The sequence below is a fragment of the Mytilus californianus genome, unplaced genomic scaffold, assembly GCF_021869535.1.
Source record: "Mytilus californianus isolate M0D057914Y unplaced genomic scaffold, xbMytCali1.0.p SCAF_4, whole genome shotgun sequence".
Taxonomy (NCBI): Eukaryota; Metazoa; Mollusca; class Bivalvia; order Mytilida; family Mytilidae; genus Mytilus; species Mytilus californianus.
In genome coordinates this window covers 29094389-29238567 of record NW_026262690.1, presented here as the reverse complement: position 1 = coordinate 29238567, position 144179 = coordinate 29094389, and the positions used below count along the sequence as shown (strand labels likewise).

At 32.7% G+C, this 144179-nt stretch overlaps 4 protein-coding genes across 5 annotated transcripts; 1 reads left to right on the top strand and 3 right to left on the bottom strand.

Annotated features, from left to right (window-relative positions):
- Positions 1 to 24867: 24867 nt before the first annotated feature.
- Positions 24868 to 48493, top strand: LOC127739461 (cobalamin binding intrinsic factor-like). The gene is made up of 11 exons (XM_052251256.1): positions 24868 to 24934; positions 25936 to 26008; positions 29464 to 29499; positions 33834 to 34032; positions 34447 to 34721; positions 36099 to 36247; positions 37665 to 37740; positions 44768 to 44875; positions 46310 to 46469; positions 47376 to 47497; positions 48300 to 48493. The coding sequence occupies exons 1-11, from the start codon at positions 24920 to 24922 to the stop codon at positions 48359 to 48361; spliced, it is 1275 nt and encodes a 424-aa protein (XP_052107216.1). The 5' UTR covers positions 24868 to 24919; the 3' UTR covers positions 48362 to 48493.
- Positions 48494 to 51906: 3413 nt separating this feature from the next.
- On the bottom strand, positions 51907 to 58171 carry LOC127739440 (uncharacterized). Its single transcript, XM_052251210.1, has 5 exons — positions 58106 to 58171; positions 56676 to 56726; positions 55994 to 56044; positions 54597 to 54662; positions 51907 to 53984 (listed from the first exon to the last, which is right to left on the bottom strand). Exons 1-5 carry the CDS (start codon positions 58152 to 58154, stop codon positions 51991 to 51993), a joined length of 2211 nt encoding a protein of 736 aa, XP_052107170.1. The 5' UTR covers positions 58155 to 58171; the 3' UTR covers positions 51907 to 51990.
- Positions 58172 to 68087: 9916 nt separating this feature from the next.
- Positions 68088 to 70887, bottom strand: LOC127739447 (uncharacterized). Its single transcript, XM_052251227.1, has 2 exons — positions 70792 to 70887; positions 68088 to 69758 (listed from the first exon to the last, which is right to left on the bottom strand). The coding sequence occupies exons 1-2, from the start codon at positions 70794 to 70796 to the stop codon at positions 68243 to 68245; spliced, it is 1521 nt and encodes a 506-aa protein (XP_052107187.1). The 5' UTR covers positions 70797 to 70887; the 3' UTR covers positions 68088 to 68242.
- A 21674-nt stretch (positions 70888 to 92561) lies between these two features.
- Positions 92562 to 139853, bottom strand: LOC127698197 (cytoglobin-1-like). 2 transcript variants are annotated; one of them, XR_007980741.1, is made up of 3 exons: positions 116248 to 116440; positions 94214 to 94451; positions 92562 to 92946 (listed from the first exon to the last, which is right to left on the bottom strand). XR_007980741.1 is itself a non-coding variant. In XM_052201552.1 (3 exons), the coding sequence occupies exons 1-3, from the start codon at positions 139376 to 139378 to the stop codon at positions 92779 to 92781; spliced, it is 552 nt and encodes a 183-aa protein (XP_052057512.1). In that variant the 5' UTR covers positions 139379 to 139853; the 3' UTR covers positions 92562 to 92778. The 2 variants fall into 2 exon arrangements, 1 of the variants encoding a protein (XP_052057512.1); XM_052201552.1 differs by lacking the exon at positions 116248 to 116440 and adding an exon at positions 139233 to 139853.
- Between the last annotated feature and the right edge of the window lie 4326 nt (positions 139854 to 144179).

Sequence of the window (144179 nt, the reverse complement as noted above, 5' to 3'; positions counted from 1 at the left end):
TAAAAATATTATACGAAGATTACTACAAAATTATCCAAAGATTCCCATTCAGACATTATAAGATTGATTCAAACTCTCTTTTTTCTCTCATTTTTGCTCCCTTGGTATCTTCTTTTAAAAAAAAAAATTATTCATAAAAATCAAATTGACAATGTATCAAATTAAAATTAAAACCCTTTTACTATTAATTGAATAATACTGTTTGTTTAGTCAGCCAGATTTGTGTACATTATAAGACACTTGATGAATACCAGGTCATACCATGCGGCCGCGTATATGACAATAGTGGCGTGATTTAAACATCTTAATGAAATATCTTTAAATTTGTTATTGATATTTTCGAATTGATCAACATTAAATCCTTTAATTTGTCAAAATCACCTACGAAACGAACATTTTGAATTTAATCATACTCACAATATTTGACACATTTGTTTTATTTTCAACTTTATGAGAAATTTACTATGCACCAATTTTCCTTAAGGATGTCTGTGTACACATATTGATTTGAATAGAAAAACTAAAATATGCGTTGCAAGATAAAAAAAAATATGGCATGAATGAATGAAATGTTTCTAGACATTGGAATAAATTCCAGACACTAGTTTTCAGATAAACATCATACACCCAAGAACTATACTTGCTTGATTCATGGTTGTTTTCCTAACGTCTAGCAGCAGATATTTCATAAATTAAACAATTTATAAAATATGTATCTAAGTCGATCGAGATATAAGACTGAGGAGCAAGAGGATAAGTGTGATAGGGATATAAATTTCGCCTTGCATCAGGTCAACTTAAACCACTAAACACGTTGTAACGTGATGCTAACACAAAACAGACGTCTTTAACTAGGTTGTGTACTTACACAAAAACGGTCCTAACAGAGCGATAGTCATTTCATAAAATTAATGTGTCCATCACTAATCAGTTGACCGATTGCGTCTCATTTTACTAGCGAAATGTTTTCACCGTCTTAGATCATTAGAAAAACAGGAAAGTCGTCGGATCGGAACGGATTTTTTTAAAACCGAATATGTTCCATTACCGATTGTGACATTTTGATTGCGTGTGGATTTTCATGGCGGGTGATACGTTGATGGCATAAAACGCTTACACTGTGTACGCAGCCGCTCTTGCACCTTTTAGATTTCATGCAATTCTCCTAGTTTTTGTTTTTCTCCCGGATTTGAATATTCTTAATGGATTTATAAAATTTGAACATCGGTAAACCACTATTGCCTCTAAATTATGTACCACTTGTAACCCTTTTGGTTTCATGAAAAGTACTTTGGAGCAAATTATAACGTAATAACAGATAATAATATATGTTACGAAAATGTCCCTGGTTTTAGTCCGAATCAGCGTTTTCTTTTTGAGAATTTGGGCGTAAAGTGAAAGCAACGGGCCTTTTTTTTTACATTTAAAAAAGTTAAATTTGGAAACTTGACATACTTTTCAAGGGGTGTTGGGACCTCTGGAAACTTACAGGAATATAATACGTTTTTAATCCAGAGACTAGAAAAAGTAGAATAAATCAAATTTGACGCTCAATATCGCGAGCGTTACGTCATAGACGGCGTGGCGTCAACATGGATCATTTGCATAACTAGGTCAGTAGTCCCGGTCATTACCGACCTTGTAGCCAAGTGATGCATTTACTAAAAATAAATGCCAATGATAGGATAAAATTGCTAGTGGATTTCATATTTAATTACAAACATCATGGATAATCTACAAAATTAAATGTTGATACAATCATGGAACAAAGGAAAACACGCGTGAAGTTCCCCGGGGGTAAAAGGCAGCAACGCCCGGGTATATGGGCTGGCAACACCCGGAGTTATGGGTTTTTAACGGCGTGTCATTAGCCAATCAAAATCCGAGAAAAATAGTAAGTCGTTGATAAGTTGTTTGGTGGCGTTGAAAGGTTGTCAGGTTTTAAAGAGTCACCCCTTAAAATTACTTCAATGACCAAAACTTTATGCTGTAATTTTAAACAATAATATTTATTAATATAATATTATATTATTTTTAAGCTGTGATTTGTCAATCCATATTACGAGCTTCAAATATAAGATTTATCGGGTTTACTCAGAAAAGATACTTATTGACCTGATTTTCCAGTTTTAGATATCTAACATTTGATTGGAGGTTGACGAGGAAATCCATCCGACAGAATCGAGCTTTCTATTGAATTTGGTTAACTGGGTAAAAACATAGGACGAGAAAAAAGGTGAAAACAAACTATTTTCTTCTAAAATGAATGGCAGTTTTTTCTTGATTTCACATTCATACTGAGAGGAGAAAAATGTACAAAATAGTAATAACAACAAAATTTTAATGTTTTTATATTCACCTTTCTCGTCACTGTTTGAGTTCTATTTGTCGGAATAAGAATATAGCCACAAAAAAGGGCTGGGGAGGTAGCCTATCTAGATATTCAACAGTTAAAGAGAATAGAAATGGACTAAAACAAAGTAAATGTTGAATTTTTTTTCCATAATAAGATGTTATGATAATACCATTGTATCGATTTAGTATCAGTAAAAACATGTTTTCATCGACAGATGAAAGAGAGGCGGATGATACCAAAGGGGTAAACAAACTAATAAATCGAAGGGAAACTGACAACGCTATGGCAAAAACCGAAAACCGATTAAAAGACAAACAAACAGTCTACAACATACTTCATAGAAATCTAGAACTGAGAAACAAAATTCCCACCAAAAACTACGTCTTCTGAATTCAACATACATCAGGGGTCAGTAAAAAACATGTATTGATTTTTGAAGACCAACACAAAAGGATGCAAGACGGTCTTTAAAATGAAAAGCAGAATGGTACATTGTCAGATTCTTATAATGGGGAGCGGGGTCTCAGTATCTGTATTTCATTCAGATTGTGTATCATTAGTTGGAGAGTACTTACTAAAAGCTGTAAACTCAAAACGCTTAGCAAATAATTAGAGTTTGATTTTGATTATAGAAATGTGAGTAAAACTAAACTTTATAACTTTATATTCTTTTCAAAGTTTATTTCAAAATGTTATATGCGAATATCCGCGATATTGAGATTTTAATTCAAATAGGAATCGAGTAACCTTTTGTCAGACTTCTCTTGTTTACACCAATATTTAAAATAGGATGAAAAAGCATCTTTAAAGACCTGACGAGATTCCGTTCCCTTTTTTCAGAAAGCGTATAGCCTCTCGGTCTTGAATGATGTTGAGATCGCTTGTAATTAGATATAGGAAGATGTGGTATGAGTGCCAATGAGACAACTCTCCATCCATGTTACAATTTGTAAAAGTAAACCATTATAGGTCAAGGTATGGCCTTCAACACGGAGCATTGGCTCACACCGAACAGCAAGCTATAAAGGGCCCCAAAAAATACTAGTGTAAAACCATTCAAACGGAAAAAACCAACGGTCTAATCTATATAAAAACGAGAAACGATTGCATGGTCATCGGGATAATATCTAAGCTTAGATGTTTCACAATCCTGTGTTAAAGGAGCATATTGTTTTATTCTGACGTCTGATGTCAATAACGTTGAATAAAGAAAAACAAACTTTTACTGATTTTTTAAAACTTTTTAGAAATTATATGTGGCTCAATGTTATCAGATATCTCTTTTCATATTTCTCTTCTTTGCACCAATATTTACAATAGGATGAAAAAGCATCTTTAAAGACCTGACGAGATTTCGGTCCAATTTTTCAGAAAGTGTATAGCCTCTCGGTCTTGAATGATGTTGAGATCGCCTGTAATTACATGGTCATTGGGATAATATCTAAGCTTCGATGTTTCACAATCCCTTGTTAAAGGAGCTTATTTTTTTTTTTATTTTGACGTCTGATATCAATAACGTTGAATAAAAAAAAATTAAGCTTTTACTGATTTTTTAAAATGTTTTCGAAATTATAGGTGGCTCAATGTTATCAAAATAAGGAGGTATAAAGTTTTGAACGATAGATTCATTAAAAAGTAAGATAACAAAAATACCGAACTTCAAGAAAAAATCAAATCTGAAAGTCCCTTATCAAATAGCAAAATCAAAAGCTCAAACACATCAAACGAATGTTCCTGACTTGGTACAGGCATTTCCTTATGTAGAAAATGGTGGATTAAACCTGGTTTTATAGTTAGCTCAACCTCTCACTTGTATGACAGTCGCATAAAATTCCATTATATTGACAACAATGTGTGAACAAAACAAACAGACATAATAGGCAAAAATGTCAAAGATAGGGGTACAGCAGTCAACGTTGTGTTATAATAATAATCACTATAAAAACAAACAAATGTGTCAACAAAGAAAAACAACATGGCATATAGACAAAGCACATAAGCAAAAATGAAAGACAAGAATACAAAAAATGACCATAGCACAACACAATAGTGGGATGCATAAGTACCGAGCCACGCCAAAAGGATATTACCAAAAATGGACTAAACAGTAATGATTAATAATTTAAAAAGACAAATAAAAGAACACTATAACACATACTTAAGATGATAAACAACGACAGCACCTAGAATCAATACTTCAAGACCATTATGTATTATTTGTGAAGTGGATACGGATTATTTATCAACAAGGTCTTGGTATCTTCAGATGAACTTTTTTAGAAAAAGGACGAGACGTTCTTTGACATAACTCTGGTTCATCAACCTTCTGCTCAGACACTGGTGACGTTTAATAAAGTCTGAGTAGCAGCTGCAAGCTCTAGAATACCGAATGAGTTGGGAAATGTATATCCCATATGCAGGTGAAGTTGGTATATTGCTACTAAGGTGGGGGAAGTTGATAATTTCAAAATTTAATTCGTCTCGTTTGTCATAGATTCTGGTACTGAGATGACCGCTTATGTCAAATTCGAGGTATAAGTCTAAAAATGAGGCGGAGGAAGCCGTGTCTGTTGTTTCTTTAATTTCTAGTTCAGGAGGATATATTAATGGAACCCAATCAGAAAAGTTTGGATTATTAATGGAATGAACATCATCAATATATCTGAATGTGAAATTAAATGATTTGGCTTCTTTGATCTTCTTGTTTTTGACTAGTGTCTGAAGGAACTCCGACTCATTTGAAAATAAGAAGAAGCCAGCAAGGAGAGGCGACCTGTTAATGTACTTCATATTTAGAAAACTTCAGCATTTTTCAATACGAGGGAAAAGGTAATGGCTACCCAAAGTTGTTTTAATACTCGTTCACTCATATAGTGAGCTGAAAAAACGATATTGCATTACATACGTTATAAATATCATGTAATTTATTCATTGGTATTTGACACAGTTTGGATAATAATTGTTATTATACTTCATGTCAAAATGCCAGATTTTGATTGGTTAATACAAGGGAGATAATGTACTCTATCCCATGGCAAATACTCTATTACCCTGCACGGAGACGCTTGCTCAAGTGTGCGCTTTAATAAATACGGATGATTGTTATGTACAAGACGACAAAGTTTATTACTTTGAATTTGAAATTTAATAGACAGTAATAACAGAACATTCAGTATAATAAATTAAATAACACATATCTGAGAGGGTGATAGCGCAGATTGTAACCCCTCGAAAATACATTGTCAACCTTGGCTTCGCCTCAGTTGACAATGTTTTCTCGGGGTAACAATCTGCTCTATCACCCTCTCAGCTATGTGTTATTTATATAGTGTCTATTATTGTTATTAAACATTAATAAGAAGTGTAAATTAGTAAGATGTATAATTCGTTGATTATGGTTTGTACGCTTGCTATGCTATGCATGCGTTGTCTTGTATCAACAATATTGAAGATATCAATATAAGTTGTTTTAGATAGATTCCCTTTTGAATATGAAATTTGTTTTTTTTTTCTATACATATAAATCTAAAAGAGGTGGCATGATTCCAACAAATGGGAGTTTATTGGGACAAATCAATAACGATGAATTATTGTTTATTTCTATAATACTCGACTGACGTTTTTTGATTATCTTAAGTTCAAACATCTTTCAGATCACTTTTTGTCTTAAGAAATCAATTCGTAAAGAGTTTTTGCCAAAAACTGGTTGTGTATCAGATTTAAACAACTTCTCTAACGTGAGAGACTTAAAACGTTTTTCTTCAAATAACTCCTGTCAATTCAAAAGAACATTATAATAAAAGTTTGATGTATAGCATATTTATAGCGTTCAAGACATCATTATAATGTGTGTAGGTGTCGAGAAAGCTTGTTGCACTTTTAATTTCACGTAGCGTTATCTTAATCCGTAACCGTTTGTTCTATTTATGTTGTGTGTCATATGTTATTTTGAAATTGTTGAATTGACAGGATAATTTTCAGGATTTTTTTTTGTTTCATTGATCTTTTCTCTATTTTATTCTTTAAATAACTTAAATTTACACTCAGATAAAACAAAGTCTGCTTGTAAACAATTTACATAAACATAACAATGAATAACAATAACATAACGATTTATTCACTACCAGGTGTTTTATACGTAAACATATGAGATATACTGATCATTGTTATGCTATATTTCCACATTAAAACGTAGGCCGTACTTGTTATTACCTACCTTTTTAATATTGTAATAACACTTCGTAGTCTTGATTTTCTATCCCAGGAATAGATAACCTTTCGGAATTTTCGGTCCTCTATGGTCTTCAAATTTGTACTTTATTTGGCCTTTTTAACTTTTCTGATTCGAGTGTCACTGATGACTCTTTTAAGCCTGGTATCTATAATGAATTTGTTGCAGACAAAACGGTTGTCTCCCGTACAAAACTTTTATCTTGGTATCTATGATGAGTTAAATGGTAATATAAGTGTATCAAACTCTAACCAATGCTCTCCAAGTCTACATTTCAGTTCAAGTTCTTTGGCTTATAATGAAGAAACAAAATAAGATTTCATTAAGGTAGATGGAGCTATGTTTTTGTGAATCAAAACTTAATAGTCAATGATGTGCCTCGATGAAACACCTGTATCGCATTATAGTAACACTAATCTTTGTAGTTTTGATTAAATCGCAGTACTTGAGACATAAATATTACACTGGTTACGTATCATTTCATACAATGAGTGAGACTGGTAATGTTTAAAAGCTTAAAGACGAAGAACAACGTAGTGACTGCTTTAAAGAGTTTTTATATTTAGGAAGTGCACTGCATGTAGTATTTATAATACATATTATAACAGAAGATTTATCTAATTGTTCTCAGTGTACTTGTACTCTTGCTAAATGTGACTTGGATGAAAGACGCCAGTAAATCGGTAATACAGTCTAATTGTCGTAAACACCTAATTACGTCAGTATATTTATGACATACACATAACTTTTTATACAAATAAAGACAACAGTAGCATACCGCTGTTCAAAAGTCATAAATCGATTGAGAGAAAAAAAATCCGGGTTACAAACTAAAACCGAGGGAAACACATCAACTATAAGAGGAAAACAAAGGAACAACAGAAACACTGAAGTGCAACAAAAACAAACGCCAACATACATAGAAACGAACTATTTGATAACAAGTTATGCGACAAGACAAGGATTCTGAGATTAAAATAAATTCTAGAAAAATGGTTGCTAATCATGTGTTATTGGACTTGAAATTCCTTAAATGCAATCTTTTAGAGGCAACAAAACTTTACCGGTGTTCAAATTTCATGAATCCGTTTCGAAGACACAATTCCAAGTAATACAATGAGGGAATCGAAAAGGAGTAAGACCGGTGCATCGACAGGGTAAGCATCTCCTGCTATTTGCAGGCAAACCCGTTATGCAAATCCATACTCAGTCAAAATGTCACAATCAGCAATAGGACACACTCATTAGATTTACAATTGTTCTAGTACTAGTATCTAAAAATCTGAGACCTTGAAAATATGTTGTAAATGAGTTGAGGTAGAGACACACAGTTTCGGTCAACCAATTAGTAACTCTGACTGCAAATCTTAAATGGTGCCGATTGCAGTATTTTTTCATATACTTTAATAACAACGTGCATTTTTTGGTCGGAGTAAGCAATAACCTTTAATATTGTCATACATATTACATAATACGTAGAAATATAAAATATAAAATAAAAAATATATATTTTTTTTTTACAAAAGTAGACATAAAGTATTATCAATTTTACTTGTAAATACTAGTAGTTAAAACAATAATTAACGAAGCTATATTTAATCAACGGAGCTTGGCATACTTCAAAAGATCCGATAACATTAGTTAATATTAAAGTAAGAAGTTTTGGTATGATTGCCAATGAAACAACACTCCGTCAGAGACTAAATTCTTATATTAAAGTGCCTAAGTCTAATTATATATGTTTCATTTTTCTTTGCCCTTTATAACTTACTTTACATTAAATCAGATTTGCAACTGTTAAATGCCGTATGATGACATGTAGTTTTCAAATCCTTGACCGTTCGTTAGATGTCTCTTTGGCAAAAATAATTCTTGAATGTTTTTCAGTGTATACCACATCTACTTATTGTTTCTCCATAAAGCATGAGAAAGTGTTCTATTCAAGCGGCACATCATTATCATGTATTCTTATTAATATATGACACGGGTTGGTGTTCATTTGCCGAGTTTTTATTTTTTCAATATGTAATGGTAACCATCTTTATACTTGTATCTTTTACACTTTTGTCTTAACGTTTAAAGTCGTAACTATTCAGAGGGAAAAGAAAATAAATAATCATTGTAAGGCGTATTTAATATGCATTTTTGTAACGGAAAGTTTTATAGTGAATGTTATAAACAGGTTTTTGTTTACCATTTTGTCCAAGTTCGGAACTAAAACAATATACATATTATGTTAAACAGATTGAAAAACCATCAGACTGTTTATATATAGTTTGACGCTGCATCATTATTTGTATGACATATTGAATAGACTATTACTTAACACATTTAACATCAAAAAGAAAATAATGGGATAACCAGAAAGCGCTTTAAGCTTCACACATGTGAATCGCTGCATCTAGTATTTTTTCAGATGATCAAATAATAAGTTTTGAAATGTAAATTTCAGTCTAACCCTGATGTATTTTTATATTTCCCTTACTTCTTTTGCACATTTTTTTTCTGGACAAATGAATATTCAAACTCTGTCTATTGCTCCCCGCTTATATATTTCATATTAAATTTTGTTTTAAACATTCCCTGTGCACGATTCAATTAAATTTAATTCAACGATATAATAAAGTCTCATCTCTCAACAAGTACAATATACAGTTTTAAAGGTTAAAACAATGTTACATAAAATAGGAGCCATTCTATGCAGAGTTATAAGAAACTAATAAAATGTATAGATTTGGTATGTAACATAAAGCAATATGAACAAAGTGCTTTTTCAATTACATAAAATTGGTACAATAAAAGCCATATTTTGACTTCATTGCTTCAGATTCTTAAAATTTTAATATATATATGAACACCAAAAACAAACCTAATGCGCTATTAAATATAAGATAATCCACTCTGGATCTTTTTCCTATCCTCAAATTGTAAAACTGGCGATATTGATGAACCTCTTCCAGTCGCAAGAAAGCTCGTAAGTTTTTTTTATGATTAAAAAGGTGAATTCAAAAGCGTTTACAGAAATCTAAAAATAATACGCATTAAACTTTCAGCTAGCTGATACACTTCTCTGGCCAAGCCTTTTCCGTGTGAATGTATGTTTAGGCAACATATATGTCAAGCATCTTTGCAGATATTTTAAGCAATGATTAACATCTTAGTAACCCTCCCTCTAGATTTCCGCCAAAGTGTGAACGGATTGGTTGATTGAATGATTGTTGCTGGCTAAATTCCCAGAGGCAATTTTTTCATGCATATCAAGGACAAATTAACAATGCATACGATAAGTTAGTGTCCAGATTCAGAAGTAGGCCGACAGGGATGAAGGGTTGAAAATTGTGAGTGCACCTGGAAACGATTTGTACAGGTACATAACAACGGCTGAACAGTCTGAAGATAGACTGAACAGATCTTATTTGACTGCAAGCGAATTGTCTGAACAGTACTGAAGTTACCACAGTGGATATGTCTGAAAATTGGCTGAAAGACTGGAAATGATTTTAGAGGTTTTAGATAAGATTCGTGCTTTTGATGCTCTTTTAATTCTGCTGACATTTATGATTATTCTACTCTCTACACTACACTTCCACACAATCTTCTCAAGAAAAAGTTTTCATATTTAATTAAATGGTCTTTTGAAAAATCTCGTTGCAAATTTATTTGCTGTAACTCGTTGAAAGCCTTTTCTGTAACGAAAAAGGAAAGGATGCTAGATACACTTACTGGAAATGTGAAGATATGATTGAATCTTTAAATTTTCTCCTTGACAACATATATGTACATTTCGGGGATAAAGTGTATCGACAGGTAGTGGGTATTACTATGGCCACTAATTGCGCCCCTTTAATAGCAAATTTATTCCTGTATTGCTATGAATCTCAGTGTATGGCCAAACTCAGTAAAGACACGTCAATGCTACATTTGGTTGACACATTCAACAATACCTACCGTTATCTTGATGATATTTTTTCCTTAAATAATCGTTAAAGATTTCGTTACCATAAATTACTTAAAACTTTTACTAAATTCTTTCATAGATACACAGATTTGATTAGTAAATTTGGCTGTATCTGTAGAAAACTTACTAAAAACGGTATTTCACATCCTACCTTTTACGGTAATATTGTACTAAAAGCGCGGAAATAATGAGATCAGTGTAAACTCATCGAACCTTTAAACAAACTTATTAGTAAAGGTTATCTTATTAATGTTGTAATAAGATCTTTGAATATTGTTTACATTGGCACAAATATCGATTTTGTCAATTTTAAAACAAATTAAAACATAACTAAATTTGTATTCTTTTCGAATGGTTTTTTAGATGTATAAAATTTATACACATCCACGTTCATTTTCTATATAGAGATTGCTTTATCTATATATAACATTATACATATTTATTATAAGGTTAAATCCAAACTATCTTACTGCCTGTCGATACTTTTATTTTGGCATTGCATAAGTCATGTCTTCTTTGACTGTCCATGGCATTAAAACACTAAATCCCGTGGATTTGTTTTAGTTGATTTTAGTCTCTGATGCATGATTTTTGATTATTAATTGTTTTTCGCTTTTAACTAGCTTTCAGTAACTGCGAGTACTCTTAAATCGTACTTTCGTGTTATTTTTACCGGTTACACAATTTGTAATGCATTTTTGATATTCAATGTTTACTTATTTTGTGTTATATCTCGTCTCACTATTTTTAATATGTACCACCTTTGATAAGTATTTATTATAACGATAAATTTTCACTACTGTTCTCGTACTATGAACAACAAATTTATTTACTATGTAAAAAATATCTCCTTACTCCTAACAACAAAATTATTATATTTAAATTTACCTGTGTACGTTATTCTATTTAAAGCCATTTTATCCAAGGTTATAGTTGTCTTTTTGACATTGTCTCATAGATCAAATTTATTCGTTCAGTGTATGTTTACTTGATTTTGTTAATATTTTTTTTTTATTGAGTTAAGCCATTTCAATTGATATTTTATAGTGTTTTGTAATGTTTCACTACTATTTCAGATTAGGATGAAGGTTGGCGCCTGTTAAAACGTTGAAACCCGCTGCATTTGTTTGCACCTGTCCTAAGTCAGGAACCGGTTTCAGTGGTTGTCGTTTGTTGATGTGGTTCTTAAGTGTTTCTCGTTTCTCGTTTTCTATATAGATAAGACCGTTGGTTTTCCTGTTTGAATGGTTTTACGCTAGTCATTTTGGTGCCCTTTATAGCTTGCTGTTCCATGTGATCCAAGGCCGTGTTGAAGGCCGTACTTTGACCTATAATTGTTTACTTTTTACACATTGTTACTTGGATGGAGATTTGTCTCATTGGCACTCATACCACATCTTCTTATTTCTAACTAATAATTTATGTTTCAGACTTTTAAGAGATTGTCAGATCAAAATGACATTTCAGAACAAAATTGGTTTACTAGTGCAAACAGAACCGGAAAAATACAAAAGAACATGATACAATTGTACATATTAAAAACCTACGGAGCAAACATCACAAAAATAGAGTTGTGTCATTGGCACTCATACCATGTTTTCTTATTTATAATGTATACTAAAATAGAAAAAGATTATAATTTCATATAAGAATTCATGAAGGATACAAGGCTTATAATATGGTACGTTAGACTTGCGTTTATTGAAATGTAACATTAATATTAAAAGTAAGGTAGGATTATCCTTGAAGAAAGCACAACATGCATTGTAACATATATTTCCAACCCTACTCTAACATTATATCATATCTCCACATCTAAAGTCTAAAGTAAATACGAAGCACCTAGCATAATATTTAACATTAATTTGACCCCTTGTTGTAACTATTTTACATCGTGATACAGGAGTTCCTTGAGGATTGCTATTGATCTAAAATAAAACGTAGCCGCCTGGAGCTTTATATATTGAAAAATTAGATCGTGATGAATATAGAATATGATTTCAGATTCAGGATGATTTTTTCTAATGGAATAATGAAAGTGATTCGAAATGAAAAGGAAACATCGTAAAACATAGCCAGGAGATATGAAACGAAAGACATGTGCTCAAAGAAGAAAAACAATACAATACTTTGCTACAGACATGTAGATTATTTTTTCTACACAAAGGCAAGTTTTATATAGTGATTTGAATAGAAAAAGAGAATATGACTTTTACAAGACAGAAAAAAAAAAATAACGCTTCTAACAAATACCATGTTAAATTTATCACAGTGGTCTGACCTAGCCCGTTTCAGATTATAAAAGACCAAAATGTCTATAAAATACAAAAGTGGACAACAAATGGTCTATATCAGGGTCGAGATTTTCTATTACAAATAATTTTGAAATTCATGTGTCCAAGCTATTATTTGTTTTGCATATCGTGCAATTTGATCTCCTTAATGTAGATAACACTAGTCTTGTGTAAGACCAAAGAGGGGATATTATTCCCGTGACACTAAAATTAAACACGTCTACACATGAACCCGCTACTAAATAGATAGTAGTATACGCTATTTGATTTTCTAAACATATTGTTCAGATTAAAATGGTCCTAAATCAACCTATATATTATAAGTAATTGTAATTAAAACAAAAAATTTAAGTATCCAGATAAACTTGAACTTCCTAATAAGCTGGAAATTTTACACCACAACTACTGTCAAATTTGCCATCTGCCGTTACAAATATAAGACTTTGGGTCTTTTGGAAAAAAACTCATCAAAGATACCAGGCTTTTAATTTTGTACGCTAGACGCACGTTTCTTCTATTATAGACTCATTTGTGACGAATTCATACCAAGCTCGTTCAAGACAGCAATCAACAGAAGAATCTATCAAAAGTATGCTATGTTAATATTTACGCAAACATTCAGCACAAAAAGATATTTACAGAAGCGACTCTCACATCAAATGACCTTCCTTTAAACAGTAATTAAAATACATTAATACTGAAAACCCTGATTACTGTTATTGAAATTTAGATGCTATGATTTTCGAGTCAATGTTGTGGCATGAGATAATATTTAAGGCGACATTAGTTTACCGATGTTCAAATCTCGTAAATCAATTAGGAGGAGACAAATGTAGGTAATGCCATGTACTGCAAAAGGCGCGAAACATAAATTGGTCAAGTACAATTATCGTACTCAGACTCAGAAATATACCAATTAAAACACTGGATTTGATGTTTCGAGCACAAATTTTGTAGTCCAGTACTGAGTGAAGTTTTTGACCAAAAGGTCGGTGTGTCGAAGCGGTAGGTATCTCCTGCTATGCATGCATGTTATACATAAACACTGTTAAAAACAGAAAAACCACTTGGTGTAAAAGAGAAAAAAATATCTTTGTAAAAGTAAGGAAATAATGTATGGTTGCTTATGAAACAACTATCCACTAGAGACAAAAGGACGTGAATTAAGCCACTACATAGGCCACTGAACAGCCTTCAACAATGAGAAAATACATACTGAATAGCAAACTATAAAAGGCAGTAAAAACATTTGTAAAGCAAGACAAACAAAGGCCTGATTTAAGTTAAAAAAAAAGATTAAATGAAAAACAAGTATTGCGGATAGCAACCAACGACAACAACTGAATTACAGGCTCCTGACTTAGGATAGACACACAAAGAATGTTGCAAACAAGGTTAAACATGACACAAAGTACCGATCTTAGAGTACTCACAGTCATTGAAGGTAGTTCAAAGCCAATTACAACTAAAAAAAACGTTTCTGAGATTAAATATCAATCAGTGCAAATATTTAATGTTAAGACATCCTAAACATTCTGAAAAAGGCATGACCATGTGCAATGCCAAAACATAAGTGTCGACAGGAAGTAGGAGCATACTTTTAATAACTTATTCCAAGAACATATTTAGTTATGTTTTAATTTGTTTAAATAAAATCAATGTAAGCACTGATTTAGACTATATTTAAACATCTTACTACAGTGTTAAATTGATAACCTTTGATCACCGGGTGTGTACATAAATGAGCAACACGACGGATGTCACATGTAAAGCAGGACCTGCTTACCCTTCCGGATCACATGAGATCACTCCCGGTTTTGGCGGAGTTCGTGTTGTTCAGTCTTTAGTTTTCTATGTTCTGTTTTATTACTGTTAGTCGTTTAATCGTTTTTAATTTTTACCATGGCATTATTAGTTTGTTTTAGACTGATGATTTTGTATATCCCTTTGGTATATTTCGCCCTCTTTAAAATAAGTTTATTCAAAGGATCAATAGGTTTATATGGATCGTATCTATACTAACTGGATTTTATCGATTTTGATGTGATATCCCGTTCGTAAAAGGGTTTCTACAGTCTGAACCTTATCTTTGTATATTTGAAATAATTTAGCAACGGTTTTTAACAGTTATGTGCTGTAACGAAATCCATGACTTAATAATATACCAATTAAACATAGATTTCGTTTATTGAAATCTAGAACAACATTGGATAGACGGGCATATCGAACGAGTTGGAAAATATATACAACGCAAAAAGGGAAAAAAGGAACATCACATTCCAAAAAGAATGGTAACGTTTATTGATTATTTTTTTAATTAATAGAATTTACAGTTAAAGAATGTTTTTCTATAAAATGTTTTCATTTCTGTTGATAGTTAGATTAAACTATCTGAAATAAATTTTAAACAAAAAATACAAATACAAAAACAATAAATAAAGACAAATGAAGAAATTAAATACGTTTTATTTTTGTTTCATTGACAAAGCAGCCAAATCTATTATCATTATAAGAATAAGGAGATGTGGTATGATTGTCAATGAAACAACTAAAAGAAGCAAAAAAGAAAGATGTGTCCAATAAAAAGTATGGCCTTCATCAATGAACAAAACCCATATCATATATAACAAGCTGTAAAAGGTCCCAGTATGATAAAATGTGAAATACTTTTAAAAAAAGTAATTCAACTGTCTCGTTAATACTACAACAAGAAACGGAAAACAAAAACGGCAGACTGCAACCAACGACAACCAATTGAGTACAGGCTCCTTGCTTCCGATATACACAAGACAAATTTGGCGCGGTTTGACATGTTTGTGAGCTCTCAACTCTCACTTACCTTGAACATGGGTATCACAGTTAGTACCGATAAAGCCAATATTCAATTATCTTACCATGATGTTAAATTGATAAAAATTCAGAATAAGCTTATCCAAAAGGAACAATACATTTAAATGGATCGTATCTCGTACTTTATAACAACGCCACCATAAAAATAAGGATGTGATTTTCTATTTGTTATAGTAGTTGTACAGTACTAAGATAATGAAATGTGGTATGATTGCCAAAAAAGACACTATACGACAGAAACCTAATGACGTGGATGTAAGCAAATATCGTAGCCAAACAGCTACAGTCAAACTTCAAAAACCAAATAGTTGTACCTATGAAAGAATCTAGAAAGATTTTAAGTAATTTTTGGTAACAATCGGTAATGACGGATTACGTTCATTGAAATGTAAAACATCACTGCAGACACCGGCTAAGCAAACGAGTTGGGGGAAAATACACAGAGTAAGAAGGGATTAAAACGATACCTTCCAAAAAATGGAAAAAGCTTTCCACTTCAATAATTAATTGAGGTATTTGAATTAAAGGTTATTTCAATAATAATATAACAATGTAACGGAAAAGGTGAAATAACAAAAATACCGAACTCTAAGGGAAATTCAAAACGGAAAGTCCTTTATAATATGGTAAAATCAAAAGCAAAAACGAATGGAATACAACTGTCATATTCCTGACTTTGTACAGCCATTTCCTTTTGTAGAAAATGGTGGATTAAATGGAAATACCTTATAACAATACTTAAGTCTAAAACAATGGTATAAACTACATATCTTTTAATTTAGGTAAATTTGAATGCGATATAAGGGTCAGAAAACTTAAGTTAGCTTCGAATAATAATATGCGTTCGTTATTGTTCTTCAAAGTGTGCATGAAATCATAACACTTCTATTTTTTTAATAAGCTAGTTATCTGCATTTTACAGCAGCTGCTTATTCCTTTTATTTTCTATATATGGTATGAATTCTATAGAATTTTGCAATTTATTTTTGTCTTCACCACCTGCCTTTGTTTTATCAACACATCAATACTTTACAGATACTAGTCAATACTAAATATGCTTCGCGTCATGTCTAAATAGTAACAAATGGCATTGGTGCAATAGAATACAATTTTAAACTGCATAATTTCATTTGATTGATTAAGGAATGACCTAGTTATAAGATATAAATCACGAATCTTTAATGAATGACTCATGTGGCAATTAATGAATATACATGAGCTGAATCACAGAATAAAATTTACTGTAAATTCTCTTAAATTGAATTGTTCACAAGAAGAGCGGCATTAAAACACTGTTATTGTAGCATACATGTAATAATTAGTATTTCAAGGGATTGTTGTGTCACAAACATTAACCTTTAAGATATATTAATTCAGAATTTATAACAGATATTGATGTCTGTCATTTTGGTCCTTCTTGAAAAGAGACAAAAGGACATGGAAACGCCAGTTTTGTTTGACATGATTTGAAGCTATAAATAGCATTTTGACAGGTAAATTGTTCTGTTCCGATCATTTTTCGAAATATTACATATCGAATCAATATGAAATTATGCATACGGCATAGTTTAAACATGGGCTATACAAAGTTATTATATGACTAAAAATTTTCTATTTTCCCATTGGCTAAAACCATAGGAAATCCTCTTTGATAAAACATTATATTCACCGCGGCAAAATCACGGGAGGTTAATATAAGATTTCGAACAGCGTCCGTGTACCTAAACAGATATTCCAAGGCAACGTCAATGGCATAGGTGTATGACGTTATGTAAATTCCCGGTTTTTTTTCTTTTTTTTTCTTGTTTTCGGTGTATTTTTCTCTTCTTGTTTTCGGTGTTTTTTTATTAGTAAACTTTATTGAATATTTCAACTCATGAAAATTAGCCACTTCAAAAGAAGATGATATATTTAGTATAACAACAGGGATCAGTTTTAAAAGTATCTTGAGCAAATACTAGAAAATTGAAAAAGGATAAAAAGTCATATAATAAACAATTGTTGACGTTTGATTTTAGTTGATACAATGATTTATCAACCCCAGAGATATGACATTCACCCGCGGCCGTTGGCCTCGGTGAATATCATATCTCTGGTGTTGATAAATCATTGTGTATCAACCTCATCAAAAGTCAATAATTGTATAATATCTACAGTATATCGACATAGTTTAAACATGGGCTATACAATGGAATCTACCGTATATCGACATAGTTTAAACATGGGCTATACAAAGATATCTACCGTATATCGTCGACAGCATATATTATTAGTTACATAGTGCGCTAGTGACCTAATACGATACATATGGGATCAGTAAATTCCATATGGGGTGAGAGCGAAGCTCGAATATCTACCGTCTATCGTCGACAGCATATATTATTAGTTACATAGTGCGCTAGTGACCTAATACGATATATATGGGGTCAGTAAATTCCATATGGGATGAGAGCGAATATATACCCATATGGAATTTACTGACCCCATATATATCGTATTAGGTCACTAGCACACTATGTAACGAATTTATCTTACCGACTATCTTAACATGTGGTATTTAGACTAGTGGCCTTTCAAAGTGTTCAAGTCTTCAATACCGTTAGTATTAAGAACCTACTTCCATTGGTCTATACAAAAACAAATGCCAATAATAACAATCTGTTATCTTTAAATTTGTTCTATGAATTTATTTCAATCGTTCATCATCAATTTCTTCGTCTGTTGAAACCTTTAAGATTTTCCCCCAACACCATGTTGTTTTTATAAAGGGACGTAACACCACTACTAACCGTGTATTGAAATAAGCCCCGCCTACTAACCCAATATAGAATATACACGGTCTCCACGAGGTTGCTTTTAACCAATCATATTCCTAGAAATGTATAGGAGGTAAGATAATGACCTATAAACTATAAGATTTATAAAAAAATAGAAAACAACACGTTTAATAATTTCATGCGTCCGAAGCGCTTTTCTGGTTTTACCTTCATCAGGAACGCTCAATGCCAAACATTTGAAATCCGAGGGATGTATAAGTACCGAAACAGTTGAAGAGCTATATAACAAAAATACCTAAAACAAATAGCCAAATTCATCTAAGGTCAACTTTGACTGATGGAGTTGAAACCTTAGTTTCTTTATAATTTCAAAATTTATAAACGGACAATTTTAGAAAAGTTTGTTATAAATCATGTCAGTATCGAAGTACTGACTACTGAGCTGATGATACCCTCGGGGACTGATAGTCCACCAGCAGAGGTATCGACCCAGTGATGAAAAAATAGAAAACAACACGTTTAATAATTTCATGCGTCCGAAGCGCTTTTCTGGATTTACCTTCATCAGGAACACTCCATGCCAAACATTTGAAATCCGAGGGATGTATAAGTATCGAAACAGTTGAAGAGCTATATAACAAAAATACCTAAAACAAATAGCCAAATTCATTTAGGGTCAACTTTGCCTGAGGGAGTTGAAACCTTAGTTTCTTTATAATTTCAAAATTTATAAACGGACAATTTTAGAAAAGTTTGTTATAAATCATGTCAGTACCGAAGTACTGACTACTGAGCTGATGATACCCTCGGGGACTGATAGTCCACCAGCAGAGGTATCGACCCAGTGATGAAAAAACAGAAAACAACACGTTTAATAATTTCATGCGTCCGAAGCGCTTTTCTGGATTTACCTTCATCAGGAACACTCCATGCCAAACATTTGAAATCCGAGGGATGTATAAGTATCGAAACAGTTGAAGAGCTATATAACAAAAATACCTAAAACAAATAGCCAAATTCATTTAGGGTCAACTTTGCCTGAGGGAGTTGAAACCTTAGTTTCTTTATAATTTCAAAATTTATAAACGGACAATTTTAGAAAAGTTTGTTATAAATCATGTCAGTACCGAAGTACTGACTACTGAGCTGATGATACCCTCGGGGACTGATAGTCCACCAGCAGAGGTATCGACCCAGTGATGAAAAAATAGAAAACAACACGTTTAATAATTTCATGCGTCCGAAGCGCTTTTCTGAATTTACCTTCATCAGGAACGCTCAATGCCAAACATTTGAAATCCGAGGGATGTATAAGTACCGAAACAGTTGAAGAGCTATATAACAAAAATAACTACTTTATACTAAAGATATGTTTTATTGATCGGTGCCAAATAAAATGGTGCAATTCTATTATTAATAATTCGCCAAAATAAACCTAAGGCTACAAGGAGCCTGAATCACTCTTCTTGCAAAAAAGTGTCGTATTGATGGGATATAAAATATTAACAAAGCCTCCCACGGAATTAAGATGCCCTTTTCTAATGAGTCAACAAGTCTCTGTAACTACAATTATTTTTCATAACGGCAAAAAAAAATCATAAAATCACCGAAAAACCGTTTGCTCTATTTTTTGGTCATGCCAGGCATGCAAGTTGAAAAATCCTAATATACTTCACAAATAAAACTATACACAGTAAGTGTCATTCATGTAAAAGTCAGTTTAAATTGGTCTAGTTGCTTCAGATATAAATGTCTAAAAATGGATGAAATTTATAGGTCACAAATGATCATTTTATATGAAAAGAAAAGCAATTCCAAAAATATTCAGTTGATAGTTTTGGTCATGTGACTTAGTTTGTAGCTTTTATATTGCTGATCATTTTTGCTGTGTACATTTTCTGTCTGTCTATTTTTTCTATAAAGGTTGCCAATAGAAGGAAGACATGCTATAAATATTTTCAAAAGTCGCCATTTTAGAAATGGATGGATGGAGAGAGGATGGGAGGGAAGGACATCGATCCGGTTTGGCAGAGCATCCTTCGACTTGCGACAGTACAAAAGAATTAATTGCACATACATTTATGAAAAGGGCTTACTGTCCATACTCTCGGGTAATCCTTTCTATGCATTATTGCTAAATAAAAAATAGTATTGTATTTACAAGCCAGAAGCAACCAGATATACAATATTGAAAATGTTGTCTCCTCTAGATCCTAATATTTTGGTACGTATTACGTTAAACAAGAGAAAGGAGGAAAATATGGAATCCGTTAATTTTGAATAGTTTCAAGTTCAACATGAATAGTGTTTAAAGTGACAATTAACTTGTTTTATATACCAATTATTTAGCAGAACATACTTAATTCGGACACGTTCATATCATATAAATGTCAAGGAAATACAATAGCTATCTTTTTGCGAGAAAAAAAGTTCCAGTGGGTTAATCTTTATTTCATGTTTGAAATTGCTTTAAAAACGAAATATAACAGACAATTATATACGTTGAAAAATAATCAAAGAATCGTCTACATTCATCTTCTGGGAAATTTCATATGATATTAAATATTTAAAAGTAATCTTGAATGTTAGTAGCAAAAATGTAGATTTAGGAATCCAGTCAGCAATTAAAGATAATGTGACATTTGTTTTATACCAGACCTTGAAGTTTGGTTCAATTGCATTTCATGTCAAAACAATTCTTCTGAAATTGACAGGATTTTAATTCAACTTTATTATCTCTTTGATTTGTTCACTGATTTGAATTCAATGTGAATATTTAATTGGATAAAGTGTCGTTTGAATTTAGTCAATAGTAATGCCTTTTAAAGGAGAAACTCCTGTATTCATCATAAAAGTTTATATGAACATATATACATAATCAGGGTCCCGTTTATCGAAACAGTCTTATGATTAGGACATGTCCTAAGAGTATCTTAGGACATACCTTTGTCCTAAATGGGTTTATCAAACGTGTCGCGATTTAGGATTTTATCCTAGGAATTGTTATCATAACGTTAATGGTAGCAATTTTACTGCACCAGATGCGCATTTCGACAATTAATGTCTCTTCAGTAATGCTCGAAGCCAAAATATTTGAAAATCCAAAACTAATTAAAACATTGAAGAGCTGATAAAACCAAAAAGGACAAAAAGTATGGCCAACGCTGGGCAAGGAATCAGAGCTTGGCGTGAGGGAGATATATATTCCTTAATTTGAAATTATTTCCAAAATTTTGTAACAGCAAATTTCAATAACACATTATCCGTATTTTTATGCCAGTACCGAAGTACTAGCTACTGGGATGATGATACCCTCGGGGAATAAAAATCATCCAGCAGAGGTATCGTCCCAGTGGTTGTTATAACGTTAATGGTACCAATTCTACTGCAACAGATGCGCATTTCGACAATTAAGGTCTCTTCAGTGATTTTCGAAGCCAAAATATTTTAAAATCCAAATCTTATTCAAAAATTGAAGAGCTGATACAACCAAAAAGGACAAACAGTATTGCCAAAGTCGGCAGGGAATCAGAGCTTTGTCAAAATTATTTCCAAAATTTTGAAACAGAAAATTTCAATAACACAACATATTGGTGATACCCTCGGGAACTAAAATTCCACCAGCAGAGGTATCGACCCAGTGGTAAGTTTATGACACCAATTTGAGTGTCTCAAGATGGTTCTATCTTTTGGATATATTCTATGATACTTTTTGTATCTCAAACCCTCTTTAATCACTATTGGTTGAAATATTGGAAATTTTAATAAAAAGTAAAGACGGTTGTCACTAATAGAGCAGGAACTGCTTACTCTTGCTGAGCACCTGAGTTAATCTCCGGTTTTAATTTAAGTTTGGTTCGTGTTTGTTTAATTTTTAGTTTCTGTGTGGTGTTTTATTGCAGTTTTGTTTTTTGGTCATGATGCTTTTTTGGATTTTTTTACTTGTGATTTTATTACTTCTAGCTTCGTATCTAATATCCCTGTCTCTCTTTCTTTCTCTTTACACTACATTTTATAAGAATGCATGTTTGTCATTACAGCAAATTGAATTATATATAGGATAGTTTTTTAATTATCTTCTCAAACTTGATTACAAGTCCTCAAAAATAAGTCAAATAATAGATTACAGTCAAACCAATGATAAATCCGGACAGGAAATGACTTTTAGACTATCTCAAATAGATTAGCCAGTGGTGTAAACTATTGTCATTGACAATTTTGTTTTCAGGAAACCTTTTCTCGTGATAAATAATTTTCAGCAAACAAGATCTTTCGTCTTATAAAAAATTCAATTTACTAACCAAGGAATTTATTAATTAGCTTCAAGAAAAGGCTTCATTAAACACCGTGTACAGTCTGTATGTAAATAGAATATATCGTATTTTGCTGAGAATACTGTATTTTATATATATTGCAAAACATATAGTGGCATTACCAGCAGGAAGAATCAGATAGAGTATGTGAAGATTTTTTTGAATTGATACTACTATAAGAAAGCCAGATTTGTTTTAAAAAAAGGTGTTTATGAAATGATAAAGAAACTCAGAGGTTTTTTTTTTAAATGACGCGCTTGTTTTATTAACCCGACATTGTGACATAGTACGATCGGGTTTGGTGTTATATTTTCCCGTTTAAACTGCTGAAAAGATAACACTTGACACGTATGTACAAGTAAACATGTACTTTGGTCAAGAGAATTTGTTTAGGGGTATATATTTACATACCGAAACAATATCTCTAACATTATATTTCTCTGTTGTACGAAATCTTAGAGGACGGAACCATGGCATATGTTATTATAATATGTCTGATAATATATTGATGTGCATTTTCGTTTGATTTCAAATGTGCATTTAGCATTCTATCAGTGATCGAAATAAATAGGATAAATACTGACAAAAATAGTTTTGAATTACTTTAATGCTTCAATTTCCAATAGACCTTCAAATTTGACTCTTCGAAAATTTACAGTAATAATATAAACTTTACTAAAACAAAATCCAAAAATACATTCAATGGCTAGCTGCAAATATAATTATCCCTTATATGATTATTAACTTATTCAACTACAACACAGTGACTTTTTTGTACTTTTACAATAAAGTATCATGTTTGTTTTGGTATTCTATGTCAATCACAAGGAAACAAAAGACGCCCCATACCATCTCTACAAGATAAAAATATTTATTCAAATATGAGCAGCCTCATTATATGAAATATTGCTTCTATATGCTAAACGTTCATTTACCGGTAAATTCATAGATGTCACAAATTTATAATTTGTACTCATTTGAAATACAGGGGGCCTCGGTGGCCGAATTGTGTAAGTAGTCGAACTACTGTATCACTAGCCAGTCAACACTGAGGTTGTGAGTTCGAATCCCGCACGTGGCAGCTAAGCTAGATTCCAATCTTAATTGATTAGGATTGTCAGTTTTCCTACCGAAGGTCGGTAGTTCTCTCCGGGCACTCCGGCTTCCTCCACGAATAAAAACTGACAGCCACGAAATAGCACAATAGTGGTGAAAGTGTTGTTAAACACCAAACAATCAATCAATCAATCATAAGAAATACGCCTTCCAAAATATACTTACAGAAACAGACATTTAATATATATTTTAGTTAGCTTGACATGTGTTTATGAGGTACGCTCAAAGAAGACAAATACACAAAAAGTTTCATGGTATTAACATAAAACAAAAGGGTCCAACAGTACAGTCAAAACTATATAGAAAAATGAAAATAACACCAAGTCTTTATAAATTGTATGCATCCGAAGCGCTTTTCTAGAGTTACCTCCATCATCAACTTTCAAAACCAAAAATTTGAAAGGCAAGGATGTATAAGTACTCAAACACAAGAAGAGCTATATGACCAAAAGAGACCTAAAAATAATAGCCAAAACTCATGTAAGGTCAACTTTGTCTGAGGGAGTTGGAACCTTAGTTTCTTGATAATTTCTAAATTTACCAACGGACAATTTAAGAAACTTTTATGTACTAGTATGTTTTTAATTATGTTAGTACCGAAGCACTGACAATGAGCTGATGATACCCTACAGGACTAAAAGTCCACCATCAGTGCTAGAAAATATAAATAACACTTTATAAAGTGTATGCGTCCGAAGCGCGTTTCTTGAAGACGATCTTTTAGAAAATGCATTTAATAAGTTTACAATCAACCATAAAGTTGAAACAGTTAATTCGTCCATGTATAACTATTACGCCCCTCCTTTTCCTTGGACCCTGAATCCGCCCCTGGTATACAGGTATTATGCTGTCCTTCATTTCAGACAAAGCGTAAATAGAAGGCTGCATCACAGGAAATATACCAAGGTTAAAACATAAACTTAAAAGATAAACAGGATGTTATGTACATATAACATGTATATATATAAAACACGTATTTTATAAGGAAGCCGCCTGGTAATCGTTCTCTTGCACATAAATCATCATGTTGGTCACAAAGGTTAGTATAAACTTTTGTTGTGAAATTGTTTTTGGCAAAATGAAAAGGGGGTTTGCATCGCTTTATAATATAGTATAAGATTACTCGCTCGTAAAACTGAAATCTTAAAAGAGTTCCAAAGAAACAATTAACAATGCATGGAACCGCTATAATGTATCGACATTTCGTTCGTATTTAATATTAGACGCCATCTAATCATCCATCGAGATGACCTCCAAACACTGCCGACCGTCATATAACCCGATATTATTATAAAAAGTAAGAAAAGCACGAACAATCGTATAATGACGATTTTTCCATGTCTGTATGATTTCATGTTAAAGATTAAAAATATATGTAAATCACCGTTTTATCTGTATAAGAATGATATTGTGTGGGACCCATATCAGTAAACTAAATTGTTATTCCAGGTGTGACCCTTTTTTCACTTTTCAATGTTGACATTCTTTTCTTTTGATGAATGAACATGCTGACCGTATGCTTTACACATGTGCAACCATCTTCACTAAAGTTTAGATAAAAGTTGCATGAATACGGATTCAAATGAGTATATTCATTGACTTGCAAGCCAATAGTTTTTTTTTTTTAGCTTATTTTGATGAAATTGGACTAAATTGACTGCTAATAGCGAAATATTATTTTGAAAATGGTGCACACGACTTTCAAACCCGTGCGTACGACTTTCAAAATGGTTTGCACATTTTTAAAAGTCGTTTGCACCATTTTAAAATTTTAGCGCACCAGTTTTTAAAAGACGTGTGCACCAATTTTAAAATGTCGTGCGCAAGAGTTTCGAAGTTGTGAGCACCAGTTTGAAATACGTGCACCCGATTTTTTATACTGGTGCGCACCAGATTTAATCTCCGGGAACATGACGAAAATAATTATATTTTCATAGCACTTAAGGGGCTCCGTTGTATCTGTGACTATGCATCCCTTTAAAAAAATATGTTATTTAAAGTAAAAAAAGTATGTATAAAGAATCTGTCTGATTTTTTCAGCTTCTGGGTTTAATAATTTTAGTAGCTGATGTTTTGGGAGACGTTCTTCCTGTGATCAGAGATCGCAGACAAGGTATTTATATGTATAAAATGAAAGTGTCTTTGAATAAAAAATTACAGATCACGATCACCAAATGACTTTTTTTCAGAATGATTATGACTGAAACTTCTCTCCAATTCTACGCTCTATGTATTTCTAAAGATATTTCATATAATTTTGAAATCGTTTTTATTCAAGAAACAAATGAATGATAAAGATATCCAAATCATAATCCAATTAATAAAAAACTCCTTTTATACATTACACATAAAATCCAATTTACGTTTAAATGTAGCAAAACAACACCAAATATTAGTGGATAATAAATAATGCATACAACAACCAACACATCTAACTTTAAAGTATATATAATAAATAAGATAGATTTGAATTGAATTATTTTAAATGTTTTTTTTAGATATTCAAATAACTTTCATGATGTCGTCATATGTTTCTTCTCAAATACATTTTTCAATGCAATATCTTATCTACATACATTCCATTTGTCGTCATTAACCCAATTAACTAGAGCTCTGCCAATTAACAATTACCTATCTTAACTGACCTGTATAAATTATAATCTACAAAAGATGTTAGTTCGAAGAGGAGGGGGCCGGGGGGGGGGGGGGGGGGGGGGTTTGGGGGGGGGGGGGGTTAAAATAACACTAAACATTATTATGTTTTCACTTGGAGGACAACTTCTATATTATGTCCAAAGTTTTATGACACCAAAGAGGCTTACATTCCTTGGAACAGACACCAAAGTTTACTAATGACAATTCTTTGAAAAATCAGTGTTATCGGTTTTCTTAACTCATCTTTGATCGCAGAGTTAAAACTAAGTTCAAAATGTGTGGTGACTGAAGAAAATGTGAAAGAACTCAAGTTGAACAGATTTGTCCTTACAACAGCCCCGAAAATACCTACAGGTTGTACACCTATATAATTGATTCGGGGTGTAGAACTATGGTCAATCCAAATCATACACATCTCCTTATGTATGTATTTTTATCCATTTAAGGTCGGGCAATCCTAATAATCCTTGCATCTCTAACCGTGCATGCTGTGCAGCTTTGATACGAGAAAAGGAAAAGTCTAGTAAAGACAATCCAGAAAATGTTTCTACTCTAGATCAACATATACCACGCCAGGTTCAAAATAATTTTCCAAACAACAACAAACTTCCGAATCGTCCTGATTCATAGAGAAAAATAAACATCGTATAGAGTTACTATTGCTCATAGCTTTTTCTCTTGTGTGTTCTGGGTCAGGGCAAAAATATGATTCTAGTCTGCGATTAGGACTAATATAAGTGGTTTGTACGACCATCTCTTGAAATATAACTTGATGTCTCAGAAACTGTAATCGTTGTAATAGTGACCTTTCAGAAACATTTCATACATTTTACGATTTGTTATATACTATAATGATATTGACGTAACGGGTATTGTTTTATGTATATTGTTCATCCTCGGATTATTGGTCCGGGATCGTATGATCCATAATATAGTCTTGTCTCATATGACATTATCCCGTCAACATAGGGGACCAGCTTTGATATTTCTCCATTTCAATCCACTAGTCATTAAATGTAAAGTCTGTTTAATGGTCACATCTTCAATATTTATATAATATCTCCAAATATCATGTATAATATACGTCATATACAATGAGTGAACACAAATACAATCTCTTGATAAAGTGCGCGTGTGTACCAGTTGATATTCTAACCAGAACCTTCTATATATTTATGCTCAAACTGACCAGTCTCAACTTTCTCGTGATAACGTACTATTACATCTGCTGTTTATTTTACACCAAACCTTGCTTTATGTTTACTGAATATTTTGATAAATTTGACTATGTTATTGCAACTCTACAGTACATGATCATCATCCCATGTACAGTATACACTGTCAACATAAACGATTAAAGTATTGACAATCAACTCTTTGATGCAATTGACCTCGCCACAATTTTATAATTATCATCTGCCGAAAATTACAAAGGCTTATTTGTCATGTAAATTTGAATGTAATTTTACTAGCTGTCAAAACTTAGTCCATGTTACTACACTAGTTGATGCCTATGTTCCAGAGAATATGAGTATTTGGACCTTACGCGTATGCTCTTGACCATATGCGTATACTCATATGGTCCGACCATACCGAAATCGGCACCATTTACTAGCTGAAATCATTTATCTTTGACATATTGTCTGAATCTAGGTGTATATCTCATCTGCCTTCGCTAGAGTCATATTAAAGCGCCTTTATCCTGTCGAAACCACAGGCGTTAGGGGCATGAACCTTTTTTTTCCTTTTTCTCTTGGTGTTCAAATTAATTTTATGCTAATTTCTACTAATTTTCACGTAATTGATGCGGTTTTGTTGCTATACATATGGTCATACAATTACAGTTGTTAATACTTGCTGCCTCTCTATTCTTATTTTCCACACAAGAATAAAGGGACAGCATGTGTAAACTACTCTTATTGTAAAATCGTATCAATAGGACCCTAAATAACTAAAACTGATGTGAAATATTTAAGAAATTTAATTTACATAACAAAATTAGGCTTTATACAACGAAATATGGATAAATGTCCAATGAATATAAAACGTCAGGCATATATAACTCTAGTAAGACCAACACTAGAATTTGCTAGCAGTGTCTGGGACCTACATCCAAAAAAACACATACACCAACTGGAAATGGTCCAAAGAAGAGCAGCCAGATTCATCAGACATGAGTATTTTCGAGACCCGAGCATAATATCATCTTTATTAGAGGACCTAAAACTACCACAATTACCGGAGAGACGAAAAACATCACGTCTACTCCCTTTTCACAAAATAATCCACCAACTTATTGCAATCCCAATTCCAGAATACTTGATGACACCAGCAAGAATGACTCATCAGTTCCACACAAATTGTGTTTTTATCTACACCGGCGCCGGTATATCTATGTTAAACACCTGTACATATGATTTTAAAAGAGCACAGTTTGGATGACACAACAACTTTATCTCAAATATTCGTGTGATCTTTACGGATTACAATGTAGATGTGGGATAATGCTTTGAAATATACTAAGTTTTCACCATTAACCCATTAACAAGTTATAAAATTTAAAATTGAAGGCAAAGGGGGGAGGGGGTGTAAAATAAAAGATAATTTATGTTCTATCATGTATCTTTTTCCATGATTCTATTAATATATTGAATTGACATATTCCATTTAGATACTACTATTTTTGCTGATCCATCTGTCACCATTAGAGATTTTTTTTTATCTTTTTTGTTTAAACAAGTAGTTCCAATATATTAAAATTTTTATGTGTCATTATTAAAAAAAATGTTTAGTTTGGTGCAAAAAGAGATAACAGACAGCCACTAATTATATACGACACAAACATTTTAAAATCATTTTGAACATGTTGTATCAGTCTTGTTTTTTACTTGTTTCATATTTTATCTTTTCTAGTTGTTGCTTGCAGCGAAAGGCAAACTTATGGAGAAAGTGAGTAAACCAAAAAGATAGAAATATTAAATGTATTATTTGAATTGGTGTTTTTTTTAAATATCTAAAAACCTTAGCTTTTCAAGCCTATCATACACGCATTCTTAAAAAGATTTCAAAGAAACTAAATCGTCAATCAAGGGCATTAAATCAATATGAATGCGTAAACTTCTCTTTTTACTGGCAAACCTGTTGAAATGTGTTTGTACATGTGAGATGATTTCACTATACTTATGTAGTTACTAAGCAAATTCCCCCAGTTTCTTCCTTACTTTCCTCATTTTCAAAACCGTTTTGAATTTTGTATGTAATCCATCTTGTTTTAATATATCGGATCAAACTAAATTATAACATCTTGAATTACCTCTACACAAATCTTTGTATTCGTTGATTTATTTATCAAGTCAACAATCTGCAATTTGTACGCACACAAAGTTATTTTGAAATTACCTTGTTTTTATTAATGTTATGAGGTCTTTGGTGGATATATATTTCATTTACATGCAAACCACATCTCCTTATTTTTGTACACATCAGGTACACCCGAGATATAAGTACTGGAAGTCGAAAATATTTAACATTTGAGATTACAAAAACCAAAAGCAACACTATATTGAAAAGCCAAATTTAGCTGAAGTTGAATTTATGGATAATTCTCCGAGAATAAATGTGATAACAAATTACATTAACAGGAAATAAATCCAAATATTTGTAAACCGTTAAATAATTAAACATAAGAAAGATTTACTGGATGTCACTTGTAGTAGTATAACTTGCCTTTTTATAAGTATAATCATTAGTGCTTACATCCACTTCATTTATACTTTGGTGGATAGTTGTCTCATTGGCATTCATACCACATCTCCTTATTTTTATTTTGCTACTAACGATTAGCCCTGTGTCGATTCAATGGTAGGTATAGTGTCCGGCTGAGACCCGGGGGCTGAGATCATGTTTTTTCCAGTTAATCTGTCCACTATTTTCGAGTGTAGACCAGTTTTTTTTCAAGTTATATTATGTTGACATGCGATCATGTCGATTTACTGCTGTTTTGCAAGTACAATAATTTTATTTATGATTGTTCGTCTTATGCTGATTACATTACATGTTTTGAGCACAAACGACGCACAATTTCCGTGTTGTTCACTAAAATTCGGTCTTTTATGTTGTCCGGTTTTTTCGACAGCAACATTATTAAAACGTCCAGGTTTTTTAACAAATGGTCCGGGTATTTTTTATGAAAATATGAATAAGAAAGAAGACGTGATTAGCCTTAGAAACTGACTTTTTCTAGTTTATAACTGTAATTTAGTGAAGGACAATATTATATATTCCCAATAAGTTACTAAACAAATTTAACCCTTTTTAATTTTAATGCAAATTTTCTGTTCTGAAATTGTTTTACCATAACCTTGCAGTATGAAAATATAATAGAAATCACTGTATTTATAAAACGGTCTGTAGCACCGAGTACAGGGGACTTATAGTTTTTTGTTTAGGGGCCAGCTAAAGCCCGCATGCGGGTGCGGGATTTTCTCGCTGTGTTGAAGACCCATTGGTTGCCTTGGGCTGTTTTCTACTCTTTGGTCGGGTTGTTGTCTCTTTGACACATTTCCCGTTTCCATTCTCAATTCTATTATATCAGAAAAAAAGACCCAATTCTTCAAAACTATTCTTTTCACAATTTAAACACTTGTCAACCTGGCCTTGGGATAATGAGCTTTACTAAGGTATTATAGTGCGTTATTGCTTTGTGAACAACTGTAACATACGCTTGATCAGACTCCTATTCACAGAAGTAGCATTTGAACATTGTGCTTGTTTTTCCATTTAAGGAACGGTAAAACCATCAAGACAAATAGTAAATGAAACATTAAAGATGTGTTTTCTGTTAAAAACCTATAAATACCCGCTAAACACACTATATTTACGTACGTCTCAATCAATTGTGCTTACATAAAGATTGTTTACATCACGAATATTTAGTGGATGGAATCCATATCAGTACGTTAAAGACAGTTCACATCGTTATTGAATCGACATCGATATACGTATGTTTTGATTGATACAACATGTTTACCTGGGCGTTGACTTACTTGGATGCAAAATTATTTGAGCTATCAAAATATAAGTATGCCGATGTCCATTTAATTTATAAGCTGTGAAAAACAAAAATATATACAAATAAACGATGCTTTTTTTATGAAATGTGCGTGTTAATACAGCATTATCAAACTGGTTCAATGTGTTGGTATCGTGCTTTGAAAAGTACTTTATATGAAACTTTTCATTGTTTTTTAAACGTAAATGCACTGACATATAACATTTTAAGTCAGGAGTTTTGTTTATTCACTCGATTAAACCTGGACCACACTAAAACAAAACCGGACTGCCTAGAAAAAACCATATACATATAAAAAAAATTATTCTCAAAATGTCCTTGACATTCCAATTACAAGATATTTTGAAAAGTGTCTGTCAGTGAATATCTATGGATATATTATTCCATGTATGCATTTCCTTTGACATTTGCATTGGTATTTTTACAAAAATGTTATTATTCTATGTTTTGACATAAAAGCATTGTAAGGCTAAATTAAACATTCATAACACAAAATAATGTAGAGTTGATAATAGCTTTTTATCACAAATACCAAATTACCTTTAGTTACTTTATATTAAGTGTAAGCATCTATTTCGTGTCTTAACAGAAAGGAGGTCTGTTTGTTTCCATTTTTTTTTTTATCATATTCACTCGAAAAAACACGATCCGAGCCGGACACAATTTTCTTTGCAAGTTATTTTTCTCACCAAACATTTTACGGTACTATCATGTATATAGCCAAAAAGTTGCGGATTGTCCTTTAAATATTTGATTTTGGATTGATAGAGTATTGATGAAAGTTGTACTATACTGCGGTTGTTTAATTTTTGCGCCTTTAGACTACATATTTCTGTTGTATTTTCTACATTGAAATTCTGTACAGAAATACGATAATTGGTGTTTACAAAAGATAAGGTGTCTTGCTTTTGCATGAAGTTGTTGTATGAAGTTTACTCCTAACGAAAGTACAGCCGCAGACTGGTTCTCTCCCTTGCAACATACGGTTATCTGTCAGAGCCAACCGGATAAAGGACAGGGAACCATTCTAGTACAATCGCTAATCTAAACATACAATCTAAAAATAATTGACTTCGGGTTTTCTTTCAGTTATTGCGGCCATTCTTTCATACGATGTTGTTATTGTTGTGCTTGTACTTGTGTTTTTGTTATCATTTATATTGCTATTATAAAGTTATAAAGTTAAGTGCCTTTTGGTTATCAGAGTTGTATTGTATGTTCGTTTATTTACCTTTGTTAATTCAATGATCTAAATTGAAAAAGGGTAACAAGTTTAAACCTACTACATTTGGATGTGCCGTCTTGTGTAAAGAACTTGGTCAGTTTGGGCTTATTCGCATTTCGACTTAGATGTCACTCTATATAAAGAAAAATTTCTCATCCCACCCGTGTATAAATTTTTAGATTAAGTTTGTAAGAATTCAACATAGGCGAAATGGAAAATTATGAAAACATAAAACCAAAGCAAAATTAATTCGTGTTCAATGAAGTTTATAAACGTACTGTATTTACTCGATACATTCGTGTTCAATGAAGTATAAATGTAGTGTGTTCACTCAATACATTCGTGTTCAATGAAGTATAAATGTAGTGTGTTTACTCAATACATTCGTGTTCAATAAAATATATAAATGTAGTGTATTTACGCAATACATTCGCGTTCAATGAAGTATAAATGTAGTGTGTTCACTCAATACATTCGTGTTCAATGAAGTATATAAATGTAGTGTGTTTACTCAAAACATTCATGTTCAATGAAGTATAAATGTAGTGTGTTTACTCAATACATTCGTGTTCAATGAAGTATATAAATTTAGTGTGTTTACTCGATACATTCGTGTTCAATGAAGTACACATATAGTGTGTTTACTCGATACATTCGTGTTCAATGAAGTATACATATAGTGTGATTACTCAATACATTCGTGTTTAGTGAAGTATAAATGTATTGTGTTTACTTGACACATTCGTGTTCAATGAAGTATAAATGTATTGTGTTTACGCGATACATTCGTGTACCATGAAGTATAAATTTAGTGTGGTGTTTACTCAAGACATTCGTGTTCAATGAAGTATAAATGTCGTGTGTTTAATCGATACGTTCAATGGAGTTTAACTGTAGTGTGTTTACTCGACACATTCGTGTTCAATGAAGTATAAATGTAATGTGTTTATTCGATGCTTTTTTGTATATACTGGTGTATATTTGAAGGAAGACGCTGTGCGGTCAAAGACGGCGTTAAGCAGTTGTTACAGAAAAGAAATGAAGATTGGTCCTGGGGAGAACGTGTAGAAGCTGAAGCAATAATTGCACTTCACTTAGCAAAGTACAAAGTATTCAAAAAGACAAAGGCATCTTTATACATCAGTGTAAAACAGATGAATATAGATCTGTTATCCGCTTTATCCAAGTAAACATTTATTATTGTATATTTCATATTCAAAGTTTACATTTATATTTATAGCCTGGCATCCGCTCAACCTCTTCTTCGCGTCTACTGTCGAGCAGTGAGCCAGGATCCAAGGCTTGTATATCTACTAACCAGATTACCAGTGGTAACACAATATGAATCTTAACTGCATTGAATAGAATTATGAATAACTAAATCAATTCCGGGTGCAAACATCAGTACGTGATTTTTATGTCCCGAGGAAAAGAACAAGCAGAGGTGTCAGTTTTATTGATTGAAAAGCTGTAGCCACGAGAGCAAGACATCACCATATCTTAAAACCGCTGCAATATCATTTTTTTGTATGTGATGTTCATATGGCCTATATAATGATGTTTTGGGTTTTCCTATAACATAAGCTCTTTTTTTCTGTAGAAACAATTCTTTGACCAGTAAGGAGTGGGGGCGTGGCAAGCTTGCATATTATGTATTAGGAGTAAAAGCTACTTGTCAGGATCCAAGAGATTTTTATGGCCATGACCTGATAGACAAACTCAAGAACCATCTAATAGTGTCATCTAGCTACCTTGACAGTAATAAATTTGCCTATTCGTTGATTCTTATAGCTTTGTGTAAAGCTGGCGAACCTATTGATACTCACAATTTAAATGATATCTCAACAACCCCAGGATATTACACATTTGGTGTTGGTAAGTTGCTCCGGTCCGTTATACTGAATGATGCCATTTTAATTGAAAATAGTAAAAAATTATAAAAAAATATTTCACGGTATTGAGATTTTAAATTTTTAATCATTTTGATTTTATCACAGTCGTCCGTTGCATATTTGATATTTTTGTTGTTGCTGAAAAATGCATTTTATCGGCAAGTTTTTCATATTTCATGAAACAATGTATTTTTTTAAAAAAATTTTATGGAACTGTATGATAGTTGAAGTTATGGGTTTCTTTGAAAAAGAACGAATATTCATTATATTAGTTTTAAGTAACGCAACAAAACATGAATAATGTACTTTAACTAGGGTTTCCATGCTAACAAGAAATGATAAAAAAAAAACAAATAAAAAACTAGATGTGTCGGAACTACACGAATTGCCCCACTCGCCAAAAAAAAAAAGAAGCCAGTTTTTAAGAGTGGAAATTTGAGAGTGAAGGTCCGTATAACTGTTATTTTCAGTCTTAGTCCAAATCCCGTAATTTCGACAAAAATCAGCGGAGCGGAACTAAACGTAAACTGGATCTGTAACTCATAGTAGACTCACATACTAAAAATCAGCTCAATATTTGAAGGCGTTTAGAAGAAAAGTCTGTATAACTGTTATTTTCACGAAATTTTCAAAGTCCAAAGCCCGTAATTTCGGCAAAAATCAGCGGAACGGAACCAAACGTAAACTCGATCTGTAACTCATCATATAAAACTCACATACTAAACATTAGCTCAATATGTGAAGGCGTTTAGAAAACAAGTACGTATAACTGTTAGTTGCGGAAAGACGGAATGACGGATAAGGGTAACACTATATGGCCATAAAAGTGTCTATTAAGTCAGTGGTTGATATCGATACAAAGGTTACCATGATAGCACCAGGGTGATAATCGATCAAGTAAAAACTTCTTTTATAATTAAGATATAAACTAGATTCTTTATTAAGGATGTTCGCTGATATTGTTTTTGACTTTTTGTCAGATATTTAAAATCCTCTGATTTTATCCATGTAGTGCCACTAAAAATTTTTCTTTTCATAATTTTATTACATATAGTTTAAAAGGCCATTATTCAAAATATCATAAAATCCTTGTTATGTTTTCATAGTTTTTGAAAGAAAAAAGGTGTCAATGTTAAGCGAATGAAAAATCTAGAGAGAATCCAGTCAACTTTTCAATCTCCAAAACAAGGACACGGACCTTTCATTTTTTTCTGCATTTTTAGTTCCGTTGTTTATATACTATCAATGTATAGCATTCTTTAGAATGCTTGTTTTTTTTAAAACAGAATAGCCATTATCCTTAAAGTATATCCAGGGTCAACAAACTAATAAATTTTAAGTACTTCGATTGAAATTTCAGATGAAGCTTCTTTAGTTTACATGGCCTATCATTGTATTGGTAATCCAACATACAAGAAAGCAGAAGACGCAGCGTTCAATTTTATTCTCAAAGCAAAGAATAAAAATGGAACCTTTGGCAATGAGTACTCAACTGCCCTAGCTGTGCAGGTATATAATTGGATTTACCACTAACATAATCAGCTTGTTGGCGAAAACATTTATTTACATTTTGTTTCTCATACTAGCATCGTTACAAACTGTTCCTACATGAAAGCGTGTTATATTTTGTGAAAACCAGTCCGTTCACCAATTTAATCATTTGGCTTTTATAAGGGATACCCCTTCAAAGGAACTAATACACTAACCATAAATTAATAAAATGTTATTGTTAAACATAAACTTAGCGTGGTTTCTTCGATACCAACTGGCCAGATAATAACCTCAATTAAAGATGATACAAGTTTTACTTTCTTATACGTTTACATGTAAATAGTTGATTTGAGAACATAAAATATATGCACAAGTTTCCATTCTTTGCTCTGCCGTGACATAAGTCTTCGTTTGGATCGTATCTGAATTCTTATAGTAATGTATGTACCTATTTTCATTTTTGGAATGATCTGCTGCAGGATTATAAAATAATTATATCATATTATTATGAAATGTTCACTTCATCCAATGATTTGGCTCACTATTATCTACAGAAAATTTCTGTTAGAATTCGTGACAGTCGCACTGCAGGTGTGTTGAATGAGATAGAAACAAATAAAAACGGAGGAATGGGGGATCTGAACAGTTCAACCAAACCGTCTGAGATTAACTTTGCTTGAGGGAGCTGTAATCTTATCATTAATTTAGTAGAATTTCATTATTTCTGAATCAAAAAGTTACAGACAAATGTTTATAATATCATGCAAGTATCAAATGACTCAAAAATATCAAATTTACAAACTAATTTTTTGGGGCCCTTTATAGCTTACTGTTCGGTGTGAGCCAAGGCTCCGTGTTGAAGACCGTACTGTGACCTATAATGGTTTACTTTTATAAATTTTGACTTGGATGGAGAGTTGTCTCATTGGCACTCATACCACATCTTCTTATATCTATGTACTTCTAACAGTTTCATACCAGGTGAAGATTGAATGCATATGATTTTAATGTGGATTCCTATGCGGTATCAGTTTTGCTCATTGTTGAAGGCTGTACGACGACCTATAGTTGCTAACATTTACGTCATTTTTGGTCTCTGGTGGATAGTCGTCTCATTGGCAATCATAGCACATCTCCTTATTATACATACATGACACATTGATGGGTATATTATGAGGAAATGTTCTATATTTTACCAATATTTTTCTGTCCGTAGAAAAATGTTCAAATATTGGATTTTGTAGCCTAAAAGGTATACTAAAGAGAGTTTTTTTTTTATTCTCGCTTTGGCACTAGATTTTGGTCAGCATGATACTGATTAAGCACTTGGCGATAGTTTGAACTCAATACTTTTCATTGTTCTTGAAATTGCCAATATACCATGAATTTTTGTTATCATATCATGATTATACAGTAATTACTTTGCAATTTTAAGGCAATATTTGCAAGTGGAAAAAGAACATTAAGACGCCAGACTAGGACTGGAATAGACTACATGGTTGATTCAATAGGTAATGTTAATATATTTTATAACTACTGAAATAGATAATTCCCCGTCAATTACTAAATATGGTTTATCACAATTAGAAGGTAATATCAAAGAAATTACTCCAATAAAGAAGAAACAATTGACTAAGGAGGAGATATGTTAAGAGTCATTATTTGGCCCCTGAAATAGGAAAACTTATTTAAGCCTTTCCAAATTATGTTAGTTTTATTAATAGACGAACCAATTGCTTTTGTCTTGAAACTTTAGAACAGATAGGTCAATTGTGCTGTCACTATGATGTAATAAACATGTCGAAATTTACGTATTTGACATAAAATTGCCATTTGACGCAATATATATATAAGCATGAGCTTTACCCTAATAGATATTTTACATACGATATTATCTTTGAAAAATACATATCTTTTTGGGTAAAGATATTATTCATATCTAAATATTACTGACAAGACCTCAAAATGAGGCTATGTTGTCAGCTTTTACTATTGGCAGTTGTAAAAAGTTTGAAGCCCTATTACACATATGGAAGACTAAAAAAAATCATACTGATGTCCGAGAGACTTTTGTAATATCTTCAGATCGTCTGAAGGATGTAATTTGAGATATTTATAGTAATTTTGATTTTCGAATCCAAGGGACCCTTCTCATACCTTCCCCTTTAAAAACACGTAGAAAAATATATATTTATGTTAGTATAATCATACTGTGATATATTGACTTTTTTGTAACTAAAATGTCTGCGCTGATAATTACATGAATAATTTTATGCAAATTATCCATAAAGTTAAATACACATAAAACAATTTTCATATTATTTCAATTTTCAAGTTATGAAAACCAAATGAAAAAAAAAGAACATATTGAAATAGCGCTTGAAAATTTTAATTGCTTAAAGCCTAGTTGCAAAATTAACATACATTTTCGGACGAATATATAATGTAATACATGAGATTATAAAAAGAATAGTCGGAGATCTAAAAAGATCGACATTACCTTAGACAAAAGAAAAATACAAACAGACGAACGACCGTCTGCAGAACACTACACAGAAAACTAAAGCTTAAGCAACATGAAACAATTAAAAGGATGACAACTCAGGAGCTACGGAAAGATAAACAGTGCTTTCTGCACTAGTGGTACCTGTCTTATTGCTTATAGCAATTGAAATCCAATGATAAGTCGTATACGGCGATTATATGAAATAAGTAGAGATGATGGGGGCTACGACAAGTGGTACAAGTCTTAGACATCTGTGTCAAATTTCAAAATGGATACCTTATAGGTGTCTATTGATAATAAGGGTAGTTAGTTGGGTTCTGTTCTGAATGACTTGTAATCCATGTCTCCTTTCATTTATATCCAAATCATGATTGCATCTGAACAAAGGTACCACAGAGACATATGTCAAATAAATTAGGCAACACCATGCTCAAATGAAAAATGAGGATCAGACAAACAAAAAATCTCAAAACACAAAACACAAATCCTAACAAAAACCAGGGTGAGCTCAGTTATTATACCAAAAGTGATTTGATGATAAGTCGCATTAATTCTGAATGTCAAAATCGATGAAAACATGAATGAATTGTGGCTACAAGTGTATCATATTCATGAACATTAACCAAGTCCTGTCTGAGGGTGTCCGATCTCAACTTTACCACTTAGAACCCATTGTTCAATAGCTTCCATGTAAAAAGTAACATTTTAGCATGGGCAGAAAACACTACACTGTAACAACTATTGACTGGGAGTTCTCCATATGTAGGTGCTGTTTGAATGTTGCTACATAGAAATGGTATGTCCGCAAAGGGGAAAATTGAAATTATATGTTTAGTTGTTTACTTAAATGTTCAACCGTCCATTCAATGTGATTTTTTGGATTTAAGTGGAAAAATGATTTGAGTGTACCTGTATTTTCTTTTATTTTAAGTTAACTGGGATACCTGCGATTAAGATAGCCACCAAACTTTGAATTATTCAGTAGGATAATATTATCTTAAAAGAGTATACTAGTCTTTTCTTGAAAAACGACAGTGTGATGTTGTGTCTCGTGCGAATAAAATAACAGCCGTCGAGGACAGGTGCACCGTTAGTTCCCATTGGAATACCGACTAATTATAAAAACATTAATTAAACGTAACAAATATGTTGTTTATATACATGTTTTCAAATGCCTCATGGTAATCATTGTCCTGGTTTGAAAAATGGTATCATGGATAATATGTTAAATAAACGCATTTAATGGTATATAAAGTCATTCGTTTGGTAATTCCAAAATTCTTGCAAAACGTCTCAACCCTAACCTCCAACACCTTCCCCTGATCAAACCTCTGGGTTTTTTTCAACCGTGCATTTGAAAATTTCAAACCTTTAGCGAGGATTCTCACATTCACCCCGCCTCCAGTATAAAGACCTGCAGGAATGATTTATTTCTGTTAACTTTTAGTTATTATGTTTTTTCCTTTTATGATTGCTTACTTGACTTAATCCACTTCGTCCCATGGGGGACATAGGGCGACCACAGTAGCTTTCCATCTTTTCCTGTCCTTGGCTAGTTTCTTTGCTTCACCCCATGTTTTCCCAATTTTCTGTAGATCAGATGTAAGATCTCTGCGCCAGGTGGATTTTGGTCGCCCTCTTTTACGATGACCCTGAGGATTCCAATCTAACGCCTGTCTAGTTACATTTGTGTTGTTTTTACGTAAAGTGTGTCCAATCCATTTCCATCTGCGTGTTGTTATCGTTCTTTCTATTGGTTCTTGTCTTGTCCTTTTCCACAATTCTTTGTTGCTAATGGTGTTTGGCCACTTGATTCCAATGATGTTTCTTAGACACCTGTTTATGAAAACTTGTAATGTTTTTGTAGATGCAGCTGTTAGTCTCCAAGTTTCTGACCCATAGAGAAGTATAGATTTTACATTTGAGTTGAAGATCCTGATTTTGGTGTTTGATCTAAGTGCTTTGCTCCTCCAGACTGGTTTAAGGATAGCAAAGGCTTGTTGAGCTTTTCTTTTTCTTGATTGGATGTCTTCATCTGTCCCTCCTGATGTACTGATGACACTTCCAAGATATGTAAACTCTCGGACATCTTCAATTTCAGCATCTCTCACTTTGGTTTTGTTAAGTTGGTTTGCGTTTACCCTCATAGATTTTGTCTTTTTCGAATTGATGTATAGTCCTACTTGTTTTGCCGTTGTTTCAAGGTTGGTTGCTTGGTTTTGCGAGTCTTCAAGGCGATGGGAAAGCTGGTAGATATCGTCTGCAAAGTCAAGGTCTTCGAGGCATGACTGTAATGTCCATTTAATACCTAGAGGAGTGTTGTATGATTTCCGACTCACCCAATCTATAACTATCAGAAAAAGGAGAGGGGAAAGTAAACATCCTTGTCTGACACCGGTTGATACAGGAAATGGATCTGTCAGAGTCTCTGCATGGCTCACTTGACATGTAAAACCGTCATAGAGCTGTTGGATGACGGATATGATTTTTTCAGGTATTCCATAATATCTAAGGATGTTCCACAGTACTTGATGGTCTATACTATCAAAGGCCCTCTCGAAATCTACAAATGTTAGGTATAGGGATGTCTGCCACTCAATGGTTTGCTCAATGATGATTCTTAATGTGGCAATTTGGTCAATACATGATCTCTCTTGTCTGAAACCGGCCTGTTCATCTCTCAGTAACTTATCAACTTCTTTCTTTAACCTCTGTAGGATGATGTGACATAGGACTTTGCTAGGAATGGAAAGCAAAATAATACCTCTCCAGTTGCTACAGATTGATTTGTCACCTTTCTTTGGTAGTTTAATAAGGATTCCTTTACGCCAGTCATCAGGTATATGTTCGTCATTCCATATTTTGTTTAGTAGTTGATGAAGTTTATCAATACAGATGTTATCCATTGCCTTTATAGCTTCAGGGGGTATGTTGTCAATTCCTCCTGCTTTTCCATTCTTTAGTTGTTTTATTGCAGCATTTACCTCTGCTTTAGTTATATCTCCTGTCTTGATATTCAGGACCTGTCTCTCTTCGATGTTAGGTGGGTCTGTTGGAGGGGGTCTGTTTAGCACTTCTTCAAAATGATCTTTCCATCGTTTTAATTGTTCTTCAATTTTGGTAATAACATTGCCATTTTTATCTTTTACTGTAGCGTTTGAGTTGGATCTTCTGCCACTTAGTTGTTTAGTTGTGTTGTAGAGAGATTTTATGTCTCCTTTGCTACACGCAATTTCTGCTTCTTGTGCTAGTTGTTCAACATAGTCTCTTTTATCATGTTTACAGTTCTTCTTCACTTCTTTGTCTTTCTCTCTATAAAGGTCTTGTGTTTGCCTTTTCTGTTGTCTTGTGGTGGCATTTAAGACTTTTTCTTTGGCTTTTCTCCTTTCTTCAACCTTAACCCATGTATTATCTGACATCCAGTTTTTGCGTTTATACTGCATATATCCTAATGTTTCCTCGCATGTTTCTAGAATTACATTTTTTGTCTGCTCCCATGTGTTGTTAATATCATTGTTCTCTATATCAAGGTCACTTATAGCTGAGAATCTGTTTTGAAGAGATATTTGAAATTCTTCTCTTATGTTTGGTATTTTAAGCTTCCCAACGTTAAACTTTCTTCTTTTGACAACTGTTTTTTTTTGGGCTAAAAGTTTCATCTTTATTGACCCTATAACTAGATGATGGTCTGATGCTGCATCTGCTCCTCTTTTTACCCTTACATCTTGCAGTGATGACCTCCATCTCTGAGAAATAGTTATGTGGTCTATTTGGTTTTCTGCATTTCCTGCTGGTGACACCCAGGTTACCTTATGGCAATTCTTGTGTTTGAAGAGTGTTCCTCCTATGACAAGGTTGTTGGTAGCACAGAGGTCTGCAAATAGTTCACCATTTTCGTTCATTTTTCCTATCCCATGAGGACCGATTTCTCTCTCCCATCCTTTTCTTTCTGATCCAACCTTAGCATTTAGGTCACCCATAAGTACCAATAGGTCCCTTTTTGGTACTTTTTCTATAGTTGTTTGTAATGAGTGGTAGAAGTCTTCCTTTTCACAGTCATCTGCACCATTGGTTGGGGCGTATACTTGTATCACGGTGGTTTTTTGGAAACGTGAGTTAAAGCGTGCTGTGATAATTCTTGGTGAGATGGGATTCCACTCTATCAGAGCTGTTTTAGATCTTTTTGTTATTAGAAATCCAACTCCCTTTTCATGTGGGTCATTTTGTTTGGTGTTTCCGGAATATATAATTGTGTGGCCTGTATTCAAATTTGTCATGCCTGATGTGTTCCATCTAACTTCGCTTAGTCCTAGAATTTCAATCTTGTATCTATTCATCTCTTTTGCTACTTGTGCACATTTACCACTTTGGTATAGTGTTCTTACATTCCATGTGCCTATTCTGGTGGTGAGTTTGTTTGAAAACAGCTCCATCGGCCTTCGCGTCATCTGCTGTTTTCGGTTAAAAACATGTTCTTCCTCTAGTCTGTGACGAGAAAGAGTAGTTGCTTTTGTAGTCGTTTCTGTAATCAATATTTTTTTCCAAGGCAGGGTGATTAACCCTACGCTTAACCCCCTGGGCCCGGAGGACCGGCAGCTTTTCTGTAGGGGTTTCCATCCCTTAGACGATTGCTGCTGCTATCGAGTTCCATCTACCCGGATTTTCTGTCTGGTTTTACTACCATAGCCTTCAATTCAAAAATCCAATCACAAGGCAGTGATACTATTTAACCCATAGCTGGATTCAGACAGGTATATTGTCTTAAAAGATGAAGGCTAAGACATCCCGGTGATATGAATTCCTTTTTCACTAAATTTATAGTAACTGTGATTTTGACATTTGATTATAGAACTCAAAATAAAAAAGGATCTACAATAAATTCAAATGTAAAAATAAGGAGATGTGGTATGATTGCCAATGAGACAATTATCCACCAAAGCTCAAATGAAGCGGATGTAAGCAATTATAGGCAACCATGCGGCCTTCAACAATGAGAAAAATCCATACCGTATAGTCGTCTATAAAAGGCCCCGACATGAAAAATATGACCGGACGTGATAGGGTATTTGTTTCCAATTCCGTGAGAGGTCTTAGAGTTACAGCAGAAAACCTATTATCTTTTGTTTATTTTAAGCAGCTAAAACCTTATGTATGATCCAAAAATCAAATGGATCATCTTATCAAATGTTACCATATATAATTGCCATATTTGTTTTCATTCAATGTAATTTAAATCAGACCATTGTTTTTCTCTCTTTTGAAAAGATGTTTCACATTTTATATTTATATCTGGGCCTTCAACGGTATAGCTTACTACAAGGTTCGGGTTTTGCTCATCGTTAAATAGCTGTCTCAATGTCAATCATACCACAACTCGTTATTCATGTTTGTTATTCATACCATGTAAGGTTATAGAGACGTAATTCGGAAACTCCTTACCTGGACAAATTTCAGTCTATTTAACAGTAATTATGACCTTACCCTAAGAATTAGTGATTTCAAAATCAATAGGGAACTTCCTCTATATTTGACCTCAGTGTGATACATGACTGCATTCTTATGTGAAGGATTTGATTAAGCTCCAGAAACCACTTTCCTGCACAAATTGCTGTCTTTTCTAGTCACAATTACCTTGACCTCATAGGTAATGACCTCAAAATCAATAAGGATCTTTTTCTCATTATATGTGACTAAATTCCCATGCGGGGTTGAATCCTGATAAAAAATGTTTGATATAGCATCTGAAACCAATTTTCTGCACACATTTCGGTCTATTTTTAGTATTTTCGTAATGTCTTACTCACTGACGGACGGACTAACGGACGAACTGACAGAAGAACGGATGGACAGGTAAACAGTATATACCCCGCATCGTTTACATTTGAGTATGAGAACGACTATTTAAAGATAAAAATTGTCCAGAAGTAGCGAAAATGCTATTAACCCATTTTCAGCTTGGTGTTCATTGTTAGAAATACAACAACTAATCGAGCTCTTGCAGCACGTTTATTTGGTTTTTCTATATATTGTAGACAGAAACAATAATCCCTTCACATCTCTACTGCTATCAGTGTTGCCAGCGATAGCAAGAAAATCTCTTCTAGATATTGGATCATGGCAATGTACGAGACCAGAACAAGGTAAAGCATTTGTGATGATACTGCTGTTTTATTTCCTTCATTTAGCATTTGTATAATTCGTTCACTTTTTACACTCAATCTTCCCTTATGAAAACATATATTACTAAAAGGCGTTATAATTCATTAATATGCCTGATTGAGAAAAAAGGCAACCAGTTAGAATATTTCAAATATAGCTACAATAATTAATAGTTTTTCTTATACATTACATTATTAAGTTATGTGAGATGATTTCATTTTTTACTTACATGATTAAGTTGGAAAAATATGAAGCGACACTCCCTCCAAAAAAAGAAACAAAACAAACAAACAGGCTGTAGCAGAAACACACATTATTTGATTTCCGAGCACGCGACACGTGTATCTGGAATAAACTTCATTAGAGAATGAAAAAATCTTTAGAAAGTCACAAACGTTTGGGAACACAAGCTGAAATCAAAAAGTTAAAGTTACATATCTTCCCTTCAAAAATAATATATATGTGGGAGCATTTGTGTCCCTAGGACATTCTCTATTCACTTTTTCAGAAATTGCAGATTAACTTAAATGGAAAACTACATACTTTCGATCAATGTTCATATAAATTCAGATAGGAAAGAACAGAAAGTTTAAAATAACTTGATAAAACCCTAATCAATGTCGTTTCGAACGCAGTTTCTCACATATTCTCAATGCGTGTTTAGTAGTGCCTAATAACATTTCTGAATTTCTAATGATTTGTTGCAAATGGAGGCCTCCCCAAGCTATTGTCCGTAAACGGACGCAAATATGTCGAACTTTCAATATGGAAAACCCGTCCCCCCAAATGATTCATATACTATCTTAGTCAAATCAAGTTATAGAAGCATATATTGAATACAATGTGGTTATTTTCTCTACCAAACCACTTTTCTTATGCACGAGATGGTTTCACTATTACTTCTATTATCTCTCTTTCTATTTCTTAATTCTATTTCTTTATTCTATTTTTCCTTATTGTATTGTTTTTATTAGATCAATATTGATTTTGCTAAAATGATCTTTTACAACGCTCAGAACGATTGTAATGTTCTTTTTTTTTGTCATGATAGTGAATGGAGTTTTAAAACGAATATACAGGTCATACATCGTGGCAAAACGTTTTGAGTTGCCTTTACGGATTGTCTATCTTTGTATGTGTCTGATGAAAAGTGTAAATCCATGTCCCAGTTTCATATACTATAACTTGAAATATTGTAGCTTATGCAATACACTGGTTTATATTCATTTATTGTTATACAAACCGTCTGCATCATTGGCGCTGTGCGCACATTATTTTTGTTTGATTTAGTCATAATCAAAATAAATGACGACATTTTCGAGCTGTACAGTAGACCAACTGCCCTTCAGTAACTAATAAAAGGGGTACTGACACTGTATTCATTGTAAATTTCAAACCTTTTACTTTTGTTTTAGGAACAACAACTCCTTCGACGCCAACCTTTCTTGTAGGAATAACTGTATTCAATAACATAACCGCAATAGATTACGATCGCACATGGTCAGCTACTCTCCGACAAGGACAAACTTTGTATGATGCTCTTGTTTATCTAAACAATACAGATTCGACATTTAGGTATGTTTCATCCCGTAACGTTAGTTTATTTTAACTTTTAAAACTTTGTATTCTACGTTGTCTATATTACAAGCATCAAAGTCAATAGCATGAGTCAATGATTATTATTATCATTTAGGTAGCTATACAGAAAAAAATGAAACTACAAGTGTATTTCATTTCATAATCCTTTCGAATATTTACACTTGGAATATATTATATTATATGCCTTTACTGTCTTTATTTTTAAAAGACATCACACGAGTTTCTACTTATTCTCTGCAATGCTCGTGAGAGGCAGATTTCCAATTACATGTATTTAATAGAAGTGAATGGAAAGAAAACAAATAATAATAAATAAATAATTATTATTTCTTGACAAAAAGAAAATAGCAAATAATCGTCTGTTGACACCAAATTTCTACACAGACTCAAAACCAAAAGCAAAGGGTCTGCGTCGTTATTTCAGTTCTTCTTTAAACTTACAGTGAGGCCTGCAACACGAGGATAAATCTGCTGTCAACGGTAGAACCTTTTTTTCAAAACGATGTTATCTGAAAAACTACATGTAGCTGTTTTTCAAGAGAAATCTAGCGTTCTTTGTACAAACACACAAGGAACACGTGTACTGCTTCGATGATATAAAAAGTTAAATTGTTTAGATAAAACAGTCAATGAAGATCACACGAAAAATTTTTCATTCATAATATAAAGTTGGTAAAAATTGCCTGCATGTGTATATAACTATACTATTTTAAGTTTCCTGTATACATTTGGATTGTATATACCATTTTGTGTATACATCATAATTACAATGTCTAAATGTTTAAAGTTTGAATTTGATGGTAGAGAAGAATAGTATTATGATATATGTATATTCATCTGTCGATACTTATTTTTTTAATTTTTTTACCGCCATTCAAAAAGTTTCAAAAGTGAAACTACAACATGGGGTCAATATATCACTTCAATCAATGACATGACAGCGTCAACTGATGACAGACAGTACTGGCAAATATTAGGAACCGACGGCAGTCCTTTACAGTATGGTAATTCTTACATTTTATTTCAAATGTTGCAACAAATGTCTCATTTCAAAGCAATTATGATGTCAAAAATGAACTTTCTTCACCTATTTGTCTTTATTTTTTAATAATTTAATTTATTGAAATAGAAATATTTCAGGCTACAATGTTAACAAATTGATATGAATTATAAACAATAGCAACACACCACGTGATCAATCCTTAATGCTTTATTTTCTCGCAATTTGTTCAGCAGAACCGATGTCGCCTATATTTTTCTTTAGTTTCATCAATGTAGTGTATACAGAATTTTGTTTAATATAAGAGACAACAAAATAGAAAAATTCTAATATAAAGTCCTATTACAGTGAAAGCTCTCTCACAGGCAAACAACCCATAATTGAAAAATATAAGGGCATACACCACAAGCACGGGGACACATTCTACTGCATCCACACAGCACGAGCAACAAACCCTGCAGTAAATAGATATAAGAAGATGTGGTATGAGTGCCAATGAGACAACTCTCCATCCAAGTCAAAATTTAATAATAAAAATAGCAGGCTTGAATGAGTATTTATAAACATTTGAAAGCTCTCTCACAGGCAAACAACCCATAATTGAAAAATATAAGGGCATGCATATTTAGGTAACAGAAAGTGGTTGCTTTAGTCTAAATCTTTAATTTCGTTTCAAAGACTTATGTTTTTATGAATCGATAATGATAATAATTGTAATAAGAAGAACAATAATAATAATACCTTAGCAATACGGATCAGTAATAATCATTATGCAACATTACTTACAGCTATGTTTGTCTTTTTAGGAGCAAGCCAAACATTTCCGAGCCAGGGTGATAAATACACCTTTAAATTTACCATATGGTGAAAAATATATATGTGATAGAATTGCTCTCCATGCATTTTCAGTCACAACTGTTAAGTTGGTGTTGTCAAAAATGAATGATGGGTCTTTATTTGGATGCTTTTATACTTTCCTAATAAATGATGCAACAATTAATCCTCTTATCATCATAGTCTTTCCAGGAAAAAAGTATAAACAAAAACTCCGAGGTAAATTCAAAAAGGGAAAAGTCCATAAACTTAACAAAATCAAACGCTCGACTATATAAACAAACGAAACGAATGGAAAACAACTGTCATATTCATGACGTGTTACAGGCATTTTCCAAAGAAAATAATGGGTTAAACCTGGTTTATAGCTAGCTAAACCTATTGCTTGGCAGTAGTTTATAGTTCCGTTTTATAGACAAAATCGGAGAGCAACCCAGACAGACATAATTGGGATCAAGCAGACCAAACTGTGTAAGTTGAAATATACATCATATACATACAACACAACTGACTTAAAAAATCAAAATAACATACATGTTCGTTGTTGTTCTGCGGTTTGCATGTTGTGACGACTATTATATTATTTGTTTGTGCGTTTCTCTGTGATGAATGTTCTTGCGTGTGTTTGTGCTGTATTTCTTTCACGTAGTGTTGTCATTTTAGCGATATAACTTTTTTTAACAGTGTCATAAAGCGGGAGGTTTGGCATGCCATTAAACCAGGTTCAACCCACCATTTTTTCTTAAAATGTCCTGTACCAAGTCAGGAATATGGCAGTTGTTATCAAATAGTTCGTTTCTATGTATGTTGGCGTTTGTTTTTGGTGCACTTCATTGTTCCTGTTGTTCTTTTGTTTTCCTCTTATAGTTGATGTGTTTCCCTCGGTTTTAGTTTGTAACCAGAATTTGTTTTCTCTCAATCGATTTATGACTTTTGAAAACCGGTATACTACTGTTGCCTTTATTTATACAAATAAATCTAACAAATACGCCAACAATTTTTTTTTGTAGTTTATAGTTCATACAGTATAGTAAAACACAATGACATATTCACTTTATGGATTAAGTACAAATTAAGTAAAACATAAATACAAGGGTATACAAAATGAAAACAACACCATAAAAACCTGATGCGTCCGAATTGCATCTTTGGACCCAACTGCATTAGAAACGCACAAAGCCAAAACTCCTAAGCTGGATGCACAAATACCGAGAGTCATACCAGCAAAAGGAACACAATAGTACAGAGAAAAATAGAGGGAAAGCTGTACAGTAAATAAAATAATACAAAACTTCAGCACATAAAATATATTGCTCTATACCATCCTACATTATTTGTAAAGTAGACGCTAATTATTTAAGTATAAAGCAAAACTCTTTAAAGATACCGGGCTTAAAATTTTGTTCGCCAGACGTCTACAAAGACTGATCAGTGACGCTCGAAGCAAAACCGTTTTAGGCCAAATAAAGTACGAAGTTGAAGAGCATTTTAGATCGTGGTACTTTCCGATGAAATTTTTGAGAAAAAGGGCGAGACATTCTGTGACAAAACCCTGGCTGATTTTTTTTTTTGCTCAGACAACGGTGACGTTTTCCAAAGTCTGAGTAACAGTTCATGCTCTTGAATATCTTAATAATCTCTAATTCAGGAGGACATACTAATTCGACCCAAGCAGAAAAGTTTGGATTGTTAATGGAAAGAATATTATCAATATACATGTGTGTGAAATTATATGATCTAGCTTCGTTTATCTACTTGTTTTTCACCAGTGTCTGAAGGAACTCCGACACATATGTAAATAAGAAAAGGTCAACCAGGAGATGGTTTTAAAGGGTGGAAACATAGAAAGTTTTGATGAATTATTTCAATGAAAACGAAGATGTAAAATGTTCTAGAAGTGTTTTTGAGTTCTAAAGAATCCACATATGGCCAATGCCATTACGCGAGTAAACAGAATCAAAGTATTTCTGTAATCCTTTTTAACTGCGGACAAACTTTTGGTTAATCTAACAGACAATTCCTTGGCAGAACATGCAGATGAGCGGGCAATGTACCGTTTTTTGTATGGAGCTTTTGTTAAGTTTGGGTGTCCAATACAAACTAAGTAAGTCCTCAAATTTGTTGCTCATTGAAATATTCAATGAGGCCATGAATGACTTATAGTTTGCCAAGATCTCATCTTTGTCAAAAGTTACGATTAATGATAAGAATAGCCGTGTAGTTTGCATACCCAACTATATCAGTCTTATTCAGGACCGATAACTCTGTCGATAAGTATTGGCGGGTATACAATGTTGAAATGTACGCAATAACATATTTTTGTACACAAGTTTAAATTTCAATATGGATTTTTTAATGCCTGGATTTTGATTAAAACAGTATTATTTTTAACAATTATCGTGAAACAATAATATTTGGTTATTTTTTAAAGCAAAAATCAACTTATCGAAGAATTTTTCATAATGTTCACATGTTCTTATAGTTCTTTATGATATTTATTTCTTCGGTAGTGTACACGGGAAAGAGAATTATATATTTGAACATTTTAGAAAACTTGTGTATATCACTAAAACTAAACTTTGGAAATACATGTGTACACAGGTGTTAATGTCACCTGATGGCTTTTGGTTTGACACAATTCCTTTACATTGCCTGACAATTTGTTGTTACGTAACTTTATAACTTAAATCTGAGTTAACCTGTTCGTATGTTGGTCATAGAAACTTTAAAGGGACATTAACTTTAATAGATACATAGCATTTATCTATTGTTGTGCATGTTTCTTTCTCTCGAGACGAAAATGTGTTTTCTAAAAAGAATATATTATTTTTCTATATAAAGATAAATTATACAGAAAAAAGGGAAAAAATCTTTTAAAAAATTTTTCTTATAAATTTCAGTGGTAACTATTTTTTTCACTTCACACTTGAAATAATTTATTTTTTATCAAGAAATTTAGAAATCAATCATACCAGAATATCAACGAAGGAAATAACAGAAACAGCACAAATTCTACTTGGAAAATACAAAATGTTTAAGAATACATGCGACACTTCCTAACCCATCCGCCATTTTGAAAAATCCCGAAAAAATCACTTGTTTAAATCGATGTGGGGCATAATTTGCCCTCAATTTAAACTGTTTCGCCAGATACATTTTTTTTATATTCTAAATCGAGCAAAGTATTACTTTTATTTACGGAATTTGTGAATTTGATGTACAAGTAGACATGGGGTCGCTAGATTTAACATTGAGTCAACGGGGAAATGACGAGAAAAAGTACGATTATTACGAATCTCAAGGGACGTAATTTAGTCAAAAATTAAACTGCCAGAACCAACATTTTTAAGTAGAATTATGTTCGAATACCAAGGATATAGTTGCAAAAATTAAAAAACGGGTCAGATTAATGAGAAAATTGAACTTTCTTTAAGAACCTATGCATTTAATATGGGACAAAATGAAACAAAATGGCGGCTCGCTACGTCACCAAAGTCACGTGATGTCTTACTTAGTTGGATATGGACGAAAAAGTCGTCAACTTTGATCTTATTTTATAGTTATACGCATACAACAATATAAAAATAAAAATTTTATTTTAATAATGGTGTTGAAACAATAATCATTAATTTTAAGAGATCAAATGTGAATAGTGTGGTTTTTTTAAAGATGTCTGCATCCACATCCGGTAGGGCCACAGAATGAAGCTGCTTGGTTTGGTTCCCAGTTTGGATCTAGCTGATTCAAAATTTGTTCCACATCCGCCACTGTAACTTGGTTTTGACTTGCAACTTGCGTCAAACAAGGACAAAAAAGATAATCTTTACATGTTTTTAAACTATTTCGTATTCCTGAAGCAAGCTCCCTCAGTTTCATAGCGTCAGCAGTCAACTTACTGTAATCAGTTGATGTTACGACAGAACAGTCAGGTCGGAAGGGTACTAAGTTTATAAAATCATATGTCTGTTTGGATGGAAATTCTTTCGATATTATACATATGACATCTCTATCAGTAACTGAACTTCCAAATGCTGCAACATTTGGATCGCTTACACCTAAATACGCATTATGGACAGCATCTAAGAGTCCCGTAAGAGATTCCTCCGTATTTCCATTCACAGATTTTATGACAATTTTTCGCATAAGTCTTGATTTCCTCTGCAACAATGCTTCAGACGAAAATTCTTGAAATGCTGTACTATTTACCTCACATCGAGGGCGGAATGGTTCTAAAGAAAAATAATCGTACTCTGAAATATCAGCACGTACAATAGATACGGTGCATACCAAATCTTTTGATGTCAACTGATTGCCAAAGTTTTTCATAGTCTGTGATGAACTGAATCGCAAAATGTTTTTAACATCAGCAAAAATGTCTGAAACAGGTTCATTGTTTTCTGATTTAGATAGCGTATTGTTATACAATACCAGACGGGCCCTCATCTCGTCTTCAATGACAGTCATATTATTGTCCACGTCTTTCAAAAAATCTATGACGGCAAGCTGGTTTGAGGCCAGTGAAGTTTGAACCAGTTTATTAAAGTCAATCGTAAACAATGGACTATTTGTATCCACGGGAAGTTTTGCTAGTCCTACAACTTCAGAAAAATTACTGTTTTGTGACGCATTTATCATTAAAGCTTTAAATGGTAAGGTGATATTCTTGAAAATATCAATCGTTTCTTTCCATATTTGAGCTGTTTCGTCTTTTTCTTTGCGAAGTTGAGTTAAGTTGCTTTGCAAGTTGTCATGGTACTTTTGATAGCTTGCACGGGCCTTTTCCATTTCAGTGGCAACTTTGCTCCATTCCTTGACTGTAACATATTGCATAATGCCATCACCAAGCATCCCTATTCCGGTCATTATACCTTGTGACCATGATAGTTTGTAATTTTTTACAAATTTTGCCCTTACAGCTGGATTCTTTATGAACTGTTTAACGCCATTCAACTTTGCAATGGGCTTTCTAAATGTATGGGCAAGTTTACCTTTAAATCCTTTCCAGTTATTAATTCTTTTCCATTTTTTTAAGCTAGCTCCGAAATCACGTAAGTTCTGCCTAAAGTTCTTTGCCATTTGCTTGAAAGCTTTTGGCACAAGTTTTAATTTCTGAACAGTTCCTCTCTTTGTCTCAACTTCAAGTTCACTGTTCCCCATTCGGTCCCATAATGATTCTTGTGTTGTTGCAAGAATGTCTTCGTTACTAACCATGTTGTAAGCATTTTGAAATGATTTAGTAAACTTACTGACTGATGCTTCCACTAGATAGTGAATCGCTATGCTTAAAAGAGCGTTTTGTTTATGAGCTGCCAACATTTGGGTGAGATCGGCCAGTCTGTATTCAAGTTGTCCCATTACGCTATTTAGGTATAGCTCAAACGTAAGATTATTAATTGACGACGAGGCTGGTAACTTAAGTTCGAGTTGTGCTACTAAGGTTTCCTCGATATCTTGCAGGGATTCAACAATCTGAATAGTATGGTTTATATAGTATGATATATAAGCGTTATTAGTTGTTGCTGTTTTCAAATCGAAGAAGTTCTTCTTTGCCAGTACATATTCCTGTTCATATTGACTAACCATACCCTTTATTATATTGTCAAGACGCTTTATTTCGTCTCTGTCAGTGCAGATACTTTTATAGTATATACACCCATCTGAAATCAAAGATATGGAATATTGAATTTGAATTTATAAAATCTGATGACATCTTTGCTATAATGTATATAAAACAGTCAAAAATAGACAACTGAAAATTAATTAAAACGATCAATGCATTCTCGAAAGTGCCAATAACGGCCATCTTTGGTTCATAATATAATGCAATGTCTGATAATTCAGGTTTTTGTTCAAACTAAATGGTCAAAGGTAATATTATTGGTTGTGATTTTTTTTCTGGTAAAAGAGAAATAACCACAATAATGAAAAAAAAAGTGTCATCGCCTAAAATGGATATACTTATGTCTGGTAGGTCCGATACTTACTCCGAACGCCTGTATTGTGTTTCATAATTTAATCACCAATTGCAGATGGCTCTATAAGTAATTGTATAGAATTGAAAATGAAATGCTATAGAAGTGCATGTTGGTTGTTTGTGTCGTTGGGTTGCTGTCTCATTGACCTAATTTCAACTTTTTATTTATATAAATACATTGCAAGCTGTTTATGTGATAAATTCAATATTTATTGAGAGTCGTTTTTTTTTGCATAAGTTTCTATAGCAATATGGAGGCGAGAAATGCCCTTTCTACGATAATGCCCAAATTTACCTGATAATGCAGCTCCGAGCACAAGTCCGAGGCTTGTAGTTCTAAGCAAAATTGAGGCGCCTGTAACTAAAATTGAAATAAACATGTCAAATTTACGTAAAAAAAATAAATGGTGTTCATTGATTATCACAAATAATAAATAATAATTTACATTCTTGTATAGTTTCAATTCTAGAAGTGTGAAATTATCCCAATACGTCCCCATGTCGACATAAGAAGTAAACAAGAAGTTGAACGCCTGGTCCTGCAAGCCATATGATAACCCACTAACTCCTCACTATCAAGCTGCTGATCAATAGTGACGTCATTCTGTTTAGTAGCTCACGAGAATAGACTTAGTGTGACGGAAATATTTGTTTGATAAGCGGACGAGCGGATTAACGGGTGAGCAAGGTGATTGCAAACTTGGTTTTTATTTCTATACCTTAGTGCCTGGGAACATATCTCCGAATGTGTGAATAAATGATCACACCTAGTACAGAAATCTCCATTTGCAGTGCCGTTACGATATGAAAATAAGGAGATGTGGTATTATCATCATGAGACAACAGTCCAAAAATTATACGACAAAGATGTGAAGAATAACAGGTCACCGTACGGCTTTCAACAATTATCAAAACCCATACCAAATAGTAAGCTACTAGTATATAAGATCCAGGGATAGTAAGCTACTAGTATACAAGATCCAGGGGTGACAAAATGTAAAACAATTTAAAAGGTAAAGCAACCAGACTGATTTATAATAATTATTGTAACAATTTATAATACATCAATAAACGGAAAACCATTATGGAAAATAGCTACTAGAGACAACCGCTTGATTACAGTCTCTATGCTTGGGACAGGTCCATAAGGAATGTGTTGAGGCTAACCATGTTTGTGAGCGCTCAACTCTCATTATCCTAGGGTAGTAGTGTATTAACAAACTGTAAACAAATTACGGAACCAACGAGAATAAGGTCCTTCAAAGGAAGCCGTTTTTGTAATGCCAATTACATAATCAAATATCATACAAAAGGCGCATTACTCCAAATGGTGGTTAAAAATGGAGAAGACAACTTTTATTTCCTTGATATATGAATGATATGTAAAATATTTAAACACGTTTTTTTGTGGAAATTTGTCCTTTTATATTTTAAACATTTGTAACGTTGCATACTTATGTTCCAATAGCGTAGCTAATAAAGATTATTTCAAAAAGACACCAGTACTAACGGCAATCCTGTAATTGTTGTTTTATATTGATCTATAAAGATTGAGCAACACAAACACCTACAAAATCTTGCAGGAGGAACCCAGGTGCTCCAGAAACAGTTCTTGACTAAAAGTAACTCAGAAGAATTAAAAAATGTCTTCAACTTAAAAACACAGATAGAAATTATAAATGTTATACTTACATATTAGGGAACCCCATCCTCTTCTATAACGATGTAATAGTACTCCATTATCTGAAAGGTATGAAAAGTTTGTAATACATTTTGAAGTAATTAAAGTGACGTCTGAAAAGGTTGTTTTTCTTTAAGACTACCTATAATTTTCAAAGTAATGTTAACTATGGTGAAACCACTATATAAATCCCTCGATTCTAAAATTAAGTAAAAAGCATACTTATAATAAAACAATTTTATATGCATTTATTTGTTAGAATTTTTGCAATTTTGATCTTGACAAAAGTCGCCAATATAACCACTACGTGCAATTCCTTTACCATTCAGTGTTATAATATTTTGATGTCAGAGGGTTAAAACAACAATTCATCATGTCCAAAGCCACGATCTTATAATAACCTTATCCTGTGATCGTCAATTGTTTTGTTTAACGATCTGGTGCTGGTATAGACAATGTTCTTTTAACTTAAAATGTTTTCCAAGTTTTGTCGGTATAAGCAAAATGAGCTGTTGTCGGTTAAACATTGGTATGTTCGTTTAAGGTCATGGATACATTTTATTTTATCGATATGCTGTCTATTCCTGATTACGAATTATTGTTTAACCATGCGATACTATACGCCATCCAATACCATTTTGAATAAGTCGGCATATTGTCCATTTTAAAATAATTCCTATCAAATATTCTTACCTAGATTATCACCGATACTCTCATCAGAAACTTTCTTAGGTAAAACGTTTGCTGTTGGTAAAAGGAATTGGATTATTATACATATTGCATAAAACGAAGGAATGATATAAGTTAAAACAAATACGGTAACGTTAAACACACGTTATCGATTTACAGGATTTCTAATATGAAAAGTAAATAATCGATTATAAAACATAGACCAAGCCGATGATGTGAAATGAGGAGTACGGAAAAACTGGTTTAATCCACGTGTTAATTTTTGCTCATTTCAGAGTCAGTAAGGGTGTCAATTCTTTATTTCGTTTACATAAATACCTAATTCGTTTTTTATTTTATTTTTAAGGGGTGTTTTTTGTGTCTTATCAATTCTATGAGGAATCAGAGTTTGATGCCTCCGGTAGTCTCTATTTTTATTCACAACTGCATTATAGATATTATCAATAAGTATAATTGCTATTGTTAATTGTTCAGACATCCTGTGGTGGTTTCTAGATGTCTTTTTTGTGTTTTGTAATGTTATTAGGTGACTGTTGTCTTGATGCATACTCCAAATCTTCTTTTATTCATATATACTGTAATTGAAATATGAGTACATGTAGAAGTCAGTATGCAATAGTTTTACGGCTGGTAAATATTACCCTTATGATTACTGTATATTTTGTTGGAACTGCATTATTAATAACTTATGACATACTAATGAACAAGACTGATTGATTTTTGCCAGAGATGAAATTATATATATATACGTCTAAATATGTGACAACCTTATGATATACATCCCGTGGTTATACAGGGCTAACACCATAATATATGTATTAGATGTAGGCTTCTCATATCTGAGAGGCATCAGCCGGGAAGATATGTGACGACAACATCTGATTTAGATAGAAGTAATGAATGAATATTTTATCTTTACTCTAAAAAGAGCAATATGTTTTGATGAAAACAGGAAAAGTATCATTATCTCAAATTTTCCGGATGAAGTCACACTTTCAGAAGATGTTTTGTAGTTATGGATTTCGAATGAAATCTGAATTACGTATTTTTTTCTGTCATTAAATTGCTTCTGTATGGCAATATGAATCGCTGTATTGTCTTGTCTTTTTCTGGTTTAATTGCCAAAATCTGAACGTTTTGCTTGTAAATGATAACACTTCTATGTAAATATATAAATCGTTAGATAAAACGTCTGTAGTCATATAATACATTTTCTTTATAATTAACCGCATTAACATTTCAATCATTAAAAAATAAAATAAATAATAAAAATACAATAACAATGCTTACAACTTCTTTGTTTATTGTAATTAACTATACAGACGACTAACGTTTTACAAGTGTAATGCGGAGAAACATCAATCACAGAAATATATTAAGTATTTACATTATTCATAAAAAGCTGTCATATATTTTTAATAAAAATACATTACCACTGCAAGCAATAATTATACATAGTAACCACACTACTTTCATCAACATTCCAGAGTCTAAAATAACAAGAGCGATAACAAAATGTAAAATATGATATATAGAAATAAATAAATAATAATGATAATAACAGTATTAAAAACAATTGAAGTGAAAGTCAGTTTCAATTAGATTTCATTCTGCAAGTATTTCATGTATACAAATCAAATAGTTATTAAAAATCTTTTTAATTGCCTTTTTTATAACCTTAAAAATAGTTGTAACACACTCGTCCTGAATATGCATAAAAAGTTTGCCCCTACGTTAAGCAAAAAACAATCAATCATTAAAGTACACACTAGTTTCTTACCTTTGTGTAGGAATTATTAAGTTAAAAATGAATGTTAGTGATTTTTTTTCACATTTATAGGGCAAAAATTGTTTGTAAATACAACCATCATATCCTTGATAAATATCTGTTATGACAACTGACCACACCAAATAAATATCCGTGTCACATCTTTGTTGACGTAAAAGGTCGTAAAAGACGAACTTACAAATAAACCACAGATATAAGTACAAATCACTGTCAGAACAATATGTTCGTGATTTTAAAAGATGTTTTGCTTAGATTAGAAGAAAACATATTACTCATAGTATGTTTGTAAATAAAGTTTTTACAGGTCATCGTAAAATTGACGTAAACTAAGTGGATGATGTCTTTGTGAATTTGATCAGGCTATTCATGGTCTTACTTCTTTCCTAAGGTTATAAATGTGTGATAAGATTTTGTGAGGTAGACGAATCCGTCTTTAAAATAATCAAATTATTTTTGATGTCCATAAGTAGGCAAATCGATCATATTTTGACTTCATTAACGCACTACTTTCGTTTGATTTAAATTGGAATGAAAACAGCTGAATAAGACTGAAAAATGCTATGTTCTGTTAAGACACACAAGATTTTCACCTTGGGTAGACGTGCGTAAATATATTTCTATATTTCTCTTGAAAATGATAATTGTTTTCAAAGAAAGAAAGACTTTCTGTAAAGTTTCTCCAATTTCTCAAGAATGCGCCAATTTAATTAACATTGTAAATATTCTGTGAAAAAGTAAGAACTGGCAAATCGCGTGCCATTCAATTAAAAATTATAAGAGACTGTCAAATATGTTTCACATAAAATTCCTAAATTACATAACATTATGTAAAATAACTCCAAGCTAAGAAAATAAAAACTTAAAATATTAAAAAAAGTTCTTGGCAACTAATCGTAACACTCGTTATTTTGAGTGGAAAAACACAAATTACTGTGACTCCACTATACACTCTTGGTAAATGGTTAGGTGGCAGTGAATCATCAGAATCAACCGCTTTTACAACACCGTTAAAATCACTATGGACATAATTTAAGATTGGTAATTGACATTCAAATAACCAATGCTCCTGCAGCAATACAATATCGTAATTAAAGAATAATTCAGAAAATAATTGATCACATGTTGTAATACTTTTACAGTTAAAAGATAAAATGTTTAAAGGTTACAACACCCTTTAAAACGCTATTTACATTTTATTTTCTGTTGGCACTACCTTCTGTGGTTTATACGTCCTTTTTGGTGAAACAAATGTTGGTCCTTATAAATGCATAATATTGGTTAAGGTATTTCGATAGGTCTGTATATAAGTGGTCATCCTTAAACATGTTTCATTCTGTCTTGTGAATTTGAAGGACCTAAAGTAGAAACATTTGAGTTATTTAAAAGAGGAGAAGTCTGATTTTGTAAATGTTGCATTGCCTCGATTCCTCTCTAGCCTGGTGTATAATATTGAGATAGCAGTGGTTGCGAGACTTGATAATGAGGAGGCTGATATATGGCATTCATTACCGGAGGAATAGTACCAGAATAACTAGAACTATGAACATAGAACGCCACTTTGCCTATCAGATAATTTAACACCGTTGAAAGAACAATAAACGTATTGAATCCATCTTCGAAAGAAAAAAAAAGAAAAATCTTGTCCTTAGAGTTATAGATTTAAAAACAAAAGTATGTAGATCGTCAGTTGCCTGAAACAAAAACATAAAATTGATTAATGATAAACAAACTTATAAATAAAATTGCGGGACCAATATTTTTAGAAAAACAGGGAAATATAATGATGGAAAATTGTATACTGAAGAATGAAAATAAAATAAATGAATGAATAAATAAACAAATAGATAAACAAATAAATAAAATTTGAAAATAAATTGAAATATTACATTTGAAATATATGAATTGCCTTATTAAAGTTGTGAGACAGAATAATTGACGTAAGATTAAGTAATAAATAATTTCGTCTTTTGGTAATAATCAGGTTAAAAACATAAGTAAATCCAATTTCTAGAGTTCTTTTGATCATAGCTATAAAAAGTGATGTTGGGAAATAAAGACAATAAGCCCTATTGTGGTATACTTGCACTCCATAGCACAGATAACTTATAAACTATAAGAGGTAACAAAAAGAAATTATTCAGATGAAGAGATAATGTGATATTAAAATATTGAAAAGAAATATATTTGAAGAAAAATAACTATAAAAGTTAACGAATGACTGTGCTGCCACCTGCAAGACAGGGGGACAGCTAATTAATGGACCGACTATGACAAATATGTGTGAAATAAAATGTGTGTTCACTTGAATATTAATCAAATAACGCAATTGTAGAGTAAAGAAAATACAAACATATTAAACAAATTATGGTATGAGTACGACAGTTGTTTGTCCTGGAACATTGATGAATTTATTGCGTACCATTAAACTTACTAATTATCTGATTTTTTAAAACATAGCTGTACTCGTAACTATTGTTTCAGTTAGGAAAGCCCAAACTTATAAAGTATCTAGAGATTTGAGTTTTTTAATTGCGCGACCTTGTTACCTTTTGAAATAACCAATGAATATAGATAACTTGATTTTCAAATAAAACTGTGTACAAAACATTGTAGATAATGGATAAAAAAATGTTGGTTCTGATCTTGATTCTTTGATGTACATAAACTGTCTTATTAATAAGTATATTATTATTTTTATGCCCCCGCCGTAGCGGAGGGGGCATTAAGTTTTACCCTTGTCCGTCTGTACGTACGTACGTACGTCCGTACGTCCTAACATTGGTTTCCGTTCTCTAACTTGAGTTTGCCTCAACCAAATGTTATGAAACTTATACATAATGCTTATTACCACAAAGCACAGATCAAGTTTGAATTTTGTTGGCGTCACTTTAACCGTTCTAGAGTTATGCCCCTTTATAAATGGAAAAATTGCAAAATATTTAGTTTCCGTTCTCTAACTTGAGTTTGCCTCAACCAAATGTTATGAAACTTATACACAATGCTCATTACCACAAAACACAGATCAAGTTTGAATTTTGGTGGCGTCACTTCAACCGTTCTAGAGTTATGCCCCTTTATAATTTTTTTATTTTCTTCTAAATATCAAGTAATTTTTAAAATTGGAGTTATCTTCCTTTGTCAATGATTATTCATCTATGACCTAACTATTTCTTTTGTTGATTCATATTCCTGAGTATCCTGCATGGTGATTGGTCCAGAACTGCAGCCTCGAAAATTCATCATCTTAGAACTTAGAAAAAGACCAAGAGCATTTAAAGAAAAATACAGATAGACCGTGATAGTGAAATGGACTCGAAATTTAAATGGCTTTTTGAAAAATTGACAGAAATAGAACAATTGTGTAAAATTATGTATATAGAACAATTTGTTTTAAAATCACCGAAATATATTCTAGCCGAAGAGCCAGCACATCAAGGCGACAGAATTACCTAGAAACCTTGAACTATTATTGATTTTACTTGTTATCTCATATTAAACTACATCTTGTTTTCCTAACATAAAGTATTTTTTGGGGACAAGAATTTTGAACCAAACAGGGGTGGATCCAGGATTTTGGAAAGGGGGACGAAGTATGTAAAGATCGGCGAGCGGAGCGGGGCGAAAATTTTTTTGGACCTTTTTTTGACGAAAAAACATAAAATAAGTGTAAAATGCACTTTTTTAACGGTTCCTGACGCAAGGCATGTATATTTTTTAGTTAAAGTGTAAGAGTTGGACATTTTTGATGCCATATTCTCCCCATTAATTGTCTATTATAAAATGATTGGATGGATCCAAAGCTATGTACTAATATATTTGATGTGGGACTTGACATTGACATGGAAAATTCTCGTTTGTTGTATGTTTAATTAGCATAACGTCACGGATTTCTTGTTGTAAACAAGATATACGCCGGGCTATTCAATGATTGATTGATTGATTGTTGGTTGCTTAACGTCTAGTGGCAAATATTTCATGCATATTCAGGACGAGAACAAATTAACAATAAATACAATAGGTAGGTTCTGTAATAGGGGCTTCCGGGATTAAGGTCGGAGAAATTTAGCCTGCCACAGGAAATTAGGGTATATTGGATAAGGACAGAAATTTTGCCTTGCAACAGGTCACCTACGGACCCCTCAAAGAGTTGTTGCAAGGGTTCTTAACGTGCAAAGAGCGTGGCACTCTCCTTACACGAGGCATTGGATTTAACGTCCCCATTCTGACCGGACGTTGCTGCAATTTTGTACATCCCGCACAGCCAAACGGACGCCCCACTTTAGCAAGGGTTTTACTGCCGGTCGGAGGAAGACCAATGGTGACCATACTTCTATTCCCCAGTCACCCTTGGGGGTGCTATTCAATGAAATTTACAATACGACCGACACGAGTTAAGAGAGACATACAAGCAATTCTTATCCAAATGTTTGGTTGAAAGGCCACACCCAGCAGGCAGGTTGCAGTCGGGCCTTGAAAAAGTATTCATTTTATCAGTTCGACGAAACAGACATTCCGGTCAGATATGGAATTTACATGCAAACCCTCGGCCCCAAAAAAATTACGCCCGTTTTTTTATTCATCATGTTCATTTAATGCTAAATAATTCTGTTGGAAATTTTTGTTTCTAATAGCAAAAAAAGTGGACAAGATTATTGTTTTCAATCCAGATACGGCCAGAATTTTTGTTTAAGGCAAAAATCAGGGTCAGAATTTTTCTCTCAAACATCTCAGACTGCCCCCTCAAATCAAATGGTCCGTACCTTAGACCATAGATGGCTATTATATCTATGCTTAGACTTTAAATCTCTCTAGAGCTTATTGTCTGGGGATCATTATTCAGCTATGTTGTTAATAGGCTGGGGCGTGTTGGGTTAAACATGTTTTCGTAGGTAAATAATATTGCTGTGGAACTTTTTTTTTCATGAAAGTGTAATAGAGTATTACTTTCTGTTCGGTGGAATTGTGAAATAGAAGTCAATAAATACGTTCTTGCTCAATCCTTTGTCGCTTTGAAGGTGTCATGATTGTCATCATCAGCCTAAGCAATGTGTTACTGTAATTTGAATTTCAAAACGACTGAGTGACGTTTTTTCGACGCACTGGTCAACTCCGCCGTAGCGAATCACATGATTTTGACATAATCAATAATATATTACAGTAAATACGAGCGAAACATATCTTCATAAGTAAAGAATTGTCGCATAAAAAATAAATACGCGGAAAATGGCAAAGTTCACGAAGTTTAGTCTGATTAATCATTTTACAAAAAAAAAGTGCAAGTAAAAAGGGGGGGGGGGGCGTACGCCCTCTACGCCCCCCTCTGGATCCGCCTCTGCCAAAGGGGTATATATGATGATATACATAATAATGCAAAAATGCGTGATATCTAAAGATAATATTTACTAATGATTTATAATAAAGTTTTGTTGGATAGTGGAAAATGCACAGAAGGTAAAGAGAATATTTATCAATAAATCATAAAATAAGTTGACCACGGAATAGACGTAAATAAAACAAAGGAGTAGGCCCGGTAAGACCCCGTTTTGGCCCAAACACATAGCGTTTTTACAAACTTGTTAAAAATGTAAACTTGTAGCTATTTATTGAAAAGTAGAATACTTTTGTTATATAAATATGGGCTGGATTTGACAATAAAATGGAAATGCATCAGGTACTATCATCATTATGTCAGCAAAAATACTGAAATCTTTACAATTTTAGCATGTGTGCTACTTTTAAGACGGTTTTTGTCTAAAATGGAAGTTGTCGCACTTGTGATCAGTCGTAATATCTAGATATATGTTGTATTCAACAATAATATATAACATATATAAATGTTGAGACTGAACACGAATGCGGCCACTTCCATTTTAGACAAACACCATCTAAAAAGTGACGTTTTACGGCAGATTTGGTAGATTTTTCAAATTTTAGCTTGAATTTGAGCATCTTTAATGACAAATTAGTTCAAATCTTTAACATAAACTAATTGAATCGACTGAAGTAGACACTTAAGTGTTTAAAAAATGTCAAAAATCTTTCCTCAGATGTACTTTGAATTTTAGGCCGAAATTAGCCCTTACCGGACCTTCTCCTTTAAGAAAGTTTAATTTGTTTATAGAACAATTTCCTAAAAATATCAATGTAAGTGTTTTATCTTTTTAAGCATATTTAATAACGTTGTCCTAAAAAAAATTTCCCCCAGCTTATTGATAAATGTGTCAGCTTAGAAGGCATAAAGATAATTATACATACTTTTTTAAAATTAATATACTTGAACAACTTTCCGTTGAACTCAATATTAACTAGCTACAGCACACAATGCAAACTTACACTTTTATTTATTCTATTTATTTATTCATCTATTATCTTTGTTCCTTGTAGAACTCTGTGTCTTATCTCGACATTGCCTTTTCTATGGACTGATGATCCACAAAAAGCTTTTTTTTCCATTCAAATTTGTAAGCAACCAACTTTCCTATACAGATGTTTATTTTATGTACTTTTATCTTTTGTGAGTTAAAATTTGAGGCATTATTTTATGATTCTTATATAAACAAAGACATTTTCTTTAATACTTTATAGTTTAATGAATATGAACCGCCTGAACTTTAAACTTACAAAGCATTTAACATCTTAAATGTCTACTATGTTCTACTTTACTTTATTTTCTGTTCTAATACACGAATCTTTGTACCTTTATTAATTATCAACGACCATTACACCATTCTACACTTATTTAGATTTTTTTTTAATTTTCTCTACAAATTTCATTGATTTTCTCAAACTTTTATATATTTTTTTTATCTTACATTTTCTGGCTTAACATTTTCATAGATTTTTTCTTAACAATTTGAGCCTACAGATTACCAATGTGAAATTTTAGGTTAACAACTTTATTTTGCTGCTCAGTCTTCGCTTAAACAAAAGGATTCTAGCAAATTAACTAAATTTGCCCTTGAAGTAAAAGGAATTTGGACTTCACCTTTAAATTTACACTAAATGTAGTAAGCAGATTGGATTGTCTTTTAAGGTTAGTAAATATTTCACTGTTGTTTAGTTGTTTGCTATATAAATTTAGGAAATTAAAAGGTGTTTTTATTCATATTCACAAATACAATCGTGATAAAGACTAGATAAAATATAGGCAAAGCTTTGAAATAATATTAAATTAAATGATTTAAATAAAAAGTCCTTAACATATAAAAAGTATTTAACTTTTTTGGAAAGATAACGTTTGAAAATACAATTCTTATTTTGATACTTGATTTAATGTAAAAAGTATATAAATTAAGGGGAGATAACAAATGACATGACTGTTCATTTATGGCGCGTATACTATTGTCGAGTTTTGTATTATTGTTCGATTAATATCGCGGAATATTGGGTGTATAACTATGTTGAAAAATAATGTAAATTGTATTGTAACTGTTGTAAATAGATTCGACTGTGAACCAGAATAAATGTAAAGTCTCTTTTTTTCAGATCAAAATTTAAAATCTTAGTGAGTTTAGTGTGGCGTTACCCATGCTTACTGTATTTTAGGTACCAGCTTTAACATGTTGCAGTTAATTGTAGTGAAACCAACGCTTACTGCGCTAATGAAGTGTAAGGTTATGTGCTTGACATATAATCCATATAATTTACTAGAACAATCGCCGGATAGTAATTAAAAACTATGTACATATATATAAACTTTTATATCATTTCAAAAATTGTAATAGATGTAAAAATCAGTTGAATTTTGAACCAGTATATAGTGTGGCGTAACCCACGCTTACTATAGTTAGAATAACATCATCAATGATTGTTGTATATTATATGTTTTGCAGTATAGTGTGGTGAGACCCACGTTTACTGTATGGTTAGTAACATAAGAACTCTAGTTAGAAGTATCCCAGCAATCTTTCTTTTCTAACCAGACTCTTAAAAGCAATTGTCGTATGTGATTACCAACCAATCAAAATAAAGTTCAAATCTATGCTGCACCCGTCTTGCCACTTGGTGCCGATTACCTTTTCTGTATTTTTGTACGAGTGTTAAATCTGAGCTAAATTTAGGAGAGTTAGAGATGTTATTGTTGTTGAGCTCCCTTTACTTTGACTATTTGTTCTTCTTTGTCTTGCTCATAAAATCTCTGCCTGTCATCTTTTCTTTTCCTAGCTGCCCAGTTCCATGATACTTATGAATATAATGGGACTTCAAGAATTGTTACTTTAAATCCAGGGTGAGCTTTAATACATTGTTTAACTAAATTTCCTTTGGTAATGGTGTCAGGTGTTCTTGTGGATATATATATCTGCCGTTCTTAACAGTAAATTCACATGTAACTGCCCATACATACCCCTAAATATTCCCTTCCCCTCCTATTAGGGATTCAATAGTGAGAGCTCTGCAGCTACTCACGACACTGTTTTATGTTGGCACCTTTACTACAAATCCAAGTAATATTTTGCTCTGTTGTTATTGACACTTGAGATTCTAAATTTCCTTTTGCTATCTGTTCTTATTATAGGTTTCAGTTTTTGTGACCCAGAAGGAGCAAGCCTGCTACTTTGCAGGAATTAATTTGATCAGCTTTCTTTGAATAACATATAGGATGTATTGTTTTTGTTTGTAGTATGGTAAAACCAAAGTTTTGTTTTGAATATTCGCGGACCGGAAATTCACGGACCCCTCAATTGGAAATAAAATGGATAAAATTGGACTGTTTTATAATTGTTTATCAAATGCGCTGAATTGTTCTTTTTGTATGTTAAATTGCACACTATACAACATAAAAATCATGATATTCACAGAACCAAAAGCTACGTCGACCATCACCAACAGCGCCACCTATCATATAGTTATATTTACAATATGCACGAAAACACGATCTTTTAAATGCAATTGTTTAATTATGTATAATATAGAATTCAATGCAGAAAAAGAAAGAAAGTATGAGTCTTGTTTGGAGATAATTTTAAAATATGTTACGCAAGAAAAAGAGATAATGTTAACTTTGTTTTCAGATATAATATATTGAAAAACGCGTAAAATGTCATGTGAAGAGTTTAACGAATAATAAAACAAGACAACTGTAAAGAGTGATCTGGCGAACATTGTCTAGGTCTTTCGGATAACCATGATTCTCTAGTAACAATTAAGGAAAATATGCTGATCCAACACTCAGAAAACTTTTCTGAACACCCGCATCTGTCATCAATTTGCATCGAGTCATAACTTTAAACACAACATTTCAAGTTAAACCGGGCACCGAGTCATAACAAATAACACATCAGTGTACTACAAGTATACGGAGTCATATCTTACAACACAACAGTAAAATTAACAACGGGCACCGAGTCATAACTTATAACACAACAGTATAAGTAACAACGGGCACCGAGTCATACATGTACCATAAAAACACAACACTGTACTACGAATACTGAGTCATAACTTTTAACACATTATAAGTAACAACGGGCACAGACTCATGACTAATAACACAACATGATATGTAACAACGGGTACTGAGTTATAACATATAACAACACTGTACTACGAGCACTGAGTTAGAACATATATATCACAAAACTACACTAAGAGCACCGAGTCATTAAAAATATAACACAAGCTAAACATATGTTAATAAATATTTATTACAATACAATTTAAAAAAAAGTATAAATTAGATACTAGTAAGCAAATATTTGAAGTTTGATATAATGAGATCGATATAAGATGGATATGTTCATATTGTATAAGATACATACGTTCATAGCTCAATACAAGAAATTCAACATTTATCAAATTGTGGTAAAGATGGAAAACATGTTGATGTACATGGACCCTCGGGACATGCTGTATCATTTGAGATGTATTTATTATGCCATATGTGATATAAAATAAAGGTTTGCCATTTTGAAGTAAGGATTCCATACTGACCTTTCAGTATTGGTTTAACCAGCGACATAGGTACATTACTCGCTTTAATATTTTTCATTGTTGTAAGAAATGCAGCGTCAATCTTTGCATTGTTTATTTCAGCTTCATCAGGTTTGCCGCGGATGCTGCTGAGATCATATCCCCAATAACAATCTTTATTTGGCAAAACGTGATCCGCTATGTATCTTATAACGGTAAACCTGCTTCTGAAAATAGTTCCTGTTACCTGGCGGGCAATTCTACACACAGGAATATTAGTTTTCACTCCATTTCTTATTTTATTTGTAAGATACACTATCTCTTGGCTATCGCAAATGGAACTTTTTAGGTAGTTGTGAAACGTAGTGACCCCTTTACGAATTAAGTTAAGGTCGTGACCCCAATAACAGTTGCGATTAGGAAGAACCGATTTGGAAATAAATTTTAGAAGATCAAATAAATTGCTGTACATTTGTTTTGTGAGTTTTGGTTTATACATTTTAATAAACTTAAATATGTCTGATGGTTTCTCTGAAGTTTTAATGATTTTGTTTTTTATTTCTTCCAAAAAAACATTAGCTTCCTGTATTTCTTGTATTTTCAGTTTTAATTTATCAATGCTATTGGACAAAACCGTTATTAATGGCTGCAGATAATTATTTGAAAGGCGCTCAAGAGTGTTGCGGTTTGATCTTTCTATTATGTGGTTATAATAACATCTATATTTAGAATGCCCGTAAGTTTTAGAGACAAACTTATAAAGCGACAGCAGTTTTGGTTCATATTGTTTGCCCTTACTTGACAGATCATAAAGAAATTTCAGAACATACTGGCAGAACTTTTTCTGAAAAGTCTTCATACTACTATATGCAGAATTTAACTGATTTCTTGACTTGATAAGTGTATTTTTCTTTTCCTGTAATTGATCCCGTACACGTTTCTCTTCCTTTACACTAGAAACAACATCAACTATAGCAAACCCTACCGCTAGGACAGCACCGATACCCGAGGCTGCAAGCGCTAAGGTAGTAGCACTTGTTGCTACCAATACCGGCAATGTCATCAATATTTCTATAGGAAGAAGATTGACCTGCAAAGCCGCTGCAGATATAGAGTTTTTCACCCATTCATTGTACTCAGATAATATATCTGCGTTAATATAAGTAAAGTCATCCTTAATAGAACTATAGAGATTTACTAAATCTGTTAAATTCTTATCAATAGCAGTATCCAGTTCTTTTATGGTCAGAATTTTATCCTTTATATCAGTAACTTGGTCATGGATTTTGCTGGCTGTAGCCTCAAACTTACTTGGCTGACCATATTTTGACAGGAAACTATTTCTTTTCCTAGTCACTTCAGGCAGAAGACGTTTTTTTATTTCGTCTCTAAAAAACAAAAAAAACAAATAACTGCTGTAAATTCAGACGACAATGCGATGTTCAAAATAGTAATAAATTTTGACTGCTTTCATCATAATTTTTTTTTAAATTACAGGCGATGTCGAATATGTCAACGAGACAGCAACTCCAAAGACACCAACAATCAACACCTGGAGGTCAATATACAGGTACAGTATTTCACAGTAGACAGGTCTCTAAATCGTACCCAGTCTAAAACATTGTGAGTACATTAACCAGATGATATCAACGTGGTTGTTTAATTTGATATATGCTTTTTTGTGCTTCTTTGTTAAATATTTGTTTGTTTTTGTTCTGATTGAGATTATGACCCCTATTTTGACTATTTTACCTATTATGTCTGTTTTGTTCACGCATCGTTTTAAATATAATGGAATTTGATGCGACTGTCATGCAAGTGAGAGATTAAGCGCTATAAAACCAGGTTCAATCCACCATTTCCTACATTTGAAAATGCCTGTACCAAGTCAGGAATATGACAGTTGTCCATTCGTTTGATGTGTTTTATCATTTGATTTTGCCATTTGATTAGGGACTTTCCGTTTTGAATTTTCCTCGGAGTTCAGTATTATTGTGATTTTACTTTTTCAAAGTATTGTCATATAGACCAAATAATAAATATATGAAATAACATAACTAGTGAATAGGTTCCCGACTGTGAACAGGCACATGAACATTTAGCCGAGATTGAACTAGTTTTTTTTTTAGTTTTGTTATCTCAACCCTCCTAATTTTAATCGACTTGTAAAGTGGACTTAAAAGGAATGTGCAGGTAAAAAGCACATCCCTTTATAATGAAATGCATTCTAGTTATACTAGTTTAACTAAAACACCAATAATAAACAATACAATAGCAAAGAAGTTACTGAAAGCATTTTAAAAATACTTGACCTGTTGGTATAATACCATTCTTATGCCGTCCTATGTTTTCGTTGTTATGTAGCACATCTTTATCATTACAAAAATAAATACAACTACTGACTGATTTTTAATTACTAACCTCATTTTGCAAACCTTTGGATAATATAAACACCCTTTTGTGGCTTGTACAACTTTAAGAGTGGTAGTTGTTATAGCTGTAACTGCAGTAATTGTAAAAATAAGAGTACTGAAATATAAAAAATAGTTATACAATATACTTAGAGGGGTGGACTGTATACTCGAATAAGCTAGAATAAAAGACAATAATATTTGTACTCTGGATGATGATTCTGCGGATATCTAAATCAAAGGACAATGTATGATTAGTGTCATTTTTGGCCTCCTCTTCAAAAGACTTTATAGTCATGTTTCTTAGATTCTATTCATTCTAATTTCAACGAAAATAGGGGGCCAGTTGCAGTAGCGTATTATACCTTGTCCTTTTCTTGGTAAAGCACTAAAGTCGACAGTCGTGAACAATTAACGTATAGACAGAACGTTATAGTCAAAACCGTTATATAAAAGTTATAGACTGAAAGTAATGGGCGAAAGCCGTTATATATGTTACCGACTGAAAGTAAAAGGCAAAAGCCGTTATTTATATGATATAGACAGAAAGTAATAGGCAAAAGTCGTTACATAAGTAACAGATAGAAAATAATAGACGAACTCCTTTATATTCGTCTAAGACAGAAAGTATGTCATAGGCGAAATCCGTTAAATCTGTTATAATAAGTATCAAGTAATAGACAAAGGACGTACGTTTGAAATGGATTCTATACTGGCACCTGTACATGAAAAACACGAAGTTTTATCGAGCACCAATTTTATAGTTTTATTGTTGATATTCAACCCACATGTACCAAGTTTTAGAATAGTTTTATTTTTATACAAGAAATTTCTTGATGTTCCTAAATGGAATGTTATACAGACAGAAGAAGAAGTATACCTAACAACAAAATTATTTTCATTTACCTGTGTTTAATTTTATTGCAAATGGCTGAAATTGTTTTCAAGGTTGATGTTTTTTCTGAAATTTTTTAACATTTCACAGCGGTATAATACTTTTACTTTAATTATTCATCCCTAATTTTTATTAGCTTTGTATTTGCATTGTATCATAGATAAAAGTTATTCGTTCAGTGTATGTTCATTTGTGTTACTACGTCTTTTGATTGAGTTAAGCCATTTCAATTTATATTTTATAGTGTGTCTTTCTATGTTGTGATGTTACACTATTGTTTCAGATAAGGGTGAAGGTTTGGTACCATTAAAACGTTTAAACCCGCTGCAATTGTTTGCAACTGTCCTAAGTCAGGAATCTGTTGTTCAGAAGTTGTCGTTTGTTGATGTGGTTCATAAGTGTTTCTCGTTTCTCGTTTTTTATATAGATTAGACCGTTGGTCTTCCCGTTTGAATGGTTTTACACTATTAATTTTTTGTGCCCTTTATAGCTTGCTGTTCGGTGTGAGCCGAGGCTCCGTGTTGAAGACCGTACTTTGACCTATCATGATTTACTTTTATCAATTGTGACTTGGATGGAGAGTTGTCTCATTTGCACTCATAGTCTCATACCACATCTTATTATATCTATGAAATGTAGCATCACAATATTGAAGTCTAGAAAATTCATAGAAAACTCACAAAATAAATCTTTTTTGACGTAATCTATGTTCTTCCTCTGTAAATGATGAAAAGAAAAAGAAAAGAACTTAAATTACAAAGTACTTCAATGAATTCCACAAATAACATAGATTTTATAAAAAAAATATGCATAACAATCCCCTAAGCATTAAGAGTACCAGTCATGAAAACATACATATTTGAATTTGAACATAACTGTATGCAGATATTAAACAAAACTATAAAGGTTTCGTTCAAAACATATTGAGAACCTTGTGGTGTTCGTGGAAAGGTTTAACTTCTGAACACCAAACTTATTGAGAACCGTGTGTTATTAAGTGTGAGCTCTGACATCTGAAGACGAAAACATATTGAGAACCGCGCGGTGTTCAGTGTGAGCTCTGACATCTGAAGACGAAAACATATTGAGAACCTTGTGGTGTTCAGTGTGAGTTCTATCATCTGAAGACGAAAACATATTGAGAACCTTGTGGTGTTCAGTGTGAGCTCTATCATCTGAAGACGAAAACATATTGAGAACCGTGTGGTGTTCAGTGTGAGCTCTGACATCTGAAGACGAAAACATATTGAGAACCTTGTGGTGTTCAGTGGTGTGAGCTCTGACATCTGAAGACGAAAACATATTGAGAACCGTGTGGTGTTCAGTGTGAGCTCTGACATCTGAAGACGAAAACATATTGAGAACCTTGTGGTGTTCAGTGTGAGCTCTAACATCTGAAGACGAAAGCATATTGAGAACCGTGTGGTGTTCAGTGTGAGCTCTAATATCTGAAGACGAAAACATATTGAGAACCTTGTGGTGTTCAGTGTGAGCTCTAACATCTGAAGACGAAAACATATTGAGAACCGTGTGGTGTTCAGTGTGAGCTCTGACATCTGAAGACGAAAGCATATTGAGAACCTTGTGGCGTTCAGTGTGAGTTATAACATCTGAAGACGAAAACATATTGAGAACCTTGTGGGTGTTCAGTGTGAGCTCTAACATCTGAAGACGAAAACATATTGAGAACCTTGTGGTGTTCAGTGGTGTGAGCTCTGACATCTGAAGACGAAAACATATTTAGAACCGTGTGGTGTTCAGTGTGAGCTCTGACATCTGAGGACGAAAACATATTGAGAACCTTGTGGTGTTCAGTGTGAGCTCTAACATCTGAAGACGAAAACATATTGAGAACCTTGTGGTGTTCAGTGTGAGCTCTAACATCTGAAGACGAAAACATATTGAGAACCTTGTAGTGTTCAGTGTGAGCTCTGACATCTGAAGACGAAAACATATTGAGAACCGTGTGCTGTCCAGTGTGAGCTCTGACATCGGAAGACAAAAACATATTGAGAACCGTGTGGTGTTCAGGGGAAGCTTTAACTTCTGAAGACGAAAACATATTGAGAACCTTGTGGTGTTCAGGGGAAGCTTTAACTTCTGAAGACGAAAACATATTGAGAACCGTGTGGTGTTCAGTGTGAGTTCTTACATCTGCAGATGAAAACATATTGAGAACCGCGCGGTGTTCAATGTGAGCTCTTTCATCTGAAGACGAAAACATATTGAGAACCGTGTGGTGCTCAGTGTGAGCTCTATCATCTGAAGACGAAAACATATTGAGAACCATGTGGTGTTCAGCAACAACTATAAGTCCAGTCATCCATCAATTCTTTGATCAGTAAAATTATAAGAAATGAATGAACGAGAGTCTGTAGTGTCGGTTTTGGATATATCTCGGTATTTACGTCAAACCACGACAATTTTGTTGACTACATAGTAAAATATCGAAATCTTCTGAGAGTCCTTAGTTGTTTTTTACTGTTGATAATGTTTAATATAGAACGATGTTCCCGAGTATTAAAAAAACAGTTCCTTTACAAATAAAAACATTATCACGTACAAATTGTATTCGTTGGACGAATATTATGAAAGCTGAAAATTGAAATAGCCCTTTTAAATTTGGTGCATACGAAGCGTTTTCTGCGAAGAATAACGTATGCAATTCAGTTTTTCAGGTTATTTTACGAAAAACTACGAGTAAGATACTGCGAACTGAGTTACCGGTGGAATGTTATATTTTAGCAAATTTGTCAGTGAACTAAGAATTCAAGAATTCAATACGCAATACAATCCACTACTGATATCTTACCTGTTATACACTCTATACGATATGTTAAATCTGACTCCCACGTTATACTGGTTCCGTTTTGTCGTGGTATTAACATTCCGGGGTTTCCCTCTTCTGGGTAAGAACCGTTTAACATTTGTACCATTGCTACACTATTTCCAGTTTCATTCGTTTTACCTTTAAATGTATTTTAAATACACATTAAAGCAGAACATTCCAAACTTTTCTTAAGCAGAATTACCATTTTGCCACTTAAAGCAAGTATTTTTTTTAAATCCTTAGATTCATTTTTTTCTTCAACGATATATAAGTATTTTAAATTTGTTATGGTATTTGTAGCTAATATGCTATTAAATTCATTTAAGTTTTCAAATTATATATTTTCGTGTTATGAGTGCAACGTTTTGTTGAATTATACCGTAGACTTATATAAGTTTTCGGTAAGGTCATTCTGAACTAAACGCTCCAGAATAATACAGTACATACAAATATTATACATTTCGAAAAAAGTTTGGAAGTAAAAAAATATTCTTTAACAGTTTACGACATTTCTGAATTTGTATTGAATGCGTTTCCATCATTTTGGTGAACACTTCTCAACTACTTGAACTTTGAAAGTTCAACTCTTCATTTTTTTTCTGAAGCTGTTAGTGGTGTTAATTATATGAAGAAACTACCTTGACTGACGTCCAGTTTTTGTCGTATTAATATTATCCGTTAAACGTACCTATTACCCATGCGCCAAGCTCATTTGAATAAAATACTTGGATGGCATCACCGGAAAGAGAACGATATTTTGTTGTCAGTCCTGTGTCATCTCCAATCCTTTCAAACTTAGCTAGAGTTGTGTCAGGAGGAAAATCTTTGCCTCCAGTGAGCCGTAACATCTTGCAACCACCTGGATAACATATGATTGTCTGTTATCGGGTTAGACTTTTAATTTTTTTTTTATAAAATCAATATCTCCTTCCCAAGTTAAAATTCGAAAAAATCTCTTGTTTTCAGGATTATCTATTTCCTCAAGTGTAAGTTATTTTAGTTAAAATAAAGAATTACTCTTGTAATTGTTTCGCTATCTGACCTCGACGAAGTTCAACTCCACCTATATATGCAACGATATGTTTTTCATATACTAGCACCCACCCTCTTTTCTGTCCCATGTTTGTAAAAAAAAAGATAGTTTGTAAATGTATTATCTACGTAAGATTGAGATTGCCACAAGTAAAATAGATATATGAAATGAAATAAAGATAAAAAAATTAAAACTTACCACAGGAAACAATATTAGTATCGGGTCCAATCTTTTGCTGACATATTTTCAGGGAAAAATAACACGGCGATTTGTATTGTTTGCCTTTATTGTCGCATACCATTCCTCCTTCGCCAGAGCACCTTGCTGTTCTGTCATCGGCACAAACACAATCCACACCATCATAAACTTCCCATTCAGAGCACTGATCACCTATTGCATTCAAAATAATAAGGGAAAGAAAATGTACATCTCATTATTTTGAATAAAATGTATTTGCAAAATGTACTTCTATTTATATCTTTACTTATATTGTCAAAATGTAGCTGCTATGGGGAAGCTGTGTCGTGTTTTAAATCTTTGTTGCTGAAGGTATTCATATTGTTTGATTTTTACTATCTATATTTTATAAGTTTTTTTTTATATTTATTTTTTGTTTCATTAGAAACCATTTTGTATTTTGTTTCAACATTTTAAGAAATGAATAAATTTTACGGATCTGTATACCGCCATTAATGCCGTTTTTTTCAGTGTTTGATATGTTGTTCATACCGGTTATATGTCTTTCTTAACTTTGTCCCGAATACCACATTTACCTTGGTCTTATTTTAGGGTTAGTAAATTTCCCGATTGTTTGTGAATTTAGTTATTGTTTTAGACAAGAGAAACATCCACCAATCCCCTGTTGATTGCATGGTCTGGTATGACTGATCAATATATTCAATGAGAGTTACAATGCGGATGTCTTTAGTAGAGCACCCTGAGTTCACCCCGATTTTTTGTGGTGTAATTAGTTTTCTGTATAGTGTGGACTGCTGTTTATATTTTAGTCATTTTTCTTTTGGCCAAACTGTTGTCTGATTTTCTCCGACTGGTGCAAATGGTATCATATTTGTTATTTTCTCTCTTTTATGTCGAGTGTTTAATTTTAATATTCTTCAAAATATGAATAGCTAACCTTGCTGTAAATCTGTATCAGCACTCACTGAACTCACGGATCTGTTTAAAGCTAGAGCCAGGTCTAAAATAACAATACGTTATTTAATTGCACAATACTCCTACGGTGGGCTAAGAAAAAATTGTAATGTGCCGAAAGACCATTGACACTGGTATGTTTTTACAAGATGTATTGATGCTGGTATGTGGTTTTTGCCCTGTATTTTGAATTACGCGAATGGAAATCAGTTATTGAATGTTTCAACATGAAGAAATTAAAGTTGATCAGCTTTAAAGATTTACGAACAAGTAATTTATCTTCGTATTAACCATGGCTATTTTTCAAATTATTTCATTGGCATCAAGAGACCCGCACATTTAAAAAAATCTTTGGCTATCCGTAACGAACAAAACCATTCACAATTTTTCGAAAACAGTGATATATCTCGCATGCACAACAGGACTCGTTAAATATGATATGCTTCTAACAATATGAAGATGCCAGTGAGACCCCTACCCCGGGACATTACAAAAACAAAAATAACAATCCAAAAAACAAAAACCAAGTATATATACCATCATACAAGTTTCATTTTATATTATTCGTTCTGTCCTCTTGGCTAGCAAAAATAACAACCGTCTTGAAGACAAAAAACAAATTAACTATATATAATCATTTGATTTGATTTTGTCATTATTATTTTTGGCTAAATTTATTTGATTTTTTTATATGTCGTTTTTATTTTTTAAATGTTCATATAAAACACTTACTTGCTGGTTGTTGGTATAACAGAAACACACTGAAAACGAGCCAGTAGGCCGTATAAAATTCTTTTGTACTCTTTGTATTCATTTTCAAAATCATGAATTCGTTCAGTTTACTTACAAACCCAGTATATATATTTACATTGCTTTACCTTCGTCATCGACGGATAATATATCCGGGAAAATTGTCAATAAGGCGGACCTTCCGGAAAATAAGTCATGCAGGTCATATTTAATTGTTTTGTGTTTACTGATGTGTTGTTAAATGGTGATAGTTATGCCTCTATTACTTCTTATTAAAAAGGTTTGTCCCATCTCTACACCTTTTTTCTTAAAATGATATCATAAATAAATATAAAAAAAAGAAAAAGAAAGAAAATTGGAAAATCAACAGGAATCATTGTCATACTGTCTTTGTTTTGTACAGTACAGTGCCTCTTACTCAGGTCTCTTAATTCAAATATTCTTGCTCTCCATTTGACCATGTACGTCAAACTATAAAAAGAAAATTAATTTTTATTTATTTTCAGCCTCTACTAGTAACATTTAAATAAACTACTTCAGACGAAATATTGATGAAGAGTTATATATCTAATTAAGGCAGTAGTTTTAATATAATATATTTCAGTGACAACTTTCAAATGTTTTTTGGTTTTGTTTTTATTATTCTATTAGTGGATCGATTTATTTGCAGCAACGATTAAGATTTTTTTAATTTTAATTAAGTCACTAGACGAGTTCTATGGACCTAAACGTTTAATGTGAATACAAAGATACCACCGCACATATGTGTGGAAAAACAGAGACGACTTTACCAATAGACCTTTTAGATATGATCAAAATCTTTAAACAGATATTAATCATTTTGTAAAAATAGTTTCATACGTTTTAGTTATTAGAGAGAGTACAAATATTTCAGAGTAAACTCAATCGCGTGTCAATTATCCTCCTAGGTCTGATGATTCAGTAAAATTTTTGTTTGTTTTTGCTATTGTATGTTTATTTTTTCCGTTTACAGTCTAGCCTAATTCGAGACCTTCAGAACGGATGGCGCTCATTTTTGCTACACGTCCCTGTTAGGTTTCACATGGTGTCATATAAATAATAATACAGTTACAGTTAAATAAACCCTAAAACAAATTTTGGAAAATGAACAAGTAAAACTATTAAAACTCCCTTTCCCCCCCTAAAAATCATCCCAAACACAGAAAGAAAGTGACGTAATTTTTATACTGCTTAGCATTCCGTACCTTTTTGAATCTTTTTATAGCTCCTACTGCTAATGTTTACTTACTTGCCAGCCCCTCCCTGTTCAAAATCCTGGGTACACAACTGCAGTATGGATGTAAATAAACTACTAATTTCATAATTTTTTTCGCTTGAAGAACTATTTATTGTCGAGCCTGCGACTTTTGTTGCAAAACCGAGACACGCGATCCTACACGGCGTCGTCGTCGGCGGCGGCGTCCACAAATATTCACTCTGGTTAAAGTTTTGAAATTTTAATAACTTTCTTAAACTATCCTGGATTTCTACCAAACTTGGACAGAAGCTTGTTTATGATCATAAGATAGTATCCAGAAGTAAATTTTGTAAAGAAAAAAATCCTGTATATATTTTACTTATAAATGGACTTAGTTTTTCTGCCAGTTAACATTACATTCCATCTGTGGTTAAAGTTTTTAAAATTTTAATAACTTTCTTAAAATATCCTGGATTTTTACCAAACCTGGACAGAAGCTTGTTTATGATCATTTGATAGTATCCAGTCGTAAATTTTGTAAAAAAAAAATACTGTTTTTCCGTATTTTACTTATAAATGGACTTACTTTTTCTGCCAGTTAACATTACATTCACTCTGTGGTTAAAGTTTTAAAAATTATAATAACTTTCTTAAACTATCCTGGATTTCTTCCAAACTTGGACATGCTTGTTCATGATCAAAAGCTAGTATCTAGACGGAAATTTTGTAAAAATTTATTTCCTACTTTCACTGGTGTTAAACTGATCATGGTAATTGCATTTACCATGATCCCAACATGGCGGAGCCAAAAACAAGTAAAATCGTCTTCTTCTAATTTCTCTGTGTGCACGCGTTGTTTTCAAGAATTACTCAGCCGCTAGGTTGATATGTAAGGTACTGTTGTGCGTGTGTGTTCTTACTATCATATGTGGCCTTGTTACCGAAATAATAGCCATCGACATTTTACGGAAGATCATCGTAACTCATAGAACTTTGATATGATAATCGTAACTTGATAATTAGATAGTCGTAACTTGGGCATGCTAATAGTAACTTATCAGTGATAATCGTAACTTTCTTTATATGCTGATGGGGATGGCGACTATATATAAATCGTGTTTGAATGTTTGATAGTGTGACTAGAATTAGTGAATAATTTACTAATGTACTTTTTGCTTTGTAGATATAGTCTTTATATTTTACAAGTTATAATTTACGGTAAATGTTCATCATGATGACAAGGAGAGGCAAACATTTTCCATGGTCACACATTGTTAATGAAAACTATAATGTTTAAATTACGTTCGTTTTCAAGTAAAGATATGATTTAGGTCACGGTATCTTATTCCCCTTTGAACTATTAATCTCGTTCCCTTTTGTACAAGGTTCACTTAAATGAAAATTGCAAGCTTACCTTATTTTGAAAAAGTATTTCGATCCTGAATGTTGTTACGCGTTTGTTGTTATCTTTAAATAATCTTTTTTTATGCCCCCGCCGTAGCGGAGGGGGCATTAAGTTTTACAATTGTCCGTCTGTTCGTCCGTACGTACGTACGTCCCAAAGTTGGTTTCCGTTCTCTAACTTTAGTTTGCCTCAACCAAATATTTTGAAACTTATACACAATGCTTATTACCACATAATTCAGATCAAGTTCGAAATTTGGTGGCGTCACTTTTACCGTTCTTGAGTTATGCCCCTTTATAAACAAAAAAATGCTGAATTTTTCATTTCCGTTCTCTAACTTTAGTTTGCATCAACAAAATGTCAAGAAACTTATACACAATGCTTATTGCCACATAATTCAGATCAAGTTCGAAATTGGGTGGCATCACTTTTACCGTCTTGATTTAAGCCCCTTTATAAACATAAAAATTGCTGATTTTTTTGTTTTCGTTGTCTAACTTTTGTTTGCCTCAACAAAATGTTATGAAACTTATACACAATGCTTATTGCCACAAAATACAGATCACGTTTGAATTTTGGTGGTGTCACTTTTACCGTTGTAGAGTTATGTCCCTTTACAAATTGATAAATTGCTGATTTTTTTGTTTCCGTTCTCTAACTTTAGTTTACCTTTACCAAATGTTATGAAACTTATACACAATGCCTGTTGCCATATTACACAGATCAAGTTTGAATTTTTGAGGCATCACTTATACGGTTCTAGAGTTATGTCCTTTACAAATGGAAAAATTGCTGAATTTTTCGTTTCCATTCTCTAACTTTAGTTTGCCTCAACCAAATGTTATGAAACTTATACACAATGCTTATTACCACATAACACAAATTAATTTGGAATTTTGGTGGTGTCATTTTTTCTGTTCTAGAGTTATGCCCCTTTGCAAATGAAAAAAATACTGATTTTTTTGTTTCAGTTTTCTAACTTTAGTTTGCTTTGACAAAATGCAGTGAAACTTAAACACAATGCTTGTTACTACATAACACAGATCAAGTTTTGAATTTTGGAGGCATCACTTATACCGTTCTAGAGTTATGCCCCGTTACAAATGGAAAAAATGCTGATTTTTTTGTAACCGTTCTCTTACTAGTAAAATCACAAAAAAACTGAACTCCGAGGAAAATTCAAAACGGAAAGTCCGTAATCAAATGGCAAAATCAAAAGCTCAAACACATCAAACGAATGGATAACAACTGTCATATTCCTGACTTGGTACATGCATTTTCCTATGTAGAAAATGGTGGATTAAATCTGGTTTTATAGCTAGCTAAACCTCTCAATTGTATGACAGTCGCATCGAATTCCATTATATTGACAACGATGTGTGAACAAAGCAAACAGACATAATAGGTAAAAATGTCAAAAATAGGGATACAGCAGTCAACATTGTGTTATAATCTTAATCACTATAAAAATAAACAAATATGCAACAAAGAAACGCAAAAAGGCATAAAGACAAAGCACATTAGCAAAAATGAAAGACAAGAATACAAAAATTAAAATAGAACAATAACACAATGGCGAAATGTATAAGTACAGAGCCATGTCATATGTATCAAAGAAACACAAAAAGGCAAGTTTGCCTCAATCAAATGTTGTGAAACAAAATGCTTATAACAACAAAACTCAAATCAGGAACAAATTTGGGTAGTATCACTTTTACTGTTCTTGATTTATGTTCCTTTATAACGTTTTATGCAAGCGGGGTCATCCTCTGTGTCCCATGGACACATTCCCCAATTATTATTAAATATTCCGTTAGCAGAGGGTACTGATAAAATCAGTTACTATGATCATAGAAGAAGACGATTTTACTTGTTTTTGACTTCGCCATGTTGTACCATGACCAGTTTAACACCAGTGGTTTTTCCGTATATTACTTATAAATGGACTTAGTATTTCTGCCAGTTAACATAACATTCACTCTGTGGTTAAAGTTTTAAAAATTATAATAACTTTCTTAAACTATCCTGGATTTCTTCCAAACTTGGACAGAAGCTTGTTTATGATCAAAAGCTAGTATCTAGAAGGAAATTTTGTAAAAATTTATTTACTGTTTTTCCGTATATAACATATAAATGGACATGTTGTCTCATTGGCACTCGTACCACATTTTCTTATATCTATTAGTTTTTCTTCCAGTTAACATTACATACAGTCTGCAGTTAAAGTTTTTAAAACATTTATTACATTCATAAACCATCCTGGATTTTTATTTCATTAACTGTAAATCTATTATGTGTATTCCCCTATCACACTGAAAACATAGACAACAGCAAAAGTAGGCGAGACACTGGGTTCCGCGGAACCCTTGCGAATTTTATATGTTTACAGGCATGTTCTTAATTTAGACCTTTTGTATAGTGACTTTTTTTTCAGGCTTTTTACATAATGCCTGGAAAAGTTGAAAGTCATTTAACAAGTTGCCTGAATTATTGTATGGATTGAAATGTACATAAAAACTGGTCCATTGAAAGTATAGAACAACACATCAGTTTCATCTACTGTGGATTCATTTATTTTCGTGGATACCAATTAATCCACATTTGAATGTTAAAGCTTGCATTTAAAGAGATTTAAGGGATAGGCCGTGATAACTCATTTTCCTCTCGTTTAATTTTTTTTAAATTTGCAACATTGAAAGACTAGGGGTCCATGCATCATCTGCTAAAGTCTTTTTGAAATTCACTGTCGCATTTTATCCTTAGGGTATATTGAAGATGACCAGTTTTGAGGTACCCTTAAAAACACAATCAAAAACACTAGTAGGTATATATATTAGTGTGTGTATTTACACATGATTTCATTGGGAATAAACATGACTGTTAAAATGCGTAGCAGAAACATATTCTAAAGTAGGTCTTGCATGAAACTTCATTGTAATATATGATTTTTCAGCTCTGTCAACATTTAAACGTTTGAAAACATGGGGTTTCGTAAACAGCACACACACATGAATATCTTCTTTTCTTGTATTTCCAAAGGATTCGAAGTATTATTAGCGTGATTAGGTTGGCTTGCATCTTTTGGATTATTAGAGCATTCACCAGATATTGAATCAGATTCGTCGCATAGTAGGAAATGCATGTATAGCAGGAGACGAGTGTACCCTTTGGACGCACCTTGATTTGTCTCTTCTTGGTTCATTGTTTTATTCTAGCATTCTTGCACTACAGTCGCCTTAACTCGTCAGATTGTAAAGACATAAGAATGTCCTTGAGGCAGTGACGACCAAACACGACCTTGTATGGTTAAACCAATGCTTTACAGGGGAATTCGTTTTGCTGTAATATCTGTCTATATCAAACATACTAATAAATGCCACTGAACGCAAACAAACAACCATCAGTCAATCAAACAGCACCTTTATTTTTCTCTGCTTCATATTTCACACTTTTGTTTTGGATCTAGATTTTCTAAAAAAAACTATTTTGTAAGAATAATTTGTCCTTCTATCACCAAGAAAGTCTTAAACTACTATCTGAAATACAAAGTAAGTACAGACGTTAAAAAGTTTCACTAGAAAAACCTATGACATACATACAATCTTTCCAAAATTTTACAAAATGCCTAAATTTTGAAAATGCCTGTAACATATATATATATATATAATTAGCTATTGCTATCGCTTCACCATGCAGTTATACTCAAAGAGCGATAAACTTGAATTGTATTCGTATGAAATTATTCCCACTTTCGTATAAAATATGTACATGGGTAAAGGGGCATAAGCTACGAATTCGACAAAAATTTTTTAAAAAATATTTCGTATAGCAAATATTTTTTAAAGCGGAAAATAGAAATTATATTCAGCTATTAGCAGTCAGTTTGGTTCAATTTTGTCAAAATAAGGTAACAGACATCGCTGATTTATTTTTGCTTGCATGTCAATTATTCAACTTAATTTGAATCCGTTTGAAGACGGGCTGCGCATGTGTTCAGTTAACAATTAGCGTGTTCATTTGTTAAAAAAGGAGGTCAACATTGAAAAGTGAAACAAGGGAGCCACAAGGAATGAATATTTCGTTGACTGATCCGGTCTATAACAAATCATTCTCCTACAGGTTAAACGGTGATTTATGAAATTGAGAATTGAAATGGGGAATGTGTTCAAGAGACAACAACCCGATCAAAGAGCAGAAAACAGCCCAAGGCCACCATTGGGTCTTCAACACAGCGAGAAAATCCCGCACCCGGAGGAAGGCTTCAGCTGGCCCTTAAAAAAATGTGTATTTGTTCAGTGAAAATGGACGTCACACTTAACTCCGAAACATATAAATGAACTAAAATTTAAAAAAAAATCATACAAGACAAACAAAGGCCAGAGGCTCCTGACTTGGGACAGGCGCAAAAAATTGTAATATATAGCATGAAATCAACAGATTTAAAAAAAAAATCGTCAGTATACGATTGCATGTGCTTGTGTGTCAGTTGATATTTATAATTTCTGTTTATATCGGGTTATATGATTGTGACAGAGGAAAAAAGCAGCTTCGTTTATCATTTTGGACTTTAATATAAAATTCTCAATTTTGATATTTTGGACTTTAATTCTCTGTGTTTCATAATTTCTTTTTAATTTATGTTTTCGTTTCTATTTACATTTAATATCCAGGACTTAAAATCAACATGCTTTGATATGCAATTTAATTCTCAGTTTGGACATTGAGTGACATGTTTTATTCTATTAGCTAATTAGTGACATTATACCTTTTTCATTATTATATATTTTTAAATATCATAATCAGATTAGTAAATTAACTTTATTCTTCAAGTTCTAAAAATAGTTTAATCCTTGTCAGTGAACAATATTACTCAAATTAATTGTTATTTGTAATGTTTATACTTGTCAATTCAATTGTGTATAAATACTTGTTTATGATTTTTATAAGAAAGATTTGGACTCAGGACTTTACACTGAACACAGTCCATCTGTAATAAAAGTATCCATGCTGAATTATTGATTTATTCATCGCTAGTTCCAGAGTCTCAAGAGTTAGTTTTCACCAGAGTTTCAGTGCCAAAGTTCTCATTGCTATTCACAGCAATCGTTCGTTGTGTGATCAGGTACATCACACAGTTTCAGTAACAAGAGGCCATTCAGTCCGGCTCTTGTTACACAACCCTACAAGTCATCCAGTTCCCCGGTTACAGATTGGTGGACGACGACGGCGTGCTGACTTTTTAGCTCAGCACACGATCCAGATACCTCAAGCAGCCAAGCGAGTTCCCCAGACAAGTTGCGTAGACAATATTCAGCGATGGAGTACAGCTTTCGACCACAATGGAAACCATGGAACGTCCAGTCAGGTTATAGTCCAGCATGTGGAAGATGCGGTAAATTTCACAAATTCTATTTATGCAATTCAATCAATCAGAGATGCTATTTGTGTGGAAAATTCGGACATTATTCGAGTAAGTGTTTTTCAAAAGCAGCAAAGAACAGACAAAGTACACCAGTTCATGTAAAATCTCGAAAGCAAAAGGACCGTGATACAGCTAGAATGACCAGCTACATTGAGCGTAAAAATATCATCCGAGCCTTACCGTTCTCTGGTATGAGAAATTCAGCTTTCGTTCAATATTTGGATATTGCAAATGTGCTTAAAACAGAACTAAATGGTGTTAAGCTGAAATTATCAGAGGAAAAACGTAAAAATTCAGAACAACAAAAGTGCATCCAGGACTTAAAATTTCAATTGAACAATACAGAGAGTGTTAAATCCGAGAGAGACCAGTTAAAACAAGAACTTGAAAACATTCGGCAACACAAAGAACAAATTGCTTCGCCTATAAACGTACAAGAATATGTACATCAAATTCAGGAATTGCAAGACCAGGTTATTGAAAAAGATAAGACTGTGAAAATGGTCCAGGATCTTTATTATTTACGTTCCACCGAATTTACGGATGAAATACAAACATTGAAAAATGAAAAATCAGACCTTCATTCGAAACTGCAATTTCATGAAAATTCTATCAAACAGCTGACAGAAGAACTTCATAGCCTTCGTCATGAAAACTACATGTTGTCTTCCAGCCAAAACCAACAGCGACCCAATAATCACAACAGACACTATAACAACCGCAAAGGAGGCCGATTTAGATAGTGCTAAGTCCGAGGACGGACTTAATTGGGAGGAGAGGCATATGTGACAGAGGAAAAAAGCAGCTTCGTTTATCATTTTGGACTTTAATATAAAATTCTCAATTTTGATATTTTGGACTTTAATTCTCTGTGTTTCATAATTTCTTTTTAATTTATGTTTTCGTTTCTATTTACATTTAATATCCAGGACTTAAAATCAACATGCTTTGATATGCAATTTAATTCTCAGTTTGGACATTGAGTGACATGTTTTATTCTATTAGCTAATTAGTGACATTATACCTTTTTCATTATTATATATTTTTAAATATCATAATCAGATTAGTAAATTAACTTTATTCTTCAAGTTCTAAAAATAGTTTAATCCTTGTCAGTGAACAATATTACTCAAATTAATTGTTATTTGTAATGTCTATACTTGTCAATTCAATTGTGTATAAATACTTGTTTATGATTTTTATAAGAAAGATTTGGACTCATGACTTTACACTGAACACAGTCCATCTGTAATAAAAGTATCCATGCTGAATTATTGATTTATTCATCGCTAGTTCCAGAGTCTCAAGAGTTAGTTTTCACCAGAGTTTCAGTGCCAAAGTTCTCATTGCTATTCACAGCAATCGTTCGTTGTGTGATCAGGTACATCACACAGTTTCAGTAACAAGAGGCCATTCAGTCCGGCTCTTGTTACACAACCCTACAAGTCATCTAGTTCCCCGGTTACATGATCATCGGCAGTCTTCGGGTGTCATCTTGTTGAATAATTATATGGCGTCTAGTCTAAAATACGAACGAGTTGCATATACATTATAAAAAGTCCATGCATTGTTTATAGTTTCTTCAGGAAATTTTGTAATTTGGATATACGTTTGAGTATGTTATAAATGAAATATAAGAATTTGGGTCAATTCGGCGAACACGAATTTGACAGTTAATGCCCGTATATTCTATAAAAGCTTTGTGAAATGTTTGAAATACGTATATAATATATTTATATGAGCCTGAGGCAGACTATGAAGGGAATAATCAATTCGAAACTAAATACCAATTAGTATTCAACTTATAGAAATACAATAGACAAGATTCCTCTGGCAATTAGACCCATGCTTGGGGTCGTTCTTTCACTTTTTTGGGATGTATATATACGCTGCCACGTCCGGTGAACTGGAGACATCATTTCAATATATCGGCACTCTCTTCAAGTTTAGCATGTTTAAGAAACCTCGTGACAAATTTGCAAAAATCCATTTTATTATAAACATAACTACCTGTCTTCAATAGAAAATATCTGCTATAAATTTGAATTCTAGAAGATTTCGTCAATTTTCACAGATATCGATATTCCTGGTTATTTTAGGCGTAAATGTCAAAGTTCTTAAGGAGACAGATGTGCATCTTCTAATTTTTATAAATCCCATTCTTTACACCATTTTAAAGTTTAATAAACTTGTTTGTGATGAGGTCTTGTAATGTCAACAATTACTTTCATAAAACTTTTACTGACTTACAAACCGCCAAAAAAATCAAGTAAAGTACATAAAAGACACTTATTTGGTTACATCTCCGATTATTCAAACCCCAATATTTGTCTAAGATATAAAAAATTGTCATCCGTGAACTTCTTCCGAACAGTAAACCCTTGCTAAAGTTGGACACTCGTTTGGCTGTGTGGGATGTATAAATACACAGCCACGTTCGGTCGAAATTAGGACGTTAAATTCGATGACTCGTTAAGCGAGAGTGTCACGTTCTTTTCTCGTTATAAAACCCCTGGAACAAGTCTTTCATGGGGGTCCGTACGTGGTCTGTTCAAGGTTAAATGTCTACCCTTTTCCAACATATTATTCGTTCTATTGGCAGTCTTGTTAATTTTTACCGCCCTTCATCAGTGTAGTCCCATCTTGCATAACCTAACTTTAACATTAATGGTTATGGTTCAGAATATGTATGACATAATTGCTATTGGACTGTAAACAGGAACAATCGTTCAACTCTGGTCAACATACAATTGTTAATTTGTTTTTGTTCTTTAAAATATGCATGTAACATTCGCCACTGGACGTTAATCAATAAATGAATCCAGTTATTTATATATATCCGATTGTGCTTATGAAGTACACATTCGGTGATGTCAAATTCGAGAAAAAGTAGACGGGATTGCGGTTAAGACTACTTTAAAATATCCGTCGTCACCTTCAAAACAGATATTGTCTGTCGAGCCCTTATCTGGATCAACCTTCACCAGTAATGCTTAATTCAACTTGAGGGTACTTAAACAAATTAGCCAAATCCTCCTTAAGTCATCTTAGCCTGAGGGATTTGGAACATTAGATTCTTTATAATTTCTTAATTGATAAACAACGGAGCTTTTATGAAAGTTGTGTTATAAATCACGTGACATGTACCGAAGTACTGGCTTCTGGGCTAAATATACATACGGGGACTAGCAGTCATAAAGCAGCGGTATCGACCCAGTGTTAGAAAATGTAAACAACTCTTATAGGTTTGATGTGTTCAAAGCTCTGTTCCTTATTAATCATCACCAGGAACGCTTAATAAAAAAATGTGAATGCCATTTTGTATAAATATGTGAATACTTGATAGGAGCCACATGCATTTCTTAGAGGACATAAAACCACAGCAAAAAAAAAAACACCTATGATTAATTTTGTATGCGAGAGTTTGAACCTTAGTTTCTTTTTAAAATAGTTTCTAAGTTTATCAATGGAAAATTTAAGAAAACAATGTTATACATTATGTAAGCCCATCAGCAGAGGTACCAACCAAGTGATAGAAAGTGAAAATAACCCATTTTAGATTTGATGCTTCCGAATCGCCTATATAGATTTACTTTGATCAGGAACGTTAAAACCAAAACATTTGAAATCCAAGGCTCTACAAATATGTGAGTACTTAAGGGGATACATAACTTAATGAGACCTTAAACGAATAGCCAAATTCATATAAGGTTAACCTTGCCTCAGGAAGTTAGAACCTTAGTTATTTCCTTATAATTCATAAATTTATCAAGAGAACATTTAAGAAAGGTGCAAGTATGTAATATATAATATCAATGACGAAGCACTGACTATTGAGCACGTAAAGGAACTATTTTCCTATTTAATCAAATGGTCGTTTGATAAATCTGATTGCAAACATATTTGCTGCAACTCATTTAAAGCCTTCTTCTCTAATAAGAAAAGTAAATATGCTAGATATACTTACTAGAGTTGTGATAAGATGATTGAAGCTGTTAATTTTCTTCTGATAACATTTATTCACGTGTCGGCAATACAGTTTATCGACAGGTTGTATGTATTCCTATGGGCGCCAACTAAGCCCCTTCAATAGCAAACTTGTTAGTATACTGTGATGAATCACAGTTTATGACCAAACTCAGTAAAGACCGTCTAAATTGCATTTAATCGATAGTTCAACAACACTTACCGATGTTTACCGAGCCCGGAAATTTAGATACGATCCGGGTAAACTTGTCGATCCTTTAAATAAACTTATTCTAAAAGGTTACCAATTCAACACTGTAACTAAATATCATTGTTATATACATATGCACATTCATGGCTCTACAATCTGTCGATACCAGTATCTTGGCATTGCACATGGTCATGTTTTTCTCTGACTATTAATGACGTCTTTACGCTAAATCCATTGGATGTTGGATGTATACTGATTGATATTTGAGTCTTAGATGCATGATTTTTTTATTAATTGTTAGTGGCTTTGAACTAGCGTTCAGTAACTGCAAGTACACTCAGATCTGTACTGAGTGTCTTTTTTAATTGTGGGGATGTATAAATACCCTGTCTGTATTTTTTGTTAGATGTATTTTCTGCTGTGTATCGATTTGATGAGTTAAGTCCTTTTCAACTGATTTTTAATTTTTTTTTCTTATGCTGTACTGTTACACTACTGTCCCATGTTAGTGATAGTGTTTGGGCACAGCAAAGTAGTTTAACCCCGCCAAATTATGTATGTGTCTGTCCCAAGTCTGGAGCCTGTAATCAGTAGTTGTCGTTTGTTGCTGTATATTATATTTGTTTTTCGTTCATTGTTTTGTACATAAATCAGGCCGTTAGGTTTGTCGTTTGAAAGGTTTCACATTTGTAATTATAGCTGACTATGTAGTATGGGTTTTGCTCAATGTTGAAAGCCGTACGGTGACCTAAAGCTGTAAACTTCCATGTCATTTAGTCTCTGGTGGAGAGTTGTTTGATTGGCATTCATACCACATCTTCTTATTTTTATATCAGTCCACCATGCCATCAGTTGTACCAACCAAGTACTAGAAAAGAACACCTTATAAATAAGATGCGTCCGAAATGTCTGTCTCCAACAGGAAGTCTCGAACCATAAACTTGAAAGGTAGTGATGTGTAAATACGTTAATACTTGATGAGCTATATGAACAAATATGCGTCTTTTTATGTCGTTGAAGAGTTTTAAGTTGTTTCCCTTTTTGACGAGATCCAGGGTTATCTTTTCACAGAAAAGAATATAGCTTTATTTTATATAATATTATATTTAAATTTCAGACTAACGAGATTGTGAAAAACATTAAGATATAGTGCTGTTGTCTTTTAATACACATATAATATAAAGATGTTAAACTTGAAATGACATAATGATTAAACAGAATTGCCTATATTACACCTTTCCAATGCAAACAATTCACGGTTTATCATTTAGTTATAAGATTAAACTGAAAATTCGTGGAAATATTTTAATTTTATGCTTTGTATCAACCTTTATAATTGGTTGTCTATCCAATATTTGTTTTTGAGCTGATACATTATGTGAGATAGTTTGCCATGTATATCTTTTATGTATGTTTTTGAGCTGATACATCATGTGAGATAGTTTGCCATGTATATCTTTTATGTATGTTTTTGAGCTGATACATCATGTGAGATAGTTTGCCATGTATATCTTTTATGTATGTTTTTGAGCTGATACATCATGTGAGATAGTTTGCCATGTAAATCTTTTATGTATGTTTTTGAGCTGATACATCATGTGAGATAGTTTGCCATGTATATCTTTTATGTATGTTTTTGAGCTGATACATCATGTGAGATAGTTTGCCATGTATATCTTTTATGTATGTTTTTGGGCTGATACATCATGTGAGATAGTTTGCCATGTATTATCTTTTATGTTTGTTTTTGAGTCAGATATTGGTAAACATCTGAATGTCCTGAAAGGAATTGTTGAATTTATTTCCTGAAATAGGCTTGATCTTAAGTGTCTTTGTTGTTGGGATGTTTAAGTACCCGTCCACGTCCACTCTGTGTTTTTGTTAGACGTATTTCTATTTGTATCCATCTGATGAGTTAAGCCTTTTTCAACTGATTTTTATAGTTTTTCTTATGTTGTACTGTTACACCACTGTCCCAGGTTAGGGAGGGTTGACGCCTTCAAACGAGTTTAACCCATCACATTCTGTATGTGCGTGTCCCAACTCAGGAGCCTGTAATTCAGTGGTTGTCGTTTGTTGCTTTGTAACATATTCGTTATTCGTTCATTATTTTGTACATACATTAGGTCGTTAGTTTTCTCGTTTAAATTGTTTTAAATTTGTCATTTCGGGGCCTTTTATAGCTGACTATGCGGTATGGGCTTTGTTGAAGTTCGTACGGTTACCTATAGTTGTTAGTTTCTGTGTCATTTGGTCTCTTGTAAAGAGTTCTCTTATTGGCAATCATACCACATCTTCTTATTTTTATAGATCTATTATATATATACAGGACATAATGCTCGTCTAAGTTTGACATTAATTTTAGTACTAAGGAGGAAGTCTGGAGTGTGAAGAGTTACAATATCCATATGTCAATGTTTGTATAGAGGGAAGTCTGGAGTTAGAAGGATTGCAATATAAATGTTAATACCAAGAAATGTAGTCAGGAGTTTGAAGAGTTACTAAATTAAGAGTTACTAAATTAACTTTTATTTTTAGAAGATAGTCTGATATTAAAGAGTTATAATAGTGTTTTTTTTGTGTACTTAGATGAAAGTCTGAAATTTGGAGAGTAACAATATCAATTTTTGAACTACTTCGAAGGTATTCTGGAGTTCGAAGATTTACAATACTAATGTTTGTACTTAGAGTGAAGTCTGCAGTTTGAAGAGTTACTATATCAATTTTTGAACTTAGAAGGTAGTCTGGAGTTAGAAGTGTTGGGATATTAATTTTTGTACTAAGAGAGTCATCCGCAGTTGGAAGTGTTGTTACTTAAATTCGTGTACTTAGTATCTAGAATTGTCGATTTTTTGCAATGTGATGGAGATGCTTCAAGACTTCATAAGAATGATAACTAGAAATCTATTATGTTTTATTGTTCCGAACAGAAAGTGGTTTCAATCGTATATTGTTATTTACAACAATGACGAAAAAAAAAGAGAAAGGAAATATATTACAAGATATGACAAAAAGATTAAGATTGGATTTGTATTTGGCTTGCGTATTGATATCTGAGACTCATGAGTATATGCAACATTTGTGTTCGCACTATATTATTTGTTCCAGTATATTTCAGTACGATGATGTAGTAGCCTCTTCTTCACTATCTGATGTCATCATTCCAACTTTCATTTGCTTCACTATATAGAAGAACACTTTTTTCCAAGCCGTCGACGATTCTTTTGTGTACTTTTCTTTCAAATACGACTCGAGTCCATAACTGAGAGCAGGCCATAGACGCTGAAAAAAATATGACATAGTCACATCTGCATGTAATAAGAAATAAAAAGTTGGGGTAGGATTGCCAATTAGACAATTTCACTGCTTTCTATTTAATTATATAAACACAATTATAACACGTTTTGTGGTTTTAGAAATGAAATAAAACACAAAAACAAAACCAACTTTGAACTGAATTCACTTGATGTATACAATAATGAAATAATAAATTATATATTTAGAAACATTATTTATACAAAGTTTGTTTTATTCGAGTTTGTTAATTTTCGGAAATGACTTATAACTGCTTTTAGTTTAAACTTATCATGATCAATGGTATAGATTGACAAAAAGCGAATCATGAAAATGAACTACATACTTTTATGGCCTCTAGGTTTGCATATGATTTCAAATAAGTTGAAAGAAAAAAAAGAGTTCTTTGCCAAACGTCTTTTTTCAATGCCAAAAATGTTTTTGTTCCACTTGGAGTCTCATACGTTTTACCTGTTACAGGGACTGATAAATAACGGAATAATATTAGGCCTATACATCTTATAAAATTCGAATGCTATATCAGTGCTGGATGAAAAAAATAACTTCGTATCTTATTGCGGAAATGTTCATTATTATTCAGCTAGTTACATCTTTTGTGAATCATAAGATAACCAATTTGAAACCTACACAAAATTTATTTAAAAAAAAACAACCTTTGAGTGCTTGATTTTTTAAAAAGCGAACAAAATTATGTTTTGTTTGCCTAAGGTTCTCAATATGCTTATCTTCAAAAATGGGACATAGGTTGTTGCAAATGACATACATTGTAAGAATTTCATGCTGAATGTTTTTTTCTGTCCCTTTATGGGATGAATAATTAAAAAAAACTGTTTTAGAAAGAAGATACATTTTCTTTGTACTTTAAGCGTACTACAGACATATGCGTGTACACTTCTATCAACATATATATTAACACATATTAAGACTTATCCCCTGAAATGTTCGTTAGTTTTACTTTAAATATTCATTTCAATTATTACAGTAACTGTTATAACAACAGGGCGATCCACGGGTGGCAATATCAATCTTTGTATAACTTTCCGGAGAAAATGCAATAATTTCCGGTTCTATTGGCCAACAGTTTATGTTGTTTTTGTTTTGTTATGTTATCTTTGTTTATTCTTTTCTTAATCATAAATCTTTAATTGGTCCCGTCCTGTCGTCTGCATCTGTCCTGTCGTCTGCATGCTCCTTCATCACATTATAGCGGGGTTATTGTTTGTATCAGACTTACCAATATAATTTTTGATTTTACGTTACGCTTTACATGCTGACGGCCCACTTCTAGAAGGACGGAATTCAAGGCCTCTGATTCGTCTAAACTTTCAATAGCTGCAGCTAAACTGTGCATTACAATTGAAGCATGTTTCTTTAGCATTTCTATATCTGTCCCAAGTTCCAGTTCATTCTGGTCATTAATTCGGACAATCTTAGGAAATAGTACCTTCAACTTCGGTTGAACTTCAAAAAACCTGTTAACATATGAAAAAACCTTGTTACATGCTAATGAAAAGTTTCATTTTTTACGAAAACAAAGACTAACCCGAATAAATTTTGAATCTTCTATCAGTCGACAGCTCTACCTGAGGACGACGAATTACCGTATTATAGCCTATTACAAAGACTGTTCAGTTACGAACAAAAATAGCTGAATTGAGTAACTTGTATCGTACATTATATTTGTGCTTGAAAGTTATTGAAAATATAAGATACAAACTTCCAACTTGCGACCATTCTTAAATTTCAGTAGCAGAAGAAGAAACGCATTCAACAAGATTAATGCTTTTATATTTCAAATTTTACTTCTATTCTTAAATTTCAAAGGAAAGATATATAAAATAAAATTGAGAATGGAAATGGGGAATATGTCAAAGAGACAACAACCCGACTAAAGAGCAGACAACAGCCGAAGGCCACCAAATATTTATTTAGACAAGTTTTAAATGGAACGAGATTTGTGTAGAAACCAACAACTATTTAACCCAATATCGGACACACGAGTTCTTCAATTGGTTTATTGAGAATCCGGTTCTATAATGATACAATTTTAGATAAAAGAGCTTAGACATAATTTTTAAAAAGACACCCTGTAGTAAACCAAAACTAAAATTATGTTGAAGTAAAAATATCTTTTGTCCTTCTGCTTCTCATTTTATCTAATTAACTTTGGTTATCAATGTTCTTTGAAACAAAATTTTACATAAAAAAAAACCCTGTCAAAAGTTCATTTAATTTTTATCAAAATGTCTTTAACAGGAACATGTAGCTATAACTAACATTTCATTTGATGAAAATGTGTATGATGTTAAAAAAAGTTTATGATATAAAATCTTTAATATTCAATTTGCAATAGGATTTCACAACTTTTTTACCCTGCGAGTGAAACAAAAACTTTTACCCTGCGAGTGAAACAAAAACGGCGTCGTACCTCTTTATCTTTGCCAATTGATCGCGGCACTTTATTTGAAAAATATGTCTATTCTTTACTATGAAAACAACATAATAATTAAATATTTTCTGTTTTACAAGGGAAACATGCTAAAATTTGAGACAAGAGAAGATTTTCCGTTCCCATTTATAAATTTTCATTTTATTTGACAACGACATTCTTTTGGCTCAATCAGTGAAAGTTAGGGAGGAAAAATATTTGCAAATTGCCATTATGTATAGAAAATGCAAGACAATGTCATTATGATAAGACTGTTTGTAGCAGAACGTTGTAATAACAACAAATGATTTAGTACCAACTGTTGTTCCGAATTAATATGGACATAATAATTCTTGCAAATGAAGATAAGTTATCGCTTTAACATCGTCCAACAGATTAATAATTATCATATTCCGTGTTATGGTAGTTGCATATTCCATTTGTTAATTGTTGAAATTATGGTATTCATCGACTTAGGTGTTGATATATGACTTCTCTTTTTACCTTGATGTACTGATAAACCTTTACTTCAAACAATGTTCGAGAAGATCCATTTCTGGCACCAATGAAATTGTTGCTGGTTACATATGTAGCTTTTGAATATTGGTGACAGAATGTTTTGCAAAGTTTAAATTTGCGTTTTATCTCGGATTTAAATCTAAAGAATGGATGAGAAAAAAAAAAGTTGTTCGTTCCCTTTTCGAATAATATTGTTGTACTGATATAAATTAGATATAACTTTATTTTGTGAAGGTGAACTAATAGTAGCTGGAGACTCGAAGGATAATAATTCACGAGCTCCACAAATCAAGAGTGAATAATTATTTACGAATTTACTATTTACCACAAATTCGCCTATTTAAGAAATTTGGTAGCAAAACATACCTGTATACTATTCTTTTCCGGGTAGACTCACTGAATTATAATTCGTGAATGTTTGGAAGTAATTGTATCCAGACTATGAACATCTACATTGAGAATGCGAAAAATTAAGAAAAGTCTAAATGAAACTTAAGATTGATACATATTAATCACGCTAGTGTTCGAGGAGGATATTCAGTCGAAACTATTGGACATATCATATTATCAAAAAATAAAAACAGTAGAAAAATTGGTTATAACAAAAACTGTGTTATTGAATGGGAAAGATATTAATTTTATCTACCTTCAAATTTCACTATTTTATCAAAGTAAGGACCGTCATTATCGAATTTACAATAGTGAAATGACGAAGACAAAGATACATCAATACTTCCAGTCGGAATAAAACATTTAGATAATTTCAGCGCAAATTAGATATATACATATACATTGAAGAAAAATGTATTTAAATCGACTCTGTTACTGTTTAGGACGTTAAAACATCTTGGTGAAAGATTGTTATGTTTGCCCTTTTTATACCGTATAACAAGTTTTATCCGGAAGTGTACACTATTAACTTACTTTAAAAAAAAATCAACGGAGTCTTAAACACACCGGCCTTAAACACCTAGATGAGATCCCTAGTTGTTATTAAAGCATTGAAGAAGGTTGAAATTTTCATTAAAGTCTATTTTCTTTTCAGGTAAAAAATAATTTACGAAAGCCAGACCAGACCAAATTTTCATATAATAACTTCTGCGCAGTTGTACAATTAATGTAAGTGATATGGATTCTATATACTTTAAATAAAACACGTCATCAGTTAGATATGGCCATTGATTTTCAGGTTTCACTGAAACACTTCTCCAATAATTTCAGTTCACTTTTTTCCCCAGAACTTCCAAATGGTTATTAACTTGTAAATTTAACAGTAGGACATTACGCAACTTAGAATAAAATCAGATACCAGATATCATTATATTAAGCAACATGTTGATTATCATTGATTCGAGTCAAAAGATTGATGGAATAGATGGCGAACAATTCAATGTTTGTAAACAACAAGAAAAAAACTGTTTGATATCTGTAATGAATCAAAATACCAATTCTTTGACAAGTTTTAAAAACCTGTTTATTATATATTTGTGACTAAAATTCAATCAAACAGTGGGAAACGACGTTCTTATTCTTTCTTTTCCATGATTATAAAGCATTAACCTCTGGTGCACTTTTGTTTTTTTAAGCTGTGCTTGCATGTAAAATACAAAAAGTCTGTATATAAACATGACAGCTATTATTGGGATACAGTTTAGACAAAATATTGATTCTTTTGAAAAGTTGATCTTTTGTATACCTGAAACTATTTTTGAAAAAATGTGCCAAGAGGTACAAAGCTAATACTGAATTACATGTGTCCTTATCAGCGTGGGACACAAATTCCAAAGTCGATAATTTCTAATTTATCTCACTATAACACGAAAATAATGTACTTATAATGCTAAAATCGAACATTTTTTGTTTTTCTTCAATAAATAGGCAATTATTTACTCTACTACTGAAGAAAAAATAATTGTTACAAAAACTTAACTTTGTTTTCCACAAAAAATAGTTATCAAATATTTGAAAGCAGATGTACTTCAAAAACATGAAGATAATAAGTCATTATTCTTGAATCATAGATTATAGTTCGACAAAATTATTGATAAATCTAATGCAAAAAACTCTGATTTTTACAAGATTGTATTTGATGTAAAAAAAAAATAAATCGGTTATCTACTAATTGTTCTTGCAACATTTTAGTCTGATCAAATCAAAAAAGTTTTATTTTAATTCTGCAAGTTAAATAACAATACAAGAGCTGATTAAGATATATTATTGATAGTGAACTGTTTACTAATAAAAATATAGCAACAATGGTTGTTCGTTAATTGTCAGTGGATAATTTCGTAATTTTTCTCTGATTCAGACAAGTATTTGTACCAAGCAAAGCATATGATTCATACATGTATTTGGAACTCTTAAATTCCGGAATATGAATACTATCAGACTAACGTTTCTATCCGTCGAGATATTGTACCTTTTCCCCTCACAATAAAGAAAAAAAAAGTTTGAAACTTTGATTTTCTTTTTAACAAAAAATATTTTTGATTGGTCTGCATTAGAGGGTGACATTAAAAACTTGTCTCCACCTGAGCCATGGGATAGTATATAAATAACACATAGATGAGAGGTTGATAGAGCAGATCGTGAACCCCGAGAAAACATTGTCAATCGAATGACAATGTCTTTTCGAGGGATAGCAATCTGCTCTATCACCCTCTCAGATATGGTTTAATTAATTTATTATACTGAATATTCTGTTTTTATTGTCTGTTATTTTCAAATTCAAAGTAATAAACGATAACGTCTTGTACATCTATATTACTAAATGAATAGAGTTGAAATTGGGTGTCGCGTTTTCTTCTTTCACATAAAATCCACGAATATTGTTTTATAACACAAAGGGGTAATGACCAGCGTAGTTTATTATGTGTTCATTTCAAGATCTTTTGGGGGTATTTGGGGGTTAAAATCGGAAAAAAGCCAGTTCGGATCGACCGTCTTTCACGACGTTCGGCTCTGAAATTTACGTTCCGTCATCCTTTCCGTCATTGCACATCTGCAAATTTTAAAATTTTATTTCGTTGCAGATACGGTAAATATTGACCTTACACTGAAACACTTTGTGATACACACTCCCTTGACGCTCTCAGCAATTTAACAACAGATTGTTACACGTCAAGAGCTTTTCTTTCCGGAGAACCGCCTCAATTCAACATGAAAAGGGTGGGTGGATTACTTCAGTTTTCGGTTAAAAATGGGAACCGAAGTGCGGCTGGAAAGTGACCCACCCCCATTCATATATTAATGCATAAAATATTCAGCCCACTCATATATGGGGGTGCTTCTGAGCACGGAAACACCAGAAATCAGGTGCGGACCCAGGATTTAATGTTAGGGGGAGGGGGGGCTGCAAAAAAATATTGAACGGAGCATGTTGCGAAATATTTTTTTGGTAAATTAGCAAAAATGAACGTGTCGTCATCATTTCCGCTTTGTCTGCAAGTATTATGGTCTGCTCAGCAAAAAGTATACCCTAAAGGATGGGGGGATTACTTCGGTTTTCGGTTAAAAATGGGTACAGAAGTGGCAAAACTGCTAGAAGTGCTAGACCAATCAGGGTCAGGATATTTTTTGTAAAAAATCCCAGTCAGTTTTCACTCTATATGTCACCAATTAAAGGTATTTATAAACACATATTATTTTGATCTGTGCAATGCATCCAGGGTATAACAATGACATATCCTATGATAAGATCACAAACGCCAATAGTTTCTGTCGGGAAGACTATTCTTTTGGGTGTCATATTGAGTGGTGGTATTTCGACTGTGACACTCTTCAAAAAGAGTTAAGATCTTAATATCGCCTTTCACTAAAACTATATATTTATATTCAAATTATGAACCAAAGTATATTTCGCGGGTATTTTCTAGTAACAACGTATTTTGATACAGCGCACAATTGATCAATCGTCTGCGTGAAGGTGTAACACCAGTAATTCGGGCCGGGGGTGAAAGAACATATCAGAAAAAAAAGTAGTGCATATTTTAAGCAAAATAGTTCCTACGCATGGGTGTAACTTTCAGAATATGTAGAATAGTTTGGTATTTTTTTTTGTATCAAATGAAAGCTAAATGACTGGTAAACATTGTAGAACACTTTTTGACTTATAATTTTGAATAATAAAAAAATTGTATGAAATTTGAAAAAGAGGATACATTTTGCCCGTTTCTCAGATCTGAAGTATCTGTTTTGTTACTTCTTTAGTTCCGGGAACCAGTATTCTCTTATATGCAATTAAAGGTATGTTGATTTTTTCAGTACAAGACACGAAGTATAATAAACTAAAATGTCTCCCTCGTATTAACCAATCATCAGTACAAGACACGAAGTATAATAAACTAAAATGTCTCCCTCGTATTAACCAATCATAATATGGAAATTTAACGTGAAGTATAATGAATAAACATAGTAACCCGTTTCAATACAGGATTATGTAAAATTCATACCTATGATGTTGTCTCACAGAAGACACATTTATTGTCAAAATGCTCATCTGTTGGAGTAAAATTGGTGCCGATTATCTTATTACACTAGAACTACATACATTTTGTACATATAACCAAACAAATGGCAACTAAAGAACACATTTTGAAATGCTTAGTTTAAAACTGGCTGTAAATTGATTAGCCTTATTACTCACTGATTATATACCATCAAACCTTTAAAACTGAATAAAGAATGTCAACACATTTTAAACATTTTTATACCTAAACTTTATTTTATTTTGTTCTATTTGAAATTTGAAATTGTTTATGATGAACCTAACTTGCTTCGTTATTTGGTCAAATATTTTCACTTTGTTTTATGAATTGTTACTCTTACGTTTGTTCTATGAGTTTGTTTAGAAATGTGTTCTTCGAGTTTTTTTTTTATGTATAATTAGTTGAGATAAAACAAAACTTAACAGAGGTTGTTTTGGAGTAAATGTCAACATAGCCTAATAAAACAAGTCACTAAACGCGTTTTCAAGGAATGCGTTAGATTTAGATCGACTTTCGAGTAGTTTTCAGACATATAAAGTATACAGCAAATGTAAGAACCAATTACGAAACATTACTTCAGTGTTTAAACAGCACGGCTTTTGTAATATTTTATTGGTTCTTATTTTAAACTCACACATAAGTTAAAAACTGGGGACGTGAAGCAACCAATAATCAATCAGTCAATCACAAATAAGTGTCAAAATAATGCGGTGTTTGTCAATCTTTACCTTAAAATCTCATTGAATATATATAATAATTGAAAGTCTTTTCAGTTCAGAATTTGCCCAAACCTGTCAATTATTGTTTTTCTAATTTTGCAGTACTTCAATTTTTAGCCCAAATAAGGCCGTATGCGCACCCCAACATTTAAGATTATATCTTAAAGAGTAGAGACTACAGACGTGACTTTTAATCGGATCTCTATGATGAGTTGGAGATTTCATCAGCAATTCCGTCATTTATTGTCGTGAGACACTTTATAGCATTAATACAACTACAGATCTTTGTGGAAGAAAAAAAACGGACCATATTTTGGTATGTATCCATGATTCTTGTTTGCTAAGAAAGCATATCAGAAAGAAAATAAGGAAATTTGTCCATTTTTACATCGCGATGACCGTGAGGGCATTCCAATGTATTGCTATCGCCTAGATTTCCATTACGTAACTTTCGTTTTGGGTTTGTAACCGATCTATAAACATGATAAATACGCGGATATTAACGAGTGCAAAATGACATTCCTTATCGTTTGTTATAAATACATCTCTGCAATGAATACTGATAACAATATTTTTGTTTAGAACATAAATTAATAATATGAAAATGTTTTGTCGTTAGATATATATGTATATATATAAGTAAAAAATCATTGATATGGTAAAGCATGCGGAAGAATATCTGAAGAACATTTTGCGACAATTCCGGCAAGGACCGGTAACTCTGCATGGAAGATTGTTTCTGCGGGAAAATATGAATGCCTACTCATATCCAATCTTTTAGAAAAATCGAATTTTTACAGAAGAGTGTCCACCATGCACTTGCACTGCACTCTTATTAGAATAGTAGAATAGAATGATATACAAATGGATGAAAATTATATATACATGTAACTGTTATTTTAATATAATATATAACAACAAACCAGTGTATACTGATTTGTATCACTACAATATAATAGTTATTACGGTGAGGCTGTCATTTATTCATCATCCACGCACGAACTTGTCTCAGAAAAAAAAATATCTCTGTACATTAACTTCAGTATAGAGATGTGATTTTTTTCTGTGACAAGTGCTTTTGACAATCCACCAGAACTTGCGGTCATCCGATGTTCAGTACTTCTGTACTTTGATTAAAATGACGGTCCACATCATACACCCATAGGACTTGCATCGAAGGTCCGTGTCATACACCAATAGGACTTGCATCGGAGGTCCGTGTACATTTAAGTTCATTCGATTTTTGTCCTGAGAAATTCAAAATGAAAACAAAACGAAAGTATGAAAAACGGTCGTGGGTAAGAACATGATATTTTGTTGAATGAAAGTCTATATATAAATTCCTTATTTTGACACATCTTGTAGCTCTAATGATAAGATAAGGGGATATGTTTTGTTGGATACCTGAAATCACACGTGTTTATATAAAAAATCCGATTTTGACAACGCCTTTTGCATGCCATTTGATTATCTTGTTCAAAAACTGGTAATGTGAATATCTACTGTACTCCATTGAAAATCTTTGTCCCATTATAATGCTTATTCGTGTTCCTGCATGCTGCACTGGACATTGTGTAAACTATCCCCATACCCTATACACCACCCACACACACCAATTCCGATTAGGTTTATAAGATTGATATTATCTTAGCATTTGAGTGTTTTATCCATTTTATCAAATATAATAACTGTCATCAGAATTTTTTTTCCTTTGAGGAAACATTTCAGTATTAAACCAGTCATGATTCAATATCAACTATCAGCTGATGAATATTGCCGACTTAAAAACGACACCATCAGTGCAATGATATATGACTGTAAACTGTTTTTAAATGACTGACAATTTTTGAAGCAAGCTGTCAAAAGCTGCTAGCATGTGTTCAAGATGGTTGGCCAAAAATATACGATAATGTAATATAGCCAATTGCAACAATAATAACATCTCCGAGGAAATGACCGACATTAACAATACCCCACTGTTATATACGTTCACAAAAATAGCAATACAGATTTAATGTATCGTTTGCACGCGATAGAAATGAGTTCTGTGAGGAATAATTATTCATGCAACGATAAAAGCCCAAAAAATATTTTACGTTTATTTTGAAATCACTTTTTATTTCATATTCTTCCCCAAGATAAATATTTGTCGATTATTCAATTGTGTATGGATTAAGAACTTAGCTATATTATTATTAAGAAAATTGAATACTTAATAATCTACCGAAACATAATGTATTTCATTTTCATTTCACTCAATGAAAGCAGATTTTTTCTTTCACTTTTTGAGACAATTAAATTTTCCCCGCAGACATAAAACAATGCATAAATTAACCAAATATTCATTTTTTTTTGCAACGATCAATACGCATGTGGACAGCGAAGGTATTCTATGATGCGTAATATTACACTTAAAAAGATAACGTAGCTTGAAACCACTCTTTTTCTGTTTGCTTTGTCACAAATTTGATAATGAGTTCGTTAAAGTTATAGTAAGAGCATTTTATATTCAGAAGAGAAGAATTCTTTGTAGTTGAACATTTACTGTATACAGATATAAAATCAAAAGGTTTAAGGTTTCTTGCTTAATTGAGGAATTACATAGTAAGAACCTTGCGATATCCAAAGGCATCTCTATGTTCAGTTGTGACGTGTTTTTTTCCAGCCTTATGTTACCACCAAACAAAGACACCAGTGTTGTTTGCCTTATCATCTAGTACAATAACAGAACATTTTCTGAAGTATTTGATTTGTTTAACAAACTAATTCCATACTTTTTCAAACAGTTGTACAACGCACAATTAAGCTTTCAAGATTTAACAGAAACGCTTTCCATTTACACCGATTATTTTGTAACAGCAACCGATACTCAATACGATTAATTTTCAACATACATTGGACATTGAAATACATTTAAAAATATCTTAAAACCATGGTTTCAGATGAAATGAAAAAATGCTTTAGCATTTGTAGAGTGTTTTATAATCGTTATGTCATCCATTAAGCTTTGGGAAATCCTATTGAGTATTACCATGGGAGTATTATATAATACCTCTATGGTATTATAGACTATGATGTTCATTAAATCGAACATCTGTTAAATTTCATATGTTCGCCTAAGAGCAAATATGGATAATGCATGTTCCTATAATTAAACTAAGAAATGATATAGTAATAACATAACATTGTAGTGCGGAATCAGTCATATACATATTAAGTATGGTGGTCTATAAAAGCTGATTTGTTTACTTCTGAATTTCATACATTATTAATGTTCTGTCGTCTGAATGAATATTTTTGACATACTCTTAGAATTATTTGTTATACAGAATAAATTACCAGCAACAGCGAGAAAATTGCGATAAGACTTGTTATGTTTTCCTGTCACGCGACCCTTAACCATGCCTTTACATAAAGTTTATTAGAAAGGGCTACAAATGTTGATAATTGCAAGATTTGATTAAGGATAGAAAGACAACTTGCATGTAAAAAAAAAAAGATTTTAAAACCTGAAAATGTATTTTAAAATGTCAGACAATAAACTGCCGTTGTATAAACGTGTACTTCAGTAGTCTTCTTGATATAATTAATGTGTATGAATTTGAAAGATTTAGGAGGTACACGTGGTATTAAAGTAGACTGATATGTTTATTTGCAAAAAATTACAAAATCATATAAATATTTGAAATTTATTCATCTTTATACTTGCTAACTACTTACCCACGTGTTTTAATGTAATTTACGAATAAGAGAAGAAGTTTAATAAACGTAATAGTTGTTACTACATTTAAATACATATATTATAATAATTGCTCTTCGGTTATTAACTGAGAGTACATTCGGATCGGTACTATGGGTCTTTTGCCTTTTTGTTAGTTTTTTTTCTTGCTAATTGCCAATCTTAGAAGTCAATCCATTTATAAAATGATCGAAAAACTAGAACTTTTTACCTGGGAATAGATTACCTAAGATGGATTTGGCATTTAAGGTCTTCCTTGCTCTTCAACTTCCGACTTTATTTTGCCTTTTAAATCGTTTTATTCGAGCGTCACTAGTGAGTATTTTGTAGACGAAACGCGCGTCTGGCGTACAAAATTGTAAGACTGGTATCTTTTATGAGATGTTGTAAATCTACATTCCCGTATAACTTACTGCTAGTATACCGTATTGGTTTATAGTGATCTAATTTTCAATCATACAACATCTCCCTTTTAGCTCACCTTGCCCAAAGGACCAAGTGAGCTTTTCTCATCACTTGGCGTCCGTCGTCCGTCGTTGTCTGTTAACTTTTAACAATAAAATTCTCCTCTGAAACTACGGAGCCAAATTTAACCAAACTTGGCCATAATCATCATTGGGTATCTTGTTTAAAAAATGTGTCCGATGACCCAGCCTGCCAACCAAGATGGCCGACATGACTAAAAATGGAACATAGGGTTAAAATGCAAGTTTGTCTATTATTTTGAAAACCGTTAAAATCTTACAGGGGCAGAAATGTTCAGAATGTTGCGCTCTACCAATACGTCAAAACTGTCAGACGACTTCTTATAGGAGTTATTGCCCTTAATGACAATATTTTTACCATTTTTTGTATTTTTGCCTATTATCTTGAAAACTAAAATAGATAGAGAGAAACTTTTAATTGCAACCATAAGAGAAGTTCTTTTATAGACTGTCTTGATTGTACGAAAAACAGTTTTGTATTGAAAACATCTTTATTTTGAAAAAAAGTAAATAGTATTTTGTCTGGAAACATATGCATTCCGAGCAAAACTGTCCTGAATATTAGTTGTTGATTGAAAAAGATCTCCCTCAAGGAATTCCAGTTGTAAGTTAAACAACATTAAAGGGAGATATTAAGTCACTATTATACAATTAATGTTTTTTGTTTTTGTTTTATTCTTATAACTTGTAACTGACTGTACTGTTACGGTACATCTTTTACATTTACATTTGTATTTGTAGCAACTCTTCTTATCTTCTTTCACCTGATTTTAAATATGAATAAAAAGAAGAGTGAGTATGCGTCGATGGGAGAGAAATCCAACAAAAAAATAGAACAAAAAATAATAGCAAGGTCAACCTAGATATCAAACTATAAACAAGTCTAACGTCTAAACATGCAAATCTGCAAATCACCCAGAGTCTAGACATGCCTATACCAAATGTTGTGAATCCATTCAAAAGACGCTATCCAATATTTGAAGTCAACATCATACTTATGAACAAAACAAACAACGGCAACTAACCACTGATGAGGTACTTTACTTGACACATAATTACTTGGAAAAGGTTTTTTTATATCTTCAATCGACAAACACAGGTGTGCAAATAAACCGGGAGCATACATAAATGTATATCGATAATTTGGTTGCTGCAGTTCATATCCAATCAACATATAAATGTTGACTTCATTAGAATGGTTCGAAAATAAATTCCTGCTTTACCTTACCGGATCGACGTATTCATAAATCACAAGACGAATGTTATCAAAAACTAATACATTTAACCCATCCACATAGTAGTAGTTTCTAGTGCATGTTCGTGTTGCTCAGTATTTAGTTTTCTGTATTGTGTATTATCTCTACCATTATGTTTTTTTTTTTCAAAAGGGAAACTCTTTGCGTGAAACTCAGCTTTTCCAAGAATGTTTTCAGGCCGAGTCTTCACACCTTAATAATTTGATTATCAATAATAATTGAATTTTAATAAATTAATGGGTCTAATTACCTTCGAGATATAGACTACCATTAACGGAGAATTAAGATAAAGAAATCGACTCAATAACTGCAGTAATATATAAAACTGGTATGCATAACTTCATTTACAAAGGTCGCATCACGTTTTATCTTTCCGTCAGTAATGAACTCATGTTTTCTCTCCTTTGCAGATTGGAGTTTATTCAATTTTGCAAACATCATTGTTTTATCAGATGTCTGCATGGTTTCAATCTGTATTTGTTATAATTAGTATTTATATAATTTGTTTGTACATTTGACTTTTATTCTGCCCTGATTGAGTGGTACATATAGGGAATACATGTCAACATCTGTTTTACAGGATGTTATAAGACCTGTTTCATCACTTTAATTGAGTTGTAATGGAAAAGTGTTGGATAACGTATTTCTATTTTAGCAGAAAAAATAAACACTTGCAAGTTTACTTGTTATTATAATCATGATAATGAAACCGATTTTATTTTAAACTTTGTTGGATAGTTGTCTCATTGGCAATCATACCTCATCTTCTTACTTTTATATTAAAAGTTCATTTATTGAAAGAGGTTCGTTTGGTGTTTACAATGCGCTATTCCTCATCTTAAAACATTTGATATGTTAAGCCAAAATTATAAACATCTGAAAACAACCTACACTCAACTTAAAGTTATGCGTCAAAACAATGAGAACTTTTTATGACGAGGTCACAATTGTCTGGTCCCTTGTAGTTGAAAACCCCGAAATCTATGAAATAACGGGGATTGGTGTCCATATACTGTATCATGTTTTTCCATAAGGGATTAATGTTGATCTAGTTTGATTTCTTTTTTCTTTTAAGTGAATTAATTGCAGGCAGCAGGTCTGTGGTAATCTCTGTTAGATTTATTTGCACGTGCTTATTGACTTGGATGGCATATATTGTGTAAATATATTTAGCTATTGTTATACTTTTATAACATTTTAGTTTATAAGTATATTTTGCACAATTGAGGACATTTTAGCAAATTAAAAATTGTTTAAAACCCGACTTCTGCCGGGTGTCAATTTTACACTATTGTACACCTTAATAATAAGATAGTCAATTATAGTTTTGAAGCGCTAAGCATGCTTAGACTTAATTAAAATCTTATCCATTAGAAACTTTGGGAGATCACTTTATAATCGTAATGGTTAGAACAAATTCGTGTGCGGTGCCGAATCTTAAGGGGTCGCTGATCAGGTATATAATTAATACATGTTATGTGTTTTAAGGCATACAAAATCGATGTTCAATTCCAGTCGAATTTTTTTCAACCGATTGCATAACTGACTTTAAAAAAGATAAAAGTTACAGACATATTGACGTATGGTTTTCATTGTGTCTATTACATGCAAACGAGTCTTTGAACACTTCGATTTCACACTAATTAAACTATTACGTTTTTGGCTATTTTTAATTTTCTTTTGAAATGCGTATAAATAAGACTCAACAATACAATGAACTATATAAAGAGGACATTTTGATCTTAAAACTTATTAAAGTTTTTTTACCATATTCATTGAGACACGCCGTAAATCAATTTAACAAAAATTACAAGAAGGTTGCTCACAACATTATAAACGCTGAAGGTAAAAATTAAGGTAATCACTGACTATTGGTTCCTGACATGGGACTGTCAATACTCTAGCAAAATTAAGCAAGTATTAAGAGTACTTAATTCTTTCTCGTTTTATCTAATTTTACTAAATAACAAAAAGTAAATTGGAGGACGTTCATTGATAATCAGATAAGAAAAACCGTTTAGCCCTATACGGCACAAATTTAAACACAATGTTATATAACCGTATCACAGCATATACGGTACAAATTAAAACACAATACTCATAACCGTATCACAGTCTATACGGTACAAATAAAACAAAATACTAAATAACCATATCACAGCCTATACGGTACAAATTAAAACCCAATACTAAATAAACGTATCACAGCCTATACGGTACAAATTAAAACAAAATACTAAATAAACGTATCACAGCCTATACGGTACAAATTAAAACAAAATACTAAATAACCATATCACAGCCTATACGGTACAAATTAAAACCCAATACTAAATAAACGTATCACAGCCTATACGGTACAAATTAAAACAAAATACTAAATAAACGTATCACAGCCTATACGGTACAAATTAAAACAAAATACTAAATAACCATATCACAGCCTATACGGTACAAATTAAAACCCAATACTAAATAAACGTATCACAGCCTATACGGTACAAATTAAAACAAAATACTAAATAAACGTATCACAGCCTATACGGTACAAATTAAAACAAAATACTAAATAACCATATCACAGCCTATACGGTACAAATTAAAACCCAATACTAAATAAACGTATCACAGCCTATACGGTACAAATTAAAACAAAATACTAAATAACCATATCACAGCCTATACGGTACAAATTAAAACCCAATACTAAATAAACGTATCACAGCCTATACGGTACAAATTAAAACAAAATACTAAATAAACGTATCACAGCCTATACGGTACAAATTAAAACAAAATACTAAATAACCATATCACAGCCTATACGGTACAAATTAAAACCCAATACTAAATAAACGTATCACAGCCTATACGGTACAAATTAAAACAAAATACTAAATAAACGTATCACAGCCTATACGGTACAAATTAAAACACAATACTAAATAAACGTATCACAGCCTATACGGTACAAATTAAAACAAAATACTAAATAACCATATCACAGCCTATACGGTACAAATTAAACCACAATACTAAATAAACGTATCACAGCCTATACGGTACAAATTAAAACACAATACTAAATAAACGTATCACAGCCTATACGGTACAAATTAAAACAAAATACTAAATAAACGTATCACAGCCTATACGGTACAAATTAAAACAAAATACTACATAACCGTATCATAGCCTATACGGTTCAAATTAAAACACATTACCACATAATCGCATCACAGCCTATACGGTACAAATTAAAACACAATACTAAATAAACGTATCACAGCCTATACGGTACAAATTAAAACACAATATTAAATAAACGTATCACAGCCTATACGGTACAAATTAAAACAAAATACTACATAACCGTATCACAGCCTATACGGTTCAAATTAAAACACATTACCACATAATCGCAAAACAGCCTATACGGTACAAATTAAAACACAATACTAAATAAATGTATCACAGCCTATACGGTACAAATTAAAACACAATACTACATAACCGTATCACAGCCTATACGGTACAAATTAAAACACAATATTACATAACCGTATTACAGTCTATATGATACAGATTATTACACAATGTTACATAACCGTATCACAGTCTATACGATACAGATTATTACACAATATTATATAACCGTATCACAGTCTGTATACGATATAGATTATTACACAGTATTAAATAACCGTATTACAGTCTATACGATACAGATTATTACACAATATTACATAACCGTATGACAGTCTATACGATACAGATTATTACACAATATTACATAACCGTATCACAGTCTACGATACAGATTATTACACAATATTACATAACCGTATCACAGTCTATACGATAAAGATTATTACACAATATTACATAACCGTATCACAGTCTATACGATACAGATTATTACACAATATTACATAACCGTATCACAGTCTATACGATACAGATTATTACACAATATAACATAACCGTATCACAGTATATACGATACAGATTATTACACAATATTACATAACCATATGACAGTCTATACGATACAGATTATTACACAATTTACATAACCGTATCACAGTCTATACGATACAGATTATTACACAATATTACATAACCGTATGACAGTCTATACGATACAGATTATTACACAATATTACATAACCGTATCACAGTCTATACGATACAGATTATTACACAATATTACATAAAATTATGACAGAATACTCAGTTTCTCATGGAAAGCTCAGTGTACTCAATCTTCTGATCAGACATTCTTTCTATCTAATATCAGTCGTTGTATGTAGAGTAGATTTCATGCACAAACGCCATACATCTGATCAGACATTCTTTCCATCTAATATCAGTTGCTGTATGTAGAGTAGATTTCATACACAAACGCCATACATCTGATCAGACATTCTTTCTATCTAATATCAGTCGCCTATGTAGAGTAGATTTCATACACAAACGCCATACATCTGATCAGACATTCTTTCTATCTAATATCAGTCGCTGTATGTAGAGTAGATTTCATACACAAACGCCATACATCTGATCAGACATTCTTTCCATCTAATATCAGTCGCTGTATGTAGAGTAGATTTCACAAACAAACGCCATACATCTGATCAGACATTCTTTCTATCTAATATCAGTCGCTGTATGTAGAGTAGATTTCATACACAAACGCCATACATCCGATCAGACATTCTTTCTATATAATATCAGTCGCTGTATGTAGAGTAGATTTCATACACAAACGCCATACATCTGATCAGACATTCTTTCCATCTAATATCAGTCGCTGTATGTAGAGTAGATTTCATAAACAAACGCCATACATCTGATCAGACATTCTTTCTATCTAATATCAGTCGCTGTATGTAGAGTAGATTTCATACACAAACGCCATACATCTGATCAGATTCTTTCCATCTAATATCAGTCGCTGTATGTAGAGTAGATTTCATACACAAACGCCATACATCTGATCAGACATTCTTTCTATCTAATATCAGTCGCTGTATGTAGAGTAGATTTCATACACAAACGCCAAACATCTGATCAGACATTCTTTCTATCTAATATCAGTCGCTGTATGTAGAGTAGATTTCATACACAAACGCCATACATCTGATCAGACATTCTTTCCATCTAATATCAGTCGCTGTATGTAGAGTAGATTTCACAAACAAACGCCATACATCTGATCAGACATTCTTTCTATCTAATATCAGTCGCTGTATGTAGAGTAGATTTCATACACAAACGCCATACATCCGATCAGACATTCTTTCTATATAATATCAGTCGCTGTATGTAGAGTAGATTTCATACACAAACGCCATACATCTGATCAGACATTCTTTCCATCTAATATCAGTCGCTGTATGTAGAGTAGATTTCATAAACAAACGCCATACATCTGATCAGACATTCTTTCTATCTAATATCAGTCGCTGTATGTAGAGTAGATTTCATACACAAACGCCATACATCTGATCAGATTCTTTCCATCTAATATCAGTCGCTGTATGTAGAGTAGATTTCATACACAAACGCCTTACATCTGATCAGACATTCTTTCTATCTAATATCAGTCGCTGTATGTAGAGTAGATTTCATACACAAACGCCAAACATCTGATCAGACATTCTTTCTATCTAATATCAGTCGCTGTATGTAGAGTAGATTTCATACACAAACGCCATACATCTGATCAGACATTCTTTCCATCTAATATCAGTCGCTGTATGTAGAGTAGATTTCGTACACAAACACCATACATCTGATCAGACATTCTTTCTATCTAATATCAGTCGCTGTATGTAGAGTAGATTTCATACACAAACGCCATACATCTGATCAGACATTCTTTCCATGTAATATCAGTCGCTGTATGTAGAGTAGATTTCATACACAAACACCATACATCTGATCAGACATTCTTTCTATCTAATATCAGTCGCTGTATGTAGAGTAGATTTCATACACAAACGCCATACATCTGATCAGACATTCTTTCCATCTAATATCAGTCGCTGTATGTAGAGAAGATTTCATACACAAACGCCATACATGAACAGTGTAAAAACACAATCATTTCCAATACCGAAGTAAATACGTGTACAAAATTTAAATACAGTAAAGAAAATAAATGATACATTAAGTTTATAAAATACAAAGATTTAAGTTAAAAAAAAAAATACTAGTCACACCTAACAAAAACCTCTGGGTAAACTCTGCCTAAGTGAGATAAATTTTGATATTTTGTGGATTAATTCATTTTATTATGAAAGGTAACAAAAATTGAAAAGATCATTGATAAAAGCTTAAAGAAAATTTGAGAAGTACAATGTATATTGAAAATAAGGGGGAAAACCTGTAATTTAACAGGAAGATTGAAGATTGGACAATCATATTATCGTGTTTAATATAGTAAAATATATTGACAACGATTTCTAAACATATGAAGCATTTTATATGATTGCACTGCATTATCAATGGAAGTAGAGCGGAGAAAAGCTTATAACCCTTCATTAATTTCAACCAGATTTTCAGCCTTTACAAAGATTACAAACGATATTTATCTCGTAATAATATTGATATGCTAGTTTCATCTTCCTTTAAGATAGCAAGATGAAGAATCATTAATGCCATGTTTTATTACAGAAATCTTTCTCATGGAGTGAAGAGAAATTTATTGAAAGAGTAAGTTATAAAGTAGTTTTGCCTGAGACCGGTTTGCATTAATTTTTGTGCAATATAAAATGCTTCTGTCCATCAGCGGATATTCTCCGAGTTTTTATAGTCTCGTAAAGATTCCATTAAATAACAAACATTCCGTTTTTGATTTAGTTTTCCCTTTATGCATGCTTTACGACACAAATAAGCTATTTAATTCAGTCTGAAGGTTTAAAAATAAAAGTTAAATGTTGTCTAGTGTATAAATAAGATTGAAATATTGCCATAAAAGTTACTAATTTTCTTTCTTCGAAATATCTATCAAATGTAAGGGTAGCTATGTCAAGTACGGATTATGTCAGAAGCTCTTTCCCTAGTTGTTTGAATAGAACCTAAGAATCATTTACTTTACGTTTCATATAAGATATGCGGACTGAGCCAAGAAATAAGAGTGATTTATTAATAAAGTAAAAATAGTGATTTAAGGGGTTAAATATAGTCAACTAAGAAAGAAAGCTTTCCGAAAACTTGTTTGCAGATTCCAAATTATTTGATTAAATAAGGTCAATATGCCGAATATTATATATTATATATTTTTATTCTCATACACCAAAGTGCAATGATATAGAGACACATACAAATAAATTAACATACATAATATTAAATGTAAGTACAGATGTAAAGTAGAGACATAAAGTGGTTACCCAGGAGATTCTAGGCATTTAATAATTATTCGTATAAATTTACACAGTTTGTTTAATTCAGACGGGTTGTTGCTATTCATAAGATCTTGAAATTTTCAAATATTTGGTCTGTTTACAAAATGATGCATTAACAGTGTTTGTCTACTTTCGTCTATTGCCGAACATTCTAAAACATAATGAAACTCGTCGCCAATATCACCGGTGTTACACAAAGGACAAATACGATTTTCTCTCTGAATATTTTGCCATCTACCAATTTTGAAAGGATTTTTTGTGTACTATGAAAAGTATTAATATATATATGCATATGACTTCATTTATTTCGGCAAACAAATCATACCTAATACCATGTCTGATTAAGAGGTTTTTAATATGGTAAAGTCACCCGTCTATGGTTGAAGGTACTGTCTAAATAACATATAGTACATATATCCATTTGTTTTATAATTAAAACAGAAAGAAGAAGAGTTAACATATACCCATGTTTGCGTATTTTATTGTCAATTTAAATTAGATAATGCACCTCCAAATCTAATATGGTACTTGCAAATGGCATTTGAAATCCCTGAACATAAAAAAATAATAATACTTATATACATATATGACTACCGATCTGGATATCTGTGAATTGGTTTATTGTCGACACAGTTTACAACTTATTGCAGCTTGTAAATTTCTTTATTATGAGACGTTAATCGTTGTAAAGCGATTATAGATTTAGATAATAATAAAAAAGGATATAATTAAGTCGGCAGCTGTTGAAAAACACGTTACTCCTAATAAAGATACACACGTTCGTCATTAAACACTTTTGCAAGATCTAATTAGCCCGAACCTATACACAATAATAATTGATTCAACCAAATATCTGACATCATCATCAGTCTTTTTAATTTACAATAAATGTGAGGAGACAGCACAACCAATGGGTATTTCTTTTAAAACATTATCTAAGATACTGATAGGCGAAAGTCATTTTTATTGACACAGAAGCTGCGATATCATCAAATGTTCAAAACCGTATATTGTGTTGTTGGGTCTCCGACTATTTAACGTATTCACCAACATCTTCCTTTATTGTTATTGACCTAACTTCTCGCTAATTATGTCCTGCAATAACCCTATAAAAGTATTATTAAGTATTAGCATTTAAGAATAATATCTGTTAAACGAAAATTTTCTTTGGCACACTGTAAAGTCACTAATTAAACAAATAAAAAGTCTATTATACATATTAAATATGTTTTAGTAAAATTAAAATTGTTTTGTCATGTATTGATTTCTTTCGTTTATACAAAACAGAGGATTTTTTTTCTTTCAATTTTTTATTATCATAATTGAACATATTGCACATATTATATACTGAGCATACAATAAAAATATAAAAATAAGGAGATGTGCTATGATTGCCAGTGAGACAACTTTATACGTTGTGGAGATGTGAACAACTGCAGTTCGCCGTACGACCTTGAACAATGAGCAAAACACATACCATGGTATAATACAGATCCTGTGTCAAAGCTTGAGCACAGAGATCTGTATATGAATCAGATTGAGTTGGAAACAGCTGGACTAATCGGGTCGGTACTAAGTTCGAAAAAAAAAAATGACAAATAGATAAAAGACATAAAGTAAGCGTCTAAGATTGCTCGCAGTTACCAACTGAAAGCTAGTTCAAAGTCCAATTTCAACTTTAAAAAAACGTATACAAATGATTGCCAATGAGTCCAAATGGTGTTGCTGTTTCACCACTGCTCATGGTAAGGAGGAACTTCAGTACGACAATCAATGTCGTCCTCTCAGCTTTTATGAACACCATTCTATTAATAATCATTATGCACTTTGTGACATTTAAGTAAAGTTCTGTGGCGGGTACCAATTTATCAATTGTACTTATAAAACTAACTTTTCTTAAAAACTGAAATGTTTATATTTTTGTATGCTGTTCATTTCTAAATTTCATTTTACTAGGAGATATAAAAGATAGAATCAGTGCATTCCTTTTTCAGGATTATTTTTATGATTCTTATTCAGCTTTAAATAACTAAGAACTGGCACAATAAACTATAATGCAGTCATTTTTAGTATGGGATTACATCTACTGTTTACTATGGGGAGTTTTGGAATTATACTTGTTATTTACTGTCATGAGACGATCCCCGTATTTATTTACCTTCATTGAACCGAGTGTTGTTTTTACTCGTATGTACATTTTTTTATTGTGTCATGTGAACTTACTTATCTGTACAGCTTCCTCAAGTCATTTTGGTATAGGGAATTACAAGTTTTATGTCAGAACATTTTGTTAGACTACATAACTTGACGAAATTCGTTGACAGACAAGCACCTGGCCTACATTCAGCGCCATCTTCAGTTAACGGGACTGAAGCGTTTTCATTGGTCGAACAGTTACGGAAGGTCACGATTATTTTTAGCTTATCGTAAAGAATTTTAATTATTATATTCTATGTACGGAACAAACATTTTAGCAAATATAAAGCTATTTGAGCGTGATTTTGTATAATTATTTAACAAATATAAACATTTCACAACGGCCGAAGTGAGAAATACCGCAAATGATTTCCATTGGTTTACTGCTCAATCTTGCAGTTGCGCGGTTAAAAATCGCAAAAAAACTGCACAAAAACTGCACAAAACTTGCACTAATTTTAGGTACAAGTATAAAACCCCAAAAACCGAGTTTGACGTCATTCTGGCCAAAGACGTTGAAAAATTAATAAGGGAATATTTTTCAGAAAGTAAGAATGATAGATTTACTTTACTTTTTGTAAAGGTTTTAACATTTTAAATTGCACATAATTGTTTTAAAAACGATTTACGCAAATATTCTACCCAAATTTAAGCCAAGAGTTCCAAATGGTGAAGTTGAAATCATCCCTTCGTAAATTTTACGGACGCCATCACGAGTTGGTTGACCGTTATGGAATAACCGTTTCACAGATGATATCGGATATGTTCCTTATGTCGTAACTACAATACCCTTCCCTTTTCACGAATGTGACTTACCGAATTAGACTATTTACCGGATTTGTAATAACATAAGCAACACGACGGGTGCCACATGTGGAGCAGGATCTGCTTACCCTTCCGGAGCACCTGAGATCACCCCCAGTTTTTGGTGGGGTCCGTGTTGCTTAGTCTTTAGTTTTCTATGTTGTGTCATCTGTTCTATTAGTTGTCTGTTTGTCTTTTTATTTTTGGCCATGGCGTTGTCAGTTTGTTTTCGATCTATGAGTTTGACTGTCCCTCTGGTATCTTTCGTCCCTCTTTTACGGAGAACTTGAGAAAACTAGAAATATTATGAACATTTTACATTGTTTATAATAATGGTTTAAATTTAGCTACAAATACATAAACCATTGAAACTACGTATAAATATTTTTCTTGTTGATAAATTTCGTACGTTGATAATACTTTTTGTTGAATCGCTGTCTGGAGTTTTCATGTACTTGAACAATTTTTAGTTCTTTTCACGACAAGATTCGATATACATAATCAAACCATTTTGACAAAACTTATAATATTAATGTCACTGGTAAAGAATGATCCAGTAAATTTAAGGCAAAGTCTTTTGCGATAGTTAAGGGTTTTAATAGGGTTTTCCGACAATGAGCTAAACAGAAAAATGCACATTACTAGTGAAGGAAACTAGTACAAATTTACCATATTTTTGATCAAAAAGACCAAAACATTTTTAGTCAATCAATTAGTATAATAATACAAGATATCATATTTGTTAGTTAAATATTAAACATTGGATAGTCACAAAAATTTATATATATTTCCTTGAATTACGTCCCACTATAATTAGTGTGAGGTCAGATGTACTTTTAATACATGAATACCCAATATTTTGTTCTGTGAGTTCAGATGTACTTTGATACATGAGTACATGTAATATTTTTGTTCATATCTGCTCATATTCTCAACAAACGAGAGAACATTATAGCAGTTAGTGTTATACTCTTTATGAGTATTTAAATAGTATTTTGATCAACCTTTTTAAAGATACCCTAGGCAATAGTCGTCTAGAAATTCACTTAAAGTTGTACTTAGTATTGATAAATTTGCAAGTTGTTTATATTGTTTTTGAGCTTGACTAAATTGTGATCTCAAATATTTGCCACTGTTATGTTATTGTTATGATATATATATACTTATGTCAGAAATAAAGTATTTGCAACTTATAAATATGAATTGTTTGCTGTCAGTATAAAGAACCCCTTTTTAGTTCGTTATAGAGTTTTAACAGGAGTTTAGGTTTGGTCCTATGACTCAATAGACAAATAACAAGAGGTCGGTCATTTGTTTTGTCCGTAGATTTGGATAGAGATTAAGAGGTTTAGGTTACGTCGGGATTTTATATCCAAGGTTTTGGTGTATGTGTTTCTGTCCTTTTCTCCATTGACCCGCTACATATTTTCTGGCATCCACGGTGGGATTCATTCATTTATTGAGTGGATCTAGTGATACGTACCCTTTCAGTGGTAGAACGAGCAATAGTAGTAATGGTGAGAAGAAGAACACATATACCACCAATAGGAAGTGGGGATGAAAGTGGAAGAGAAATCATTACAGACGACACTGATGATTATCAGACAGGACAGAATGATACGACAGAGACAGAGGATACTGGTCATACAGATCTGTCCGACTCAGAAATAGAGCAAACTGAACAGACTATGGTTACTAACACTAGACATTTACCACAGAGCACGCCAAGTACTAGTGGGATACAAAAGACTTTTCAGACTTTAGATTTAAGACGAAGTTCCAGGTTACACAACAAGAGACAGAAGAGTAATAATTCAAAGAAAGAAAATTTGGTGCAGGAGATACGTCCACTGTCACCCAATGAACATACCGGCATAGTACACTTAAAAATGCCATACAAGATATGACTACCCAGGTTATTTTTGCGATACAAGCTGTTTTTAGTAGCAACGTTATTGCTCAACCATCCAGTACAAATACCATCAAATCAAATAAAGAACCACAACAGAGGAGAAGACCAAGACATGTAAAAAGTACCTCAACAGTTAGGGCAACTAGGAAGGCAAGCATACAGATTAGTAACTCCAGTTATTCCAGTTCAGAGGAAGATTGTCATGAACCAGTGGATTCTGATTGCAGTGTATCTACAGACAGAATAACACAGTCAAAACAGAAGTCAAGTTCACATAATGTCAAGCTTCCATCTTTTACTGGTTAAGAGAAGTGGGAGGTATGGTTCAATCGATTTGAAGCAGTCGCAAACTTAAATCTTGGAATGAGGAAGATAGACTTCAAGAGTTGTTACCAAGGTTACAGGGGGACGCTGGAGATTTCACGTTTGACCAATTGCCAAAGAAGACTATCAGGAACTACAAAAAGTTGGTACAAGAACTAAACAATTGATTTGGAGTCATAGAGACTACAAGAACGTATAGGCTTCAATTTAGTAGAAGAAAACAGATAAACGGAGAGACACCAGAAAAATTTGCGGCAGAGCTAAAAAGGCTATATGACAAAGCCTACAAAAACAGGTATGCAAGTACACGCCAAGAAGATCTACTGCAGATATTTCTTTTGGGACTTCTAGATTATAAGGCCCGTATCCCGTAAACAAAGATCCTGAAACAATAGAAGAAGCAGTGCAAGAAGTCATTACATATGTTGAGACCATGAAAAATCCAAATCAAGGTGAAGAAAATAATAAGAAGGCAGTACGACAAGTAAAAGGAGGACAAAAGAATGAAAATATTATACTGGAAAGGATCATGACAAAAAGTCCGACAATTACAAGGGAGGAGAGAAAACGTCTGTTGAAAGCCAGAATGAAGACAAAAATAAAAGCCTAACTATTAAAGAAGGAGATTTGCAATCTTTATTTAACAAGATGTTTGAAGACAAAAAGCAAGAATTACAACATAAAACATATGATAGACCAGGAACCAGTCAGACATCATTCCAATCCCATGATTCCCAAATTAGGGTCCTAGACAGAATGGATTATGCTATTACTGTGGCTAACCTGGAGACTTTGCGAGAAATTGTTTTGCAAATCCAGATAGAGTTGCAGACAGATTTCCGTAAAAAAACTCTAACTTAAAACCACAATGGGGACAGAATAACGGTAACCTTGGTCTCTACTCTAAAAGGGGGGTACCACCACCAGGCTTTCCATTAAACTAAGGGTGGGCATCTTTGATGACCGGGAGGTGACCCATGCAGTTTTTGGTGTTAAAGGTCAAAATTTGAATAATGACAAAGGTCAAAAATAACAATTTCTGAGAATAAAAATTTAGGTACAAAAGGGGGGGGGTCTAGAAAAAATAGGTATTAATAGTTGTTCAGTTTTGAAACCCATGGAAAATGAGTAGGTTGAGCATTCACCCTTGATTAGAGGTGATAGTCCTTCTTTTATCCAGAAAAATGAGGAGGTTGAGCATTCACCCTTGATTAGAGGTGATAGTCCTCCACTGAGTCACAAGAGTGAACAGGAGGTTGAGCATTCACCCTTGAATAGAGGTGATAGTCCTGCTGACACTTGTACTGAGGAAGTATCAATGAAATCGTCTGAAGGCCTAGATGATGTTCAAAAACTTCCACCAGTTTGAAACTCATGTTATTGGAAGACAAGTTTTGAGATGTGAAGGAGTATATATCCAAGGAAGTATTGAAGGAATTAATGTTACATTTACTGCTGATACTGGAGCTACAGGAACTGTTGTTTCGACTAAAACATTCAGAAAAATACCATTGTCAAAAAGACTGACGGAACCAATAAGAAAAGTTAGATCAGCTGATTACTATGTCATACAGACTAGAAGTTACTTATTGATGTTTTTGTTGACCGTTTCGATAAAGATTACCACAACTGCCATCAAGACTACCTAATAGAACCTTGTCCACAATTTGAAGATACCTATCCTTTAGTAATGGCGGCCTGTCTTGTTGAAATTGGAGAAGAAGTGACTAATAAGGTCCGACTCATGAATCCTTTTGATCAAGAGGTAAAGCTGAATCAAGATGCAGTTATTAGAATTGCAGAAAAATTGGATACTGACCCAATTACTCTATTTTTACAGGAAGACAGTGAGGAGTCCCAGAACTTTAACTCGGTCCGACGAATAAAATTAACAGGTTTCCAACCCGTCAGATGGCAGACAAATGAGGGAATAATTAGGAGTCTAGCAAAGAAAGGAACAGCTGACGGAGGGAAAAGTGGTGTCGTGCCAACACATTTACGTTCTTTGTATGATGATGCCGCAAACAACCGCTCGGTAGCTGAGCAGGAGGCTATTGTTAGTCTTTGGCAAAAATATTCGGCAGCATTTTCAGTCAATGATACAGACCTAGGGCTGACACACCTAGTGGAACATACAATTGACACCGGTGAAGCCAGGCCAGTTAAACAACCACAACGAAGAGTACCACTTGCATTTGCCAATGACGAGAGGAAGGCCATAACACAAATGTTAGACCAAGGGATCATACAAAAGTCAAATTCACCATGGGGAAGTCCATTACAGCTAGTGGTCAAGAAAAATGGGAAGATTCGCCCATGCTGTGATTATCGCTCTTTAAATTCCCTCACTCGGCTGGACTCGTTCCCAATTCCGAGAATACAAGACTGTCTATATGCTGTAGGTGGCTCCACTTTAATGTCGACCTTCGATTTGACCAGTGGATATCACCAAATTCCAATGACGAAAGATGATATTTCCAAGACAGCCTTCGTTACCAAATATAGTCTGTACGAGTTCAAGACGATGACATTTGGAGTCTGCAATGGTCCAGCTACCTGTCAACGATTGATGGAACTTGTTCTCCATGGCCTTCAATGGCAAATTTATCTAATTTATCTAGACGACATCATTGTATTTAGTAACGGTTTCGAAGAACACATGTCAAGGCTTGATACAGTTTTAAACAGAATTTTGGAATCTGGGTTGAAATTAAAACCAGAGAAATGTGAACTCCTGAAGTCAGAGGTCACCTTTCTAGGTCATGTGATATCAGACAAAGGAATCCGTCCAAATCCCGACAATACTGCAAAAAATTTATCTTGGCCTGTACCAAAAACCGTCACTGAAGTGCGACAACTTTTAGGCATGGGTAGCTACTACAGACGTTTTATTAAGGACTTATCAGCCATGGTAAAGCCCTTAACTGACTTGACCAAGAAATCTAAGTATTTTGAGTGGACAGAGAAATGCCAAATTGCCTTTGAGAAACTAAAACAAGCCTTCACTAGTACAGATATCATGGCTTTCCCAAGAGATGAAGGTGAATACTATCTGGATACAGATGCCTGTGACACACCTATTGGAGCAGTGTTAAGTCAGATACAGGATGGCACATTGAAAGTTATAGCCTATGGTAGTCGTACTTAATAAGGCAGAGTGCAACTACTGTATAACCGACAAAGAGCTTTTAGTAGTACGTTACTTCATTGAATACTACAGGCAGTATCTTCTAGGACGCAAATTCTGTGTACGCACTGATCACCAGACATTAATATGGCTTTTTAGAATGAAAGAGCCTAAAGGTCGAACAGCTAGATGGTTAGAAATTTTATCCAATTTTGATTTCTCCATTGAATATCGCCCCGGTAGTAAACATGGGAATGCTGATGCCTTGTTTAGATGTTATAATCCGAAAGATTGTGAGTGTGCAGATGTAGACAATTTGGAGTACTTAAAATGTGGTCCCTGTAAGAAGTGTCGAAATCGTGCCATAGAAATGCAGAGTGCAAGATTGCTCCCGCCAGAAATCCATGAGGAAAATAATGAAGATCAAACTAAAAACCAAGATGGTGGAGAACCTGTACAGATTTGCGCAGTAAAAACAAGAAAACAGACTTCAGATGATAATATATGGACAACATGGAGTAGTGGATACTCAAAAGAGGAATTATTAAAATTACAGGAAGATGACCCAGATATCGGACCTCTCTTACAGTGGAAGGAATGCGACACTCGACCTAATTCCAAAGAAGTAGAAAAGTATAGTGCTGCTACCAGACACTACTGGCACCTATGGGAATCAGTTGTAAAGAAAGATGGTCTGCTGTTTAAACAACTACACTCAATTTTTGGTTCCAGACAAGATGAAAAAGGAAGTACTAAATAATATGCACAACTCAATTTTGTCAGAACATCTAGGCAAATACAAAACAAAGGAAAAATTAGCTCAACGATATTACTGGTACGAGATGAAAGAAGACATACAAATCTGGATTAGTCAATGTGACATCTGTGGGGCCAACAAACCTCCTCAAAAATTATTAAGGACTCCGTTGGGAAAAATGCCAGTTGGAGGACCCCTCGACAGACTTGCTACTGATCTCCTTGGGCCGTTGCCGCTTTCTCCCAGGAATAATCGGTATATCTTAACAGTTACGGTTTACTTTACTAAATGTTGAAGTGTTTCCAGTTCCTGACCAAACAGCTACGACATGCGCAAATATTATCTTGAATGATGTAATTTGTCGTTTTGGTTTCCCTTTGGCCATACATTCTGATCATGGTCGGAATTATGAAAGCGAAATTTTCCAAGAATTGTGTAGTATTTTAGATATACGCAAGACAAGGACAAGTCCCCGTAATCCAAAGTACAATGGTCAAGTTGAACGCTTTAACAGAACTTTGGTTTCCATGATAAAATCACATTTAAGAGGAGAGCAGACGAACTGGGATCTAAATCTTGGATGCCTTGATAGTGCATATAGAGCTTGTCCACATGATACGACTAGTTTAACTCCCAATGTAATGTTGTTAGGCAGAGAAATTCGTTTTCCATATGAACTAACGAGAGAAGGAACAGAATTTGTTTCAGAAACTGAAGAGGCAACTTGGGGAACCCATGCACTTAAAGTACGAGAAAGATTACAGAAAGCACATCATGTAGCCCGAAAACATTTGGAAGTTAACCTAAGAAAAAGAAAAGATCACTACGATGTCAAAGCCAACCTTTTCCAATACCAAAAGTTTGACAAAGTGTGGTACCTAAATGAAACAAGGAGAGAAGGAAGTTGTTTCAAGTTACAACCACTATTTTTGGGTCCATGTCTGATAGTAAAAAGATACAATGACCTAAACTACCAAATACAGATAGATGCAAACGGAACCAAAAAAGTGGTCAACCATAACAAGCTAAAGCCATATAACGGGACTAGCACCCCAAAATGGATTAAACAAGTCGAAACTCAGAATAAATGAAATTAAATTATATGCATGTAGATAGGACATAAGCTATATGCATATATACTTGTATTTATCAAGTATTAACATGGTGTATTTGTTATTACATGTGATTAAATTCTGTTTGTATTCAGAATTTTCTTTAAAATGTATATAAACTGATGAAGTTGTACATAAAATTTTAATGTGATAAGAAATAGTCAAGCTCAAGATTTTACCCAAGTTAATCCTTAATTAAATGTAGGATTGAATTGGATTTTTTTTTTATTAGGCTGATTTTTTAGTTTTTGATTCCTTTGGACTCATCAATATTTTCTTATAGCCAAAGATATTATAGTTTCCGAATAATATTGCTCTAAACAAAAATTTGGGAACATAACTAGGTCCTTTTAGTTTTTTTTTAATAATTATGTACACATTGTTTGAATTAGTGTGTTAATACCGGCCTTTGTAAAAATAAACAGTAGGATACTTGCCATTTAAGATTTTGTTTTGTGTTGTTGAGTTGCTGTCATAAAACAGAAAATGCATTATCTCTCAAGCCATAACATAAATAGGGCGTATTAAGAATTTAAGTGAAAATGACAAACAGTGGCAAGATTTAGTACATTTTTTTTGTAAAGTCACGTGGTATCAAATGAAAGAAAAATACCGTGCCGTGCCGACTTTTAACAAAGAAATACACAAATATAGCATATATAAAATAAATAAATTATCAATGTAGGCAAAACCTCAACCTTAACAGAAGGAACCTCAAGTTTGGAACCTTATATGTTTTGGTCCACCTTATTCATAAAGTGCAATGCTACTGGCAACATACTTTATGTTAATTCTTTATATTACAGAATGTCTGACAATTTGAATAGCAAGTAAATTAGGAGATTGTATCGCTGCTTAAAATGTATCGACCAAGATGGGTACGTTGGTCAGAAACACCGTGTCGAAGGCCACATCTGGAAATTGCATATCCCATTGGAAGTGGTGCCGTATTACTGCACCCTATGCCTTTTCAGATGTGGCAAGGAAAGTGACATACTAAAACATGGTCAACATTTCCGACCACATCAACTCCAAAAAGAGGAAATGATACGGAGGGGACAATATCAGGGAGACAAAGCCTATATTAAGAGGAGTCCTTTGCCATATCGTTCGGTAATATGTTTGGACCTGGAAAAGATGTCTCCAGTAGAATCCCTGTTGGTGGAAGTGGTGGAACATCAGGTTGAAGTGGTGGAACATCAGGTAGAAGTGGTGGAACATCAGGTTGAAGTGGTGGAACATCAGGTTGAAGTGGTGGAACATCAGGTTGAAGTGGTGGAACATCAGGTTGAAGTGGTGGAACATCAGGTAGAAGTGGTGGAACATCAGGTTGAAGTGGTGGAACATCAGGTTGAAGTGATGGAACATCAGGTTGAAGTGGTGGAACATCAGGTAGAAGTGGTGGAACATCAGGTAGAAGTGGTGGAACATCAGGTAGAAGTGGTGGAACATCAGGTAGAAGTGGTGGAACATCAGGTAGAAGTGGTGGAACATCAGGTAGAAGTGGTGGAACATCAGGTTGAAGTGGTGGAACATCAGGTAGAAGTGGTGGAACATCAGGTAGAAGTGGTGGAACATCAGGTTGAAGTGGTGGAACATCAGGTAGAAGTGGTGGAACATCAGGTAGAAGTGGTGGAACATCAGGTTGAAGTGGTGGAACATCAGGTTGAAGTGGTGGAAGAACAAGAGCCAGAAGTTACACCACTTTCTTCACCCGTGAGAAGAGTAATTGAAAGAGAAAAGGAGCTGGAAGAAGAACTACAGCCGGATGAATTCGTGTTTGAACAGAACAACACAACTTCGACCACGCATCCGTCGGAAGAGTGGAATATTGTTCCCACATGCAACCCAGTTTCGAAATCCAAGTCATCATCCTCATCATCATCGTCGTCGTCGAGTGCGTGTTCCCATAAGGTCTTGCTGGATAAATTAACAGAACAATTTACCAAATTTACCAATAACTTAACAACAAAAATGGAAACTATGCATTATGAAATATCACGGTTGACAAGTCAAGTTACCGGATAACGGTCTGTTGTCCAAGGCCAAAACCAAGACATCAGTCGTATAAATACTTCAACAACCCGTCATACAAACAGAAACCGCTATTCGCCATACCGACCAGCCCAAAGAAGAAGCATTACACCCATGCCGCGCTATTTCAGAAAAAACTGAACTGTGTGAAAAGCAGATATCTTGTAACTTATGTTATTTATTTCCTTTCTTTGTGTCTTTTACATGTATAATGATTATTGATATACTTAGGTATTTAATAGAATCAATTTAGGATATAGTAATATAGAAATTTTTTTTTTTTTTAAAGTTTAAGTCAGGTATTAAATGATGTTTGTGGGAAATTTATCATCTTAACATAGAGAGAAAGTTTTACTTGTATAATTATTTACCATTGTAATATAAATTGCATTTTTTTTTCTTTGAGGTTTTAATGAAATAATTTGCTTAAAAAGTGTGTTGAGGTGAAATCATGGTATATATAGTACTTACATCATTTTTGTTTGTAGTTGATGGAAAGTTGCTGCCACAACTCTTTATCTTTTGACTATCATTACCAATTTGTAGGGACACAAATTCTAAAAGGGGGATAATGTGGCGGGTACCAATTTATCAATTGTACTTATAAAACTAACTTTTCTTAAAAACTGAAATGTTTATATTTTTGTATGCTGTTAATTTCTAAATTTCATTCTACTAGGAGATATAAAAGATAGAATCAGTGCGTTCCTTTTTCAGGATTATTTTTATGATTCTTATTCAGCTTTAAATAACTAAGAACTGGCACAATAAACTATAATGCAGTCATTTTAGTATGGGATTACATCTACTGTTTACTATGGGGAGTTTTGGAATTATACTTGTTATTTACTGTCATGAGACGATCCCCGTATTTATTTACCTTCATTGAACCGAGTGTTGTTTTTACTCGTATGTACATTTTTTTGATTGTGTCATGTGAACTTACTTATCTATACAGCTTCCTCAAGTGATTTTGGTATAGGGAATTACAAGTTTTATGTCAGAACATTTTGTTAGACTACATAACTTGACGAAATTCGTTGACAGACAAGCACCTGGCCTACATTCAGCGCCATCTTCAGTTAACGGGACTGAAGCGTTTTCATTGGTCGAACAGTTACGGAAGGTCACGATTATTTTTAGCTTATCGTAAAGAATTTTAATTATTATATTCTATTTACGGAACAAACATTTAAGCAAATATAAAGCTATTTGAGCGTGATTTTGTATAATTATTTAACAAATATAAACATTTCACAACGGCCGAAGTGAGAAATACCGCAAATGATTTCCATTGGTTTACTGCTCAATCTTGCAGTTGCGCGGTTGAAAATCGCACAAAAACTGCACAAAACTTGCACTAATTTTAAGTACAAGTATAAAACCCCAAAAACCGAGTTTGACGTCATTCTGGCCAAAGACGTTAAAAAATTAATAAGGGGATATTCTTCAGAAAGTAAGAATTGTTGCGCCACGATTATTTACAGTAACATTTTTAGCCGGCGTATATTTTCCGCGAAAGTGGGTCATACTTGTTTTCACTTTTGCACACTTGCTTGTTATGCGGAATGATCTTTTATAGTTACAACATAATTACCTTATTCAGACGTTATTAAGGTAGATGGGGTGTCTAAATTATAATCCATAGAATTTTTTAATAATTTGCCAAAATGTAGTTTATATCATGCTTTTTAAAAAAAATCAATAAAAAGAATGGGTCACGGGGCTTATTTTCACGCAACAGGTTGTGCAAAATTGACAGATTTTGTATAGATTATGCATGGAAAACCTAATTTTCAGCCATAAAACGAAAACTACACCATAGAATTTTGAGATAAAATACGAGAAGATAGCTCTAATATTATGCTTTCAGATAAGAACAAGAAAAAATTGGGTCACGGGACCCGTTTTCTTGCTACATAATAAAATAGGTAAATTCCTAACACATTCTATTGTAACGTTACTTTATCTGAATTATATGCCCTTACATTTGAGTTGCCTCCCCTTATGTGGCAAAGTTTGAAAAATTGAATCAAACAAAAGTATTGTTTTTTTTTTTAAAATACAACCATAAATATGATAAAACATGTCATTTTCTATATTGAAATGAAAATTCCTACACATGAATTACCTACTACTCTCAAAATTTGCACATTTTATTAAAGATCTAGACCGATTGTTTTCTGGTATTTCAAAATCCAAGATGGAGGAAGACACCCTATCTACCTTAATGCATCCTATTTAATCCATATTTATCCTTTTATAAAGTTAGAATTATCCCAAATCCTACTTGTCAACTAGAAGGCCACGTTGGTTTACTTTCACATTTGTGTACACATGTACTATTTTTAGCGTGTATTGAGTGACGTCGTCTTACAAACGTTTTCAGAAAGATAGTAAGTTTCAAATTATAGCCGCTGGCGAACAGCTGATTTTTAGACAGTGACCCAGATTTATTTATTCAGGTATTTTGGCACACACTGCAATTCTATTCACATATATTGTAATTTATTAATAACTATTATTAATACTATTAGCTTTTAATAAAGCTGCTTTTATTTATTAAAACAAATCTTATTCCTTGATTATCCAAAGTTTGGACTTCAAAACAGTTTTATTACTTTGACTTTATAACTGATATTTGTATAATATCTGTCAACCATTTACAATAACGGTTGGCGTTTCAATTGGTGGCAGCGGTAAAAACAACATTTAAAAAAAAAGAAAGGAAAAAAGTAATACATAAAAAAACCAGCATACAAATCAGGTTATATTGAAACTCAAAGTGTGGTTTACATATAATATTATTGAACACCAAAAGTTATTGAAATTCAAGGTGTATTTTTCCATTTAAATTATTGAACACCAAGAGTTATTGAAATTCAAGGTGTATTTTTCCATTTAAATTATTGAACACCAAGAGTTATTGAAATTCAAGGTGTATTTTTCCATATAAATTATTGAACACCAAGAGTTATTGAAATTCAAGGTGTATTTTTCCATATAAATTATTGAACACCAAGAGTTATAGAAATTCAAGGTGTATTTTTCCATATAAATTATTGAACACCAAGAGTTATTGAAATTCAAGGTGTATTTTTCCATTTAAATTATTGAACACCAAGAGTTATTGAAATTCAAGGTGTATTTTTCCATATAAATTATTGAACACCAAGAGTTATAGAAATTCAAGGTGTATTTTTCCATATAAATTATTGAACACCAAGAGTTATTGAAATTCAAGGTGTATTTTCCATATTAATTATTAACACCAAGAGTTATTGAAATTCAAGGTGTATTTTCCATATTAATTATTAACACTAAGAGTTATTGAAATTCAAGGTGTATTTTTCCATATAAGTTATTGAACACCAAGAGTTATTGAAATTCAAGGTGTATTTTTCCATATAAATTATTGAACACCAAAAGTTATTGAAATTCAAGGTGTATTTTCCATATTAATTATTAACACCAAGAGTTATTGAAATTCAAGGTGTATTTTTCCATATAAGTTATTGAACACCAAGAGTTATTGAAATTCAAGGTGAATTTTCCATATAAACGATTGAACACTAAGAGTTATTGAAACTCAAGGTGTATAATTCCATATAAATTATTGAACACCAAGAGTTATTGAAACTCAAGGTGTATTTTTCCATATAAACGATTGAACACTAAGAGTTATTGAAACTCAAGGTGTATTTTTCCATATAAGTTATTGAACACCAAGAGTTATTGAAATTCAAGGTGTATTTTTCCATATAAATTATTGAACACCAAGAGTTATTGAAATTCAAGGTGTATTTTTCCATATAAGTTATTGAACACCAAGAGTTATTGAAATTCAAGGTGTATTTTTCCATATAAGTTATTGAACACCAAGAGTTATTGAAATTCAAGGTGTATTTTTCCATATAAACGATTGAACACTAAGAGTTATTGAAACTCAAGGTGTATAATTCCATATAAACGATTGAACACTAAGAGTTATTGAAATTCAAGGTGTATTTTTCCATATAAACGATTGAACACTAAAAGTTATTGAAATTCAAGGTGTATTTTTCCATATAAACGATTGAACACTAAGAGTTATTGAAATTCAAGGTGTATTTTTCCATATAAACGATTGAACACTAAGAGTTATTGAAACTCAAGGTGTATTTTTCCATATAAACGATTGAACCATATAAACGATTGAACACCAAGAGTTATTGAAACTTAAGGTGTATAATTCCATATAAAATAATTGAACGCTAAAAGTTACTGAAACACAAAGTGTATTTTTCTAAAAATATTTTAACATTACGGGTAACTGAAATTAAGTATTAATTCAGTCTGGTATATTAAATATGAATTTAAGACACAGACAATTACCACTTCCTATGTTTTTAAATAATAAAGGGGGAGGGTCCCCAAGAGCTCCCTTATATAGTGTTAATTCCAATTTTTCGGACTTAACAAGAGAAAATGAGACACAATTTGTTTCAAATAGTGGGTTATCAAATATGCCAAGTTTACATGGTACTTCAAAACAGTTTTATTACTTTGACTTTATAATTGATATTTGTATAATATCTGTCAACCATTTACAATAACGGTTGGCGTTTCAAGAATGATAGATTTACTTTACTTTTTGTAAGGGTTTTAACATTTTAAAGTGCACATAATTGTTTTAAAAACGATTTACGCAAATATTCTACCCAAATTTACGGAGAACTTGAGAAAACTAGAAATATTATGAACATTTTACATTGTTTATAATAATGGTTTAAATTTAGCTACAAATACATAAACCATTGAAACTACGTATAAATATTTTTCTTGTTGAGAAATTTCGTACGTTGATAAAACTTTTTGTTGAATCACTGTCTGGAGTTTTCATGTACTTGAACAATTTTTAGTTCTTTTCACGACAAGATTCGATATACATAATCAAACCATTTTGACAAAACTTATAGTATTTATGTCACTGGTAAAGAATGATCCAGTAAATTTAAGGCAAAGTCTTTTGCGATAGTTAAGGGTTTTAATAAGGTTTTCCGACAATGAGCTAAACAGAAAAATGCACATTACTAGTGAAGGAAACTAGTACAAATTTACCATATTTTTGATCAAAAGACCAAAACATTTTTAGTCAATCAATTAGTATAACAATACAAGATATCATATTTGTTAGTTAAATATTAAACATTGGATAGTCACAAAAAGGAACATTGTTAGTAAAACAGATAATTGTACTTCTTGCCAATTTTTGTCATTTTTTTTGGTCACTTTTGAGACAATCGTTTTTTAGGATACTAAAACATAGTCTCAACAAAGAATTATGTAATTGAATTATACTTCATAAGTTTGACTTTACTAGAGATTCACTTTTAAACATAAAGGTCAGATTGGAAAAAGATGAGACTTACGTTTTTAGTGAGAGGAAACTAAAACAAAGTCTTTACTAAATTCTATTATTTAAAAACTTTCAATAAATCATTAAATTACCTATAAGTAAACTTTGTAATAATTAAGTTTGGAATTTTAGACAATAGTTTTTAGCCAGTGGAAGCTATTACACTGTTTAAGCAAAACTACCCCTTCTAGTTCTTAGAACCATTATATATATTTCCTTGAATTACGTCCCACTATAATAAGGGTAAGGTTAGATGTACTTTTAATAAATGAATACCCAATATTTTGTTCTGTGAGGTCAGATGTACTTTGATACATGAGTACATGTAATATTTTTGTCCATATCTGTTCTTATTCTCAACAAACGAAAGAACATTATAGTAGTTAGTGTTATACTCTTTATGAGTATTTAAATAGTATTTTGATCAACCTTTTTTAAAGATACCATAGGCAATAGTCGTCTAGAAATTCACTTAAAGGTGTACTTAGTATTGATAAATTTGCAAGTTGCTTTTATTGGTCTTGAGCTTGACTAAATTGTGATCTCAAATATTTGCCACTGTTATGTTATTGTTATGATATATATATACTTATGTCAGAAATAAAGTATTTGCAACTTATAAATATGAATTGTTTGCTGTCAGTATAAAGAACCCTTTTTTAGTTCGGTATAAAGTTTTAACAGGAGTTTAGGTTTGGTCCTATGGCTCAATAGACAAATAACAAGAAGTCGGTCATTTGTTTTGTCTGTAGATTTGGTTCTATGGAATATTTAGCACAACCAAAGATGATTTTTGCTTTTTTATTTATTCAAACGGTATTTTCATACAGACAAAATTCCGCCTTTGGAATCGGAATATCTATTTTTAATACTTACTGATATCAATATTTAGCTACAGTTACTAATATTCATATTTCGACAATAGATTGTCGACCTAATCAATACACTACTGAAAAATTGCAAATTGACGTCAGCAAATGATAATATGAAATGTAGTAGTTCCTTGAATTAACATTTGCTTGAAAGTAATTTTTAGAAATCGGGTAACCCTTACAAATTGTCACATCGTTAACAAAAACGAGTTTCTGCTTCTCCTGTTGAAATATACATAACATAGCTAAATTTTATTAAGTGTGAGTTTATATGAAATATATCGCAAACAATGTTAGTCCGGAATTACTAGCTACTGGGTGCACTGAATCTTTTTAAAAGACGGATAAGTCCAAGGATCTCTGGAAACTGTTAATACAGAAATTTAATGTTCCACGACGTATATTTTCTACTAACCTTATTTTTTCTCCCAGTGAACTTGTGACAAAACAATCAATTTTTGCATGCGATTTCAAATATTTTCTGATGTGACGATTAAATATACGGGTAAACTTTTTATACCTGCAAACGGTGCACAAACTCTTAATTCAGCACATGTGTTAGACATGTTGACGAGTTGACATAATGTCTGTAACTGTAATAGTACTACAGTGAAAATTTCACATAACATTTCTTTGCACATAAGAAGTAAACCAATCTTTTCACCCCCTTTTTTCCAGTTTTACACCTATTGTTTCAAAATTATTTTTATAGAAACACCAAAAAAAAAAAGAATTATGTTTTGATATATGTTTATGACTCAAAAATTTGTTTCTGCAATGGAATGCAGGGTAAGTTTCCTACAACTGTCAAATTCAAGAGAATTGGTGGTATTACACCTTGACTGGCCGACAGGGTTAACATGGCCGATAGATTGATAGGGTTTAAATTGTCAACAGATTGACAGGGTTTAATTGGCCGACATATTAACATGGTTTAAATAGCCGGCAGATTGACAGTTTTAAATGACAGACAGATTGACAAGGTTTAAATGGTTGACAGATTAAGAGTTTGTCATGGTCGATCGTCTGGTAGTTTGGCATGGTCGAATATGATTTTTCACAGTAACTTCTTGCAGCTAACTGAATCTAGAACCTTCTTATTTTTGAATTGATACATTTGATAATAATTTCGATTTTATCAAAACTTAATGGTTGTTTAACTAATAGATTTTTTTACCTAATTGTACATGAAATTTTGGATATAATAATGATGTATCGCACATATTTTAACTATCTGAGAATTCGTGACCTATTACCGTAACAAACCCGTAAACAGCACTAATTAAAATTATAAACGCTTAAAAAAAATTTGTAATTGTGCTTGTGCCACGCGTCAATCTATAGACCTTGTAAACCGTCGACACTGTTAACCAGTCTAACATCATCGAAAAAAAAAGAAACACATCTGTGTCAACAAGTCGTAATATAATGTTTCTATTCTCTGTACTCCTTTATCCAAGGACTACATATCCCTACATACAGGTACTAGATACTTCTAATATTATAAGATCTACAAAAACAAGGACCAACCCTTAAAAATGACTAGTCTGCTGCATACCAATAAAGCATTTGCAAACAAGACAATGTTTGCACTTTACAATTCATAGGATGATAAGGAACTGAAAAACAAACACTTTTGACACCAATGCAAATAAGATTGTTAATTCAAGCTTTTTTCTAAATATTTCTTATCATATCAGAAGTAATCTGAAGTTGAGATTGCGTCGAATGAATTACACATCCTTTCATAAAAGCAAAGCAAATTGACCGAACAATAAATTTATTATGAATGTAAATTGTACGCAGAAAATAAGTTTACAATAAAAACAAAACAAAAATCACCCCCATAAAACAAGTATTTAATAAATATGTATGTTTCTTTCATAGATACAAAGATTTGATTAGTAAATTTGGATGTACCTGTAGAAAACTTATTTCACATCCTAAATTTTACGGTAATATTGTACGCGGAAATCACTATGTCATCCGTGTAAACTCATCGAACCTTTAAACAAACTTATTAGTAAAGCTTATCTTAGTAATGTTGTAATAAGATCTTTGAATATTGTATTTACATTGGCACTAACATCGATTTTGTCATCAATAAATTAAATCATAACTAAATTTGTATTTTTTTCGCATGGTTTTTGGGATGTATATAAATACATATCCACGTTTATTTTCTATTTAGAGATTGCTTTATCTATATATAACATGATACATATTTATTTATAATCATTTCAAATCTTAACGATCATACTGCCTGTCGATGCTTTAATTTTGGCATTGCACAAGTCATGTCTTCTTTGACTGTCCATGGCGTTAACAAACTAACTCCCTGGGATGCGTTTTAATGGCTTTTAGTGTCTGATGCATGAGTTTTATTGTTAATTGTTTTTGGCTTTTAACTAGCTTTCAGTAACTGCGAGTACTCTCAAATCGTACTTTCGTGGTAATTTGACCTGTTTACACAATTTGTAATGCATTTCTCTAATTCAATGTTTAATTATTTTGTGTTATATCTCGTCTCACCTTTGATAAGTATTTAGTATGACGATAAATTTTCACTTCTGTACTCGTAATCTGAACAACCAATTTATTAATTTTGTTAAAATGTTTACTTCCGTACTCCTAACAACAAAATTATTATATTTAAATTTACCTGTGTACTTTGTTTTATTTAACGCCATTTTGTCCCAGATTAGAGTTGTCTTTTTGACACTGTTCCTACTACTTTTGTACACTACCTTTAACGTCTATGTTATATAGGCACCTACGTATTAATAGTGTCATTGATCAAACTTATTCGTTCAGTGTATGTTTACTTGATTTTGTTTAAATGTCTTTTTGATCGAGTTAAGCCATTTCAATTGATATTTTATAGAGCGTCTTTTTATGTTGTAATGTTACACTACTGTCTCAGGTTAGGGTGAAGGTTGGCGCCTGTTAAAACATTTAAACCCGCTGAAGCCTATTGTTCAGTGGTTGTCGTTTGTTGGTGTGGTTCATAGGTGTTTCTCGTTTCTCGTTTTTTATATAGATTAGACCGTTGGTTTTTCCTGTTTTAATTGTTTTACACTAGTCATTTTGGGGCCCTTTATAGGTTGCTGTTCGGTGTAAGCCAAGGCTCCGTGTTGAAGGCCGTACTTTGACCTATAATTGTTAACTTTTTATACATTGTGACTTGGGTGGAGAGTTGCCTCATTGGCACTCATACTACATCTTCTTTATATTTATATTATAATTATGTTATTCATATTGACAGTTGCTGGAAGATCTTCAAACTCAAACTATAACTACAATATATAAAGTCATAAATTACATGTCAGAAATTGTATCATGATCTTTTCAATTATTGTGAAATATGAAATTCATTACTCCAAATATTTAAGCAAATATAAACTGAAGCCAAAACATATAATAACAAAGGCCAGAACAGAGGTTAACACTATTTCAAAGTTTCAAATGAATTTCAACGTATAAAGCCGAACACAAAAAATCAACGAATTAAAATGTTACTATTTACAGCATAAAGGTTAAGTAATAACCAACGCCACTTGTGTCAAAGAATTCTTACAAACTGCTATCATTTACTGAACAACTGATTATCCTACTTTTGATTTTGATATTTTCTTCATAAATGTTAGCAATCCACAAATACTTTCCTAACGTGTTTTAGTTTCTTGATCTTAAATGACTGCTTGCTTCTTTAAAAAGTATGACTATCAGATTTTTACAATAGCTTACATTTGTAATACATTTGTAATACAACTGTTAAGTATAAATGGGTAACTGTTGTTAATCTATGTTACTTTAAAGAAATGACTCGAAGCGTATTTTTTGTGAATTCAGATTTAGTTTGAATAAACAGAAAACGTAAATTTCATAAATTCTGTAATGTATCTACTATACTGCTGAAAAAAATGAGAAAAGATGAAATGTAAATATCTGAAATAGTTTAAATCTGACAGAATTATCTATGTTTTGAGTATTATGATAGAAAATGGAAACGGGTAATGTGTCAAAAAGACACCAATCCGACCAAAGAGCAGAAAACATCAAAAGACAATCAATGGGTCTTCAACGCAGAACGAAAATCCGGCATCCGGAGGCGGGCTTTAGCTGGCCCCAAAACGATAAAATATACTAGTTCGGCGAAGTGGACGCTTCACTTAACTCCGACGAAGCATGCAAATGAACCTAAATTAATAAAACACACACACACAAGACTAACAAAGGCTAGATGTTCCTGACTTAGGACACGCTCAACATGCGGCGGGGTTTAACATGTTTTGTGATCATGAGATCATGAGATCTCAACCCACCAGCTATACCTCTAGCCAATGTGGAATCATTGAAATATCACAGCAAAACGCACAGTAAAACTCAGTTCCGAGGATGTATAAGAACCGAAACAGTTGAAAAGCTATTTGACCAAAATGGAAATCTCGAATTCTGGTTGTATAGGGAGATAGACCAATAATTGCACCTGTATCTCAAATATATAGCTATTCTATAATAAGAAGATGTAGCATAATTGCCAATGGAACAAATCTCCACCAGAGTCCAAATGACGTACAAGTCAGCCAATTTTTATCAAAAGTGGACATAAATCACAATCAGACTCACACGACAACCAGTATTCCTTTTTTGTTTACTAAAAGAGACTCAATGTTTAACCAAATATCTTAAGTTTCAAAGGAAAAGGGGAGTAATTGCATATTTTTAAAGTTATAGATATATATTTTTCTTCAGATGTTCTTACTGTGATGTTTAAACATTACACAATTAATTCCTACTGACAGAACAGTAAATATTTAGGTTACACATTCTCACAAATTCTGTAACATACAATCTATTGAATGATCAATTTCATCCTGTTTTCATGCAATGCCTTTTCTGTATCTGATATTATGTATCTCATAACATAATGTTTATGTATTAGGTGTAGCTTCTCATATCTGAGGGGCGTTAGCTCCGAAGATATTAGACGATTACATCTGATTGACATAGAAACAAATAAATAAATATTTTCTCTTGCTCTATAAAGAGCAATTAGGAAAAGTGTCATTATCGCTATTTTACGAAAATTCCTTTGATCTTACTGACTGATAATTTCCTTTCTCAGCGGAGTCGAGTGATATAAAATTATCGCTAGAAACTAAGGGGGCACGTGCCGTTGCTAATAAAATTGACATGAAATTGACAACGTCGTCAAAGGTGAGATAGCGATAAACAAATTATCATTGGTCATCTCAACTCGATTGCTTTTCTCGCTTTCGCCGTACCGGCTCAAGCGAGCAAATCAATCTCATTGAGATGGTCAACGATAATCTATAATTATCTCAAATTTTCCAGATGCAGTAACACTTGCATAATTTTTTTTGTAATTATGGATTTGGAATGAAATGTTACTTGCGTCAATTTTTTGTCATCAAATTGATACCTTATCACTACTTCTCTATGGCAAGATGAATCGCTATACTATCTTGTCTTTTCCTGGTTTAATTGTCAAAATCTGAACTTTTCGCTGATTAATGATAGCATTTCTATGTAAATAAAAAAAGGAGATGTGGTATGATTGCCAATGAGACAACTATCCACCAAAGTTCAAACGAAGTGGATGCAGCAATTATAGGCAACTGTACTGCCTTCAACAATGAGAAAACCCTATACCGTCTAGTCGGGTTTAAAAGGCCCCGACATGAAAAATAGGAAACAATTCAATTGGAAAACTAACTGTCTAATTTATAATTAAACGGTTTACGAAAAACAAATTTGACAGACATGAAGTAACAACAACCACTGAACTACAGGCTCCTGACTTGGGATAGGGACATACAGAATGTGGCGGGGTTAAACATGTTTATTTCCGATGCAAGGACCCTATGAGTGAATCAATATAAATTCCCAAAAATGCAACTTTTAATGACTTGACAGTTGTATATCCCTTTTGAATAAATCTGTTTAAGGTTTGGTTAGCATTTGAGGCAAATGACGACATTTTTGTGCTTTAAATTGTATATAGAATATTGCCATAAAAGATTGTATGTGAAATACCTGAACGTATAAGATGTCTGCAACGTTGATTTATATTTAGCAAAGATCCATGCCCTTGTATCGATGATAGAATTTAGTAAAAGTTTGTGATATCGAAAACCCTGGTGTAAGAATTTTTCAGTAATACAGACATTTCTTTCTTTAAAATCAAATACGTTGTAACATAAACGAGCGAATCGATTAAGTTGAGATATATAAACATCAAACGATGGTACTAAGGTAATGTTACCATCTAAAAACGGATAATAAACAATAGAAAATGAAAAATTATCCCTTTCATCGTAAATTTTAGTGTTAAGCTTCCAGTTAGAGATATAGATGTCAAGATCCAAAAAGAAAAAGTGCAGTGTTCATTGATAGTATAATCTTTGCTTAAAGTAAGTTCAACCGGATAAATCTCTTTAGTGTACATACTGACATCGTCGTCATTATTGAGAGCCAAAATATCATCCAAATTTATGTATCATTGTTTGTTTACTTATTTTTAATCTTTTCATATTAATCTCTGATATCACCATTCCATTATTCCTTTTAAGATTTCATTTCATTCAAAGAAAAAAGGGGTGCATAGATTAAATATTGCGGGTAAATTATTAATCAATACAAACTAACCTTATAAAAACTACCAATCCAAGATCAGACAGATCATCCTTCAAATCATCAAGATTAGCTTGCACGAGTAACCGCTGTCTTGGTGTCAAATACATATTCAAGTTTTCCTTTCCTATTTTCGTTTTTCCAGGTGTTTTATTTCCCATTTTCGAAATGCTGTCTTGAAATGTCACAAATGAAAACAAATCTTACATTTCAAAAAAGAAATTAACATGACAGATGTGTGATCACATAGTTTTATCAAAGGACATCCTTTTACATTTATAAGCTTTTCTATTTAGTCCATGAAAACAAAGATAGAGCAGCAATATGATTGTCAGAATTTACTATTAATGCAATTGTTCTGTGACGGGTTAAAGATCGTTTATATTTCTCGAAATAACCAATTGCTATAGAGAAAATGTAATTATATTCACATGCTAGGACTCATCCAGGTTATATCAATCTGATCCATGATAAAAACTGGTTTTATTTAAACGCATTAGCATTTACGTATATTCATTTTGACAGATAAATTATCGGAATTCTATTAACACAAATAAATACAATAAAAACTGTCCCTCTCAATACCTCGTATCGTAACACGAAATGTTCTCTTACTGCTACCTGCTCCAATATATAGATTAGATTATGAGTGCAGGGATGCAATTAATTACTATGTCTATATTCAATGCATGAATAAAAATGAACTGTTCATCATTGTACAGTTACACAGTAATTTAGTCCAATTAAGTTTCCGGAAGTTGATTAATCTCTGCCAGATGTCTCCGCGTGCTTTTTAATGGTAGTCAGTTAATTGTCTTGATCTTTGAAATCTATCGATTTGATAAACCTGTTGATCATGTTGATTGGTATATAACTCAGCTAAGATTTAAAAGGATGAAATTACGCAATCGTAAAGTCAGCGCTCATGACACAAAATGTGACTTGTTTCAAATCTTATTTCTACTAAACTAAACATAATATTATCATGTACATAAAATCAGTCACTTTTTTATATTAATTTTTGGAGCCAAAATGTTCGGGCAAAAGCATAAAAAATGAGAACCTTATGGTTTACTTTTTTCATTCCACTTCCTTCTGGGATTCTGTGGATGGGCAATTTTCTGATTTAGCCGCCCATAGTTTTACCCCGGCTTCTATAACCCTGCAAAATGATACTTGATCTTATCATTCAATAGATTATATGTTACATGTGGGTCAATATGCGCAATTCATTTCAGGTAGGCAACAATTTTAAACTTTTTCATCAATTCCTCTGTCCATATCGTAAACTTAGATATGTTTGCTGGTTCCTTTCGAAGTTGAGACATTTTCACACATATGCTTACATTTTTGGGGTACGAAGTGTGATTCATTTTTTCACAAATTAGGAAACACCGAAAACCCACATGTGATGCCGCTTCAGTAAGTTCACAGTTAATTATTCTGAAAATTCAGTTCATTACAAAGATTTAATAACTCCAAAGTTTTTGCATCTTTTTTGTACTGTCTTCTCTTTGAAACACAAATGGTTAAGCTCAGTCAATTACTAATACTTAAAATAGCATCATGTCCAACATCATTCCATACAGATTTTTTATTTCTATTTAAGAGATAACTGTATTGTATTTGAAGCTTTGCGGACGTCCATCGGTAGTTTTACTGTCGCAAATTTAGTTTACCTGGCGACGCGTAGCGGAGACAGGTAAACGGGTATTTGCGACAGTAAAACTACCGATGGACGTCCGCAAAGCTTCAAATACAATACAGTTATCTCTATTCTAATGCAAAACAAGTACATAATTCAATTTCAATCATTATTTCAGTGTTAAATTTTCATTAAAAAAGAATTCCGCGAAAAGATGTTATCTTCTTTGGCCCCTAAACTAAGTGACGTCATAGGTATGCTTCCGGCGTCAAACGTTAACACCGGGCGTTTTCTGGTTTCTTGACCGATTCAGAATGTAATAAAATTTGATAAAAAGAAGATTTCTAGGTGCAACATGTGAGTTTTTGCTTATTACTGTAGAAATTACATGTCAATACATCCCGCAATTCAAAATGTCGGCTTCCTTAGTTACATACAAGGAGATAGAGAATTTGACGCTTACTGTCATCCAATCAGAACCATTGATACAAAATAATTGCATTAGAATTATAGTTGTGTTCCTCATTTGGAGGCGCATACTGAGCCTATGTCCATTTGTTCCGTTTGTTGATACAGTCTAACGTTTGATTTTATCAGTTTTTATGGACTTTCCCCTTTTTGAATTTTCATTTGAATTCAGTATTTTTGTTAATACTTTTTTATAGAGTTTACATATTTAATTATCAGTCATTAGGAATTAATTGAATATTATCTATACGCTACATACCTTCTTTATGTTCAAATGAAAGTTTATCAAGTTACCGATTAACTTTGTGAAAATGTTAAACAAATTAAAACTACCGAAAACATTTAAACTATGAACATGGAAAGTACCCGATTAAGTTGTATATCAATCGCAAACATAATCGTCCAAATCGTTCGGTCGTGAATCGACATGTGATTAACCAGTTTCATATTCTTCATGTCATTAAAGTCCGGTTCACTAGGATCTGGCTGTTTTTTCTATGTTTCATTGTGATTAATTACGTTTCATTTGTGTTTCTAGCATTAACTACATTTCCTTTCTTCTCAGTAATCACGTACGGTTCTGGTTGAAAATGTGGCGTAGGTTTGTTATATCGCTGGTGTTTAATGAATAATAATTATTATCTCCATATATCTTCCATTGTGTCTGTTTAATGATCTTTCAAGACATTCGCTTCCGAATTTTCGATTTAAGGCCATACTTTTTCCTCGGTCTCATCTTTCTTTTCACTATCGCTTGGTGTTCTTCATGCGCTAGTCGCAGAATTCTTATTCTTGAGTTTATTCGGTACAACGATTCTCGTTCCTTTGAGTAAAATGTCTTATTCATAACAGTTAACGTCTCACTGGTTGAACTCCGCATGAATTTTGAGTTGAAATGTCTTTTAATTTTCCCAATCTATTAAAACAATTCTGCAAAACTTTTAAATTGTAACGTTAATCTCTGGACCAACATGTAATATTTCTAATTTTGTAGCGGTCTCCTTCCCTTACAACAGTATCCTTTTATCACCAAAAAATAGACTAAAACGACGACTGAGTACTAGTATTCAACGGCAGGTGATGCATGCATAGCAAGTGACTCTTACCCTGTCGACGCACCCGTTCTTGCTCCTTTTAGAATACATGCAATTCTCTCGGGTTTTGTCCCACGCGCGACCCGTTGGCGGGGGATTGAAATACGGGGCGTTCGTCCATATCAATAATCAAGAAATATATTGTGCAACGTGGGGGACACTGGAACTCTTTTATTATTTGTAGCTTTGATTTTCTCTTTTTAATCGATTCAAGGGATTTGACTATCGGTAAACTACTGTCGCCTAAATTTATTTGATCCGTATGAATATAGCATTGTCACATTATGTTTTACATGTGACACTAATGTCCTTCTATACATTTGGATGCACAAATTTGCAAATTGCACCTTAACCAATGCAATATTTCACATAAATCGCATTAAATAATGCACTGATTATTCAAATCTCATGTTTATTTTCTATTACAAATGCACATTCATATGAAGAATCCCTTTCGTCGACTGTGTGAACCCTTCATTTCTCTTTATTTGTGTTCGGTTTGCATTTGGCTTGCGTAACTTTGCACATTTTTTTAAATGTTCTCTATTCCGACATTTGTGACATATCTCATGTTTGTTATTGTACAATCTCGTGTGAAATGTCCAGTATTGCCACATCTAGAGCATTCTACGGACTTCTAGTTTGTAGTGATATTCCTTCTGTCAAAAGTTGGCTATTCTCTGCATTACAATTTCTCTATGTTGTGGCTGAGTTTCAAACCTTACTGCTCGTTTGTCTACAATTTCACTGCCTATAATTTCATTAGCTCAAGCAACGTCCATCAAATGTTTTTAAAGGTTAAATCTTATTCTATAGTGTGAAGATTTACATTCGATTTCTAATACTGTCATCTGTTTCGTATTCACGTGTTTCAGTTAATTATTCTAGACGATTCACAGATACGTCTATAGTCTTTCCTTCTTGTGTTGCCTTTTTAACATAAGCTTTTCAAACAGGACATGTTTTTTGGTTTAAGATATTCATCTAGCTTCGTCATGGCGGTTTCAATATCTTCACCGATGTTTTCTAAAGTGTCAACACTTTTCTTGCACATCATACCCAGCTAAATGAAGAAATAATACTCGTGTCTTGCTTCATCGTTTATTCCTGAAGCAGTCAGTTAATACATGCATGTCTTTTTCCATCTTTCAAATCTTATGTATGTTTGATCTCCAGCTTTCATGTCAAATGATACTACTGGTGTAACTTGCAAAGAATTTGGCAGTACTTGTCAATACGAATCCTATTTATTATGAAACTGCATGAACGTTTTTGAAAAATAATCTCCTTTCTTTAGTCTGGGAGAACATAATTAATTCATTAGTTGTAATTGTCCTTGAACTAGCTTATTTCGGTACCTTGTTTCTATTGTTTTTATGTTAGCTGTTTTTTGTTTTTGTTTTTTTTTTTTGTCTCGTTTCGTTCTTTAGAATTAACAGAATTGCTACTGATTTTTACAGTTTATTCTCATTATGAACTGTTACACCACTGTCCCAGGTTAGGGGAGGGTTGAGCGCTCTCAAACATGTTTAACCCTGCTACATTCTTTATGAGCATGTCCCAAGTCAGGAGCCTGTATTTCAGTGGTTGTCGTTGGTTCATGTTCTTCTTCGTCTTTCGTAAGTTGTTTTTGTATAAATAGGGCCGTTGATTTTTTCTCTTTTTAATTTTTTGATATCTTTCATGTCGGGGCCTTTTAGAGCCGACTATACGATATGGGTTTTTCACCATGTTGAAGACCGTACGGTTGCCTAT

Coding starts and splice junctions, on each gene's coding strand:
- LOC127739461 (XM_052251256.1), top strand. Junction 26,009..29,463: donor GATCAGAGATCGCAGACAAG/GTATTTATATGT, acceptor TATCTTTTCTAG/TTGTTGCTTGCAGCGAAAGG. Junction 46,470..47,375: donor AATACAGATTCGACATTTAG/GTATGTTTCATC, acceptor CCATTCAAAAAG/TTTCAAAAGTGAAACTACAA.
- LOC127739440 (XM_052251210.1), bottom strand. CDS start 58,154: ATGTTGATGAAAGTAGTGTGGTTACTATGTATAATTATTGCTTGCAGT. Junction 54,663..55,993: donor AGGATGGGGTTCCCTAATAT/GTAAGTATAACA, acceptor TTTCAATTTTAG/TTACAGGCGCCTCAATTTTG. Junction 53,985..54,596: donor GCTCGGAGCTGCATTATCAG/GTAAATTTGGGC, acceptor CTTTGATTTCAG/ATGGGTGTATATACTATAAA.
- LOC127698197 (XM_052201552.1), bottom strand. CDS start 139,378: ATGGGAAATAAAACACCTGGAAAAACGAAAATAGGAAAGGAAAACTTG. Junction 94,452..139,232: donor GGATTGGTAGTTTTTATAAG/GTTAGTTTGTAT, acceptor ATATGTTAACAG/GTTTTTTGAAGTTCAACCGA. Junction 92,947..94,213: donor TAAAATCAAAAATTATATTG/GTAAGTCTGATA, acceptor TATTTTTTTCAG/CGTCTATGGCCTGCTCTCAG.